Below are 121896 nucleotides of genomic sequence, written 5' to 3' on the forward strand. Positions count from 1 at the left end.
GTGAACATACGAAGGTTCACAATGGAGAAAAGCCATACAAGTGCCAAATTTGTTTTCAGCGGTTTTCGCAGCAAGGTACTTTAAAAAGACATTTAAGATCGCACACTGAAGAAAAACCTTACAAGTGTGAAATTTGTTTTAAGAATTTTAGCGAATCAGGTGATTTAAAAAGACACTTGAGAGTGCACACTGGAGAAAAACCATACAAGTGTAAAATTTGTTTAAAGCAATTTATTCAAACAAGCGATTTGAAAAAACATTTGAGAGTGCACACTGGAGAAAAACCTCACAAGTGTGAAATTTGTTCCAAGCAGTTTACTCAAGCAGGTTCTTTGAAAATACATTTGAGATTGCACACTGGTGAAAAGTCTTACAAGTGTGAAATTTGTTTTAAGCAGTTTAGTCAAGCAGGTGATTTGAAAAAGCATTTGAGAGTGCACACTGGTGAAAAGCCTTACAAGTGTGAAATTTGTTTTAAGCAGTTTAATAGAGCAGATCATTTGAAAAAGCATTTGCGAACGCACACAGTAGAAAAGCCATAGAAATGTGAAATTTGTTTTAAGCAGTGTAATGTATTAGCAGAGACTTTAAAAATACATTTGAGAACACATACTGGTGAAAAACCTTACAAGTGTGAAATTTGTTTTAAAGGTTTTTCTGATCAAGAAATTTATAATTTGGGGAAAATCTTCCATCTTTGTTGTATTATATTGTTTCCTCTTAAAAAAGAAGTGATAAGAGTGATTAGGAAAACTCTTACCAGTACCAGTGTAGATTGTGTAGGGTAGAGTGGGCCACTATGAGACAGTTAAAGTATTTAAATGTAGCGGGGCTTGACAGGTGCTGCACTTTATGAGCAGTTCTATGAATTTCATCTTTACCCCTAACGTGCCACAGCTTTGACATATGATGTTTGGTGTCAGTTGTCAATTAGGGATTCCAATGAACTGTCAGTGGTGGTCGGTGGATGGCTAAACCACAGATTATATATTCTGTGGCTAAACTGACATGCCCATAGACATAGTTAAGGGGGGTGGTCATGGCGTATCTAATGTTTACATTGAATATTGACAAATTTGTAAAGAATATCCTGTTTGGTTTTGTTTTTTTGTTAATTGTGTAGCGAAATTTGTGAAATTGTGATAGCAAATTAAATATGAAGTGGTTTAAACATTGGATACGCCTATAGGGCTTTTCATTCACAGTCATTTGTTTCGAGCTTCTGTCATGTGTCACATAATATTAATATATCTACGTCATACGTTATTGATATATACCAATGATACAAACCAAAGACGTATGGCGTAGATATATTAATATTATGTGACACATGACAGAAGCTCGAAACAAATGACAGTCGATGAAAAGCCCTATGGATGACAGTTTCGCAGGTACGATTAATTAAAGGGACCCGATCCGTCAACTGCGCATGTGCGAGGCGAGGGAGTTTGAACCACAGTATTCATAGCAAATTTTTACAAGTATTAGCACAGAATTCACCACCCACTGTATTCTGTGCTAATACTGTGGTTGAAACTTCAGCTGAAAATTTCAAACGCGGGATTTTAAACGTCTGGCGTCTTGGTGGCGTCTGGCGTCTTGGTGGCGTCTGGATTCTTGTAGTCGAAGGCATTTCGAAGGTTTATAGTATACTTTGATATTGTGTTTCTACGTGTTTAAAAATCACAGCATAGAAATTTTCTTTAAAATATTTATTTATTAATATTTATTTATAAATATTTATCTATTTACGTATAAGTGTTAGTTACTCTATTTAGTAGTTATTAGTTAGTTAGTTAGTAAAGTTAGTTGGTTAGTAAAGTTTAAAGTGGTTTAAACATTGGATACGCCTATAGGGCTTTTCATTCACAGTCATTTGTTTCGAGCTTCTGTCATGTGTCACATAATATTAATATATCTACGTCATACGTTATTGATATATACCAATGATACAAACCAAAGACGTATGGCGTAGATATATTAATATTATGTGACACATGACAGAAGCTCGAAACAAATGACAGTCGATGAAAAGCCCTATGGATGACAGTTTCGCAGGTACGATTAATTACAGGGACCCGATCCGTCAACTGCGCATGTGCGAGGCGAGGGAGTTTGAACCACAGTATTCATAGCAAATTTTTACAAGTATTAGCACAGAATTCACCACCCACTGTATTCTGTGCTAATACTGTGGTTGAAACTTCAGCTGAAAATTTCAAACGCGGGATTTTAAACGTCTGGCGTCTTGGTGGCGTCTGGCGTCTTGGTGGCGTCTGGATTCTTGTAGTCGAAGGCATTTCGAAGGTTTATAGTATACTTTGATATTGTGTTTCTACGTGTTTAAAAATCACAGCATAGAAATTTTCTTTAAAATATTTATTTATTAATATTTATTTATAAATATTTATCTATTTACGTATAAGTGCTAGTTACTCTATTTAGTAGTTATTAGTTAGTTAGTTAGTAAAGTTAGTTGGTTAGTAAAGTTAGTTAGTTTATACTTAGTAAATATGTCAGCATACTGTTTTAAATGTGGTAAACCTTTCTCAAATCAGTCTCACTTAAATAAACATATTAAGAATGTTCATGGCGAAGTTTCTACACCGCTACAATATGAGGAAAATGTGCATTTAAATAAGTGTCTGGAAGGTTGTAAGACATCTTATCGATTCATTAGCGATTTAAGATTACATTTAGAACAAGAACATCACCTTCGTAATGAAACTGTGACCAAGAATTTTAAAAATTTTGAAGGTAGGACTAATAAACATTTATCATAACAAAATTATTTACATTTTGCAATTCTTTTGTAGAATTTACTGCATGGTTAAAAGTTGAGGAAGAGAAAAATGGTGTGCGGTACGAACAATCCGAAGGAATTAAACGCAGCGGAACTGATAATCAGAAGATCTATTTCAATTGCAGTCGTTCAGGTGATGAATTTATCAGTTTTTAAATTTTCTGTTTATACACTCACCGGAACAATAACTTTATTATTTGTACTCCGATTTTCAAGATTCTTGTAACAGTTTGTAGGTACATGTATTGATGTCATTTTTTATTATTCCGGTAACAAAAATTTTTTACTTAGATGGCATTATACGGGGGTAAATGGAAGCGTTGTATTTTCTCATAACTTTAAAAAATTCTCTGGAAAAATTGGAGGGCTGATTTTGTTTCATACTCATTTTGTATTATCCTGGAGGTATCACTAGGGTTTTGTTTTTTTAATTATCCGAATATCTCTTTTCTTGTAAGAGTTGTAAATAAAAATTGTAAATAAAAATTATTAAAAATATCAAACGCACTAAAATTAACAAAACAAAATTAACAACAAAACACTTCAATAGCGGGTATATCCACCTCTTGCAGCAACGACTGCTCGCAATCTGTTTGGCATCGAATAAAGGTGTGTTATTCTTGCCTGGGGAATAGCCCGATATTACTCTACAAGGGCCATAATTGTACCAAATTTTCTGGAGGCATAGGATAACGGCGAATAGCTTTTTTAAATTCATTCCGTAAATGCTGAATAGGATCTGGGCTGCGTGCGGCCCATTCTAATCATGAATCCAACCTCTATTTTATGAGTCAATCAGTGTTTATATTTATAAAAAATATGGTACAGCTCTTACAGAAAAGAGATATTCGGCTAATTCAAAAAATAAAATTGACGTGGTGCCTCCGGGATAATATGAGAGGACTATGAAACAAAATCAGCTCTTCCATTTAAAATACAACGCTTCCATTTACCCCTGTATAATGCCATGCAAGCAAATTTTTTTTATCCGAATAATACCAAATGATATCAATAGATGTACCTACAAACTGGTGCAAAAATCTTGAAAATCGGAGCACAAATAATAAAGTGATAAATTGTCAAACTTAATCAAAAATTTTGGGTGGCGGAATTTTGTGCCCGTGAGTGTAGTATATAAAATAGACTACAATATAATTTTAAATTACTTATTTTTTTTTAAATTACTTCCACCTTTTTTATTTGATATTTGGATTCTCCTCTTTGTACTGATTGCAAAAATGTATAACACACGATGCTTAAAGTTAATTATGATGAGAAAAATAAATTTAAAAGAAGGAAAACTGGATTGAAAAAAATATATATTTTTAACAATTTTATTACAAACATTTATATTAAAAAAAATAAGTTAAAATTTCAAAATCATCTTGAATAATTTCGATGTTAAAAATTTTGGCAGTGAAATGTTCATTCTACCCACATAACAATGATGTTCGCATCATGTTCTAAGCATATCCTACCAACATTCGTCGAAGTATATCCTTTTTAGTATATGCGTAGTACAAGCATAGCATGTACCATAAAAAACATTCTAAATTTCATGTTCTTTGCATGTGCCTCAAAGAATATTCTTGCACCGAATATACTGAGCACATTCGGGTACGTAGCATCTCGGAATGTTCGTAAAAGTTTATTCTTAGAATATACCTTAATCGAATATTCTTAGTATATGCGTAAGTATATGCAAAAGTATATACTTAACACATACCTACTTGTATATACTTTTAAAATATCTAAAAAATAATATACTGTATGTACGTACGTACCTATAGGAAGAAGAATAATGTGAGCCTATAGATTATCAACTTCGCGTTAAGAATAATTAATAAAATTTATGTATTTTAGTAGGTACTACTGAACTATCTAATTCATTTTTTTTAAACCGTTTTAATTGTATGGTAAAAAGTTTAAAACTTAATTCTATTGTGAAGAAAAATGAGAAATTCTCGTTTCGTTTTCAGTTGAAATGAATATACCATTTTGATTTGAGTTTATACCATAAGTAAAATAATTTTCGGGAATCCGGAAACGGCCATTCATTGTCATTCTGACCCTTGCATTGCATTTTATACCTGCACAAGGGAAGGGGGTAGGTAACAAAAGAGCAAAATATGAAAATAGTTTCCAGTACAGTTATGCATTTATGTCTACGCTGTTAGAGTGTTAGGTAGGACCAAGTATTTCTAGCTACAAGGACTAAAACATTTTTAAGAACATAAAAAGCAGTTTGAAAATAATAAATTCATATTGGTACTTCAATATTTCCTAAATACCTAGTAAGTAAAAGTATGTATAATGTATATAGATACCTATAAATTTTAGTAATTTACATACATATTATAATATATTTGGCTATTATATAATTATATAAGCAGCATTTTTATTTTGATGTGCACATAATAACTAAATATATTACTTATATTTTATATATAGGCTACTTACCCATATAATATTTATTATACATAGGTACCTATATAACTAACTAAAGTTTATATATTTTATACTTACTTTTTACGTAATATTGTAGAATGTAATAACTACATTCTCATATGCAATTAGAATATGTAAATATAATATATTAGTAGAACCAAAGAATACTAACACACCCTGTGGGTGTGTTAGTATTCTTTGGTAGAACCTATAGGATGAGATTGGGTGATGTTGAAAACATACTTCTGAGAAATACAGCACATCCTTGGAATATTCTTCCCATATACTAAAAATATGTGCGATAGTACATTCTAAGTATATACATAGAAGGTATATAGCACTTCCTTGGAATATTCTTCCCATATACTAAAAATATGTGCGATAGTACATTCTAAGTATATAACTAGAAGGTATATAGCACTTCCTTGGAATATTCTTCCCATATACTAAAATATGTGCGATAGTACATTCTAAGTATATAAATAGAAGGTTTATAGCACCTCCTTAGAATCTTCTAAAAAGTATGTTCTTGGTATATACTGAAAAGAAGTGCGGTAGTACATTCTAAGTATATACATAGAACGTTTAAGTACTGTAATGTAGTATATACTCAGTATATGCTCTGCACATTCGCAATGGTAATTACGCATATTCTAAGTATATACTTTTTCTGAAAAGTATGTTCTATGAATCTACTAAGAACATGAAATTGTTATGTGGGTACATGTTTGTAATAAAATTGGTAAAAATTATTTTTGTTTCAATCCAGTTTTTATTCTTTTATATTTATTTTTCTCATAAACTAATGCTTAAATAATAACTTTAAGCATGATAATGTTGTGATACATTTTTTTAATCAGTAGAAAGAGGAGAATCCAAATATCAAATAATAAAGAAGGTGGAAGTAATTTTAAAAAATAAGGGATGATACGGGGTGAGATATGGCATAATGTCTCCCCCTTCAAATATTATTTGACGTGATTTTGCCCTTTTTCTAATAATCAGTGGTTCAAAAGTTATTTAGGGTAGATAGTTTTATCTGAAAAGCACACTGTATAGGTAATATTATAATTATTTCAATTTCTTATGTATAATTACAGGAAAAGAAAGAAGAGAAGAAAAAGCACATATTCGACCACAAAAAAGTCAGGGTTCTTGTAAATTGAACAGGAATTGTACCAGTCAGATAATAATTACTTTAGTAACTGGAACGGGGCTCTGTAGTATGAGTTATTTTAAGACTCATTATGGACATGAAACTGATATGAAGCACATGAGACTCTCTAAAATCAAACGTGAAAGTGTTGCTTCCAAATTAATTGCAGGTGTTTCAGTATCACAGTAAGTTTTTAATAAACAATTTTGTCTTTTTTTTGTCAACAAATTTGCTTTTAGCATTTTGAATTCTACGAGGGACAACATTGGATGTGCATTCAAAAGAGATCACTTATTAACGAGGATGGACATTAATAATGTGATGCGTTCTTACAACATAGGTCTGAAGAATGGGTGCCGTCACAAACAAGATGCAGTCAGTGTGGAATTATGGGTCCAAGAAATTTCTGGAACTGAAAATAATCCAGTAAAATTTCACAAACGTCAAAATTCTGAATGTACTGCATACAATTTAGAAAATAATGATATTTGTCTGATATTAATGAGTCCAGTTCAAGCAGAGCTATTAAAAAAATTTGGGCAAAATCTTATATGCGTAGATAGTACACATGGCCTCAACGCATATGACTTTGAAATGACTACAGTTCTGGTCGTTGACGAATTTGGAAATGGATTTCCAGTAGCTTTCCTATTTTCAAACCGAAAGGACTCCTACATTAATGAAGTCTATTTTACAGAAATTAGGAAAGTTACTGGGAAAATACAAACACTCAATTTTATGTCTGATATTACTTCCGTTTTTTATCTTCCTTGGCAAACCATTATGGGTACCCCAATTAAACAATTATATTGCTCATGGCACATCGATCGTGCTTGGCAACAAAATTTGGGGAAAATATCAGACTTGGATAAAAGAAAATGGGTTTATAAGTCATTGAAGCATGTTCAAGGTATACTGGATGAAGATAAGTTTACTTCAGATTTCAACAACTTATTAAACCTTTTACTCTCCGATGACGAGACCAAGAAAATGGGCGAATATGTAAAAACTTACTATGGTAAAAATGTGGAACAGTGGGCTTATTGTTACCGGAAAAATTGTCCTGCAAATACTAATATGCATTTAGAGGCTATGCATAAAACAATTAAACATGTGTATTTGGACGGAAAAAAAATCAGTATGGATAAAACTTTGCACTGTTTGCAAAGATTCATAAGAGATAAGACACTGGAGAGAATTATAAAAATTACAAAAGATAAAAAACATCATCACTGCAATATGATATTTTCTAGACACAGAGCTGCATTAACATTGGAACTAAAAAATATAGAAGTATCAGAAAATAGAGAAGACAGCACCTATTACATCAAAACTGCTGATGACTTACATATAATTAGTAAAAAGCAGTTACAAAAATGTTGTCATCTGGTGTGCACTTCGTGCGACATTTGCATACATATGTATGAGTGTTCCTGCATAGAATATGCAATAAAATTGACTATATGCAAGCACATACATTTTGTTTGCTTAAACTTCAAGAAATCAAAAGTGAAAGTAAACAAAAATGAACAACAATGTGAAAACTTAGATAAGGAGACTGAAGTGACAGAGCTGCTTCAAAATTTTCCGTCCTCTACCATCTGTGTAGCAGATAAAAGAAAAGAAGCAACCGATCTGGCATTTCAATTAATTGAAAAATTAAAAAGTGACCATCTAAACATTGATCAGTTGGACTTAATAACCAAACATTTAAAAGTGGCCGCTTCTGTAGGATCTTTAAGCTGTGCACAACAGTCTGCTGAGGACTTTACTATTAAATTGGAGGAAGATAAATCAATGCCTTCAAATAAGAAAATTGAAAAACAGGCATTCTTCTCAACAAGGAAGAAAATGAAAGCCAAGAATGCGAATGAAGAAACCAGATTCTGGTGAAAAACGTGTGATAGATGACACGCTTAATTCTAAATTGTACATGTCAACCGATCTATCTAATGACCATCTATATACAAAAAATTGAATCTAAACTTACATGCATAGAAATCGGCCCACTTTAAACTTGAACTATATTTATTTCTGAAACTAATTACTTGTTACTTCCACCAAAAAAGGAATATACTTTTTAAAAGTTAATTTAACAGGCTTTAATATGAGTATAAACTTGTCATGTATATGCGTAGCAACCGATAAACATATAGAATAGTGTTTATTTGATGTTTATAACGATAATAAGAAATTAGTCAAATTTTTTTTATTATTGCCTTTGCAACAACACTTTTACATTGTTTGCTTTTCATATTTTTTTTCCTTTTGCGTTGTATGGCTACGGGCCCTTCAAGTAGGCTCATTCGCCGATTCACCAATTCAAATAAATACTTCATTCTACAATACAATTCAAATAAATAAACACCATGCTTTTCATAATTAATTAGTGTTCAAATGTGTGTAAGTTAAAATTACACTACACCAGAGAAAACCGGTTAAGTTGTTGTCAGAAAATGCAGCCAGTGAGTGATTACTGTACAACTGGATATGACACTCGCCGCGGTTCGAAGAGTGTTCCAACATTATGAGGATGAGTAGACTGGATACTTTCGCAGACAACTTGGAACTGGTTGAATTTCTCGTGATGATCGCTTTATTGTGTCAACAATGTTGTTAAGGTCGTCACCTTAATGTCGTTCTAGTGCAAAAACAGCTCCTTGAAGTAAGAGGAATGGTTATTAGTCAGTGGAGAGTAAAACGAAGACTGGAGGAAAATAATCCGACTCCTCGAATATCTGCAATTGGTTAAAAACTTATATTCATTTTTTATCCGAGTAAGAGTTTCTGAAAAAAATATAGTTCAAGTCCAAAGGTTAACGTGGGCCGATTTCTATGCACTTTAGTTTATGTACTTACATATTGTTTGAGATCAATCACATTACATATACATATTCCATTTATTTTAGGGAAACACTTTGCTGATTATTAATTTATCATCCAACAAATTGTTTGCTTTCTATTGGTATTTACGTTTGTTGTTCCTCATGCTTTATTCGTATTGATATTGTTTTAAATTTTTTCCAAGATGCTTCTATGTTTTAATTCCTTTAGGTTTATAAAATTATTTCATTTATTGCTATATTCACTTGTTTACTGAATTCTGTAGCTGTTGATCTTATTTCTTGAAGCATGTATATTTCGATTTTACTACTGTAACTTTTGCTGTTTGTGACTTTTTGGCTAATTTATGAAACTAGGTTTACTACACTTATTCTTGATCATAGTAGATAATTATCTGAGTATATCGCTAGCCGTCATGTTACTTTTGTGTTCATGACTCCATTCTTAACTCGTGTGTTAACTATTATATAATCAATTATTATTTTCTCATTCGTACTTTTTTACTTCTCTTGTATACTTATGAATGCCTTTAGCGATGACTCAAAAATTTATGCTGCACTTTCTCAATGGCATGAACATACTATTTGTAATATGGATTCCATTTTACAACACAATTTTCCAGTAATATACTTACAAACATTTATCAGTTTGATGACATTATGTTATGTCGATTATTTTCTCCCTAGTGCTTTGCTGATTTCCTCATTCTTTATGCCTAGTCTAGCATTTAAATCGCCTATTGTCATTATTAATTGTTTATCATTAGGATTACATACCATAAATCTTAAGAAAACATTTTCTGATGCTTAATTTACATTAAGATTTATTATTTATATTTACATATTGTTAAAAATATTACAATGGTGCTCATTTTCAGAGTATAATCATTTGATTAGAAATAATGGAGTCAATAGAGTTTTTACTTATGGAAAAAATTAAACAAGGTAGAATTTTTTATAATTTCATTAAGAATTAATGTACAATAAACAACATATCAAAAATTTCTACTTCAAAAGTGGGTGCTCCATTTTTTATTAAACAAATAAACTGCAAAATTAGTTGTTTTTTTAAAATAATTACGAAAATATAAATTTTAGAAAAAAACTGACGTAAGCATTGAAAAATTCAGCAAATTTTACATAAAAAACATATATAAACATTTTTCTAAAATTAAATTTACAGCTTTTATAATTTTTTATTTATAACGCTCGAGTCACCCCTCTCACAGCGCCCGGTTGACTAAATTTAACATAACTTTAATTTTTAATTAATTATTTAAATTAACTTTAAATTTTACAGCTTAAAATTAAATTTTACAAATTGGAAATGAAAGAAGAACATTAAATCTATTTTATAGTTATATTACAACCAAAAAAATATGTGAATAATTACAGTGTGGGTGGAAAGTGGGGCTTACGCGAATTTTGTTTAAAAAGTATTCCAAAATGTGTAACTAATACAATTTTACCTATGAAAATCTAAAACTTACACAAATTACTTGTCAAACATCGTACTAAACGATGTTTCATTCAAAAAATCTCAAAAATTTTATTCAAATGATATGTCTCAAAAAATACAATTTTTGAATACTTCGTAGTTTTACATAATAGGACTTTTCAACGCTTTTTATTTGTTTCTAGATCCTGACAATATGTCGTATAATCCGTGTATAATATTAACGTACATGAATATATGACATATGATAGAAACTCAAAACAAATGAGAAACAATTGATGGATTCGACTGTTACTTGATGGGAGTTCATTTTATCTAACAATAAAACAATGAAAACGTTTGTTTTCTATACTTCCACAAAATGTATTACAACTAAGTGACTACAGCCGTTTCGGCAGAGTGCCTTTCTCAAGTGATATAGTTTACAATGTGTTTGCCTTTTTAAGTCTTTAACTGAAGAGGTTGAGGAGTGGGGAGCTGTTTGTCTCGAGTTGGTCATTCAGAATTATATCTGTATTTTTCTTATCTTTTTTATCTTCTTTAGAATCTATGGCAATTAATAAATTTAAAAATACAGATATAATTCTGAATGACCAACTAGAGACAAACAGCTCCCCACTCCTCAACCTCTTCACTCAACAAATGAGAAACGTTGAAAAGTCCTATTACTACCACTTTTAAGAAGATATTACTCAAGTTTAAAAGGCTACATTAAAATTTGATAGGTGCTTTTTTAAAGCTAAAGACGTATTCTTTAAAATGCACTAAATGTACTCAGTGGCGTGCTGGAACTTTTCAAGCGGCCCGGTGATTTTATAGAAAAGCGGCCTCCTATGCTCATTTTACCTTCTATTATTATCAGGATGTTTTATTCGTTATTTAAAAAATAAAAAAAACAAAAATATAAAATATTTTTAAAGCAAACTTAAAATTTGAAATGAAATAAAAATGTATACTATTTTTATTCAGTTGCAATGCGAAGGCAAAACTGTCTTATTTTTCACTTAGAACAGAGAGTGCAAGCCAGCACTCTAAATCGACGATTTTCGACTCTATTTGGAGTCATCATCAGAGAGGCGTAAAATAAAATTTTGAGAATTTTGAATTACATATGAAGTTAAATTTTCTTCTTCTTCTTTTATATAGGCAGTACTGCCTGTTTTTCTTCAACGGTGCCTTTCATTCTGCCCCTAAGTTGTCATTCCATCTTTTCCTTGGGCGTCCTATACTTCTCCTGCCTAACGGTGACTTGTCCCTGGCTATTCTTACTGTCCTTGATTCAGACATCCTGCTTATGTGCTCATTCCACTCTTCTTTTCTGTTCTTTACCCAGGTATTTATATTGTCTACCCCATATATGCGTCTGATTTCCTCACTTCTTACCCTATCCTCCTGTAGTCCTTGTACAACAATCCTTCTTAACCCGCGAGTAGTCGCGCGGTGAGATAGAATCTCAATTTTTATCCTTTTTCGCGATAACTTGATGAAAAATTTTGCAATTTTGAAAAAATTTCGTAAGTGTATCGAGGAAGGGTGTAGTAATGCGTAGGATTTTTTTCTTTTCTTCTTCTTTTTTTTGTGGAATTTATGGCTTTGGGGAGAGCCAATTAGCTTTAACCCGCGAGTAATCGCGCCGTTAGATAGAATCTCACATTTCATCCTTTTTCGTAATACAGTAAAACCTGTCAGTAACGGCCACTAAAAATGAAAGAACTATTGGCCGATATAATAAGGTGGCGGCCAGTTTTTGTAGTCTACATATAGTTGGTTTGGGAAATTTTTAAACTGGCCGTTATTACAGGTGGCCGATGTTGGCAGGTGGTCGTTAACATACGTTTTACTGTACAGTAAAATTTGTCAGTAACGGCCACTAAAAATGAAAGAACTATTGGACGATATAGAAAGATGGACAGTATTGCCAGTTTTTGTAGTCTACATATAATAATTGGTTTGGGAAATTTTTAAACTGGCCGTTAGGACAGGTGACCGATGTTGGCAGGTGGCCGTTAACACAGGTTTTTTAATAAAATTGTTAGAAAAATATATTTTCAATATAAAAAGTAGATAAAAATAGTACAAAATGAAAATTTGTTTTAAATTCGTATTTTGAGATAGAATCTCACACGCGACTATCGACGTTACAGAAGTGAGCGCGACTACTCCCGGGTTAAGATCTTCATTTCGTTGGTTTCCAGATGTCTTCGTGTTTTGCTTGTATCTGGTTTGTTGAATTTTACTAAATCAATTATAAAAGAGAGTACAAATACAAGTACACTGCAAATACTTTATTTTAACAATATTTAAAATGTTAATACAACGCAATAATCTAAACATTATTTTGCAGTTATTTTATAAAATAATTACTTGACTCTCGATCAATCATTTCCGCATTAAAATAGATTTTTGAGCAAATTCGTCGATTATTTCATCATTTTTAAGCTCATAAAAAAGCTTCTTTTTCTATTGGGACCGTGCAAGTTCGGCAAAGCGACCCCTATTTCTACGCTCTATACTAAAATTCGCACTTTTAATTATATTAGCCAATTATATTAGTCCTGGTTACTGGATAATTGTCAAGGCCATAGTCCAAAAAAATAATAAGAAAAAATAAGATTCAGGTTATGTTGAAAACGTCAACAATTGTATGTAGTAAATAAAATTAGTTATTAAAATGCAGTACTGCAAGCAAAATAAAATTAATTAAATTTACCTTTATATAATAATTGCATATCATATCAATATTGTGGAGCAATATATAATTCTTCTGCTTCATTGACATAAGGTATGAAATATACGTCAATTTGACAATTTCAATTGACAATATGAATTATTTAAGATAGTTGCAATATTTCTCCGCGACTCGCGCAGGGTCGTTTCTCGTTTCCCCTTCCAAGTACTTGCACACCGCGAATAGCCATTAGCATAAATGTTTCCAAGTGATCTTGTGTTAAAGTACTTCTTAACCGATTTTTTATGTATTTCAACGTTGAAAAGCTTCTTTCGCAAGATACTTGTATCACTGGAAGAGTTAATAAATGCTTATATACAATTTAAATTTGGATAACCACACTGATATAGTTGTACTTGCAGCTAACAGTTGTAACAGCGTAACAACAGGCTATACAATCTTTACACTTTTTAGTACCACACAGAGGTGAAGTTTTCACGATATCAACAACATTGTCATTTGTTACTTCATGTTAATTATCACTTAGCTTAATAATATAATCCTTCATATTTTCTGTAGACTGAAGATATTCATCATTAACTTGATCTTCTATAATTTCAGTATTTTTTAATACAGTCCATTTATCAGCAAAATCCACGAGTTCTTCTCTAATTTCAGTCGCAGATATGGTAGGATAAAAATTTCTTAATTTTTTAGTAAATGATTTAAATGCCGTTAAAGGTCTGCAATTTTTATTGTATCAAAATTTCTAGGATGTAGAGTGCTTATATCATCATAAAACGATTTGTTTTTAAAATTCGGTCAAAAATGTGCAAGACTTTTTTCCATTTTTTATTCTGCAGAGTACATACATGTTTGAAGGAAATTGGAAAACCATAAATATACTTGTATGTAGGAAAATAAATATTATATATAGCAATCTATTTATGTATTTAGAGTTTTATTCATTTACTTAAACTGTATTTTACAATTAAAAAAATTTAAATTTTTTTGAAATGTTTTATTAATATTATTAGCAAAATTAACATTCGTTTGGAAATTAAAAAAAAAACAGTTTTTTGCCACATCCAAAATTTTTTGTGAAAAAAACCTATTTGACCGGCCCCAAGAGGCCGCGGCCTCTCGGTGATTGCACCGATTCATTTATATGGCCAGCACGCCACTGAATGTACTGCCAAAACCGAAAAGAATCAATTAAAAAAAATGTTATACAAAGTCATAACTTTTATCTCTACAACTTACCTAAAATACATCTAATATCAAACTTGAAAAATAATAGAAGTTAAAAACAATTTTTGTGCTCTTATAGGTACCTACAGTATGTCTATGTAACTTGGAACCTATGAGGAACTTTTTTATTATCAATTTTACGAAAACAGTTATTCTTCATAAAATGTTCTGCTTGGTCTAAAACCCAAAAAGCAACAATCAGTGAATGTTTATCATTTTTATACAAGGTATGTCTTAAAATATGAATTTCGCTCAACGCTAAAATATCCTTATATTTCACAATAATAAAAAATGTAATTATAAACAGTTGTTCGGAATTAAAAACTATGTTTTAATATGCAATCACATCCTTCAAATTGAAATATTGTGAACTATAAAGGTACTTTACTCTTGAATGAAATTAATATTTTTTGACATATACCTCATATAAAATTGATAAAATTTGATTACATCTTAATTTCTAGATCATGCAGAGCTATTTATAAAGAATAACTTTTTTCGTAAAATTAATAATAAAGTAGTTATCATATTGTAATAAAATGATGTTGGGTTATCATTAATTTGAGAAAAATTTATATTTTTTTCCATTTTGAAGGATGTAATTGAATATTAAATCATAGTTTTTTAATTCCAAACAACTTTTTATGATAACAATTTTACTTACTTTAAACTTGAGTGAAATTCATTTTTTTTAATTTTCCAATTATTGTAATGTAAGATTCAGCCTTACACCTAAAGGAAGAAAGGCTTAGTAATAAATAAAAATACAGTCAAAAGGATTCAGCATAGTCAAAAATGAAATAGAAACATTTTCGATCAAAGTAAAATGATACGATATTTTTTAAATTGGTTATACAAAAGTTGTTTAACCAATTAATAAACTTTTTCCGAAACAATACCTGTTTTCGAATTACATTGACTTCCATAAAATTGGTATTGTATTTACATAAACTGCGCTAACTTTGGAATATGTATATTATAGTATGTATACTAATAAAAAATTTAAAATATGCATTGTGATTATTTATAAATGTAATAACAATACAACCATATTAAGAAATTTTATTCATATAGGTACCCCTAATTAACAAAAAAAATATTGGGAATATTCACTAATATAATAACATTATAACTAGCAGAACATTTCGTCGTCGTCACGGCAAAAGTCACTAAGTCCTGTGGCATTGGTCTTTCCTTAGTGTGAAAATTATATGTGTTGACTTAGTTTCATTAGCTTTTATCTTCCATTTCTTTAACCACTGTCCAATTTGGTTTAGGTGTTCTTGAAGTTTTTAATACTGCAGCTCTTGGATCCTCTTCAGTTGCAAATATTGCTGTGTCATCAGCGAAAGTTCCAATGGTGGTTTGTGGAGAGGTTGGTAAATCGGATGTGTACAGTACATAAAGAAGTGGACCCAATATACTACCTTGTGGGACTCCTGATTGAATTTTGTTACAGTTTGATAGTTCATCCTCCACTTTAGTTTCAAATTCTCTGTGATTTAGATATGATTTTAATAATTCAAAGTATTTTTTGGGTAGAGATTTTTTGATTTTATAAAGTAATCCTGGGTGCCATACCTTATCAAATGCTTGGCTGATGTCCAGAAAGGCTGCTGTGCAATACTGTTTATTGTCCAAAGCTCTATTAATTACATTTGATATGCGATGGCATTGTTGCACTGTAGAATGACCTTTATGGAATCCAAATTGGTGTTCTGGGATCCAGTTTTGGAATTCTAGGTCGCTCATAATTCTTTTAAGTAACAGCTTTTCAAGAAGTTTTGACATTATTGGAAATATCAACAGATCTGAGAAAACGAACATTTAGTGGCTTCTACCTGACAACAAAATGGTAATTTTGGACTTCGTTATTTCTGCCAGACTATGAAAATTGATATTGTGAATTGATTAATACAGGGACCTCAATTTTGACAAAAGTGGACTTAGTGAGTTTTGCCGTGATGACGATGATTTCATTCATCTACCACTAAATCCTTCCCCTCTGTTATTAGAGGGTACTGCAAATTTGTAAGTGCTGTACAAACTTGAAAAATGAAGCCAAGGTAGAATATTATTAAGGATAAAAAAATTAATTCTTCTGTTTGCTCATTCTACATGAATTCTGCCTCTGGTCACTATCCTAATACAAAATACATGTTCTTTAGTAAACTGTGGTGTGGTTAGAAATTATATTAAAACTAACTCCTCGTGGTAACACATCACCCAATAAAAATCCCTAATCTGTATCAATTAAACCTCACACTCACCCCACCACCAAATGACACACACCAGGTGTCATTTGATCCAAAATCACACCACACCATTATGGACATCTTTTTATATGATGTTGAACCAACGTACAAATCACTACAAAATATTACTGCTCCATTAGGAGCTACAGCAAACAAACCTTTGAAACTATTCATGTGTTTATAAGTAGATTTTTGAATGGCCATTAATGTTGGTTTTTGACATGTCACTTTTGTACAATCCACAGTAAATCTACAATTTGTTAAAGTGTGGAAACTAACTAAAGAAAAAGGACACCTGAATAGAATTGGGCTGTACGAAGGGAACCTTAACTGCAGACTGTGCAATAGGGGAACTGAAACAGCACATCATGTACTGTACGAGTGTGAGGCTTTGGATCACAAAAGGCAGGCTATTTATGGACAACCAAAATTAAGTCCAGCAGAATATGCCACCCAACCCATGCTAGGGATGTACAATTTGGTACGTGGAACCAAGCTTGTGGATTGGGTGACATAAAAGGTAGGATGGTTGGCACAATAAGCCCATGAGGCTGCAGTGCCATCGGAGACATATGTCAGACGACCTCCAAAAAAAAAAAAAAAGTGTGGAAACTAGCAGGTAAATGTAATTTATTTTTAAATTGTAATGGTATATTTTTTAATAGCTGAAAGAACAAAATTTCATGTAAAACAATTAGCAATGTATAAATAATATTTGCAATAGTCCATCTACTGTAGCAAATTTAAGTGTAATTGCATCTATGTCATAAATAAATGATATTTTTTTGTTAAAAATGCCACACTTCACCCATAATAATGGTATTCTAAGTTTCCAGTTGGTATTCCAATGTACATTTTCAGTAAATTGTGATCATTCTTAATGTGCTGAAATGAAAATCAGTATTTGACAAATTGTCTAATTTCAGTTTCAGCTAGGTATTCTTTTGTTAAAAAAATACATTTCTGGATCTTGTGGGGCCATACTTGGTGTGATACCCCTTGAATGAGATGACTCTGGTTGACATTCAGATGGTACTGAAGATGTAGAAGGTCTACAATGCATTATTTGAATAAAACCAAGAGGATTATGAATCAGGGAGAAACATTTCCGAGGTGTAATGCTTGTAGTTTGCATACTAAAACAAAACAAATAATAGTTATTTTATACTCGTTAAAAAATAATACCTACATTATTATTGTACCTGTGATAAACATTATTTTATAAAGACACAATCCTCTATCCTTGTTTAGTCATATTATATTGCTTTCAATTTTATAAACCTAGGATTTACACATGACATAGTAGGTAATACATTTCTTCTGAATTTTCACCAGTCCTATTTTAAAATATGTTGGAAGGATTTTCTTTATCTTCTTTATAAAAGTAGCACCACACCAACATATTAATGAATCATTCTACTCCGTTCTTCAGATATCCTAAAAATATGGTGTCATTATACCCTCAACATACAATTTTAGATTTATTTTAATGCTTACAATATCAATCGTCACCATTCGGGTACTCAACACATTACCATTTTTATAGAAATAAAAAATAACGTACAAGAAGGTAGTTATATTATTCCATTTTTGAAAACAAAATAAAACTTGGCGTCTATCAATTGCAGTGTTGCCAATGCAAAAATAAAAATTATCCGAATGTTGTGAGCCAAATATCCGAAATTATCCGATTCTAATTACATGGCATAATTGACATTGACAGTTGACATTTGTACATTGGTCGATGACCTTGACTTGACACAATGTCATATCCAATATGGCGACGAGCAGGTTTTTATGTTTTATTATGGAATATTATGTTATTAATTAACTATTAAAATTATTAATTATTCATATATTTATATAATACAATATAATTTTATAATTATATATTTTATATGGAACAGAGTATACTACAAAAGAGTTGTTCCGCCATATTGGATAGTGCGTTTTTGTCAATGGAATCGAGCCCATGCCCATCTACTTAACCGTATGTCATATCCCCTCTCCCCCATATCACTGTAGATGACAAATAATGGCAATGGCAAGAAAACTTGTATGTTGTAAGGTTAATAGAAATCTATTTATTGAAATAAAAAGCATAACAAATAATACCTTGAATTATCCGAAATTATCCAAAAAATTGTTCAATCCGAAAGTTATCCGATGGTCCATGAAATTATCCGAAAATCGGATAATTATCCGGACATTGGCAACACTGATCAATTGTCAAAAATACCACGTGTGAATTCAACTGACATTGACAGCAGCAGTTGACGTTGACATCCAGCAGCCATTGTATATCACAAGAATCTACAGGTCGAGCAAGTCTCGTAAATTTCACGATTGCGAGCCACGCTTCACGCAACCGTGTTTGCGTACTTGTGTTTCGAGTTGCGTGGTCGTGCAGAGTTATATTTACCAATTCGCGCAATCGTACTTGAGACGCTGTGTCAGGTGAGGTGTTTGAAAATTTGTGTAACTTGATTGCTTGATTCTGTGGTGTGAAGGTGGTTAAACTTTTGTTTTATTTTTTTTTTGTTTTGTTTGTTTTTGTTGTTGCGAATATATCGCAGAAAGTTTTTAGATGAAGTAATTGTATGATGAAGATACACAGAAAATACAAGAGGGCAGCATACTTTGCAAAACAACTGTTACAATTTGAAATCAACAATTTGTTAAGTTGTTGTCTTGCAGAGGAATATTTATAATCAATGCTTGCAGGTAAAAAAAGTGACTTTTTAAAAAATTATATCTTGGAAACTAAAAATTATTTTTATTTATAATTGAAACATGTAAAAGTATAGTACTCTCAAAAAAATTTCAGCCAAAAATATTCATTTTTGTAGAGTTGACTGCAATTTTTCGACAACAGCCCTTTTTTGCCGTGAGCAGCATAACAAGTCCAGTCTCATCTGAAATCAAAGTTTCTTGTAGTTTATACCTCTGGCTAGTGAATCAACAAAGGATTTTTTATTAGATGAGGTCATTTTTGTTTTATAAAAAAAACTACTTTAAAAATGAGAAAAATTGGGGTCAAAAATGTGTTTAAACTTATGTAAAATCTTCAAATTTCATTTTTTTTTAATTCCTTCGTTCATATTCTAGCCAGAGGTATAAACTACAAGAAACTTTTTGATTTCAGATGAGACTGGACTTAGTTATGCTGCCAACGCAAAAAAACTTAAACTCTACAAAAATGAATATTTTTGGCTGAAACTTTTTTTGAGACTACCTTAAGTACTATACTTTTACATGTTCCAATTATAAATAAAAATAAATTTTAGTTTTCGAGATATAATTTTTTTAAAAAGTCACTTTTTTTACCCACAAGACCCCTTAAAAAAATGTTTGGAAGAATATGTTTGATGGCCAAGATGCATACATATATTTAGAAGGAAAGTTCCTGATTTCTGTAGTATAATACATAATACCGAAGAGGAAGTAGCCCTAAGCGCCGGACTCCACTTGCGATTTGTAGTTGTGAAGATTGAACACATTCTTTCAAATAGAAGTCAATCCATGATTATTTAGTCACAAATGGATTGACTTGTATTTGAAACAATGTGTTCAATCTTCCTGATTACAAATCGCAAGTGGAGTGCGGCGGTAATAACACCAAAATATTCCATATAGGTCCATAGAAGGTACACAGACATTGAAAAATTCCTGGAATATCCCCGAAAACATGTTCCCTGAGAACATCCCAGGAAAATCCTGTGTCAGCATTTTAAACATTACCTGAATGTCTTATTGGAACATTCCATGAATGTCCACGAATGTTCTCTGGACATTCAAAATATATTTTGTAGACATTCCCTGGATATACCAGAAATACAGTGATGAGCGCTCTAATAACCGGCAAAATAGCACAAAAGATGTATTAAGTAGTGAGATAAAAAGACATGAAACTAGTCGAGCTGGGAAATTTAGCGATATTAACTTATACATTTAGATTGTATTGATTGTGTACCACCTTCAGACGTATCAGACGAGTTTGGAAACTACCACTGTCACAGTGACAGTTTTAGTTGACATACTCCTCCGATATGTGTAAAGGTGGGATCAATATAACGTAAATTTAAAGGTTAATTTCGCTAAATTTCCCAGCTCGACTAGTTTCATTTCTTTTTATCTCACAACTAAATATTTTGCCGGTTATTAGGGCACTCATCACTGTACATCCTTGCTGATGTGACAATACCTCCTATCTGTTTTTTCATGAGTTTTGTATGAGAGATGGAAAAACATGTTTTAAGGTCACCTCCTGTGTTCATATGTAAGTTTTGACTTGTTTTGTAGTTCATAGATAGTTTAATTTACTACAAAACAAGTCAAAAAATATCATATGAAAACAGGAGGTGACCCTAAGACAAGTTTTTAGTCTCTCTTACAAAACTCATGAAAAAACAGATAGGATGTATTATTACATCACTGACGATATGTGGCCATACCAAATAATACATCCTTGATAAATATAAACATTTTTATTGAACAAAATCTTTTCATACATTTTTTTAATGCAATTTACTGATATTCCTAAATATTTCAAAAAAATGTGTCACATTTGCTTTGTAAACCTTTCTTTTGCCTTTCGTAGCCACATATTCCGTTTCCTTCCTGGTTTTTTTGTAGACCACTTCTCTCAGCTGATTCTAAAAAAAATAAAATAAAGGGTAATTTTTCTATCCTTTACAATTAACAATCAGAAGAAATATTATTTACAGATAATGATATGTATAATAATAATAGGTTTGTTCTAGCATCAGTTTGAAACCATCAGCGAATAGTGGACCAGCGCGAGTAGAGGGGATCGCACTGGTGACTGTATTATGTTCTTTTACTGACCAACTGTTTGCTGATGGTTTTTGACTAGTTTGACCGTTTGCTAGAACAAACCTAATAATAATGAATATTTTGTATTTTGACAATGACATCTGATGTGGAAGTCAAAACATTAATAAAATTATTTTTTCAAGTTAACTTTCACATGCGCGTCTTAAAATTTAATACTTATATCATAAATAACTATTAAAACTATCTTAAGAGGAAACAGTATAGATCAACAGGTAGCGAAAATGTGTTCCAAGATTGCGGCTGTAATTTTGAATATTTTTCAAGATATTTGGCACACATATTCGTAATATAATAAAGAATGGCGGTACAGAGCCCAATTTGAAAAATATATTAATATGTGGAAATTACTCTGTAATTAAATACAATATAAAAAAAACGAGCTTGTACCGCCATTAAGAAGAACAAAAAAATACACTTTTTTCAAATACAACTTTTTTATCCGATTTTGTGTTATTTTGGAACTACTAAAATTTTTTATTTTATTAGTAGTTCCAAAATTACACAAAATCTAGGCATCGGATAAAAAAGTTTATTTGAAGAAAGTGTATTTTTTTGTTCTTCTTAATGGCGGTACAGGCTCATTTTTTAAATATTGTATAATTACAGAGTAATTTCCACATATTAATATATTTTTCAAATTGGGCTCTGTACCGCCATTCTTTATTATTTTACGAATACGTGTGCCAAATGCCTCGAAAAAATATTCAAAATTACAGTGACAATCTTGGAACACGTTTTGGCTACCTGTTTATCGCTACTGTATTACCTTAAAACATTGCAATTTGCTAAACCAGTATATTTTACTCTACTACTACTCTACTAGCTACCTCATTTTCCACTGTTTCTAAAGACTTGTTTACATGGGTAGAGTTTTGAGGAGAGTAGAGTAGTGGTAGTACTCTACCAAAAATGGCTTGATACCATTCACGTGAGGAGAGTACAAGTATAGTACTGATGCTAGTATAGTGAAACCGATTTTTGTATTTTTAAACACTCTTGATTATAAGTGCACCTTAAATTCTTAATTTTTTGCTTAAGCTTGTTTACTCCAAAGCCCCCTTTGCCATTCTTTCGACGATTTCATCCTCCGCAGCTTGCTGCAAACTTTTATTTCTGTAGTATACACTACCTAAATTCCATAAACACTGGTATTCGCCGTATTATAGCTCTACAAGTTTTAAAGTTTCATCTTCGGTGAACTTCATTTTCACTATTTACACAAAACACAATTCCAGCCAGAATGACAGCGCCCCCATGTACTCTCCTACCTACTCTATTCTGCCATAATTGAGCGTGTTCTATGGGTAGAGTGTGCAGCCGAGTAGACATTTTGGCAGTAGTGGTGGTCATAGAGTAGTTACTTTGCCATAGGTTGCTAGTCACTCTACTTTAACTCCAACTATACACTCTACCAGCTATTCTACTGTGCTGAGCATTTTTACAGGTAGAGTTACTCTACTCTATCAAGTACTTGCATCATTACTCTACCCGTGTAAACAAGTCTTAAATCTACTGAATGAAAATCTACTTAATCTTAATCTACTCTTAATGAAAAATGTCTAAAATCATTTACCCACCTAGTATTATTGTAGAATTTAAGACAGTCCAGTGCCTTATAAATAATTTCAATATGAATATTTTTCCCTTTAATTCTCCTTTGATACCACTCCATTTTAGATTTTGGGGAACTTATTTCATTGTGTTTATAGACCATATTTATTGAAGGAACCCAATCTGGAGATTGTTATTATCTATTAAGTCGGCTGGTTTTCCTATAAGATTAAAATGTTAACATCTTCAAAAATCGTTACTGTTGTAATTGTAACTTACCAGATATAAAATGATTACAGCAGACAGGACAGGAAAATTTTCATTTCGCTAGTAAAACCTGTACATTGTATTGCATTTAACCATTGTTGTCTCTCAGATAGGGTAGAATACCCAGTGATTGGCCATATTTAATATTTGTGTTAGTCATTGGCCCCCATTAAAAAACTTTTAAAAACAAGGCACCACTGTACAACTAATACTAAATACCAGTATCAAATTCGTCTTCCAACATTCAAGGCCACTTCCATAAAATTTCGTTGTTAAACAGTCTGCCATTTGCGTGCTACAACTCGTTGTTAACAGGTCTCTCAGTCATGTGTAGTATTAGTTAGATTTCTAAAGTATTTGCTAAGGGCGACTACATTTTGGTAAGTGTTTGTGCAGTTTATTTTCTTTAAAACCCTGATTTTCTTACTTTGATTGTGTTAGTTACGTAATTGGTGGCTAATTAAATAATTTTTTTATGTTATAACTAGTAAATTTAAGAAAATAAATGACGGCCAATCTCTAGATTATAAAACACATACTACATTAGTGATTGGCCTGATGGCCAATAACTGAATTTTAAATATCTCGACGAAATTATATTTTCTATAAATGATTTTGAACTCTTTTGGCGTATTAACTCTATTGCTAGTCTATATGCTACAAACAAATCATTAAAATCAGTTATTGGCCGGGGGCCAATAACTGATGTTACACAGGGCCAATAACTGATTTTTACAAATTTGCAGGTAATATTGAACTGAACTTTTTTGGAACAATGCCTAAAATTATTGACGGAGAGAAATATCAAAAAAAGTATACAGAAGAAGAGCTTCAAACTGCCCTAGATGAAATAAACAACGGGTTTTCATTACGAGAAGTTTCAAGGCGCTATAAAATTCCAAGGGCAACCCTACAATTTCGAAAAAGTAAAAAATTTACGAAACCAAATTTAGGACCTAATCCAGTTCTTCTACCAGAAGAAGAAAAAATTTTGGTGAACTGGATTTTCGAAAATCATAGGAAAGGGTTTCCACGTCGAAAGGAAGATGTGCAGGAATCAGTTAAGCAGTTTCTTGATAGTAATCCCAGAGATAATCCTTTTATTAACAATCGTCCTGGCGAAACTTGGTACAAAGCTTTCCTACGAAGAAATCCCGAGATTTCTTTGCGTACAACAGAAGCTGTAACCGCGGCTAGCGCAAATGTTTCGGAAAGTGACATACGAAAATGGTTTTTTGAAGTTGAAAGTTTTTTCATAGAAAAAGGACTTACGGAAGTGTTACAGTACCCCGATCGTATTCTGAATGCAGATGAGACATGTTTTAATCTGTGCCCGAAAAACAGTAAAGTTCTAGCGCCTAGGGGGGCATCAAATGTTTATGAAGTAGAACATGCATCGTCTAAATCTAACATCACTGTGATGTTTACTTTTACAGCATCTGGAGGAATAACACCACCGATGGTCGTGTATCCATATAAACGGCTTCCTGCGAATATCGCCAAGTCTGTTCCTGGTGAATGGGGCATTGGCCTTTCTGATACGGGCTGGATGAAAGCAGAATTAATGTGTGATTATATTGAAAACATACTTTATCCGCATTTAAAAAAGGTGAATACGTCTTTTCCGGTCATTTTGTTTTTAGACGGTCATCGAACACACATGACGTACAACCTTAGTATCTTATGTAAAAAACTAAATATTGTTTTAATATGTCTATATCCTAACTCTACGAGACTTCTTCAACCGGCAGATGTGTCAGCTTTCAAGCCTATCAAAAGTGGATGGAAAAAGGCTGTTATACAATGGAGACGAGATCATCATTCAGAGACATTATCAAAAGAGCATTTTGCAAATGTTCTGAAAATTGCCGTGGAACAAACTGGAAAGTCAGAAACAATAAAAAGTGGATTCAAGGCTTGCGGACTATACCCTTGGAATCCAAACGCTTTAGATTATTCCAAGTGTCTTGGAGGACAAAAAATATTGACAGTTGAATCCGAAACAAAGTCAGAAAATCTAAGTAACACATTTTTAAGTTACAAAGATTTCTCTCGCATAGTAGGAAATCGCATTATTCAAGAATTTAACAATGATTATAAGGATGTCACAGAAAATGAACAACCACTGTTGTTTAAGTTATGGAAAAGTTTTAAACACATTCCTCAGGCCATAGAAGTGATTCCGGTGGAACAGCAAACTTTAAATATGCCTACCGATAGCACTGTCCATACAGAAGAGCCTGAACCTTCCGATTTCAACATTAATGAGATTCCTGTATTAATTGTAAGTCACGATCAAATATTAGATGGGCTGCTGGATGAAAATATTCAAATTATTAATGTCCAAGATATGCCCCCTGAACATACAGGCACGGAGCAAATTGAACTATCAAGGCCTAATAATAATGAAAACACAAACGAACAAAGACCTCCAAATCTGAATGAGACTTTGCAGTTTGCAAAGACACCTAAACGAAAAGGAAACAGAAACACCGAAAAAATAACATATGCAATTACATCTACCCAGTGGATTAAAAGAAAAGCTGAGGAGGAGGAATCTAAAAAAAAGATTGCTGCAGAAAAGGAGGAGAGAAAAAGACAACGTTTGGAAAAGAAGGCTGTTACAGTAAGCAAAATTTCCAAGAAGGTTAAAAGTTTAAAAACTGCCAAGAAAGAAAAAACACAAAGTAAAAAAACAGAGAAAAGTATAAACCGAGAAATAAAAGATGATGATAAGCCTAAAATGTTGAACAAACTTACCGAGCAACCTATCTTACCAGAGAAGGATTCTTTTAATACATGTGAAGACAATTGGCTTCTTGATAAATTTTTGTCAGATATACCATCTTCCTCGTCTTTTCAAGATAACAAAAAATGTGATTTGAAAAATATTGCAATAGAGAAGGTAAAAAAGAGTTTATTTACCGATGAGGTAATGGAAACCTACAAGAATAATTCGTTATTTAAAAATCCTAAGCTGACTGAGGGTCTTTGCTTCTCGTGTACTTATAATTTTAAAGAGCAAAATCTTGGAATTAAATGTAACTTTTGCCGAAGGGCCTACCACATTTCTTGCATAAATAGACTTAATATGCATAAATCAAATTCACAAACATTTAGCTGCAATATATGTCTAAAAAACCAACATAAAATTAATTAAGTCTTATACTTATGTATCATTTTTTACTTTTATATTAAAAGGGAGTTATATTAATAGGGAATTATTTTGATTTTGTGTACTATTTTTTACTGTGAATAAATACTACATATTTTAATTAGTACCTAAACCTGTTTCTTTTTTGATTATCTTTTTCGGCCAATAACTGATTGGTGGTGGCTAATCACTAGAAGTTTCATAATCCGTCCTGGCCAATAACTGACAAATTAGTGGCTAATTACTGGAGAAGCCATGCCAATAACTAGTTTTTGACAGAAAGGTATTACACAAGATTTTTTGGAACTTAAATTTGAATCTAGACTAGAAATGTTTGGTTTTGTATAACCTACAACTGATTTTTTATAGGGAGGAACGTAATATTCCTAATGATAAACATTTATTACATAATTCTATGATTTAATCCCTTAATAGAAATGTGACCGGCCAATCACTGGGTAGTCTACCCTACCTTATTTAGTTCAGTTTAAAAGTGAACTTTATCTTGACTTTATCACATTTCACACTTCAAAACACAACACCAATGAAGCATATTATCTTTCTAAATTAATACTTCCAGAGAAAATGTTAAATTAATCTTTGTACAACACAAAATTACAAAGAAATACAACTAAAATTATCTAAAACTCATTAAGAACAGATAGAATAAGATTTATCTTTTACACCCAGTAGCCATATTGACATATTGATTTAATTTTGAAAACGATTATATTTAAATTTGGTAAATATAACTCCGTACGACCACGCAACTTGAAACACAAGTACGCAAACACGGTTGCGTGAAGCGTGGCTCGCAATCGTGAAATTTACGAGACTTGCTCGACCTGTAGATTCTTGTGATTTTTTTACTTTTTTATAGGCTATATTTTTGAGTTATTTGCGAAATACCGTCTAAAAATGTGGTTATTTTGTTGAAAAATGAACATATTCACTCGCAAATAACTCGAAAAGTGTTGACTTGGCGAAAAAGCTCTATTGAACAAAAGTTACTTAAAATTAGTCAGTTTACCCATTTCCGGACTTATTTTGGACATATATTTTTTCACCCCCAGGGCAAAAGCACACATCGGCACAATATCACTTTTTTATTTTGACATGTTAGCTATGTGTGTACCAAATTTGATGTCAATCCAAGCGGTTCTTTAAAATTTAGAGCAAAAACCGTGAAAGAATGGACTAATAAAGATTTTTCTAGAATTAAATCTGTAGCTTCTATAATTTTTTATTTATAACGCTAAAGTCACCCTTCTCACAAACATTCACTGTAAACTAGCGTACGGCGAAGTGCACGGTTGAGTTATTTTAATGTAATTCTTTAACTGATCGATCAAATGAAATTTTAGAAATTGGACATGAAAGTAGAATAATTAAGCTATCTTATGGTTATAATAAAAAAATAAAATTTATGGGCATAAGTACGGTGTGGGCTGAAAGTGAGACTTACATGAATTCTATTTAAAAATGTGTAACTAATACAATTTTCCTTATAAAACTCTCAATTTTGCACAACTTACCTTTCAAACATCTTACTAAACGATGTTTCATTCAAAAAAATCTCAAAAAATTTAATTCAAATGATACGTCTCAACAAATGTAATTTTTGAAAACTTCATAGTTTTACAGAATTAACACCATTTAAAGACGGTATTACTCAAGTTTGAACAGGTCTATTACAGTTTTATAGGTGTCTTTTAAAGCTTAGGATGTAGTCTCTAAAATGCACTGAATTATTTTACTTTAGAAATGAAATACACTATTTCTTTTTGAGAAAATTAAGAAAAATAACAAAAATGTAATACAAAAACCGAAAATTACCAGCTAAAAAATGTTTATACAAAGTGATCAAAACTTTTTTCTGTAAAACTTACCTAAAATACATTTAATAATAAACTTCAACAATAATAAATGTTCAACAAAAAAATTTTGTTTAGCTCTTATACAGTATGTCTGCGTAACTTGGAACCTATTGATAACTTTTTTATTATCAGTCTTACGAAAAAAACTTATCCTTTATAAAATACTCTGCATCATATATAATCTAAGATGCAACCATCAAATATAAAATTTTATTAATTTTATACGTGGTATGTCAAAAAATATGAATTTCACTCAAGAGTAAAGTACCTCTCCAAAATATCGAAAATTGTTATTAAGAAAAGTTGTTTGGAATTAAAAAATATGTTTCAGTGTTCAATTACATCCTTCTAATTAAAATATTGTGAATAATAAAGGCACTTAACTCTTAAAAAAATTCATATTTTTTACATACCTCGTATAAAAATGAAAAATTTTGATATCTGATGGTTGTATCTTAGATTTTAGACCATATAGAGCATTTTATGAAGAATAACTTTTTTTCGTAAAATTGATAATAAAATAGTTACAATACTTGAAATAAAATAATGATGGGTATTCGTAATTTGAGAAAAAATTGAATTTTTTTTTCAATTAGAATGATGTAACTGTATATTAAAATATAGTTTTTAATTTCAAACAACTTTTCATAATAGCATTTTTTGATATTCTGGAATATAAAGGTACTTTACTCTTTAAAGAAATTCATATTTTTGACACAACTCGTATAAAATTGATAAAATTTAATATCTGATGGTTGAGTTTTAGATTTTTGACTATCCAGAGTATTTTATGAAGAATAACTTTTTTCCGTAAAATTGATAATAAAAAAGTTTTCCATGTAATTCCTATCTACGCAAACATACTGTATAAGAGCTTCTGTATAAGAATTTTTAAATTGTAATGCCTTAGAAAAATATAAGCTTGTTTGAATTATTCCGAAACAATGCATGTTTTCGTTCTAATTGCACTCCTCTATTAATTGTAAGTCCAAATCAACAGACAGAGGGAACAATTTTATACTATATGGCAAAAAACTTGCAATCTCTAAGAGATGGGACCCAAGCGAACACGCATTAGAATTTACGATTCAGGTGACACAAAAATATCTTATCATCGACTTTTTTGTGAAATAATATGTATATAACATTTTACAGCAGCTTAAATAAAAATTTAAAAACCTTTGTGAGTTAAGATTTGTAGAGTTTGTAATTTCAATTAATATTCCAGCTCTAGTTTCTCGGAAGAGGCTTTTAGTTGTCTAAAAAATAATTATGCTAACTTTTTTGACATTCTTTGGTTTGAGGTTTAAAAATTATGCGATTTAGTGATGACAATACCTGCTGCAAGTGCGTTTGTAGAACGAAGTTTTTTGTACTAAAGTGAATTAAAAACTTTGTCAGAAATTCCGCAAGTGAGGAGAGGCTAGCTAACTTATTCTTTTTCTCATGATCATCTTTCAGTGCGTCACAGTTTTTCGATTTCTCTCTAACGCATTAAATTGTATGTGACAGAAAAAAAGGCACGTCTGGGAATACTTCGGTAATTATTCTAGTTCGGTGATTATTCTAGTTGTCGATAGATGGCGCCATAATCAAAAAAGAATTATTTATTAAATAAAATAATAATATTATCAATATAATCTGTACAATTTATAAGACTATACAAATGAAAGAAAATACCATTTTATAAATGCAATAGACACAATTGATTTGGTTTTATTCCAAATTGAAAATAAAATTTGACAACTGTCAGATTTAACTAAAATGTCACGTTAGAATAAATGTCATAAATGTGTATTATCACGGACTTACCTTTTTTTCTATAATTTGTGACGCACTGAAAAATGTTCATGAAAAGGAGAATAGCAATTTTGTCAACTGAAAATGAACTTATTAAAGAAATGTCGGAAAATCCCAGTTTTTATGAGTGTATATTAACGAGTTTGCTCAAGAGTGTAACTCGAGTTGTAACTCAAGATTCAGATTTTAAAGAGGCGAATTTAGCAAAAAAATTGCGCACACCTCAATATAAACGACATAGTTTAATTCTCAATAGTTTGGCTAATACTCCATTGAAAAAAGTTGTATTTTAAACTTAGGTGTGACATTTCAGCGTGAAAAAGGCAGTAACACTGGATACTCCCTATGTTAAATATTTACTTTCTTTATACTTGACGATGAAAAAGGTTTTTAAATGAGTTACAACTTTGTTACACGTATGTTTAATTTATAAAGTAATCAAACATATGATGCATCTCATAAGTCAATTTATGGAAATGAAAATAAAAAGGATTTACTAACTTTTTTTCCTTTTTGATAGTTGCAGTGGACAAAATAAATATAGAATAGGTTTGGCTAGGCTATGTAGTGAGAAATTCTAATATTAACATTACACATGTATTTTTTGAAATAGCACAACAAAACGAGGCCAATTCAATGCATGCCCTTATAGAAAACGGAAAGAACATTAAGTCGTATATGCCCCAGACGAATGGATAACCATGATACCTATTAAAGGACACACATGTTAATTTTGAAGCCGATATTAATCGTAAAAGAGTAAAGTAATAAAGTAAAATGGTCTAAAATTAAATAGTTACAGATACGCAATAAAAATGTGATAAGTTTGAGATATTTATTTTATACCATGTTTTCTTCATAGTGATAGGATATTATTGTTATTGTAAAATTTATAACTTCCAATTAAAATTGTGAAAACTGTGAGTTGACATTTTGTTGAAATATACCATAAAAACGAATTTTCTCCTATCTATATTGCCAATAACTCAAAACATACAACCTTTTAATAGTAAAACGGAAAAAATAATTAACACGGAGAGTATAAAATGGTTGTTAGACGAGTTACAACCTTTTTCTACGAAGAATCATGTTTAATCCCAAGGTTATCTCAATCAAACTCAAGATTTTGAATAGTTAATAAAATTACAAAGTATCTCACGGTAATCCCTTATTATGCTATAAATATCATATCGCTTTAGGGTAAAAGAGTCTAATCATTACGCTACAAATTTTTAAAAATTCATGTTTTTGTTTTTTGCCTCCCATGTAAAATCGCTAAAAATGAGTTACAACCTTCTTCGATGGTGTTGTCGAAGTATGATAGAATAATAGAGCTGCACTACAAGTAAAAAGTTTAGTAAGTCTGTTTATAATTTCATTTAATTTACATCCCTTCAAATATCACGGCACGTCACTGGTGTGCACTCTCAAATGTTTTTTCGAATCTCCTGCTACACTAAACTGCTTAAAACAAATTTCACACTTGTAAGGATTTTCTCCAGTGTGCAATCTCAAATGTCTTTTTAAAGTGCCTGCTTCCCTAAATTGTTTAAAACAAATTTCACATTTGTGAGGCTTATCTCCAGTATGCACTATCAAATGTCTTTTTAAATTACCTGCATCACTAAATTGTTTAAAACAAATTTCACACTTGTAAGGTTTTTCTCCAGTGTGCGATCTCAAATGTCTTGTTAAATGACTTTGCCGCGAAAACCGCTGAAAACAAATTTGGCACTTGTAAGGTTTTTCTCCAGTGTGCAATTTTAAATGATCGTTCATATGAGCTTTCTGAGAAAACCGCTTAAAACAAATTCCGCACTTATAAGGTTTTTCTCCTGTGTGAACTTTCGTATGTTGATATAAAGAAACTTTTCGAGTAAACTGCTTAAGACATATTTCGCATTTATAACGTTTTTCTCCAGTGTGTACCACCGAATGTTGTTTTAAAGAAGTTGCATCACTGAACTGCTTAAAACAGATTTCGCACTTGTAAGGTTTTTCTCCAGTATGTAATCGCATATGTCGTTTCAAACTAGATACTGTAGTATACTGCTTAAAACAAATTTCACACTTGTAACATTCTTGGCCAGTTTGAACTTTTTTATTTTTGCTTAATGTTTTTCCCTCACTGCATCTACTTATATAGTTTCCTTTATCATATGAAGATTTAGTTAATGGTTCCATAATTTGCATTTGGTTCTCCTCTTGGAGGAAACCTAAAATACAAAATAACTATAATGTGAAAATATTTCTGGAAGGAACAAATTACATAATGTAGAAACAATGGGTTTTACAAACAAAGAAAAGAAAACAGATTCTGTAAAGCAGTTGTATATTGACCTATACTTTGACAATTTTTTGGAAACATTGATTCACTGCTAAGAACTAATTTTAAAACTTAGGCAAGTAAATGTAGGTACGTCAAATACAGCGATTTTTCTACAAAAATAAAATATTTTGCTAATTCTATATGACCAGGTTCATTAACCTACAAAAAACAAGTAGGTACACAATCTAGACTAGTAAGAGTTTTCCCAGTCACTCACTCTCATCACTTCTTTTTGACGAAAAAAAGAATCTAAAACAGAAAATATGTAGATGTTCCCCAGTGTGTATCATCAATGTCTTTAAATTCCTTTGATCAGAAATACCCTTAAAACAAAGGACACCGCACACATCTTATGGAAGATATAATGTCACTGAGTCACTCAAATGAAATAAAATTTACATTAATAGATTGGTCTGGAAATTTTGATAATTTCATATCAGTGCGCCAACGCTGAATTATTAATATTAATGGCGTAAATTGTAATTAAAGTTAAGCGAAATCATATTTTTTTGAAGTCTATAAAACTATCACTCATAAATAGTATTAGACTAATAGTGACTATTCACAAAGGTTGACCACCCGTGAGTTAAGCGGATTATAAGCGAACTAGAGAAACTATATCCTTTTGTATGCCTGGTCAAATTATACTGATACAGGGTTGCGAAAAAATCTGGCAACACGGTAATTTCTCGAAAATCGGTGGAACAATTTTTATAGATTTTGGTGGGTAAGAGTCTTCTAATACGACCGATATTATAGTGGTAATTACATTGTTGTCAAGTCTTCCGTTTTTCCGGAAATCTAATGAACTTTCTTATTTCAAATGGAACACCCTGTATATTTTTTGCGTGTTGAAGTCCTTAGAAAATACTAATTATTTTTCATGTTACATTTCCTATATCTAAGTGCCATAATGTCGGAGTTATTGCTACATTTATTAAAAAAACATTTTAAACAAATTATAAAGATAAATGTTTTTCGGCTCGAGTAGATATTATTTTAGGTTCCTTGGGTCATTGTAAACAAAAAAGATATTTTGTAATTTTCCTCTAAAGTTCCGAGTAACAAACAATTTAAAACCGAAAAAATTCGAAAAATGGCGGTTTTCTAGGTTCAAAAACACAAGTAAATATTATTTTTGGAACTACAAAGTGACTAAATTCAAGTTCAAACCTAATTTTATCAGTTACCGATAAGTAGTTTGGTCTTATTTAATTTTAAAATATTGTTTTTTAGTTGTTAATGACTTCGCCCTTCCTCTCATATTATGCGCTTCATTAATAATTAAAAAAGCAATGTTTTAGAATAAAACGTGCAAAAATTCTTACAGGGAGCTGATAGAAGAATTGGCTTGAATGTAGGTTCTTCGTACTTCCAAAAATAATATACCTTACTTGTGTTTTGAACCTAGAATCTCGTCATTTTTCGATTTTTTTCAGTTTTAAATTGTTTATAACTCGGAAACAATTAACTTTAGAGGAAAATTACTACAGACCTTTTTGCTCTCAATGATCCACAGAACCTAAAATAATGTCTATCCGAGGCAAAAAAATTGATTTTTATAATTTGTTAAAAAAATGTTTTTTATAAAGGTAGTAATAACTCCGAAAATAAGAAAGTTGATTAGATTTCCGGAAAAACGGAAGACTTGACAACAATATAATTAGCACTATAATATCGGTCGCATTAAAAGACTCTTACCCACCAAAATCTATAAAAATCGTTCTACCAGTTTCCAAAAAATTATCGTGTTGCCAGACTATTTCGCAACCCTGTATTTAGGTCCATTGTTGTGCCTATTATACAGGGTGTCCCGAAAAGATTGGTCATAAATTATACCACAGATTCTGGGGTCAAAAATAGGTTGAATGAACCTCACTTATCTATATACAATAGTGCACACAAAAAAAGTTACAGCCCTTTGAAGTTACAAAATGAAAATCGATTTTTTTTCATATATCGAAAACTCTTAGAGATTATGGCAGCAATATCTTAAAAAATAAAATAAAATGTGTGCACCATAAAACCAAGATTTTCTGGGGGTTTTGCTCCCTTAAACCCCCCAAACTTTTGTGTACGTTCCAATTGAATTATTATTGTGGCACCATTAGTTAAACACAATCTTTTTAGAACTTTTTTGCGTCTTAGTAATTTTTCGATAAGCCAGTGTTTATCGAAATATTTTGAATATTTGTCTAATCCACCACATATTTGTATATGGTTAAGTACGATTATAGAGACCTGTTAATAATCTAAAAATGTATTTATAACTTAAATTTTAGGTATATTTTGAGAAAGAAGCCACATCTCGATAAAAGCTGACTTATCAAAAAGAGACTAAGGGCCGGTTGTTCGAACGCTAATCAAGAAGTTGATTATAATCAATCATTTATTGTAATCAATTTTCTTGATGGGAATCAAATCGCGACATGAAAAATACATGTAAAACACTAATCAGTTATTGATTGTAGGTAAATCAGTAATTAAAATATAGCCGCAGCTCTTAAATTATTAAAAATTGCTTATTATTGTTATTGATGTGTAAGTAAAAACAAGAAATTAACATCAGAAAGAGTTTAATTATGTTTTATTTTAAACTAAAACCAAAATAATAAAATAAATCAGTCAACATAACCTCAAAATGCGACATCTGTCAGAAGTACGCTTAATCAAATATAATTGTAATTAAATATTTGATAATGATCAGTTTTGATTAGCGTTCGAACAACCGGCCCTTAGAGGCAAAAAAGTTTTAAACACACGGTGTTTAACTAATGGTACCACAGTAACAGTTTAATTGAAAGGTACACAAACATTTGGTGGGTTTAAAGGAACAAAACCCCCATAAAATTTTTATGTAAATATATCAAAAAAGAAGCCGCATACTAAGAAGCAAAAAAGTTTTAAAACGTGTTTAACTAATGGTACCACAATAATGAATTAACTGGAACGTATACAAAAGTTTAGCAGGTTTAAGTGAACAAAACCCCCATAAAATTTTTATGGGGTGGTCAAATTTCATTATAATTTTGTTTTAAGATGTTCCTGCTATAAGAATGATACGTCCATTTTCAATAAAAAATCTCTAATAGTTTTCGATATACAGTAGAGCGTCGATAATCCGAACGATCGCTAATCCGAACGCAAAAAAAAATTATAAAATTAAAAAAATATGATCACGGACCGAATTTTTGGATTTAATATGACAGTATGGGCAAAATATGACCGCGGAGTTTTGTTTTGTTAATGCAGAAATACATACAATTTATTATACAGATGTTTTATTCCTTGTTTGTAACTAAAACGTATGTACAAATGTACTATGTTTATGAGCTTTGTATGTATTTTGAACATATGTTCGATAATCCGAACAATTTGATAATCCGAACTACCTCTGTACCAATTAGTTCGGATTATCGACGCTATACTGTATTGAAAAAAATCGATTTTCATTTTGTAACTTCAAAGGGCTGTAACTTTTTTATGAGCACATTTGTACTAAGGTAAGTTAGGTTCACTCAAACTATTTTTGACCCCAGAATGTGTGGTATAATTTATGACCAATCTTTTCGGGACACCCTGTATATCAACGATTTATTTTTAGATATTAATAACAGAAACTTATGTTTTGCGGATGATCTTAAAATATACTGTGAAATTAAAACATTAAAATTGATAACTGTATATGTAGATTTGCAGAATGATCTAAATTATATAGATACTTGGTGTATAAAAAACAAACTCTTTCTTAATGACAATGAGTGTAAAGTAGGTAGTAAGTTATTCTAGAAAGGAAATAAGGTTAATTCTAATCATTTAATTCAGGGGTCAGAACTGGAAAAATCTAATAGCATTAAAGATTTAGGAGTTATATTTGATTCAAAATTAACCCTTAACAACCATATTGAGCAGAAAGTATCCGATGCTATGAAAATTTTTATCATCAGAAACTCTAGAAATTTTAGCGATATAAGACCGATTAAACTGCTGTATCTATTGCTAGTGCGAACAAAACTAGAATATTGTAGCTTAATATGGTATCTTATTTATGTTATATGCAACAGATTGAAAACGTACAACGAAAACTTTTTAAAATATGTAGCATTTAAGGTTGATGGAGTATATTCTGCCCATGGTTATGATTACGATTTGTTATGTAACAGGTTTAATATTGTAAATTTAGAGTTAAGAAGAATTATATTTTCGGTTTCATTTTTATTTAAGTTGTTACACAATTGTGTTGACTGCAGTGATATATTAGGCCAAATTAGATTTAATGTGCCACGAATAACTTTTAGGTCAACTATCGTATTTACTTGTCCATGTGCGAGATCAAATATGTTACTGAAGTCACTCATTTATATTTCTTATTTACATATGTTTTTAATTTCTTATTTATTAGTCCAGGAACCAAAGCTTTTTCTACAAATATTTCTACAAAATGGATCAATTTGCTTGAAAATTTGAAAATAAGTAGTGGATAGTCCATGGATCAAAATCTATATGATGCCGACAGGTGCTTTTACCATGGGGGTGGTTGCCACCTCATCTCGGGGGCAGAAATTTTTTATTATATTTTGACCGCAAAAGTTAATAAAAAACATTCATTCTAAGCAAAAAATGTTCTATACACTTTTTTGATAAAATTGATAGTTCTTCATTTATTCGCTATCGAAAGTGTTAGTTTTATATCTCAAAAATCATTGTTTTTCGATGGTATACTCATTTACGATTCACTCAATTTTTGCCATAGAACAAATTTTATCAAACTAAGTTCTTGGGAATTAAATTACCTACAATTTCATATTTAAACATTTTTTCGTATCTCTAATTCTAATCTTTCTATTCTGAAGAAAATGGTATTTTTTACCAAATTGCAAACATTCGTTATTCGCCTTAAACTTCAGTTTTTTAAAAACTAATCATTCTAAGCCAGTCAAACTTCTAGAATACATTAATAATACATAAATAAAGAAGAATAAATAAGGCCAATGACTAAAAACACCGCTAACTTACATTATTATGCTTCAAATTGGATTTCTCCTTTTTTTTTCAAAAAAATATATTGATTTTCAACAGTAACTTTTTTTATTTTTTATCTTAGAAAGTCCGTTAAAAAAGAACTTTGTAGGTTTTAACAAGATCTATAAGGCTATTAATATTAAATCCTTTTAAAATTCTCAGTCACAAAAAGAGGTGGCTTTGAAAGGGTTGGTAAAGGTGATCTTTGCACGATATTACGAGTTTTAATTGTCAATAGCTCACTCAATTTTTGCCGTAAAAAATTTTTGCAAACCAAGTTCTTGGGAATTAAATAATCTACAACATCATATTAAATATTTTTCCTATCTCTGATGCTAATCTTTCTATTCTGAAGAAAAGGGCATTTCTTACCAAACTACAAAAACTCGTTATTCGCTTTTAACTCAATTTTTTTTAAAACTAATCATTCCAATCCGATCAAACTTCTAGAATCTATTAACCTTTAACTACCCGCGCATCAAGTTATGACATAACTACACGCGTGGCGTACTTTATACGCCACAAGAAAATACACAATAACAGCGGATTTCTTTATTTTTTTTTAAATACACTTAGTTGTTGTTTGTTATAAACCTTATTCGGCATCAGTGAATACTTGGAGTTCCTTCTCAGTAAGCCAATTAAGATTTATAACTGGAATCATGGAATAACTGAATTCCATGATAAATAAAATTGCTAATAATTTTTTTTTTTAAATATGATATCTCACGGGAGAAAAAGTATTGTTTATAAAGAAAAATATATTTTGTGCCATAATAACTAAAAAACAATTGAAATATGTACTTATATTACTACTTATATTAATATAATCGTGGCGTATATTGTCCCCCACCGGAAACAACAAATAATAAACTGTAAATTACGATCTTCCCAGAACGCCGATTATAACGAAACTAAAACCAAATTGTAAAGCACATTCCAGTGATAGGTTAGAGACATAAACAAGGTCAAAAATTAAATTTTTAAATATATTTGTAGTAGAATTCTTATATATGGCGTACAAAGTCTTATATATGACGCCAGCGCGTGTAGTTAAAGGTTAACAATACATAAATCAACAAATCCAAATCAGGTCAATGACAAATTTTAATTAGGGTGGTGATTAGGGGGTTGTTTACAGTTTAGAATAAAACTGAACCTTTTTGTGAAAATTTAAATGTTATTTATTGGAAGTAATAAGAAGTTGTGATTTATACTTGAATATATTTAATGTTGGACTTAAATTTCCAAGTGAAATATCTAAAGTTAATGTTTTGGTATATTTATTTTGTTGGCAACAATGAAAATGGTATCAAATATTATACAGAAATAGCTCTGATGTAAAACTGTCAGGCTAGGTAAGAGATATGCCATGCAAGGCGGACTTGCATAGCCTTGCTGTAAGGTTGCTTTAAAACAAATTTTACACTTGTAAGGTTTTTGATCAGTATGTGTTCTCAAATGTCTTTTTAAAGTCCCTGCTATATTACACTGCTTAAAACAAATTTCACAATTGTAAAGTTTTTCTCAAATGTAAATTTTCGTATGTAGGTATATCCAAAGATTGTTTATGAGTGGACTGCTTAAAACAAATTTCACACTTTTATGGCTTTTCTACAGTGTGCGTTCGCAAATGTCTTTTTAAATTACTTTGATGGGAAAACTGCTGAAAACAAATTTCACACTTGTGAGGTTTTTCTCCAGTGTGCACTCTTAAATGTTCTTTCAACTGACTTGCTCGGGTAAACTGCTTAAAACAAATGTCACACTTGTGAGGTTTTTCTCCAGCGTGCGTTAACAAATGATTTTTCAAAATTCCTGTTTGAGAGAATTGCCTAAAACAAATTTCGCACTTGTAAGGTTTTTCACCAGTGTGCGTTTTTATATGATCTTTCAAATGGTGTGCTACACTAAACTGCTTAAAACAAATTTCGCACTTGTGAGGTTTTTCACCAGTGTGCCTTTTTATATGATTTTGTAAATGGTGCGTTACACTAAACTGCATAAAACAAATTTCACACTTGTAAGGTTTTTCTCCAGTGTGCACTCTCAAATGTGTTTTTAAATTACCTGCTTCATTAAATTGTTTAAAACAAATTTCACAGTTGTGAGGTTTTTCTCCAGTGTGCGTTCGTAAATGATTTTTCAAAGATCCTATTTGAGAAAATTGCTTAATACAAATTTTGCACTTATAAGGTTTTTCTCCTGTGTGAACTTTCGTATGTTGATATAAAGAAACATTCTGAGTAAACGGCTTAAGACATATTTCGCATTTATAACGTTTTTCTCCAGTGTGTACCACCGAATGTTGTTTTAAATAAGTTGCATCACTGAACTGCTTAAAACAGATTTCGCACTTGTAAGGTTTTTCTCCAGTATGTAATCGCATATGTCGTTTCCAACTAGATACTGTAGTAAACTGCTTAAAACAAATTTCACACTTAAAACATTCTTGGCCAGTCTGAACTTTATTATTTTTGCTTAATCTTTTTTCCTCACTGCATCTACTTATATAGTTTCCTTTATGATATGAAGGCTTAGTTAATGGTTCCATAATTTGCATTTGGTTCTCCTCTTGGAGGAAACCTAAAATACAAAATAACTATAATGTAAAAATTTTACTGGAAGTCACAAATGTTTTACAAACAAAGAGAAGAAAACGGTTTCTGCAAAGCAGTTGTATATTGACCTATACTCTGACAATTTTTTGGAAGGATTGATTCACTGCTAAGAACTAATTTTAAAACTTAAACCAGTAAATGTAATGGACCAAGAGCTAGCAACGTCGGAAAAAGAGCTGATTCTTTAATATATTGTTCCCTATGCTTCCTCGAACACCGTACCGGCCATCTGGCTACAGATACAGGTTGCGTTCATTACTGTGCAGCACATTTGTACAGGTAAATATATCGAATTTAAAATTATTATTTTAAGACGAAAAATTTTTTTGTCATTACTTTTTAAACATTATTTCACACATACATATTAAACATTATTATTCAGTATTAAACAGACATTTCTGTGGTTTAAAAAGTAAAGACAAAAAATTTTTCGTCTTAAAATAATTTTAAATTCAATATACAAGGTAACTGATTAGTGTGATAAAGCTCAGTAGATCCGCTATAGTAAAAGATAGCAATAAAAGTTAATAACCAAAATTGTAGCCAACTTTGAGCTTAACATTACAAAATTAGTTAGAATGTTACAGGGTGTTCGATAGCATAGTGGCAGACCAAACTTGTTTTTTTTTTTAATTTAACACGCTATATTTTTTTATATTCGATATCCTCTTAACTTCCCCATCACAAAAATATAAAGGTTTGTTATGTTATATAGGGCTTTTACAAAGTTATAACCAAGTTTTCTATAAAAGTCGTAACAAGTTCAGCTCCCTGTATAAATAAAAATAAGCACAACAGCAATGCTTTATTGGTGCCATATTTTTTTGTTGACTGAAAATTTTTATTTTTAAGAAATTGCTAATTTTCTTTATATCGAATACAGGGTGAGTCAAAACGCAAGTAGGTACATTCTTTTTCAGAAAGTTTAAATGGAATAACCTGTATTTTATATCACTATCGAAAAGTACCATTACCATACTTTAATTTTTGTATAATATTCCATATGACTAAATTTGTTAGTTTTCGAGATATTTTCATTTTTCAGAGCAAGTTATTAGAGAGATATCGCAAAGGCATTTTTACCGCACGCTAATAGCGGAATACGCTATTTTGACATGTATGCAAGCGCAGAGTGAATGTTACACTAATACCGGATAACGTGTTCCGCTATTTAGGTCGAAATAAAAGACGGTAATAACGTTAACGCTAATTTGACATTTGGGATGAAACATAAAAATAATTTGGAGAATACAAATTTTATAAACTAAAAATTGTAAATTATCTTGTTTCCTGTGTTGAGAAATGCTTGTGTTCTTATTTTGTCTACAATAGACTGCTTTTTGTGGATATTAGATATTCAGATATTTTACATTATTTTTATACTGATTATTTATATTTATTGTTGGTTAAATCATTCAAATTAAAATGCATGTCAAACCTGCTCAATATCCAAATTCATTTTTCAATAAAAAAACATTTACAGTATGGTTGTCATAATAACGTTAAGCCCCGCCCAAAACATTTGCGATAACTCTCTTGATGCCAGTGTTGAAATAGGCCGTTATCCTTTATTTACGTCTTGACTCATTATTAACGTTAACCTTTGCGATATCTCTCTATTAATTAGGGATTTCTATTTAAAATTACTGAGAAAATAATGTACTTGCGTTTTGACTCATCCTGTAGTCCAGGGATCACCAATTAGTGTCCCTGGCTGTCCGTTTCGAAAACCTGTGACACTTCCGGGGTCCGGACCTAATGCTACCTATATCCGGTTGTTCTGATTCGGTTTCTTTGTGGATACTTGGTAAAAAATATATCCATCATAACAACAAATCAGAAGGATACCGGGCGAAATTTTTAGACAGAAATTGTTAAAACACTTTTTTTTAACACATTCAAAACATCACGTTTTTGTCCATGAAAATGTTTTTATCATTTTTGGGTCATCTTAAACAAAAAAGATCTTCTTTCGCAAAAGTTGATAGAATGCGAGTTTTAGGCGATTTAAAATCTAAAAATGCGAAATTAAGCTTTAAAACTCATTTGTAAATATTTATTTTTGAGGTTGTCAAGTGCCTAAATTGAAGTTTAAACATTCAATTTCAAGTTTCTTATAAGTAATCGGGCATATTTTAATTTAAACTGTTGTTTTTAATTATACGCGTCCTCTCTATATGATTGGCGTATTTAATTAGCACATTGGCAATAATTAATTGAATAAATAAATAAATTATCTAAAAAAAAACTATGTTAATAATATATTATAAAATTTTAATAAATGTACAGTAGGTATTTGTTGGGAATTTTTGGCATAAGTACGTATAATATGTATACATGCGACAGACACACATCATAAAGTGCGACGACCGGCGATTAACAATTAAAAAACAACGGTCTATATTGAAATAAGCCCCGATTACTCGTTAGAATCTTGAAATTAAATGTATAAGCTTCAATTTAAGCACTAGTCAACCAGAAAACTAATAATTTGCACATGAGTTTTCCAGCATCGAAAATGTGTGTGCGTATTTTCACATTTTTCACATTTTAAATCGCTTACAACTCGAAAACTATCAACTTTTGAGAAAAATGACAAGAAACCTTTTTTGTTTAAAGTCGCCCAAAAAACCTAAAAATGCATTTTCGGGCTAAAAGATAATTTTGAATTTATTTAAAAACATTTTTTTCTATATAAAAAAATGTTACACCTTTCTGAAGTCTGGAATGAGTTTAGTGCAACTAATTTTCATTAGGAAGGGAGTTGAGATTCATCTGTTAGCTCAGATCTGTACCGATTTTTAATAAAGTTCATTCTTGAAAAAGCGGCTAAAAGCAATTTCATGGACAAACATTTTCAAAATTGCAAAACACTATATTCTGAATTTAATCGCGGTCCGCACAAAACTAGCTTACAGTCCGGATGCGGACCGCGGTCCGCTAATTGGTGACCCCTGCTGTATTCGATATAAAGAAAATTTTCACAGTCAACAAAAAAATATGGCACCAATAAACCATTGCTGTTGTGCTTATTTTTATTTATACAGGGAGCTGAACTTATTACGATTTTCTTAGAACATTGGTTATAACTTTCTGGAACGAAAAAATTAATGTTTTTAATAAGTTTTCTGCTAATAACTCCGAAAGTTCTCGTTTTATCAAAACTAGTGTTGGAAAATTCTCGAAAATGAAAATCAGAGAATATTCCCGAGAATATTCTCGATATGGAGAATTTTCTGAGAATGAACCCTACGACGCACTTAGGGATATTGTTGAAGATGAAATAGGGTATTAAAAATCATGAAATTATATACAAAATTATGAGACTAAACAACAGTTTTCTTTATACAGGGTGTCCCAAAAGTAGTGGAACGGTCGAATATTTCGCGAATTAAACATCGGATCGAAAAACTGAAAAATACGTGTTCAATCATTTTCAAAAATCTATCCAATAACACCAAACACCAACCCCCACTACACCCCCTGGAGTTGGTCTGGAGGGTAACTTTAAAATCTCAAATGGAAACCCCTAGTTTTTCTTGCAGATTTGGATTCGTTACGTAAAAGTAAGCAACTTTTATTCAAGACATTTTTTCGAACTGTGGATAGATGGCGCTATAATTGAGAAAAACGATTTATCCTGATACTATAGGTAAATTATAGAAACGGTCTAATATCTCGAGAAATACACTTCCAAATGAGAAACCAAAAAAAGGTTTTTAATACTTTTCGAAAACCTATCGAATAACACTAAACATGACCCTCAAACCCACCCCCCTGGAGGTGGGGTGGGGGGTAACTTTAAAATCTTAAATAGCAACACCCACTTTTTATTACAGATTCGGATTCGTCATGAAAAATTAAGCAACATTTATTCGAAACATTTTTTAGAATTGTTGATAGATGGCGCTTTAATTGGAAAAATACGATTTATTAGCGCCATCTATCAGCAATTTTAAAAAATGTTTCGAATAAATGTTGCTTAATTTTTCATGACGAATCCGAATCTGCAATAAAAAGTGGGGGTTGCTATTTAAGATTTTAAATTTACCCCTCACCCCGTCTCCGGGGGGTGGGTTGGAGGGTCATTTTTGGTGTTTGTCGATAGGTTTTCGAAAAATATTAAAAACCTGTTTTTTGGTTTCTCATTTGGAAGTGTATTTCTCGAGATATTAGACCGTTTCTATAATTTACCTATGGTATCAGGATAAATCGTTTTTCCCAATTATGGCGCCATCTATCCACAGTTCGAAAAATGTCTTGAATAAAAGTTGCTTACTTTTATGTAACGAATCCAAATCTGCAAGAAAAACTAGGGGTTTCCATTTGAGATTTTAAATTACCCCCCACCCCACCTCCAGGGGGTGTACTGGGGGTTGGTGTTTGGTGTCATTGGATAGATTTTTGAAAATGATTGAACACGTATTTTTCAGTTTTTCGATCCGATGTTTAGTTCGCGAAATATTCGACCGTTCCACTACTTTTGGGACATCCTATATATAAACAAAATACAAAAACAACAAAGAACACAAAATTTATTTGATAAAAGATGAAAGTTTCTTCTTCACAACAAATAACGCTAGTAATGGACGTGAAGATTTAATCATAAAAACATGAGGTCTCAGGTTCAGAATCTATTTCTATCATTAGCTCATCCTGATCATATTATACATTCTGCATTTCAATGTATTGATGAGGAGTTGTGGGATTTTATTTTTCATGAGTCGTCAGCTCAGTCGTGGATTGGTCTACGTCTAAAGGGGCATTTAGACGGGCTAGTTTTTGAAGCAATATGTTGCCGAAAATATATATTTGGTATGTTTCTGGCAACATTACAGCCATCTAATGAAAATATCGCCGTTTGGCTGAGCCATGTGGCCGAAATTTTACTGGTATTTGAACATTACGGCAGTGCCTGATGCGTTGCCGATAAAGTCGAACTGCTGTGGAAAATTTTGCATGTAGCTCTGTATTTCCCCTTTATTTCCTGTACTCTGTTGAAATTTAATTTGGTTTTGTCAAAACATACACAGAAAAGATGAATACGTGGTCAAATGAAATCAAAATAAGGTTTACTAATGCAGTACATTTACGTCCAGAGTTGTGGAGCTTGGGATACTTCTGGAACTATGAGACAAATGGAAGAGTAGTGCACCCTGAATCAATACATTAAACTAGAACTGTTAGTATATTTAAATAACAATTGCTAATCTTGTTAAGATTGGTATGCGTTTCTCGTGTTTGATATTTCTTCTCTATTCTTGGCCCTATCATTATTTAATAGTTCGAAATCACTTTTTGACATTCTTGAAAAAGTCTTAAACAAATAATTGTCTAGCATTATTTCCATAGTTAAATTCCTCATTGTTTCGCGTTTACTTAGAAAAGCCGTATCCACATTTTCCGTTTTTCATTTTTCTTTTTTATGTATCGTCTTAGCACGATTAAGGACGCAGCAACTCTCAAGAGAATATTCTCGAGAACGAGAATATTCTGGTTGAGAATATTCTCGAGAATATTCCCGTTCTCGAGAATATTCTCTTCTTACATCACTAATCAAAACAACTTTACTTGACAAAAATGTGTCTTTTGAAAAAAATAAACAAATTTTTTTTTTAATTTTCTTTAAGACCAGTAGTAATCGAGCTATACTTTATTATATGTTAGCTCTTCTTCGTCAAATGCTATATTGTAGTTTCAAAGTCAAAAGACGGTTCAACCTAATTTAAAGTATTTAAACATATCTATCTCCAGAAATAAAAAAAGTCTCTAGCTCAAAAATTAATGAAGAGAATGTCAGTCCCTATTTTTTTCAGCGAAAAAGTGATCAGAAGGAACCCCCGAATCACCACCTTAATTAAAATTAGTCTTTGACCTTATTTGGTCTTCTTTATTTATGTATTATTAATAGGTTCTAGAAGTTTGACCGGCTCAGAATGATTAATTTAAAAAAAAATGGAGTTAAAAGCGAATAACGACTTTTTGTATTTTGGAAAAAAATGGCCCTTTCTTCAGAATAGAAAGATTAGCATCAGAGATACCAAAAAATGTTTCAATATGAAATTGTAGCTTATTTAATTCCTAAGAACTTGGTTCGCAAAAAAATTTTCTACAGCAAAAATTATGTGAGCTATTGACAATTAAAACTTGTAATAACATGCAAAAACCACCTTTACCAACCTTTCAGTCACCTCTTTTTGCGACTGAGAAGTTTAAAAAAATTTAATATTAATGGGTTTATAGATCTTGTAAAAACGTACAAAATTCTATTTTACCAAACTCTCTAAGATAAAAAATAAAAAAGTTACGGTTAAAAATCAATATATTTTTTTGAAAAAAAAAAAGTAGGAATCCAGTTGGAAGCATAATAATGTAAGTTGGCGGTGTTTTTAGTCATTGGCCTTATTCATTGTTCTTTATTTATGTATTATTAATACATTCTAGAAGTTTGACTGGTTTACAATGATTAGTTTTAAAAAAAACTGGAGTTAAAAGCGAATGATGAATTTTTGTAGTTTGAAATAGAAACATTAACATCAGAGATACTAAAAAATGTTTAAATATGAAATTGTAGGTTATTTAATTCCCAAGAACTTGGTTTGAAAAAAATTTTTCTACAGCAAAAATTGAGAGAATCGTAAATGAGTATATCGAAAAACATTGATTTTTTCGATATAAAACTAAGACTTTCGATAGCGAATAAATTGAAAACTATTAATTTTATCAAAAAAATGTATGGAACATTTTTTGCTTAGAATGAATGTTTTTATCAACTTTTGAGGTCAAGATATAATAAAAAATTTCCAGCCCCGAGATGGGGTGGCAATCACCTCCATGGTAAAAGCGCCTTTTGGCATCATATAGATTTTGATCCTTGAAGTATCCACTACTTATTCTCAAATTTTCAAACAAATCAATCCATTCTGTAAAAATTGCGAGGTGAAAAGCTTCGGTTCCTGGACTATAGACTTTATCACACTAATCAATCACCCTGATTTTGTATTTATCTGTACAGGTGTGCAGTAATGAACGCAACTTATATCAGCAGCCAGATGTACGGTGTCCGAGGAAGCATAGGGAACAATATGTTAAATAATCAGCTGTCTTAAAATACTTTCTCAAAAACGTTGCTAGCTCTTAGACCATAAGTACCAACAATTTAGTCAAGGAGGACATTGTTAGATTTATGTTTCCTACACAAAATCATTAATGTTATTGTAGATTGTCCTCAACTGTTATAAATTGTTAGTCGTTAAAGTTCCTAGTAGAAGCAACAGACAATCAGAAATCTTTTCAGTGCTATTTCATCACACTAACTGTGGTGTAAATGGAGCCTACACGATTGGTCCTGAGTGTTCATAGCCTGCCAAGATAAATGGATATTTTTGACTCGAAAATAAGTTTGTTTAACAAACAAATAAAAAGTATCTTACAATAAGTTTGTTGTAGTTTTGTGTTTTCTTAAAGAGATTGTATTATTCTGAGGTGTTTGTTATTTTAATCATTTATTTAAGGTAAGGTATTTATTTATTACGTAAAGTATAAGTGTTTATTTATTTAAGTTAAGGTATAGATTTGTAAAACTTTTGTAAATGGATACCGTAAATAAATAAATAAATAGGTACAGCGATACCTTATAATTTTTCATGCCACCACCAGATTTCATGAAAAGGACCACGCAACACTCCTTATGGAAAAGTGGTCCCGGTCAAATTTGATGAAAGTTTGGTCAATGATACTCCTTGATGTGTAGATTAAAAAAGTCCATGGCACCTGGGTCTGAATAACTACTATTCTCGAGTTACAACCTTCTGAAGTTATTGGATTCGAGTGCTCGGTTTACCTTAAGTGCCCTAATTTACTGTCAAGTTAACGAAAATATTTATTATTGGAAGAAGAAAAACTGATGTTCTTCATACATACTTGCGTGTTGTATATGAATTCGTGGTCAAAAATAGTTGGATCGTATTTTAGTCTTCAGAAAACCTCCGAAAAGTCCTCAGAAAACTAAAAAAGTGCGGTATAACATGTGCTTCTAGATCGATATAAGCATTATCATGTTTTCATGAAGGCTTCACAGTTATGGAATACCAGCAAAACTGCAGTTCCGCCTTATCTTTAGAAAACTGCTGAACAATGGCGGATCTAGGGGAATGGGGGTAATTCCACTCGTAACATGTTCCAGAATAATTAAAGAAAAAATTGTTGAAACATAAAAAAATACATTAGCTGACATGAAACTTGTCCCGTATATCAGATACAAGACAGGTAGAGAACATGTACTTCATTTCAATACAAAAAAAAACAAAGTACCTGGTAATCTGTAAATGCTAAATATTAATTACAATTGTCTATGGAAAAATCGGGTTTAAAGCATCTTCAACTATTTGTACGTTAACATTTTGCTGATTTCGGTTAGATGCATCATACATCGTGTTAACTAACGACCTATCAGGATACTTAACATTGGGTTGATGTCTTGCAAAGCCTAAAAACCATAACACACTGGTGATACCTACAGTTCTCGCACCAGATTGATAGGTACAGTTACAGTAGTACCCGTTAATCGGTTCTTCTGCAGGCTCACCTTCATCATCATCTTCATCAACCATATAGGAAATGAATACTTGGTGTTTTATAGCTTGCCGAAACCTAGAAAATATTCGAACTCTTATGAATCCCGGTTCATCCATATTCTCATCCATTTGAAACTCTTCGTCATTTTCTCTTATTATTTGATCTTGTATGTAAGATGGTGCCAGTTTAATTTGATATATCCCAATCGTAAGGTATTTTAGATAGTCTTAGTCGAAAAGAGGAAAGTTAGCAAAATCATGATTATGAAGCCTTCTCCATTGACCATTTCTTCTAATCGGATTATCAGTCTCAACTCTAGATTGTACAACATTGGGAATTAGTAACCTCTGTAATAACTGTTCAGCTGCTTCAGATGTAGCACCTTGCATGTGGATCGGTGGGTGATACTTATTTAATAGTACACCAGCAATACGGTAAAAATCATTTAGTTTTTTTGCATGGTGCATATTTATAGAATTGGCAAAGAATTTAAAGATAGAGCGTAAATGACCATTTCTTCCTTCTACAATCCATCGATTTTTCGTAAAAATGCTCGAGTTATTAGCATCTTCAGTTGAAAGTTGCTTTTGTCCACGTGGCAAAATGTCTGTAATCTTATGTTCGATACCTAGTAATTGTAAAAATGGTATACAATCTCGATATGCTCTGTCTACCAGGAGTATGTCTCCATTTTGGAACCAATCTCTTAAATAATTTCCATCTCTGTTAAATTCATGTTGAAGAATGTTGGCATTATTATTGTACGAATCAGAAAAGTATGGTCCAAAAATCGATAAAATATAGCCATCAGGTGCTACAACTAATATTGGCTTTAAAACATGTCTACTTCTGTGCATTGAATAAGATTGTCGAAGTACTTGAAAACAATTTTGAATTGGTTTTCCAATTTCGTACTCTTAACACCCGTAACTCATCTTCTCTGGTCCTTAAATCGTACTCTGGGCCATAGGCGCCCGTACCCATGGGCAGGACGGGGGGCGTGGCTCCCCTGGATTTACGGATGCTTTGAATTATATATGGTTATTCAAAGTATACAAAATATAATGTGCAACATCTTCACGTTTTGCCCCCCCCTCCCCCATAAAATTTTTTATATGGGCGCCCGTGCTCTGGGCCTACGTCTTTTCGTCACACTATCCGCTCTTTGGTTATAAATGTGTTTTGATGGCTCCATCTCGTTGATTTTCGTTAAATAAAGTTTTTTCATTAATTCTGGAACATGTTACCGGTGGAATTACCCCTACCCCCCTCTAGATCCGCCATTGTTCAGTAGTTTTCTAGAGATAAGCCGAAACTGCAGTTTTGCTGGTATTGCATAACTGAGAAGCATTCATGAAAACATGATAATGCTTATATCGATCCAGCAGCACATTTTATACCGCACCTCTTTAGTTTTCTGAACACTTTTCGGAGGTTTTCTGAAGACTAAAATACGATCCAACTATTTTTGACCACGAATTCATATACAACACGCAAGAACATGAGTTTCTCTTCTTCTAATAATAAATATTTTTGTTCACTTGACCGTAAATTAGTGCATTTAACGTAAACCGAGCTCTCGAATCCAATAACTTCAGAAGGCTGTAACTCGAGAATAGTAGTTATTCAGACCCAGGTGCCATGGACTTTTTTAATCTACACATCAAGAAGTATCATTGACCAAACTTTCATCAAATTTGACCGGGACCACTTTTCCATAAGGAGTGTTGCGTGGTCCTTTGGATTCAGGTACCTCTTACTCTCTATTTCATTACTGGACTTAGAGCCACGCCTTCTCGGAGGTGAAAAAACATATGTTCAAAATAAGTTTGGAAATGGATAAATCGACTAATTTTAAGCAACTTTTGTTCTAGAGGTTTTTCACTAACACTAAACCAATACTTTTCAAGTTATGTATTTGCAAGTGAAAATTTTCATTTTTCAACAAAAAAAAAGCACACAATCAGACGGTTTTTCGCAAATATCTCAAAAAGTAGGTATTTTATCAAAAAAATAGTCTTAGCAAAAATGTAGCCTATAAAAAAAATGAAAAAATTGTGTATTTATGAAGTCTGTGGATCCAACAGAAGCAAAGTTGTAACTCATTAAAAATAGGTTTTTATTCATCAAATTCCAAATTGAATATTTCAATGTGATATAATCAAAACATGAATCTGCTTTTACTGTGCTATTCGTAAGAAAGGATGTTGTACAAGATTTTGTCATAGAATCAATAAATGTAAATAAATGGTGTATAGAGGGTGTGTTTGAAATCTGTTGTGGAAGAATAAAAAACCCAAATACAAGGGGATTTATATATATTGTCTCTATCTACCGACCTCCTGAAACTGGCAACTTCAAACAGTTCATTAAACAACTTAAGATGTTGATGTTCAATTTCTATAAGAATGGTAATCAGTTTCTTATATGTTGAGATGTTAACGTGAACTTCCTAATTAAAAACAATCACAGAAAAGATCTAATAGAATTTATTAGCTGAATTTACCATTAAACACTTTATTAATGTTCCCACCAGGATAACAAACACATCTTCAACATGTATTGACAAATTTTTTAGTAGTTTGGACTTAAATAACGTAGAAGTAGTTGACTCATTCCTCTCTGATCATACAGATCAAATAGGCTCTTTCATTGTCCCATTAATGCATAACTGTAATCATTCCTTTCAAACCCGCAATTTTATGGAATCTAATATGGATGTTTTCCGAAATGTATTACCTAGGGAAACCCGGGATGAAACTTATTCGGCTATCACTTTCAATGATAAAATATCAGCATTTTATGGAACGTTTTTATATCATTACAACACAATTTTTCCTAAAATACAAAAACCAGCCAAATTGTATAGCAAAAATAAGTTTCCTACGCACATCAAAGAAATGCATAATATGCTGTGCGAAATGAACATATTACGCAAAAGGTTAAATAGTCCGTTTTATACAGAACGATATAATACTTTTAAAAAGCAATATCAACAAATCATACAACAGTTTTTAAAACAAATAAATAATGCACGTATTGAAAATAGCAACAACATGATAAAAGAAAGTTGGAAAATCATCAATAATAATCAAAATAGAAATAAACCTACATTAGCAAATATAATTAAAATAAATGACAATGAAAATATAAAAACTAAAGATAAAGCCAACATGATAAATAACTATTTCATCAATAAAAATAATAATAACTCAACTCCAAATTATCTCATGAAAATTGATCAATTTTCCAAGACTTTCTTTCTTTCTTCAACTACACCTGCAGAAGTAATGTCACTTATAAGTAAGACCACATCTAAACATGCTGAAGGTTTAGATGAAATCAATGGTAAGGTTATAAGATATGTTGCCAGTCACATATGTGAACCCTTGTCACATTTAATTAACGAATCTTTTATGACAGGCCAATTTCCCAATATAAAGGAATCCAAGGGATTTCCAATTTTTAAAAATAAAGGTTCTGCAAGTAATATTGAGAATTACCGTTTGATTTGTATACCCAGTCAGATTGCAAAGTTGTTTGAACTGGCGTTCTGTGAAAGACTAACAAGCTATCTAGAAACATTTCATTTACTGCCAAATGTCCAAAATGGATTCAGGAAAGGAAAATCTATTGTAAGTGCTGTTGATGACTGTCTTAACTGTATCTATGAAGCTCTAAATGAAAAACAAAACACATTGGGTCTTTTTTATGATCTCAGTTGTGCTTTCGACATGGTGGATCACAGGCTGCTTCTGATGAAGATGGAAGGCATGGGAGTTCGAGGTATACCACATGACTGGGTAAGATCATATTTGTCAAATCGTTTGCAAACAATAATATTGAATGGTACACTATCAGACCCAATGAAGTCTTCTGTAGGGGTACCACAAGGTTCGGTTCTTGGTCCTCTCTTCTTTATTGTTTTTATCAACGATATCAACCAAGTTTGCACCACTCCTAATCAAATTATTGAATATGCAGATGATACAAGCTTCATTATATTACATCATCAATTTGATCAGCTTGTTAGCAAGGGTAATACAGCATCTCAGGAATTTAGTAAGTATTGCAAAGACAATGGCCTTAAATTAAATATAACAAAAACCAGTTTCATGAGATTTTTACCAAAGAATATAGCCCCTGACTATGATCCTTATCTATATATTGATCACAAGTCCATTCAAAATGCTGAAGTAATAAAATTTTTAGGACTGATGCTAGATCCAAAGCTAAGTTGGGAAGATCAAATAGATAAAGTAACCTCAACACTAAGTAGTCGTTGTTATGTAATTAGAAACATAAGGGATACTGTATCCTTCCATATTTTAAAACTAATGTACTATGGCTTGGTGCAGTCAGTCCTTCAGTACTGCTTAATATTTTGGGGCTCATCTCCATATATGAATAGAGCTTTTATATCTCAAAAAAAAAAATACTACGAACTATGTTTAAAGTATCACCAACTACATCATGTAAGCCACTATTTATAAAAGCTAACATCTTGACTCTTCCAAGCCTATATATTTTACAACTAATAATGTATATAAAAAAACATGAGCAAACATTCCTTAGGAACGTGGATCTACATCCATATAATACACGCCTAAAAGATAACATACACCAACCTTTTCCCGCCTGGGAGTTGCACAGCATGCTCCTACATACATTGGGATTAAATGTTTTAATAAGTTCGGTGACATGTCGGTGACACATAAGATGCATCTTGACACTATTAAATTGTTTGAACTGAATCTAAAAACGTTTCTAGTTAGCCATGCCTTTTACAGTATTGAGGAATTTTTAAATTTTTAATGTGTTTCTTGTAATGTATTTTTCCTAATGTAAATTTTAATGTACTAAATTTTTAATGTGTTTACATTTGTATAAACTATAAAATTTCTTTGACTAGTCAGATAAATTTATGTAATGTGTATACATTGTATAAATTTCTAGACGAATAAATTCTATCTATCTATCTATCTATCTACTGGGCCTAAAAACTTCACATATATATCATTTATACCCTTTGTTATGAACTATATTTTCCTAAGCATATTTTGTTAGATAAAATACTTACTTTTCGAGTTATTAGCAAACTTATCTTGACAATATGTTTTTTCCATTTTTCATCTATGGAGAAATTAGTATTACAGAGTAAAATAATATTAGTTGGAAAATTGGAAAAACATTTAAGCATATTGTCCTATTAGAGGTAAAACTCACTAACTAAATTTTCAGAAAGTGGAGAAAAATAAATTTAAAATAAAGGTAATTGTTTTTTAAATTCACCAGACTTGAATATTGGAATTTTTTAAGGCAACTTTAAAGAATAAAATAGATATTTTAAGCCATGTTTCGTCACAGGAACTATGATATAATCAATATTAGATCAACTTTTCTACTTGTACTTCTACCAATTATTGGATATTGAGAAATTAATGAATTTTTCTTCATAAAGTATCATGACAAGATTCAAATTAAAAGTAATAAGTAATAAAAAATGCATTATATTACAAAATGTTAAAACTAAAACAGATTACCTAACCTCTAACGGAACTAACGCTGTAAATCTGGTAAGGTAATGAATGATAATGAATAAAACGTTAATAAACAATTAAATAAGTTTATTCAAAACAGTTGCCTCTAGGTATACAAAATCACACGCGATAGAAACAGAAGTAATTTATTGTTGAAATATCAACATTCATTTTTATATTTAAATTATACAAAGGTATACAAAATTTTGCTGACTTACAACTAACGAACTATCAAAAATAACAGTCTATTATTTAAAAAATGAACAATAAGTTTCGTTCATTGAAAATAAATGCAATTCTTTCGGCATTTATGACAGCCACAAAAGTTGCCTGCTTAATTGCAAAATAGATTATGTTGCCCTTTATGTAAGCTATCTGTTAAAAAGAAATTTAAACTCATATTTCTTTAATCAATGCGGAACAGATAATGCACACAAATTAATATACAGTTTTGGCAATATAACCCGATCAAAGAACAATCTGACTATTATTATATATACTTGTCTATTATTATATAAGAAAAAGTTTACAATTCTACATCCCCTCCATTTTTGGAAAATGGAGGGGAATACCCCCCTCTGTAAGATAAAAAAAAATACATTCAAAATAAGACAGGAATTGAATAAAATGACTAATTCTAAACAACTTTTCTTCTATAGAGTTTTTTCACTAAGCCAATATTTTTCTAGTTATGTGTGAGTGAATATGGTTATGTTTAACAAAATAAAACATGTTTTTGGACGGTTTTTCGGAGATAACTCAAAAAGTAAGTATTTTAGAGAAAAAAATATTCTTAGCAAAAATATAGCCCATAAAACATTGAAAAAAATGGTGTGTGTATACATGAGGTCTGTAGACCCAGTAGAAGCAGAGTTGCAGCTAATGAAAAGTAGGTTCTCCTTCGTCAAATTCCAAATCGAATATTTCAATGTGAAATAACCCAAAACCGGAGCACTTTTCGGGGAAAATTCATTTAAACTTTTTTAAAGTGTTTAAAAAAAGGTTTATTTTTGTTCTTTAAAAAAACTTGAAATATTAAAAGTAAGTGAATTACGCTCAAAATATTGTTGGTCCCTTTTATTTTTTTGGTAAAAAAATTGCAAAAATCACCCCCTAATTAGCATCACATATAAATGTTATCATTACCACTTCACAAGTTACTTTGCCTATGTATCATTTATATGATCTGTAAGTTTCATCAGTCTAAAGTGCTTCGTTTTGAAAAAGCTGTAGTTAAAATGGCTTAAACGAGTAACTAATCACGAGTTTAGGCAAATTTTGAACAGCCAGAGCATAACCAATTTTTGTCTAAGAAAACAAAAAATCAAAAATACAGTGGAACCCCGATAAGTTGGCCTCCGATAACCTGGAAGTCCGGTTAACCCGGGCCGATTTTCATCAGACAAAACAAACATTTTTACAGTTTCACCGAGTTTTTTACCAAGAAATGAACAATACTGTATACAACTGTGTGTACATAGTTTAGATGTATTGTGTATTATGTATTTCGCGTTTTTGCAATTATAATGGAGTTTATCTGTAAGTATACTGTCTTTTATTAATTTTTACCATATTGTCCTGCTAACCCGGATTTTTGATAACCCGGATCGGCCGCGATCCCGATTAATCCGACTTATCGAGGTTCTACTGTATTCAGAAAAGCAAAACTTACATTTTATTACTCTTTGAGATTTTTAGTATTACTAATTGTTTTTAAGTTAATTGCATAAACAATTAATTGCATAAACAATTACGATTTTTTCAATATTAAAAAAATGTTTTATTTTAAACCCATATTTTTTCAAAAACTGATCACTTTGAACCAATGAAACTTATAGATAATGTAAACAATACATAAGTAAATTAACTTGTAAAGCGGTAAAGATTATTTTATTTGAGAAGCTAATTAAGGGGTGATTTTTGCCATTTTTTTACCAAAAAATAAAAGGGACCAACAATATTTTGAGCGTAACTCACTTACTTTTAATGTTACAAGTTTAAAAAAAAAAAATAAAAGTTTTTTTAAACACTTTAAAAAAGTTGTAATGAATTTTCTCTGAAAAGTGCTCCGTTTTTTGGTTATTTCACATTGAAATATTCGATTTGGAATTTGACGAAGAAGAACCTACATTTCATTAGCTGCAACTCTGCTTCTACTGGGTCTGCAGACCTCACACATACACCATTTTTTTCAATTTTTTTATGCTATATTTTTACTAAGAATATTTTTTTTGCTAAAATACTTACTTTTTGAGTTATCTCCGAAAAACCGTTCAAAAACATGTTTTTTTTTTGTTAAAAATGAACACATTCACTCGCAAATAACTCGGAAAGTATTAAATTAATAAAAAAACTCTATAGAACAAAGGTTACTTAGAATTAGTCATTTTATCCAATTCCGGACTTATTTTAAACGTATACCTAGTTTTTCACCTTCGAGAAAAAATTTTTCACTCCGTATTTTCCAATTTTTGTAAAATGGGGAGGATGTAGAATTGTAAACTTTTTCTTATATAATAATAGACAATTTCAAGTACCTATTCCCAATTTTCATCCTTCCTTTATTTTTTTGGAGGTTTTTGTAAAATTTTGCGTTCCCTGATCGGGCTAATACAATATAACACACAAGTTGCCCTCTTAATCCCAAAATATATTATGTTAGCCTTTACATCAGCTACCTACTACAATGAAATAATTTAAACTCATTTCTTGAATCACATACTTGAACATGATAATGCACACAAATAATACACAGTAACACAGTTATGTTTACTAATGTATTATTTGAAAGATCAGTATCTAAGTACCGATTCAGCACTCCAGATTGTAAGGAAAAATTCACTAAGTGCAATAATCAGTTTGAACGAGTTTTACCCTGAAACCAAAATTCATAAGTATGTACTGCAGATTGTAAGGAAAAATTCACTAAGTGCAATAATAAGTTTTACCCTGAAACCGAAATTTACAATAATGCACTTAGTGAATTGTACCATAATTATCTCAGCAATTAGAAGGTTGGAGCCCCAGTTGACTTCTCCAGGGCTGGGCAGTACCGTATTGAGTTCAAATTGATGAAAATATCAAAATCTCAAAATGAAGTTTTACTGCTAATAGGAGGAAATAAATATATTCCTGTTATTTACTTACTTTTTTCATCAACTTGTTTTTCTTCAAATAGTGCAAACTTCTGCTCGTCTTGTTCCATTTCAGTCTTTACAGGTAATTCTTTTAAGTCCGAATAAACAAATGCATCATGTGCACTTTCACTCAAGGGTTCTTCTTTAATTTCAATTTTCATGGTATCCAGATGGTTTGATGTTTCACTTTTACAGGATTTTTCACTAACTTGTGATAATTCCATTATTGTTAAACTTGATATTATATAAATAACTAAATAACTACATAAATAGTATAACTTTTTCACGTTCACAATCACAGGAAGAGCTAAAGTTCTTATGGAAATCCATTGTTGCCACATCTTCAAATATGAGAAGAGACGTCTATCAATTACTGTCAATTGTCATTGTCTGATTATCTTTGTTATGTTTGGTTATGTTGTTGACAACTTTTGATAGGATAAGGATATTTTAAACACATTTTAAAAGAAAAAGAACCTTAGTAGTTAGTAGAAAGGAAAGCAATTTTAGATTCCAACCGTATTATTACTTGTGAAATATTATCATCTAGTGGGAAAACCGCAGTGATTGTGCCTTCAAACGGGCAATTTGAAAGGACAACCCCACCAAAAACCATTATAATTGTAAATTGAAATGATTGATATTACAAATGTTTGTACCTATGTAATTGTACATGTAAAGCTGAAAATTCAGGTAAATGCAAACATATAATTGGCACATTACTATATATTTTTCGATAAGTGATTACATAATGGTTTGATAAAAGAACCATTTCACTGCAACTTTGTTTATAATTCTTTTTTATTGCTTACAGGCATACCATGGAAAATTTGAAAAAATTAAGCACCACAGACATCAAACAACAGTGGGGATAATTTAAAAAACAATAATACAACATAGTCAACAATAAAGTCCTACCAGTCTGCTGATAAATGGGCTACTGATATTGTACTAAATTATGATTTAGCTCTATTTTACTCAAATAATGTTGAAGTAACTCTGTTGAAATATCTTTAGCTATGCTAAACCAAACTGGAGAAGCATGAAAAAAGCTGACGTGACTGCAAGTAACTGGGACAATTTATTGCCATTTATTTACTTATCATAAAAATAAAAGCCCAAGTTGGCCACTTAAAGTCAACCAATTGTATAATTCCAATTTTAAATAAAATACTGTACCCTTCCGTGGGAAAAAATTATGAATCAGTTGCTTTAAATATGTATGAAAAAATAAGTCTAAGTATGTATGTATGTATTATCAGTTTTATTCCAATTATATAAGTAAAAAACTTGTTTTAAAAGAATATTTTATTTCTTATAGGTACTTTTACTTGAAAAGAATATTCACACTTGACTACACTCATATTATCTGTGAATTCAGATAATATATACAGTAGAACCCTGATTATCCGTGCTATGGTTTTCTAATACTGAAGTTGCATTTTTGAGGTTTTATTAAAATAGCATCACCTTAATTCACTCGACGGAAACTCTGTAAGCCAAGAAGAGGACTCATAATGAAAGATTCATTTTTTCTATTATCTTTTTATGGTAGGTACATATGTATGTATATACGTATATATGTATTATATTATATAAGAAATAAATTTTAATTATCCATGCCATGTCTGACCCCGAGGAGCACGGACAATCAGGGTTCTACTGTACACATAATTTAATTTTTATCATTACTAAGTATTGTTGTAAAAAGGTTAACAATACCTCAAATAATATTTATTATCAGTTCATATAAGGAAACTATTTAATAGGAATAAAGTAACTTGTACTTTGATTTTTAAAGATTTTAGCCATTGTATAGTTCTTTCAATGTTTACATTTACACTTGCTGAAGCAATTCAATTTTCTTCTCAATGCATTAATTTTTTATAAAAAAGTCTATCTACCATTATAGCATCCTCATTTGGTGTCAATATGATTTTTGTTGTTCATTTGAACAAACACCTGTCCAGCAGAAACATCTGATGGGATAAAACTTGTTTAACAGCTATTAACACACCACCTCCACTGTCGAAATTAATGGATTCTTGTGTCAGGTCTTGTGTGTAGATATCGTAATTAAATAAACCAATTTCAGCATCGCTTGTATCAGGTGTTAACCATGTTTCAGTAAATATGATCACATTAAAGTAGCTGTTAGAAACATTTAGAGTCAGAGTTGTCAATTTAGTCCGAAGTCCTCTACCATTTTCAATAAAAATGGAGAGCTTGCCCAAGTCATTGTGGCTTAGAGGTTTTTTGAATTACCTTTGGGATATTATAATACCATATCGACAGGTTCTGTCCCCTGCTTCCTGAAGAGACAAAAGCTCAAATTTTATATACAGATTCAAGTACCTTCCCTTTATTAGGGGTCTGATCAATGCTGATAAAGATGGTTTTAGCATGGTCAATGTGTTTCTGTTTAAGAACTGCATGTCTGCTGTCTGAACATTTTCAGTTGAAGATAAGAACACTTTAAATGGATGGTGCCCATTTTTATTTTTATTTCCAAAGCGAGCTATTCTAATATTGTCAGAGACTTCATCCTAAACTTCGTCTTCGTCTTAGACTTCATCTAAATTTTTTTATATAAAAAACTAGTTACTCTTAATAACTGAAATATAACTCAAAAAGCAATATAGGTAACTCATTTATTTAAAATAAATGTAATTGAAGACGATAATTGCAAACATTGCAGGAAACAGGGTGATCTTGATCATATCTTTTTTGAATGTAGGCTCTAAGTTTTAACAGCATTTAAACTGCCTCTATAAAAATTTAATCAAATTTAATATACATGCACCATTCAATATCCAGTCTGCTGGCTACGGGCTCACAACAAAAATATAAATTATAGATTTCTTGTCAGACACATGCACATTTCCATAAGATTTGTATGCGAGCATGAAATTTTTTATGATTTCAGTTTAGATTTGAATCCTTTTTTTATCCTAAATGTACATCTTATCCGATATCCATTTTATTGTCCTTTATTGTACCAGTATTGTATGGGATTATTATTATTGTATTGTATTAAGGATAGGATTGTATATTTGTTATTACAACTGACTGAATGACTAATGTCTATGCCATTAAGGGCGTAGGCGCAAAATTTCGGCTCTAATGCTTTTTAAATGCATTCATTTTTTTTAATTCTGAGAAAACTAATAAGTATTTTTGAAAAATTTAAGGGCAGAATGAAAGATTACGTTATTACCGAGGGCCGAAAGTCCCTGAAAACTTCCATAATGTTTATTTTAATAAGTTACAGTTGTGAAAAAAAAAACAGAAAATGTGTGATTTTTAATTTTAAATACGTATCTCATTAAAAAAATTTGTTTATTCTAAGGGACTTTCAGCCCTCGGTAATAATGTAATCTTTCATTCTGTGTTTAAATTTTTCAAAAATATTTATTAGCTTTCTCAGTATTCGCAAAAAATTAACGCATTTAAAAAGCATTGGAGCCGAAAATTTGCGCCTAAACCCTTAATAAAAAAACTCAAAAAGCAACTAAAATAAAATACACTGGCAATGGCAACAAAACAGAAAACAAGGCAAGCAAAAAATAAAAAATAAATCACTTTTCATAAATGACACTAATGACAGATGACAGTTTTCTCAAGATCAACTGGCAACGTTGGATTTCCATAAGAACTTTAGCTCTACCTCACAATCAAAATCAAAAAACAAATGTATTGAATTGACAACTGACACCAAACAACATGTGTCAAACCTGTGGTCTAAACCCAAGGTTCATTTAACCTTGATCTAAACCAGTGAGATGTGGTCTAAACTATGATATACTATAAATAAGATAATAATAAACGCTGTGTCTAGGTACACGCTAACGTGTACGCAAATAAAAAAAGTTAGGTACACGCGAATTAAACTTCATCGAGTCAGTGACGTCATTATTTAGCGTGCGCAGTGACTTTATATTTTGGTACACGCTATTTTGATAGTGTTGTTTCTTTGATAGAAAATATTTTTATTAAGGGAAGGGGAAGGAAAGCAAAAATATTCAGATGTTTCAAACTTAATTGTAATAAAACAATATGTATATAAAAGTATATATTCAGGTTAGCAAAATAAATATTAGTTAACATGATATATACAAAATACTGCTAAAATAATTTTTATACGTAAGTTAATTATACCAGTTTATATTGGTGTTTATTTTTATTTATACAGCGAGTTGCACTTGTTACGATTTTCATAGAAAATTGGTTAACTTTGTAAATACCCTGTATAACATAATAAACCTTTATATTTTTGTGATATGGAAGTTAAGAAGATTTCGAACATAAAACAAAATATATAATGTTCCATTTAAAAAACATAAAAGTTTGGTCTGCCACTATATTATCGAACGCCCTGTAACATTCTAACTAATAACTAATTTTAGTAATTTTGTAATATGAAGCTCAAAGTTTGCTAAAATTTTTGTTACTAATTTGTATTACTATCTATTACTATAGCGGATCTACTGAGCTTTATCACACTAAACAATCGCCCCGTATATTTTATCTTATTACTTTTGCTACCCTTAATCACGAATTTTTGTCTCTTATCTTTTTATACTGTTTTAGAATGTTGTTAAACTCATTAAAAGAACTAAATAATTGTCCACACTCCATATAGTTAATTAAAAAAAAACACTAAACCAGTAAAAAATAAGGAAACTCTTTACAAATCAATATCAAAGTGTAAACATAACGATTAGACAAATTTTATATTCTAACCACACTCTGACACTCGCGATACTTACAGATACAATACGACAGCATACACGCGGCTCAAATTAGCGTGTATCAAAAGCCCAGTCATAGTACACGCTAAATAATGACGACACTGACTTGATGACGTTTAAGCGTGTACCTAACTTTTTTATTTGCGTACACGTTAGCGTGTACCTAGACACAGTGAATAATAAATAATAATAACTAAATAATAACAAAATAATAATAAATATATTGCACATCCGGAAGTCGTGACGTAAGTGGAGACACGCAAGTTCGTAAAGGTTCGTAATGTCCGATTATAGTATTTTTACTACAAAAGCGATATTACGTAGGTCAAAATTTTTGACGTAAGAGAGCTGTCAAAACATTAGAATGCGATGAAAAGTCACATTCTAACGTTTTGACAGTTCTCTTACGTCAAAAATTTTGACCTACGTAATGTCGCTTTTGTAGTAAAAATACTATAGTTCGAATTGTTTGCGGTTGTAAACTAAGTGTATATTATATTTTATCTTTGACAGTTATTTTGACAGGAATCTCGACACTATTTTTTTTTCGAATAATGTTGTTTTGCTAATTGAATAATTTCGTCACAGAATGCATACAAATCCCATTTAACTTTAACAAGAATTCAAATTCAACTCCCGGTTTCCAGTTACGTCATCATGCGCGAACTCGGACGTATTTGCGCTACGGGAAGATACTATCTCGTTATTTATAGTGTCATGGTCTAAACCATGATATTATAAATAAAGAGATAGTATTTTCCCGTAGCTCAAATACGTCCGAGTTCCGCGAACAATTCAAAGTAATCGGACATTACGAATGATTACGAACCATTACGAACTTGCCGGTCTCCAGTTACGTCACGACTTCCGGATGTGTAATATATTATCTTGTTATTTATAGTATCATGGTCTAAACCATAGATATAATAATACGTAGATTAGACAAAGTACGAAAAATAGCGTAACGCGGAGCAGTTCGGGTCGGTGGTCTATATATCTCTCTCTAGCATATGATGGCGGCGGCCGCTGTCTCTGTGTCGTTCCATTACTCCCACCTCTTGGTAAATACTCTCACACTCGTACGACAGACAAAGATAGCTAGCCCACTACTTACATTGGCGTTACACTCCGATGCATTGAGCCACATATGCCTAGCCTGGCCTATGGTTACACCTCGATGCATTGAGCGGCCTATAGCCTATAACTAGCCCAATCCATGAAACTATAAATAACAAGATAATATATTGCACATCCGAAGTCGTGACGTAACTGGAGACCAGCAAGTTCGTAATCATTCGTAATGCCGATTAGTTTGAATTGTTCGCGGTTGTAAGATAAGTATATTTTATATTTGAAGAGTACAGGGGAAAAACAAGGAATGTCACTTTTACATGAATTTTAGCTTTTTTGCCATGTGGTAGCAAATACTGAGTACTATCGACTAGACTATCGATTCAGAACAATAACCAGAGAGATCAGTCTATATTATTTTTTAAGAATTTGTATCCAGGCGAAGGAGCAGGATTGTCCGCACGCCACTGGACAAAAATAAGGAATTTTAGCAGTTTTTTGGTACATTATTAAATTAATAACAATATAGATTAATATTATATTAAGATTATAGACCAATAATTGCTAGAATTCTGCTAAGAATCTGCAAGTAGTTTTTAGGTATCATAAGAATTAAACCTTTATTGATGTTTATCTCAATATGTATAAAATGTGACATTCCTTATTTCCCCCCTGTACTTTTCATTTTATTTATGTCAGTTATTTTGGCAGGAATCTCGATACTAATTTTTTTTTCGAATACATTGAAGTTTAATGTTGTTTCTAATTGAATAATTTCATCACATAATGCATACAAATCCCATTTAATTTTAACAAGAATTCAAATTCAACTTCCGGTCTCCAGTTACGTCATCATGCGCGAACTCGAACGTATTTGAGCTACGGGAAGATACTTTCTCGTTATTTATAGTATCATGGCCCAATCTATTGTTATATATCTATGGTCTAAACCCATAGATATAATAACCTGTAGATTAGGCAATGTAAGGGCCGCTCTGTCGGCTCTGTGCATCGAGGTGCAACCAAAGACATATATTAACCATAGACCAGGCTAGGCATATGTCGCTCAATGCATCGGGGTGTAACGCCAATATCAAGTACAGTGGTCTAGCTATCTTTGTCTGTGTTAGCGTATCCATGATACCATGATACTATAAATAAAGAGATAGTATTTTCCCGTAGCTCAAATACGTCCGAGTTTGCGCATTGATTACGTAACTGGAGACCGGAAGTTGAATTTGAATTATTGTTAAAGTTAAATGGGATTTGTAGTCATTATGTGATGAAATTATTCAATTAGCAAAATAACATTAAACTTCAATGTATTCGAAAAAAATTTAGTGTCGAGATTCCAGTCAAAATAACTGACAAAGATAAAATATAAAATACAACCGCGAACAATTCAAAGTAATCGAACATTACGAATGATTACGAACCATTACGAACTTGCCGGTCTCCAGTTACGTCACGACTTCCTGTCACTGTATTGAAAAGGTAACATTGTTCAACAAACGGTAGTCCACACAGAACCCCGTAGTTCCATCTTTCTTCTTGACCAGGACCACCGGAGAGACCCATGGGCTCGTAGAAGTTTCTATCACCCCGTCTTTCTTCATTTCTTGAACAATCCTTTCAGCTTCCTCTCTCTTCGCCTGTGGTAATCGTCGAGCTGTTTGACGAATTGGCCTAGCGGTACCAGTGACAATTTTATGTTTGACAACTGTCGTTCTTCCTGTCTTTCCTCCTTTTGGTACGAATATGTCACGATATTGCCTAAGAAATTCCCTTAATTTCCTTTTTTTCATTTGATTTAGAGATTGGCCTGCAACTGCAACCATTTGGTCGAACTTGTCGTTGGAATTATCTGATGTTGTCGTCTGCCGGATTATGGACGTCACGGGTACACAAGTTCCTACTTTTGTCTCCTTCTTGATGGTCACTGGGTAGTCATTGACATTAATCAATCTCACGGAAATTTCTTTAGCAGAAGTAACCAATTCCTTTCCAATTATGATTCCTCGGCCAACCTCCTCGTCGTGGTTCCATGGCTCCATCATAACAGGTGTTCCTTCTTCTACAATTCCCTGTAGCCGCGCCACGATGATCGTTTCACTCCTCGCAGGCACAACTGTATCTTCTCTAATAGCTGCTAGCATAGTGCTGTCATCATGTGGATGAAGAAATACCTCCTCGTTGCCAACTTTGATTACCCTGTTCTTAAAATCTAATTGAAATCCACGCAAATTCATTACGTCCATTCCTAATATAACATCTTCTTCGATGTCTGCAACTATGACAGTATGGACGAACTTTTCTGCTCCAATCCCCAATTGTATCTGGATTTCTCCGTGGATGTTGGCATTTTCACCTGTGGCAGTCCGCAGTCGCAACCTCGTTGGTAAGAGTTTCTTACGACTGTTTATAACTGACGGTCGTATAATGGTCCTGGTCGCTCTGGTATCCACCAACAAAGTATACTTTTTACCATTTATTTCTCCATCTACATATACATTATCTTCACGACATTTCAAAGAAGCTATTAGTATTAGATGGTCTTTACAGGAGTTCTGAGTCGAGGCTGCCCCCCTAGGGTCTGTGCGTTCTCTTATTTCCTGCTGGCGAGTTTCTTGATTTGCGTTCTTCCTTAAACTCTGTGCGTACCCCTTTTCACCACAATTGCAGCAATTCATGGTCTTCGTTTTCTTCGATGTAATGCCTTTCACCATATTTACCAGCTGGTCAAGTTTGTCTTCATCCTCTTCTTCTTTCACAGTTGGAACTGTACTGTACTCACCAGAGGCGGCTCGTACCACTTTAAGAAGGTAGTGCCACAACTCGGGCAGCCGCCAAAATTTTTAGTGACGGATTCACGATATTGTCAAAAAAAGGTATACTGACAACAAAAACTAAAAAAAATATGCGCGGATACTTTTATCTTATGTACATATCTTAAGTTTATTGATCTGAGGTGCCAAGCAATTGTCCAACATTGATCAAAACAGTTCCGTAAATTAATTAATAATAAAAACCTCTTAACCTACCACCAGCATTTACTGCTGATAGTGCTTGAAAATTGTTATTACGATTTAGTCTCTATTTACCAATTTATAAAAATAATACTATTTCATTATTCACACACATGCACAAATTTTTGTAATGTCACTTTTAAAGTTTACGATATATGAAGTTCATTCTTCTATTTTTTGGTTGCAAAGTTTTCAATGAATTTATAATTAAAATTATCAATACAATTTACAAAATGCTTTTCTGCAGATAGCATACCTAAAGCACTAGGTTTCGATGTAAACATCGAAAAACAGCGTTCTGATTCAGATGTTGATATAGGAATGGTAACTAAAATACTTAAAAGTTTAATAGTTTCTTCAAATGTGCTTTTTAAACCTTCCCTCTACAATAAAACCGATAGCGAAACAGCCCCAGAGGTAGTACTTAATTCGTCTCGCTAATACAGTACCTACTTCTAATTCAGTTTTAAACCGAGTTTTGCTTAAAAATTAAAATTGTCTCCATGGTTCATTAAGAAATGATTCGGAGAACTGATGCTTATAAGCAGAAAACTTCTCCGACATAAATAAATTAGAAGCAACTAAATGTCCGGAGAAGGTAGACCTTTGAAAGATCTGGTACTTTGAATAATATGAACCTTTAAGTCGTTGTCTAATTCGGCGCTAAAATTGACCAGCTTCTTAAATATATGCCTCTATTTTCTGAATTTTCTTTTTCGTCGTGACCTCTTAAAGCTAACTCGAAAGCTCCACAACACCTTATAACATTTGTAGTTTTTTTTTTCTAGCGAAAAACCACCAAAAAAAATTTTAAAATACTAATCTTTATTGTCAATTAATAAATTAAACTTAATAAATAATCAAAATACCCACGATCATGATGCACTAAAAGTTTAAAATACAAAAACTTTTTAACAGAAAATATACATAATAAAAGCGACAAACCAGCACGTAAAGAGACTCAAAATAAATAGACCTGGCTTCATACCCTCGTGCCTGGCACAGAGATTCTAATGTTAAGGTATACTAATAGTCCAATATAGCACTTTCTCTGTCACTTACATATAATGCTCGTAAAATCTTTCTCTCTTTACTCGTGCCAGTACTGACTTCGGCGCGAAGGAGATTCTCCTGTCGAATACTCTCCGCTGTCGGCAGGGATTGTATTGCGCCCATAGTTGCCATATTTTATATAATTTATGAAGATCAAAAGAAATACACACAAAAAAATTAAAAAGTTTTATATGTTTATGGATAGTTAGAAAGGTAGTGCCATGGCTCTATGGCACTACCTCACGGGCCGCCACTGGACAATACATCGACCAGCGTCTTGTGACGAGCTAATCGCAGTGTTCTCTGCATTTCAAAATCGCGAAGACCATCGATAAATGTTTGAACAGCCAACATTTCCATCATGTCTTCGGGAGCTGTTGGATAAGCAAATCGCACTAGCCTGGCAATATCTAGCTCATATTCTTGAAGAGCTTCACCTTTCTTTTGTCGTCGATTTTTAAACTGCGACTGATAGACATGCTCTAAATGTTCGTGCCCGTATCGCATATTCAGTCTCTTTTTAAGCTGCTCGAAGTCATCTGTCTCCTCTACGGCTATGGTCTGGAGGACATCCAAAGCGTCGCCTCGAAGAGCAATAGTGAGGTTTACAGCCTTTTCTTTTTCGGACCATCCGTTCGCTCTGGCCGCCGATTCGAACTGTTTCATGTAGTTGTTCCATGATGACTTTCCGTCGAAATTTGGCACCTTAACCCGAGCATGACCCCCACTCCCTTCAACTATCGACCGTGGCTCCAATTTGTATTTGGTTTCATCATCTTTAATGTCTGTTAAGATGGGTTCCATCCCTTTGTCTACTTTTTCCGTTTCCTCCATTTTCTTTTCTATTTCCTTGATCTTTTCTTAAAAATTAGATTTTATGGACGATATCTTGTTGTCAAAATCCGAAGTGACTTTAGAGATCTCGTTAGTCATTTTGCTGTCAAGGGATGAAATATCACCCGAAACTTTCTTCTCTAACGATGCAATGTCTGTCGAAACTTTCAAAACATCCGAGGAAACTTGGGAAATTTCACTAGAAACCTTTTTCTTTAACGATGTGATCTCTGTTGAAACTTTGTTCTCCAGCGAAATAATGTCTGTCGAAACTTGGGAGATTTCACTAGAAACTTTGCTCTCTAACGATGTAATGTCTGTCGAAACCTTCGAAACATCCGAGAAAACTTGGGAAATTTCACTAGAAACCTTTTTCTCTAACGATGTAATGTCTGTCGAAACTTTGTTCTCTAACGATGTAATGTCTGTCGAAACTTGGGAGATTTCACTAGAAACTTTGCTCTCTAACGATGTTATTGACGAAATTAAAGCAGCATGCTTGTCTTCAAACACGTAAGTTTCTGGATCATGACCCTCTTCTTTTAGTGCGTTCTTCAGACGTTCAACTAGATCAGCCTTTTTGCCAGTAGAACTCAGGTCCCTTTCTTCCAATTCAAGTCTCAGGTCTCCAATTGTTAGCTTACACAAGGAAGGCATGATCACACACTTTATTTATTACGATTTATATTTAGTTATTATTAAAGATTCCACACTGTATTAAACCGAGCTTATATTACTTATTTATTTCAAGTATCCCACTTCTGACACCACTGTGATGTAATTGTCTTTTTTACGCGATTGACTCTACTATTTTATTTATTTATATCTTTAGGCACTAAGTTTAATTTAAATAAAGGAAGACTTACTTATATTATTTTATTTACATCACTTATTTATTTTAATAATTACAAATAACACCAACTAACACATCTAATTTATTTACAAACTCAAATTTTTGATTTAATTAACTAAACATAATAATTCCGATAACTAATAAATACATTTCATATCTTCGATTCGAATACATTAACTTACGCGACGCGCTTCGATGAGTGAATGACTGGCCTGTGCTCGAATCTCGGTTCTATATATACTTCGGCAGCGGTCGTCTCGAATTCCATGGTCGAGGCTCGTAACGCCGAGAAGCTTCGGGAAGAAATAGGCCAATTCGTGAGCGGACTAAATAGTGTCACACACTACTTTCCTATGAAACAACAAAAACGAATTCTTAAATTAACACACTACTGCACTGAACAGATATCGATAAAGATGACAGAACAGATTAGAGAAAATCTGACACAGGTTTGTCAAAATGACAGTGATAATTTCTTTATGTTGCCTAATTAGTTATTTAGTTATAATATGTTCGATATCTTGTTAGAAATAAAAAAAATTAGTAGTTCCAAGATTACACAAAATCTAGGCATGAGATAAACAAGTTTATTTGAAGAAAGTTTTTTTTTTTCTTCTTAATGGCGGTACAGGTTCCTTTTTTCAATATTTTATTTAGTTATAGAGTAATTTCCACGTACAGTGGAACCCCGATAAGTCAGCCCCCGATAACCCGGAAATCCGGCTAACCCGGATCGATTTTCATCAGACAAAATAAACATTTTTCAGTTTGACTAAGTTTTGTACCAAGAAGTGAACAATACTGTATACAACTGTACGTAATTTAGATGTATTGTCCATATCGTATTTCACGTCTTCGTAATTATAATGGAGTTTTTCTGTAAGTATACAGTATTTTATTAATGTTTACCATATTCTCCAGGTAAGCCGGATTTTCGATAACCCGGATCGGTCGCGGTCCCGATTAATCCGACTTATCGAGGTTCCACTGTACTAACATATTTCTGAAATTGGGCTCTGTACCGCCATTCTTTATTATATTACGAATATGTGTGCCAAATATCTCAACAAAATATTCAAAATTAGAGCCGCAATCTTGGAACACGTTTGTTGCTACCTGTTGATCGCTACTGTAGCCTCTTAAGCACACTTTGCCCTGAGATTTAAATTTTAGTTGAGTATCTTAAAAAATGTGAACATTCAACCTATATGATAGTGGAAAACTTCAAATCTGTATTTATTTTGATAGCCGGAATGTAGAGCTGTCTTCATCTTAATAATAAATAAATATATTATTAAATTTATTAAAATTATATTTATTTGTGTTGTATTTAATTGTATTAAAACAATTCTTTTTTTGTCACTTAATATTTTGCCAAGCCAACTGGTTGCCTGCTCTTAATGTTTTGGCAACTGATATGCACTACAATTTTATTAAAACAAAACTATGAGCAAAATAACAATCAAATTATATGCATATTATCTACTTACAAAGATAGAATTGTTAACAAGTAAACTACACAAACATTGGTATTTCACTTTTACAATTAGACTACCTATTTTTAAAATGATATGATACTATGAAATGTAAATAAAAAATGGCCAAACACAAATAAGGCCTTAAATTACATTTGTTGGATCATTTTTTTGCTAATACAAATTTGTCTAGATATTTAATAGTTATAGCCTCCCCTATTATAAAAACCACGAGCCGCCACTGTTGCAAGACTTGTTACAGGCATTTGATTGGTTCTCTAGGAAGATCGGAAGCCAGAAAGAAGGTGAAAAAAGTAATGACTTATTGGTGTTGTTGTCCAGATCAACTTTATACAGTGCGCTGGAGTAAGTGTTACCCCTCCGTATTAACTTATTTATTTTTAGCACATAAGCAAAACACTTTAAACTAGGCAGCTAAGAGATGAAAGTGGTGCACTTATGACAGATATAAACCAGAAAATGCAGAGATGGACACAATATATAGAACAGCTTTTTGAAGACAAAGAGAGAACAGAAGCACCAAAAGAATTTAGATATGATACTGGACCTGACATTATACGAGAAGAAGTCGAATATGCAATGAAACAAGCTAAAAGTGGTAAATCTCCCGGGCCTGATGAAGTTCCTATCGAATTACTCAAAATTGTGGATACTGAATCTATTGACCTTCTTTTGGATTTATTTAACACCATATATATAACAGGTATAATACCTAAAGAATGGCTCCAATTGACATTTATACTGCTACCCAAAAAAGCCAATGCAAAGGAGTGCAATGAACATCGCACCATAGCCTTAATGAGTCATGTGTTGAAATTGTTTTTAAAAGTAATTCACAATAGAATACATAAGAAATTAGACGAAGGCATAAGTGATACACAAATGGGATTTAGGAAAGGTCTGGGAACACGGGGCGCACTGTTTGCAGTAAGTGTTCTTTCGCAGAGATGCCTAGATATGAATCAGGAAGTATATGCCTGTTTCATTGATTTTGAGAAGGCATTTGACAAAGTGCAGCATAATCGTCTCAAAGAAATTTTGTTAAATAAAAACATAGACAGTGGAGACATTAGAATTATATGTAACCTCTATTGGAATCAAACAGCAAAAGTGAAAGTTGAAAATGAACTGACTGAGGATATCCAGATTCGCCGTGGGGTGCGCCAAGGGTGTATTTTATCACCATTGTTATTTAATTTATATAGTGAAGCCATCTCAGAATTAGCGTTGGCCGAAGTCAATGAGGGCCTAATAATAAACGGTGAGCCACTTAATAATATAAGATATGCTGACGATACCGTACTTCTAGCGGGAACACTGGAAGAATTGCAACACCTTGTTCAACAACTAAATATACATTGCAACGATTATGGACTAAAAATAAATTTGAAGAAAACCAAGTTCATGGTATTTACAAAAGCACAAAACATCAGAGTTAGACTCAGGGGCGGATCCAAGGGGGGGGGTCAATGGGGTCAATTGCCCCCTCTTTGAGATTTCGCCTGGTGTCGCCTTTTTTAAGAAAGAGATAATTACTATTGAAAATATATGGTGGGTTTTGGGTCCTGTTGATAACTGAACAACGGAATGAAACATAAAACAGAATTTTTTCTCCAAAGTACATGTTCTCGGTCTTACTGTATGGTGTTGAGTCTTGGACTGTGAATAAAATCGATCTACGTACCTAAATCGTCTTGAGGCTTTCGAAATGTGGTTCTACAGAAGAATTTTAAAAGTATCTTGGGTGAAGAACATTCGAAACTCCACAATACTAGAACGTCTCAGCAAGACTACTGAGATTATAGAAGGCATCAAGAAGAGAAAAGTGGAGTATTTTGAACATGTAATGAGAAGTTTCAAATATAGGTTGCAGGACGAAAAAGCACTTCGTGGTTGATTTAGGGTGGCAGTGAATAAAATTAAGATAGCTATGATAGTAACCAACGTTCTGAAAGGACATGGTACATGAAGAAAAATAAAGTAACAGCCCATACCGAAAAGAATTCTGCGTACACGAGTGACAAGAAAATTTTTATTTCATTGCCCCCTCCTTGCAAGGTTGCTGGATCCGCCGTTGGTTAGACTAGTACTGGATAATACAGAAATTGAGCAAATATCTTCGTACAAATACCTTGGAGCATGGATCACAGAAGATACTGATCAGACAAAAGAAATAAGATGCCGCATTGAAATTGCACGATCCATTTTTAACAGAATGAGGAAACTTTTCTGTAATCGCAATATCAATATAACGCTCCCCTATTTCTCCTATTTTCTCCCCCCTTTTGTATGGGGTTGAGGCATGGACACTAAAACAATCCAACATTAAAAACCTGGAAGCGTTCGAAATGTGGTGTTGTAGACGTATTCTGAAAATATCATGGACAGATCGTAAAACAAACGCACAAGTGCTCGAACAACTAGGAAAACAATGCGAAGTTTTAAATTCCACAAAAATCAGGAAGTTGGAATACTTGGGGCACATCATGAGAGGTGAAAAATACGAACTATTAAGGAATATAATGCAGGGCAAAATCAAAGGCAGAAGAAGCGTAAGAAGACGTAAAATCTCGTGGCTACGCAATCTCCGTGAATGGTTTGGATGCAGCTCAATTGAACTATTCCGGCGCGTAACCAACAAAATTATAATTGCCAGAATGATTTCCAATCTCCGATATGAGCGGAACTTTAAGAAGAAGCAAAACGCTCGGGACAGGTCGATTTTTAAAACAATCGTAGTATATTCTGACATCAATGTTTCGAACTTTACGTGAACCCTCTTCAGGTGACAGGCATAACTCTGATTTTTTTTAAATGAGAAAGTACATCATGTGACACCTCATTTAAAAGCTTTTGAAATACTGATTACAAAAATGTATAATACTTTACAAAATTTACGAAAATGCGTAATCTTTCTTGAGCGCGTAAGTGCAAAATTTCGGTCGAATTATTTTTAACTACAATCATTTTTTACGGATCCTGAGAAAACTAATAAGAATTTTTGAAAAATTTAAACGCGGAATGAAAGATTACATTATTACCGAGGGCTGAAAGTCGCTTACAATAAACAAAAAGTTTCTTTTGAATTATATATTTTAACCCGCGAGTAGTCGCGCCGTTAGATAGAATCTCACATTTTATCCTTTTTCGCAATAACTTGATGAAAAATTTTGCAATTTTGAAAAAATTTCGTAAGTGCTTCGAGGAAGGGTGTAGTAATGCGTAGGATTTTTTTTTTCTTCTTCTTTTTGTGGAATTTATGGCTTTGGGAAGAGCCAATTAGCTTTAATAATTGTTATAAATAATATTTCTAACAATAGTGCAGTCACTGAAGGTTTTCACCTCCGATTTCGTTGAACCTCCACCGATTTTCATGAAAATTGGTGAGTAATTAGAGGATACCTCAAGGAACAAAGGTCACATGATGCCAACTTGCGATTTTACCCTGGGGGTGGATGCCACTCCTTCTCGGGGGTGAACATTATTTTATTAAAAATAATACCATAAGTCGATAGAGGGACAAATTATAAGCAAAATTTGTTATATAAAGTTATTAAAATACATCAACAGTTTTTGAGTTATTAAAGACCAAAGATTTTATTTTTTCGTAAAAAAAATGCACGTTTTAAATCGGTTTTTCACGTATAAATCAAAAACTATACTGCCCTGCTTAGTAAAAAGGTCCGATCTACAATTTTCGTTTTTTCGTGATAAGGTTATAAATCCACTACTATTAGACATTTAGCATCTTATTGCTTAGTCAGAAAGTACTTTTTTGCCATCTCAAATCGTACAAAAGCGTAAAGTTTGTCCTTTCTACAACTAATAGCCGTTGTGCTTAGAATAAATGTCCTATTAACCTTATCACGAAAAAACGAAAATTGTAGATCGGGCGTTTTTTCTAAGCAGGGCAGTATAAGCTTTTACAAAAAAGTTATTATTACTGAAATTGAAGATAATAAAAAATTGAATACATTCCTCACATAAAGAACTAAACTAATGTTAGTTAAAAGTGAGTTATTGGCAATTAAATGTATATTTTTTTCGACGAGTACTCAAATCTAAGTATTCAAGCTTAAATAACGGGAAAACGATGCAATGTATAAAATATTTCTGCTAAACATTTGCCAAAGTACTTCGGAATACCTATCAAATGAGCTTCAGAACAAGGTAATAACATCAAAATTAAGTAAGTTATAATGAAAATAAAAGAACCGTTTCGAATTTTTTAGGAAAAAGTGAAAAATAAAACATACGCCATATCCACAAAAATTACAATTTATAGTAATCCTTACAAGAACTTCTTTATATTCGTATAAGTAATGTTTTCGATTATTTCATTCATAGGAGATTCTGACCAATAGAAAGCTACAGAAATGCAAATTAAGGTGATAATTTTTGATAATACCCCGTCGTTAAGTATATTACGTCAGATGCCCTTCGTTGCTACGAAAAAATACATTCAGTAACATTAATGACAATTAATGTTTTAAAAATTATAAAAGTGATGACTTTCAATCGTCAAATATTTATAAAAACTGTGTGTTTAATGGTACTAATTTGTACTTACATAAATAAATTACAATCATATTTTGGTTTTGAACAGTTTTATTCATGAAATAATCGCAACAAATTGCACTCGAACTCTGAAATTAATATAGAATTTCAGAGCTCTTGTGCAATTCTTCTTCTTCTTCTACGGCACTACAGCCCAAATTGAGCCTTGGCTTCCTTTATTTTTTGCCTCCACCCTTGCCTGTCTGTGGCTGCTCTTCTCCATACACGGACTCCTAAAAGGGCTTGTGCGTCGCTGTTTACTGTGTCTTCCCAGCGCTTTCGTGGCTTCCCAACCGGTCTCTTTCCTTGCATTCTAGCATTCAGTGCTCGTTTTGGTAGCCTATCCTCTCCCATTCTTATCACATGTCCGGCCCATTGCAATCTTTGTAATCTAATGAAGTCTGACAGGGGCGTTTCCTTATAAAGTTGATAAAGCTCGTTGTTGTATCGACTTCTGAAGATTCCGTTTTCTCTCACAGGTCCTAGTATTCTCCTAAGTACTTTCCTTTCGAATGTGTCGAGTTTGTTTTTGGATGTTTCTTTCAGCACCCAGACTTCACTGCCATAGCATGTTATTGGTCGAATTAAGGTTTTATAGATTCTCATTGTATTTCGGTGGACACTTTTTGACCGAAATATATGGGAGAGGGCAAAATAAGCTCTGTTTGCCTGCGTTATTCTCTTCCTTATTTCTCCATCTTCTGATCCGTCGGCATATATTTCTACTCCCAGGTATGTAAACTTTTCAACCGTTTCAATGTCATCTTCATGTATAATGTTTTCTGGGACTATATTTCTTCTCGTCTGAGTCATTATTTTTGTTTTTTCTATGTTAATTTCCAGACCTAGCATTTTTGTTTGTGTTTTTAACTCTGCATATGTTTCCTGTGCTCCTGTTGATGTTCTACTCATAATATTAATATCATCAGCATAAGCGGCCAGTTGAACCGTTCGGTTGGTCAGTAGATTGCCTCGTCCAGTTTGCATTTGCCTAACCGCATACTCCAGTGCCAGGTTAAACAATGTTGGGGCCAGCCCATCTCCCTGTTTTAGTCCCTGCGAAATGTTAAAAAAGTCTGTCCGGTGGTTTTGTATTCGTACACATGCCTGAGTTTCATCCATTGTGGCTTTAATGAGTCTTATTAACTTGTGTGGTATTGCCAATTCAGCCAATATATAGTATAGTTTGTTCCTTTTGGCTGAGTAGTATGCCTGTTTGAAGTCTACAAACACGTTGTGAACATCAACATCGTGTTCCCATGCTTTGCTCAAGATCTGTTTTACTGTGAATATTTGATCCAGTGTCGATCTTCCCCGTCGGAAGCCCGTCTGATACTCTCCAATAATATTTTCTGCTAGTGGTTGGAGCCGCTGGTTTATAATATACGTGAGGACTTTATATGCTGTACATAGTAGAGAGATTCCACGGTAGTTTTTGCACTGGAGTTTGTCTCCTTTTTTATAGATCGGGCATACTATACTCTTGTGCAATTACTACTGATAATTTTGACCGGTTTAGAATGCATATTTTTGAAAAAAAGATGTAATATAATTTTACAAAAAATTTTAAAATTATTGTAATTCTTATATTCTTTTGATAATACCTTCAAAAATACTCAATATACGTAAAAAATTATAAATAACCTAATTTTAGTTTTTTCCGTGACAAATATTTCATCTGTTTTACTATTTCTATAGTGTAAAAAATAACCGAGATAGAAATGTTTAAATCTTAAATTTTGCTGTGGGAACCATGCAACCGGGGTCATTTAACCTTTTATTTTTAAAAAAGTAAGGGGTTTAAAAGATTAGATTCAACGTGCTTAAATAGCACTTGGAATTAACTTTCAAACAGTTTTTAGATGAACCCGATGTCGTAAACACGAACGGAGTTATTAAAAAAAAAACAATAACATTTTTTGGAAAAATTTTTAAAACATAAATTTTGAAAAAATTTTGGAGCATAAATTTTAACGCTATCAACATGTTCGGGGGCTCATTTAATAGATATTTTTAAGTACTTTGACAAATGTTTAATAAGTTTATGTTATAAAAGGCATCAATTTCCCGTTATTTCAGCTTGAATACTTAGTTTTTTACTCGCCGAAAAAAATAGACATTCAATTACCTTTAACTCACTTTTAGTTAATACTACAAGGTTTTTGTAGTAATGGGTTTATTTCATTTTTTATTAGCTTCAATTTTGATAATAATAACTTTTTTGTAAAAACTTACACTTTTTAAGTTATTGATGAAAAATTGGTTAAAAACATGCATTTTTCTCAAGAAGAATTAAAATCTTTGATGTTTAATAACTCAAAAAGTTTTGATTTATTTTAATAACTTTATATAACAAATTTTGTTTGAAATTTGTCCCTCTATCGAATTATGAAGCTATTTTTAATAAAATAATTTTCACCCCCGAGACGGGGTGGCATCCACCCCCAGGGTAAAAGCGCAAGTTGACACTATGTCAGCTTTGTTCCTTGAGATATCCTCTAACCACTCACCAATTTTCATACAAATCGATGGAGGTTCAACGAAATCGGAGGTAATAGCTCATATCCACCTTCAGTGACTCCACTACAACACTTAAAAAAAATACTATAAAATAAAAATTTGTTATAAATTCGTATTGTCAAATAGAATCTAACACGCGACTATTCACGTTATAGAAGTGAGCGCGACTACTCCCGGGTTAAGTTAAAAATCACTCTCAATTGTCTATTTTTTTCACCCTTATTGGACTCAAGGTTATTTGGCATATACTCCTTCCTGTTTATTTTATGTTCTAAGGTCTTTTCAAATAACTTGTTTTACTAAACTGCCTAAAGTTTTTGTCCAAAGTGAACTTTCATATGTTGTCGCAAAGATTGTTTATGAGTGAACTGCTTAAGACAAATTTCACACTTGTAAGACTTTTCACCAGTGTGCAATCTCAAATGTATTTTCAACTTACTTGTGTCAATAAACTGCTTAAAACAGATTTTACACTTGTAAGGTCTTTATTCAGTGTGTACTCCTAAATGTCTTTTCAAACTACTTCCGTGACTAAACTGCATAAAACAGATTTCACACTTGTGAGGTTTTTCTCCAGTGTGTACTCTCAAATGTGTTTTTAAATTATGTGCTAGACTAAACTGCTGAAAACAAATTTCACACTTGTAACGTTTTTCTCCAGTGTGTACTCTCAAATGTACTTTCAAATTTCCTGCTTGATTGAACTGCCGAAGACAAATTTCACACTTGTGAGGTTTTTCTCCAGTGTGCACTATCAAATGTTTTTTCAAATCACCTGCTTGAATAAACTGCTTAAAACAGATTTCACACTTGTAAGGTCTTTATTCAGTGTGTACTCCTAAATGTCTTTTCAAACTACTTGCGTGACTAAACTGCATAAAACAGATTTCACACTTGTGAGGTTTTTCTCCAGTGTGTACTCTCAAATGTGTTTTTAAGTGATGTGTTCGACTAAACCGCTGAAAACAGATTTCACACTTGTGACGTTTTTCTCCAGTGTGCACTCTCAAATGTGTTTTTAAACTACCTGCTTCACTAAACTGTTTAAAACAAATTTCACACTTGTGAGGTTTTTCTCCAGTGTGCACTCTCAAATGTTTTTTCAAATCACCTGCTTGAATAAAGTGCTTAAAACAAATTTCACACTTGTAAGGTTTTTCTTCAGTGTGTATTCTCAAATGTACTTTCAAATTTCCTGCTTGATTGAACTGCCGAAGACAAATTTCACACTTGTGAGGTTTTTCTCCAGTGTGCACTATCAAATGTTTTTTCAAATCACCTGCGTTAATAAAATGCTTAAAGCAAATTTCACACTTGTAAGATCTTTCTCCAGTGTGCACTCTCAAATGTGTTTTTAAATTACCTGCTTCACTAAACTGTTTAAAACAAATTTCACACTTGTGAGGTTTTTCTCCAGTGTGCACTCTCAAATGTATTTTCAAATTTCTTGCTTGATTGAATTGCCGAAGACAAATTTCACACTTGTGAGGTTTTTCTCCAGTATGCAACAACATATGTCGTTTCAAACTAGATACTGTAGTAGACTTCTTAAAACAAATTTCACACTTGTAACATTCTTGGCCAGTCTGAACTTTTTTATTTTTGTTTAATGTTTTTCCCTCACTGCAACTGCTTACATAGTTTCCTTTACGATATGAAGGTTTAGTTAATGGTTCCATAATTTGCATTTGGTTCTCTGTTTGGAGGAAACCTAAAATACAAAATAACTATGTGAAAATATTTCTGGAATGAACAAATTACATAATGTAGAAACAAGGGGTTTTACAAACAAAGAAAAGAAAACAGATTCTGTAAAGCAGTTGTATATTGACCTATACTCTGACAATTTTTTGGAAAGATTGATTCACTGCTAAGAATAAATTTTTAAACTTAGACCAATAAGTGTAAGTGGACCATGAGAATGTACCAACACTTGAGTCAATGAGGACATTGTTAGATTTGTTTCCTACACAAAATCATTGATGCTATTGAAATTGGCTGTTCCTTTCGATTTCTTGGGGTTGAGAGTGGACTGTAAACTTTTTAAAGGGTTGGAACAGCCACTGTGAGCAGACTTATTATCACTATTCTGTGTAGGTATCTGCTCGTTTGGGTAGATTACAATTCTGGCTAAATATTATGCAGTTTAATGACAAGTGAAGAATATGACAATTAATTAATTAAAATCTCATAATCTTAGTCAAGCCCGTTTTGTTTGTAATGAGCGTTGCCATGAGAATAAAGCCGCATTAACCATAACGGCCGCGATAATCTAGGATTATTTAAATAAAGTATTTCCAAGGTACGTTTACAAAGGAAACAAAACAAAGAATAAAATGAATAAAAAAAGTTCGTTTGCTATTAGATACTTCGTTATTAGATCGTTTCAGTGTCTATATCGATGGGTAGAGGACAAACTTTGGTTACACTGCGTTTAATTATTCCATTTAAAGTTAATACACTTACAACGCGCACAACACCGTCCTTGCCAGGATGAAGTTCACAAATACGGCCTTGAGTCCATTGATATACCGGAGAATTTTCGTCTTTTAGAAGAACCTGTGTCTTTCTCAAAGCGCCATTTATAGCGCTGCTGTAGGGTATGTAGGTATTCTGTTTTCCATCTAGGCCAGAAGTGTTGGAGCATGAGCTGCAAATGCAGTTAACGGGATAATCGAATCCTTTTAACTTTAGGTCAGAGACCATGTTTATGGGATGCCCAATTAAAAAATGTCCGGGCGTCAAGGCTTCCATATCGTTAGGATCACTGTTCAGAGGAAATAGAGGCCGGGAGTTCAGTACTTATTCAGTTTGCACCAACAAGGTATACAATTCCTCGATAGTATCGGTTAGGATTCTACGTAAATGAGTTTTTATTGACATTACAGCACTATCCCATATACCGCCAAAATGAGGAGATTTTGGGGAAATGAAGTGCCATTTAATTTTGTTTTCTTGAGAGAAGTTTTCAACATTGGAATTTGTTAAAATATCATGAATCTTTAGTACCTCGTTGTTGGCTCCAACAAAAGTACTACCGTTATCAGAATAAATATTGGTGCACAAACCGCGTCTAGAAGTAAAACGCCTTAAAACACTAATGAAACATTCAGAGGTTAATTCGCTAGCTAGCTGGATGTGCACCGCTTTTGTAGCCATGCACACGAACACACAATATAAATATGCTTTACTCAAGCGACGATTACGAAATTTTTATTCTCTTAAGAGAAAGGGTCCAGCATAGTCTACGCCAGAGCGGTTGAAGGGATGAGACATAGTGATGCGAGAAGGGGGTAAATCTTCAATTAAGTTTTTGATAGTTTTAAACTATATTTTTTATATATTTTATATATAGGTAGTTAAATAAAAATCTAAAAAGCATAATTTACAAACAATTCTATTTATTGTTGTCTTGATAAAGACTTGGAAAAGTGAATGCATAATTAAATATAAAGTAATATTAGTTATCTAATTAAAATAAAACAAGCAATGGACATGTCTCTGGTACTAAATAATAATGATAATAAAAAAATCTCAGTGTTTGGTGGTACGCCAAAATCTTCAAAATATTTCAGGTGGTACGCAGTTCCTAAAAGGTTGGTACTTCTGTTCTATGGTCTTCAAATAACTTGCTTTACTAAACTGCCTCAAGTTTTTGTCCAGAGTGAACTTTCATATGTTGTCGCAAAGATTGTTTATGAGTGAACTGCTTAAAACAAATTTCACACGTGTAAGGCTTTTCACCGGTGTGCAATCTCAAATGTATTTTCAAAGAACCTGCTTGAGTAAACTGCTTAAAACAAATTTCACACTTGTGAGGCTTTTCTCCAGTGTGCGTTCGCAAATGATTTTTCAAAGTTCCTATTTGAGAAAATTGCCTAAAACAAATTTCGCACTTGTAAGGTTTTTCGCCAGTGTGCCTTTTTATATGTTCTTTCAAATTGTGTGCTACACGAAACTGCATAAAACAAATTTCACACTGGTAATGTTTTTCTACTGTGTGCGTTCGCAAATGCTTTTTCAAATTATCTGCTCTATTACACTGCTTAAAACAAATTACACACTTGTAGGGCTTTTCTCCAGTGTGCGTTCGCAAATGATTTTTCAAAGTTCCTATTTGAGAGAATTGCCTAAAACAAATTTCACACTTGTAAGATCTTTCTCCAGTGTGCACTCTCAAATGTGTTTTTAAACTACCTGCTTCACTAAACTGCTTAAAACAAATTTCACACTTGTAAGGTTTTTCTCCAGTGTGCACTCTCAAATGTTTTTTCAAATCACCTGCTTGACCAAACCGTTTAAAGCAAACTTCACACTTGTAAGGCTTTTCACAAATGTGCACCCTCAAATGTATTTTCAAAGAACCTGCTTGAGTAAACTGCTTAAAACAAATGTCACACTTGTGAGGTTTTTCTCCAGCGTGCGTTAACAAATGATTTTTCAAAGTTCCTGTTAGAGAGAATTTCCTAAAACAAATTTCGCACTTGTAAGGTTTTTCACCAGTGTGCCTTTTTATATGACTTTTCAAATGGTGTGCTACACGAAACTGCTTAAAACAAATTTCACACTTGTGAGGTTTTTCTCCAGTATGCAACAGCATATGTCGTTTCAAACTAGATACTGTAGTAGACTTCTTAAAACAAATTTCACACTTGTAACATTCTTGGCCAGTCTGAACTTTTTTATTTTTGTTTAATGTTTTTCCCTCACTGCAACTGCTTATATAGTTTCCTTTACGATATGAAGGTTTAGTTAATGGTTCCATAATTTGCATTTGGTTCTCCGTGTGGAGGAAACCTAAAATACAAAATAACTATGTGAAAATATTTCTGGAATGAACAAATTACATAATGTAGAAACAAGGGGTTTTACAAACAAAGAAAAGAAAACAGATTCTGTAAAGCAGTTGTATATTGACCTATACTCTGACAATTTTTTGGAAAGATTGATTCACTGCTAAGAATAAATTTTTAAACTTAGACCAATAAGTGTAAGTGGACCATGAGAATGTACCAACACTTGAGTCAATGAGGACATTGTTAGATTTGTTTCCTACACAAAATCATTGATGCTATTGAAATTGGCTGTTCCTTTCGATTTCTTGGGGTTGAGAGTGGACTGTAAACTTTTTAAAGGGTTGGAACAGCCACTGTGAGCAGACTTATTATCACTATTCTGTGTAGGTATCTGCTCGTTTGGGTAGATTACAATTCTGGCTAAATATTATGCAGTTTAATGACAAGTGAAGAATATGACAATTAATTAATTAAAGTCTCATAATCTTAGCCAAGCCCGTTTTGTTTGTAATGAGCGTTGCCATGGGACTAAAGCCGCATTAACCATAACGGCCGCCCTTGAAATAATCTAGGATTATTTAAATAAGTATTTCCAAGGTACGTTTACAAAGGAAACAAAACAAAGAAGGGAAGCAGGAGGGGTCGCCGAGATATAAACAAGATGCCCTACTGGTGGAACGCAGACATCGAGACACAAAGAAATGAATGTATAGTCATGAGAAGAAGGCTAACGAGAGCAAGGGGCAGAGCAGGAGTCGATCCTGATGTCATCGAGGAGATCGAGGAGGAGTACCGCCTACGGAAGAGGGAACTCTACAGGGAAATTCGTGCAGAAAAGAGAAGGCACTGGAGAGAACTGTGTGAAAAACTGGATGAGGACGTCTGGGGTCAAGGATACAGGATCGCCATGAAAAAGTTCCATGCGTACCCCTCGTATGAAATGCCTATGGATAAGAAGCTCGAGGTAACACGAGAGCTCTTTCCCGCGGGCAGGTGGCATGGTGTACGGAGAGACGAGGAAGCTGAGCGGGCTGTACCCTTTACCATGGATGAACTTGTCGAGGCATTGGGCGCACTTAAGACGCGCAGGTCCCCCGGTTTGGATCAGATATCACCTGAGGCGGTGAGGTGTCTAGGACGGGCGGAGCCCGCGTGGCTTCTGGAGCACATGAATGCACTGCTGGAAGCACAGACCTTTCCTGAGCCTTGGAAGACATCGAAGTTGGTACTGCTTCCCAAAGCTGGGGAAAAGTATCGACCCATCTGCCTTCTTCCGTGCGTCGGTAAGCTGTATGAAAGAATGCTGCGGGGACGTATCGATGGCATGATTGAGAGATCGGGAGGCTTGTCCCCGAGGCAGTTTGGTTTCTGTAAAGGGAGAAGCACGATTGATGCAATCGTGAGTGTATTCGACGCATTGCGCAATAGAGGGGATGAACACCGTTGGGCGGCCCTGTTGTTGTTCGATGTTAGGAATGCATTCAATACGCTGCAGTGGAACGAGGTAATGAAGGCAATGGAGAAGAGAGAGTGTCCTGGATACCTGATGAACGTGGTAGCGGAATATCTGTCTGAGAGAAGAATTATGGTGGAGAAAGGCACGATCGTGGATGTGACGGCAGGTGTTCCCCAGGGATCTGTCTTGGGCCCGACGCTATGGAATCTAGCATATGACGGGATTCTGAACTGTGAATATGGAGAGGGTACGTCTCCCTTCGCATTTGCAGACGATCTCGCTGTGCTGGTAGTGGCGCGGGACGAGCCAGATCTTAAATACCGGGTACGGAAAGCAGGCGGCGTCGTGAAGAAATGGATGACACAGCATGGACTGAAACTCGCGGCAGAGAAGACCGAGGCCATCATTCTGAAGGGGAAAAGGAACAGGCAAAGTGTGGAGCTACAATGTGCAGGAGCGTGTCTAACACCCAAGAAACACGTAAAGTACCTAGGAGTGACGATGCACCAGAATGGAAAATGGGGGGAGCACGTGCAGGTGGTGACCCGGAAGGCTGCAAACAGTGCGGCTGCGTTGGGGAGGGTGATGCCCAACATTGGAGGACCCAAATCCGAAAGGAGGAGGGCCTTGCACGGTGTTGTTCAGTCGATCGTCCTCTATGCAGCCCCAGTCTGGAGTGAGGCGGTAGGGATACGGGCCTACAGGGGGCTCATTACACGAGTGGACAGAACAAGTCTGCTGCGAGTGGCATGCGCCTACAGGACTGTGTCTGCCGCAGCCTTGTGGGCCATCACTGGATGTGTTCCGCTGCATGTGTTGGTAGTAGAAAGAAAAGAACTGTATGAGAGAAGAGACCTTGAGCTTACTATGGCCGAGAGAAGACAGGAAAGAGAAAGGTCAATTGAAAGATGGCAGCAAGAATGGAACAACATGGAGCATGTGGCACAGTGGACAAAGATGCTGCTTCCTAACTTAAAGGATTGGATGGACTGTGGTCACAGGCGACTGGACTATTTCCTGACGCAGGTGCTCACAGGACACGGGTGTTTTAGAGCCTACCTCTCTAGGTTTGGAAAGGCTGACACTGACGAATGTCTATACTGCAGACACCCGGACACTGTTACACATACCATGCTAGAGTGCAACAGATGGATAGTAGAAAGAAATAGAATGGAAAGAGAGACAGGTGTGAATTTTTTGACAGTGCGAGAAATGATTGAGAGAATGATTGAAAATAAAACTGGTTGGACTAGCATACACAACTATATCCGTGTAGTGATCAAGAAGAAAGAAGAGGAGGAAAAACAGCTGTACCAACGATAGGGGTGAAATATATGGCGAGTAGAAGGCAGAGGGAATAAGTTTTGACGAGAGGCGAATAAGTGAGATATATTGTATGAGACAGACTGTGGGAAAGAAGCTCAAAAAAAAAAACCCAATCTTGGGACCAAAAAAAGGGGGAACGGGGAAAATGAAGGGCCTCCTTGCTTACAGTCTGTGGATAAATGAAGGTAAAGTGCTTCGGAAGCGATGTCGACCTTGCAGCGGCCATTCCGTTTTCGGAGCGCTGGATGACAGAGGAGGGTCTGGTTTAGCAGGTAGGCATTCGGCGTAGCCTCGGCGACGAGAGAGCGTTTTAAAGCACCTCGGGAACTATCGCTGGTACTACGAAGAATGAATCCTGCACTAAGGTCAGTCAGGCGGCGTTCTGGACTGAGGTGTCTTTTGAAGATTCCAGACCCCCCTCTTTAAAGACGAAAAAAAAAAAAAAAAAAAAAAAAAAAACCATAACGGCCGCCCTTGAAATAATCTAGGATTATTTAAATAAGTATTTCCAAGGTACGTTTACAAAGGAAACAAAACAAAGAAGAAAATGAATAAAAAAAGTTCGTTTGCTATTACATACTTCGTTATTAGATCGTTTCAGTGTCTATATCGATGGGTAGAGGACAAACTTTGGTTACACTGCGTTTAATTATTCCATTTAAAGTTGATACACTTACAACGCACACAACACCGTCCTTGCCAGGATGAAGTTCACAAATACGGCCTTGAGTCCATTGATATACCGGAGAATTTTCAGAACCTGTGTCTTTTCCAAAGCGCCATTTATAGCGTTGCTGTAGGGTATGTAGGTATTCTGTTTTTCATCTAGGCCAGAAGTGCTGGAGCATGAGCTCCAAATGCTGGTAACGGGATAATCGATTTATGGATTCTTCTAACTTTAGGTCAGAGACCATGTTTATGGGATGCCCAATTAAAAAATGTCCGGGCGTCAAGGCTTCCATATCGTTAGGATCATTGCTCAGAGGAAATAGAGGCCGGGAGTTCAGTACTTATTCAATTTCCACCAACAAGGTATACAATTATTCCTCGTACGACAATGGATTAGTATCGGTTAGGATTCTAAGTTAATGAGTTTTTATTGACTTTACAGCACTATCCCATATACCGCCAAAATGAGGAGATTTTGGGGGAATGAAGTGCCAATTAATTTTGTTTTCTTGAGAGAAGTTTTCAATATTAGAATTTGTTAAAATATCATGAATCTTTAGTACCTCGTTGTTGGCTCCAACAAAAGTACTACCGTTATCAGAATAAATATCGGTGCACAAACCGCGTCTAGAAGTACAACGCCTTAAAACACTAATGAAACATTCAGAGGTTAATTCGCTAGCTAGCTGGATGTGCAGCGCTTTTGCAGCCATGCACACGAACACACAATATAAATATGCTTTACTCAAGCGACGATTACGAAATTTTTATTCTCTTAAGAGAAAGGGTCCAGCATAGTCTACGCTAGAGCGGTTGAAGGGATGAGACATAGTGATGCGAGAAGGGGGTAAATTTCCAATTAAGTTTTTGATAGTGTTAAACTATATTTTATATATAGGTAGTTAAATAAAAATCTAGACAGCATAATTGACAAACAGTTCTATTTATTGTTGTCTTGATAAAGACTTGGAAAAGTGAATGCATAATTAAATATAAAGTAATGTTATCTAATTAAAATAAAACAAGCAATGGACATGTCTCTGGTAGTAAATAATAATGATAATAAAAAAATTCCCAGTGTTTGGCGGTACGCCAAAATCTTCAAAATATTTCAGGTGGTACGCAATTCCTAAAAGGTTGGCACTCCTGTTCTATGATCTTCAAATAACTGCCTCAAGTTTTTGCCCAGAGTGAACTTTCATATGTTGTCGCAAAGATTGTTTATGAGTGAACTGCTTAAAACAAATTTCACACTTGTGAGGCTTTTCTCCAGTGTGCGTTCGCAAATGATTTTTCAAAGTTCCTATTTGAGAAAATTGCCTAAAACAAATTTCGCACTGGTAAGGTTTTTCACCAGTGTGCCTTTTTATATGATGTTGCAAATGGTGTGCTAGACGAAACTGCATAAAACAAATTTCACACTTGTAAGGTTTTTTGACTGTGTGCGTTCGCAAATGCTTTTTCAAACTATCTGCTCTATTACACTGCTTAAAACAAATTTCACACTTGTATGGCTTTTCACCAGTGTGCACCCTCAAATGTATTTTTAAAGAACTTATTCTAGTAAACTGCTTAAAACAAATGTCACACTTGTGAGGTTTTTCTCCAGCGTGCGTTAACAAATGATTTTTCAAAGTTCCTGTTTGAGAGAATTGCCTAAAACAAATTTCGCACTTGTAAGGTTTTTCACCAGTGTGCCTTTTTATATGATATTACAAATGGTGTGCTAGACGAAATTGCATAAAACAAATTTCACACTTGTAAGGTTTTTCGACTGTGTGCGTTCGCAAATGCTTTTTCAAACTATCTGCTCTATTACACTGCTTAAAACAAATTTCACACTTGTATGGCTTTTCGCCAGCGTGCACCCTCAAATGCATTTTTAAAGAACTTATTCTAGTAAACTGCTTAAAACAAATGTCACACTTTTGAGTTTTTTCTCCAGCGTGCGTTAACAAATGATTTTTCAAAGTTCCTGTTTGAGAGAATTGCCTAAAACAAATTTCGCACTTGTAAGGTTTTTCACCAGTGTGCCTTTTTATGTGATGTTGCAAATGGTGTCCTACACTAAACTGCATAAAACAAATATCACACTTGTAAGGTTTTTCGCCAGTGTGCAATCGCATATGTCGTTTCAAACTAGATACTGTAGTAGACTGCTTAAAACAAATTTCACACTTGTAACATTCTTGGTCATTCTTTTTTTTTATTTTTCCTTAATCTTTTTTCCTCACTGCATCTGCTTAGATAGTCGCCTTTATGATATGAAGGTCTAGTTAATGGTTCCATAATTTGCATTTGGTTCTCCTCTTGGAGGAAATCTAAAATACAAAATAACTATATGTAATGTGAAAATGTTTCTGGAAGGAACAAAGTAATGCAGAAACAAGGTGGTAGGGGAGCCCAAGCGGGGATTTTTGCAGTTACTCGAGCGCGTCAGGTTATCACATGGGGAGAAACCTTGTACCCTGTAAATGTACCTCTACCATATATTGGCTCTAACCCTTAAAAGCCCAACCTTATATAGGTTCCATGTATTTTAGTTTCCATACAGGGTGGAGCATTAGTGTGACAGAGTCCAATTACTCGTTTGTCGTAAGAGATTCGAAAAAAGAATGTGTGTGTACTTTGTACACACGTAAGAAGTTATACTTCTATGATAATATAATTTCAACGAAATAAATATACCTACTTAACAGTTACAATACAAAAAATTAACAATAATTACCAAAAATGAACCAAAACTTAACAATGCCAAATATTAAAAAAAAAGAAAAAAATATGAATCGTCCGGGATTTGAACCCACAATCTCGCGATTTTTTGATCTCTGGTCCAATGCTCTACCAACAAGGCCATCAAGCCGCATGCTACGTACCTTTCAGATATACATAATTATACATCACGGTGACAAGCGAAATATAAAAATAGATGTTTTATTATTTTACGCCCAAGGAAGACAAATCCAAAGACACAAAATTATAATAAAAAACCTTTTAAACCACCTTTTTCAAATTGCGCAAGTTGTATTATTAATATTAATGTTAATAAATGAAATATAAATATTTTGACGTTTCACAATTTGACAATTCACTTTTAACTGCAGTGCCTTAAAAATTTTAAAGCACTAGTGCCTTAAAGTAGCATTTTAAACGCTCCTATGGAGTCCTAAAAATTGCATTTTTAACACGTTTGTAGAAAAATATATTTAAAAACACTAATATATTCTTTCCACACCTTTTCTGGACTGATACATACATAAATTAAAACATTTTGAAGTATAACTTAAAAAATATAATATGAAAACTATTTAAAAAGGCAGTATAACTATTAACTAACCTTTGTTGTTTCTCTTCCCACAAATTTTAAAATGAAACAACCATACATAACCAAACCGTCAACCGTCCAAACCACAGCTGCACTACAGCTGCCATATTGGATAATTTTTGACATGTCATTTGAACATCCAATCAGAACAAAGTTATAATGCGCATGCGCCGGGATCGTAGGTTTTAACATATAAAAATTCACCCTCATATCGCGCGTAAAGAAGTATAACTTCAAAAAGTTATTTAGGTAAAAGTTGGCGCAGACATAGTACCATAATTTAAAAAAAATTTCAAATATACAGGGGCGTCCGTGTTGACAGGGTAACACAAACTCATGTTTTTTTTTATGGAACGCCCTGTATATTTTTACATTTTTGGATTCTCCTCAATGTTCCCTTTCTTAAAATATATGGTTTTGTAAAATTATACGAGGTAGTTTAAAAGTTAATTACGTTTTGTTAATTTCGTAGCAACGTTTACACCCTGTAGAATTGTAGTGATTTGGCATCAAATTTTCTATTTATATTCAAACGATTTTTAATATAGTCTACTACTGTTAATCATTAACAGTATAGCGAAATTTTTAATTTTAGTATACAGGGTGGGTCCAAACTCGAAATGAGTATTTTCTGAGTTTTCTTAAATGGAACACCCTGTATTTTAGTACTGTAATGAAATGATATTTTATGGTACTTTTTATTTCTTAAGCATTCCCTATACCTAAGTGCTTTAATTTGTAAGTTATTCGTGATTCTTTAAGCCAAACATTAATTGCAACAAAAATTACGTGAAATTTTATTAGGTGGCCGTGAAAATACCCAATCAAATGGATATCTCATCCAATATTAATAAATTAAGGATCAGGCTAGATTATGATGTATTTTTTTCGAAAAATTATTTTTGTTTTCTTGGACATCAAGAAGGCTTTTGATTCCGTTTGGCATAGAGGATTGTTATATAAACTTCACAGAATGAAATGCTCCCCTTCTCTAATATGGATTATTGACGAATTTCTTAGAAGATACAGGTGTATAGTTAAGATCAATGAAACATATTCCCATTCATTTTCAGTGCAACAAGGAGTTCCACAAGGTTCACCACTCTCCCCTCTATTGTATAATCTCTATTGCAGTGACATATGCGACAACAGACTAACAACCAATACAATTTGCTGATGACACTGCAGAGATATCATATGGAAAAAATTGAATAAAGACAATGGACTTATTGCAGAAGCAGGTGGATGACACAATATCTTGGATGAATATAATAATCCTTCTAAAACAAAACTAATAATATTTAACCATAGAATCCAAGATCACTCTCCAACTATAAACATATGCGACAATATTATTAAACCCTCCCAAACTGTTAAGTATTTAGGAATAGAAATAAATAACAAATTGTAGTTCAACCACCACACAACAGTTATAAAAAGGAAAATTATAACTAGAGCAAAACACTTCAGAAGTTTAACATACAAGAATGGGGGAATTACGATTGAAACAGCAGCCAATATTTATAAAATGATATGCAGGCTAGAGTATGGTTCTGCAATTTTCTATAATTCTAAAGGTCCTACCAAAAATAATATAAAAGTGGCTGAAACAACTAGCCTTCGATAAATTACTAGAATGCGTCATCCTGATAATCCACTTCATAATCCAACAAACAGAATGCTGTACGATAAAACTGGAATTGAACCTATTAATGAGAGACTCAATAAGTTGTTTAAATATTTCTTTATTAATGACAATAACAAAAATTTGATTGAGCCCCACATTGTGAAGATACCAGAGGACAGCACCCGTAGATATCCAGGAAGAACTCTTTTTGAAAAAATCTGCTACACATTAAGAGGATCGGTACGTATTTTCGGCTGCAATGCTATTCAAATGGGGATTCATTTTTTTCGAATCCTGAGAAAACTAATAAGTATTTTTGAAAAATTTAAACGCAGAATGAAAGATTACGTTATTAGCGAGGGCCGAAAGTCCCTGAGAACTTCTGTAATATTTATTTTAATAAGTTACAGGGGTGAAAAACTAAGAGAAAATTTAGTGTGATTTTTAATTTCAAATATCTCATTCAAAATAAACTTTTTATTTATTCTAAGGGACTTTCGGCCCTCGGTAATAATTTAATCTTTCATTCTGCGTTTAAATTTTTCAAAAATATTTATTGGTTTTTCAGGATTCGAAAAAAATGAACACAATGCAGTGGTAATATTTTCCAAATCTATCTTTGTTTTACAACGCACTCAGCCGAATATAATATTGTCAGCATATATTGTCAGTCAGACACTGACAATCAGTGACAATTTTAAATATTTGACATTGCATCGGGAATATTTTGAGGTATTGCTTAAACATTATTGATATAATATAGTGTATTTGATAAATAATTGATTTAAGACGTGAACTTAATAAAAAGTTATTTATTGTGTATTATTTGTGGAAGATCCAAGCAGAGAATACATCAGGATAATATATTCTGTGATCCAAGTATTTTGTTGTTAAAGATGTTCAAAATTGTAAGCGTTCCATAACAATATATTATTAAAAAATCACTTTAACACTTTTTCTCTTTTCTCGATTGAGTATTAGTTTTTGTTGTACAAATAAATTATTACAATCACTGAATACATAGTTAGTGAAAAAATTATCACATTTATTAACTGAATTAATAATTTGCTATTATAAAAATAACAGTTATCCAAGAACATTCAAAAGCCATCTCTTTAAATTAATGATGACATTTTCAAGTAGAATGACATTCTAGTAATGTTTACATATCCATCCAAGTGTGAATTTTACTACACGTAATTTGCCGTGTAAAGACAGAAAAAGTAGGGATACACGTAAAATATTTGCGAATTATGTACCCATAGCCCTTAAGACAATAAACAACTCTATTTAATTCATCATCTGTATTGTAACTAATTGTCAGTGATATTGTGATTACCGCCACATACAAATATTTTTTTTAATTATTGTATTGTATTAATATTAACAAAAAACATAATAATATACTGTATATGTACTGTATATTATTTGTGTAAATTGGCTGAAAGACTTCAGTCGATGGCCTTTTGGTTCATTGTATCAATAAAGTATGTCTCTCTCTCTCTCTCTCTCTCTCTCTCTCTCTCTCGGATTATTTAAGGGGCCTCAGCAATGTTTTAAAATTATAATTAAAATTTCTTTATTGTTCTTTGGTTAGACCACATTTAGATTATGCATCATGTGTTTAGTCACCTCAATATAACTGTCATATTAATAAAATCGAACAAGTTCAGCGTAAATTCTTACGTTATTATGCTTATAAGATGCATCTCACTGGTCAAAGTTATGAGTCTTTACTGCAAATTATTCAACTTGACTCATTACAGAGTCGTCGTCAACATAAAGATCTTTGCTTCTTATATAACTTAATTCATGGTCATAAATTCTGTATCCCACTTTTAAATAAAATTGGTCTACATGTACCTTCAAGAACCACCCGTTCTGTGACCACCTTCCACGAGGTCATTAACCGCACAAATTATGGTTCAAGTTCCTATCTCTCTAAAACTATTAAATTAGCAAACACATTATCTCCGCAAATTGATTTCTTTGTTAACGACTTTACTGCGTTTTCCACACAATTACATTTATACTTAACTTAATGTTCTAATTTCAAGACTGATTTGTCAACTACTGTTATTGTCTTTGTTCTAGGATAAGTTGTATTTGTCAATTTCAAAATGTTCTAGCTCTCAATTGTTAAATGAGAGCAAGTAATTTTATTCTTTATTATTGTTTGTTATGTATTTACCAATTTTGTACCTACTAGATCTTATTTTTCTAATTTGTGTGACAATTTAATTGTATCATGTACTAATGGACTTCGGTCCGTAAATAAATAATAAATAATAAATAAATAATAATAATAAACAATTTTAGGCTTATAAACAAATAGCTTTGTTTAAAAATAAAAAAATTAATTTTTAGCAATGTAAACAATCAAAAGTGGTATAATTTGACTTAAACTTTCAAATGCTGCCAGCAGAATTGCTTTTTTATTTTTGGTTTTATAGTGGAGTCACTGAAGGTGGATATAAGCTATTACCTCTGATTTCGTTGAACCTCCATCGATTTGCATGAAAATTGGTGAGTGGTTAGAGGATATCTCAAGGAACAAAGGTGACATGGTGCCAACTTGTGCTTTTACCCTGGGGGTGGATGCCACCCCTTCTCGGGGGTGAAAATTATTTTATTAAAATTAACCCCATAATTCGAAAAACCAATATTTTAAATTTCTCCGAAGAAAATATTAGTTTTTAGCGTTTTTTTTTTTTCATTAAAGTTCTACTGTAGTTCACCTACGATTCAGACGTGTTTATCGGCAAGAGTAAAACCAAATTAAACAATATCCGATTAAAATTGTGTCTTAAAATAGTTTTTCAAATTTGGTGGTATATAAGGAAGTTTGGATAGAGTGTTCAAAACCAATTAAATGGACCTGCAAGTCGGGGGGAAACCCCCTGACCCTGTACCCCCAGATACACCTCAAAAAAAGATAAGTTTAATTAAAGATGTAAGTATGGATATTTATCCAGTCGGACAGGTGACAACCTTTAATAAAAATAACATTTGTAATGAAAATAATCCGGTAAGTACTGATAATAATTTATTAATTAATCAAAATTCGTCAACAAATGATAAAATCGACAATATTATGTCAAAAGAAAGAGAGGAATTTGTGTATGTAAGTACTGATTTAGGGCCATACCATATTTATGTTGAAAATAATACAGCTGAATTCAAAGGCAAATTAAATGCTCTCAAAATTGGAGATATAATTCTCTCTAACTTCCCACAAATAGATAACAAAATTATTAGTATTGATTCTATAGGTCGGAATAGGATTAGAATCAAGTTAAAAGATTATAAATCAGCGAATTTTCTAATAACTCATAAAAACGATAACATTTTTGTTAAAAATAACTTTGTATTGTACATTCCAAAATTTATTCTCCATAGACAGGGCGTCATTAGAGATATTGAACAAGACTTTTCGGATGAGTATATAAAAGGTAAAATAAAACCATTTGATCAACATTGCAATTTTGAAGTTTCTAACGTCAAAAGAATAAACCGTAAAGTAGAAAAAATTACAGATGAAGGTAAGTCAATAGAATATGTTGCTACTAAGTCTTGCATTGTCACTTTTAAATCCCAAATTTTGCCAAAATATATTTCTATTAATAAGGTTATTAAGGAAGTAGAACCCTACAAACAAAAGGTACTATTATGTTATAACTGCCTCCGTTTCGGCCACCTAGGTAGTCAGTGTAGAAGTAGACCGAGATGTAGTAAATGTCAGGAATCCCACACCACAAAAGATTGTACTAGTACTGACTACCTACCACGTTGCTTTAGCTGTCAAGGAAATCACCTTACAACTAATTTATCTTCTTGTCCAGAATTTAAAAGGCAAAAAATTGTGAAGGAAACCATGAGCTCTTCCAATGTTAATTTCTTTGATGCAAATAAACAGGTCCCAAAAAATACATACGCCAACATAGTCGCTCTTAATACCTCTGCCATGGAAAATAGTGTAATTTCCTCGACAAATTATCCCCAACGGATTCAATCTGGACTTACCCCATCTAGCATAATACAGTCTCATTCTTCTCAACCACAATTCTCGCAGACCCAGAATTTACAACCCAAATCGTATAAAAATAATTTTACTAATTACATGTTTTCTTCTCCTACATCTTCAAGCCCAAACAAAAGGCACAGGCCAATTAGCCCTAATCCCATTGAAATTTCAAGACAAGAAATTCTTTCTCAACCAAACTCATCTTTTGTCTCGGGAGGAATTTTTAATAGTCAACATTATTTAAAAAACTCAGTTGGAGTAAAATCACAATCAGAGGAATTAAATTCAACAATAAGTTTAGTTTTAGAAGTAGTTCTCAATATTATAAATAATATAAAACAAACAAACAATTTTAATGTATCAGAGTCAGAAATAGTTCAATTAATTAGTAATCATGTAAACCAACCCTTGTCTTCAAATTCGCAGACATCACAAATATGAATATGCTGCAATGGAATTGTCGTTCAGCAGTAGCTAATAAAGTAAATTTAGAATATCTGCTATATCAAAATCAAATTTCCATAGCATTACTCTCAGAAACCTGGTTTAAATCAAAATACTATTATAATTTTAACGGTTATAATTGCTTTAGATCAGATCGTGCAGACGGGTATGGTGGAACTGCCATTTTATTAAAATCAAACATAAGATGTGAAGAAATAAATCTTAAAAATAGACATCCTTTCACTCATAAATGTATTTCAGTTCAAATTTTTCGAAACAAAAATCCTATTACTATTGTCTCAGTATACATTGAACCAAAAACCCAGATATCTGAAAGACAATGGTTGGAATTCTTTACAGATATTCCTAAGCCTTTTATTATTGGTGGCGATTTTAATGCCCACAGTATCGCATGGGGCTGTGAAATTGAAGACAATTATGGTAAAAAACTTTTAGAAAGTATTGATCATTGTAATTTGATATGTCTGAATGATGGGTCGCCCACATTAGCAACTAGTAACAGTCCATCTGCTATTGACTTAACATTTTGTACTCAAGATCTTTCAAATTTTTTAACGTGGAGTGTCTTACAAGATCCTCATGGATCCAATCATCTTCCGATTATCATAAACATGGAAACAGATAATACAACTTCATCTCCAACTGAAAACTTTCATAAGATCTGGAATCTTAACAAGGCCGATTGGGACTTATACACCTCTGTACTAGAAGCTGAAAATTGTCCCGGTAATTATCAACAGTTAATAGCAAACATCAATAAAGCAGCCAATTTAGCAATACCGAAGTTTTCATCTAACGTCATACATAAGAGACAAATCTGAAACCAATGGTGGTGCGAAAGTTGTAAAACTGCTGCTGATAACCGTAAAATTGCATACGGAAAATATAAACAAAACCCTACAAGGAATAATTTATTTGAATTTAAGAGACTTGATGCTGTCGCAAAAAAACTCTTCAAGCAAAAGAAAAAACAGAATTGGATAGAGTACTGCGAAAGCCTTAACTCCAAAACAAAAATCAGTGAAGTATGGAAGAAAGTAAACGCCTTTAAAAACAGCAAACAGTCCAACAAGTTTCCAATAAATCCAAATTCAAGCTGGCTAGATGAATTTCATAATAAAATATCTCCTCAGTGGGTACCTTCCCAATATTTTCCAGAATACAGCGAAACAGTTTCAAGGGATAAGTTTGGCTTAGAACAACCATTTAAATTGTGGGAGTTAGATCGAGTACTTAGTCAACAAAATAGCAGTGCTCCAGGTAAAGACAATATTTCATATTCCATGATATACCATATACCACTTCAATATAAAATATCATTATTACATATTTTTAATGAAATTTGGAATGACACGTCACAAATTCCAGAGAGTTGGAAGGAATATATTCTAATACCTATTAAAAAAACTGGAAAACCAGAAAATTCTTATAGTTCATATAGACCAATATCCCTAGCTTCTTGCTTCCTAAAGACGTTAGAAAGATTAATAAAAAATAGAATTGAACACTGGTTAGAGCAAGAAGATATTTTCCCAAAATCTCAATATGGATTTCGAAAATCAAAATCAACTCAAGATGCGATAACTTCCTTAGTCTCATCTATACTAATAAACTTTACTGATAATGCGTATACTATGGCTGCTTTTCTAGATGTCTCTTCTGCATTCGATACCGTTAATTTGGACATTATGTATAAAAAACTAGTAGACATTGGTTTTCCCATCAACTTAGCTAGATTTCTGAGGACACTGTACACTAATAGATGGACGGTTTTAAAAATCAACAATTCCATCTCCACTCCACGTCTTACAAATATAGGACTACCACAGGGTAGCATATTAAGTCCAATGTTATATATTTTATACAATATTGATTTAGAAAATTGTATTAATAGCACAACAAAGATTATTCAATATGCTGATGATGTAGTAGTTTACACATCCCACAAATCATTGGATATATGTAAAAATAATTTTAATGTCTCAATTAAGGCTGTTCTTAATCACTATCAAAATATTGGTTTAGCAATATCAGAATCTAAAACAGAAATTTGCATTTTCTCCAGAAATCGTCAAATTCCACAAGGTCATTTGGCAGTAGGTCAAATTCAATATCCTATTAAAAATTGTATAAAATATCTCGGTACTTATTTGGATAGAAAACTTCTATGGAAGGATCACATGCATCATATCATAAAAAAAGTCTGAAAATGCAATGAATATTCTACGAGCCTTTTGTAGAACTAATTGGGGTGCCGATCCAAATATAGCACTTTTATTTTACCGTACTATGATTCGTCCTATTTTCGATTACAGTTGTCATCTGTATGGAACTGCTGCAAACACACATTTGAATAAATTAGAAATACAAAAAAATAAATGTCTTCGACTTTGTCTTGGATATTTGAAGTCTACACCCGTTAATATAATGGAAGTTGAGGCGGTAGAACCACCCCTGGAATTTCGACGACAGTTTTTAAGTGATAAATTTATTACTAGAGCTATAGGAAAAAATACAAACTATCTGCAGGATATACATAAGTTATCAATTTTAGATCTAACTCATAAATATTGGACAAAGAAAAAATGCCCCCTTCTTGTAGATAGTTACTTGAAAATATCTCAATACCGAAGTACTTTCTATACTTATGAAAATCAAGTTTCACCTATGTATTCCCATGTATTAGAAGAAATTTTCTCAAAACAAATTAATACTTTTTTTATGGATATTAATTTAAATCCAGCCGTTTTTCAATCATTTATACTTCATAAATGGCCACATTATCAGTTTTACTATACAGATGGATCCAAAGTACAAAACAAAGTAGGATGTGCAATAATCAATATTCAAAGTGGATTTAAAAAATTATTCAAATTGCCTTGTGAATCATCGATATACACCGCTGAAATGATAGCGATACTTTTTGCTTTAAGACACATATTTAGTAACGAACCCTATAGCTGCATAATATTTACAGACAGTAAGAGTGTCGTTGATAGACTAACTAACGTACATAAGTACCAACAACTCAATCATATAGAACTGGAAATTATGACTCTTTATAACAAAATTGCAAATTTAGGAAAAAACATCATTATATCATGGATAAAGGGACACGCAGGCATTAGGGGTAACGAAATAGTAGACAGGCTAGCCAAATCCGCCCTAGAAATAGGCGAAGAACTTCCCATGAACTTACTACCCATTTCGGATATTGATATTATTAGTAGACGACACCAAAAAGAAAATTGGCAAAGGTATTATCGAAACACGAGAACTGGTAGTAATTACAAACAAATGCGACCTGAAATTCCCATTAAAAGATGGTTTCATTCTGTATCAAATCGCCATTTCATAAGAGTTATAAATAGATTGAGATGTAATCATGCTCTTACCCCCCTTCATATGTACAGTCTGGGTCTCACAAAGTCACCTAACTGTGAGTGTGGAAAAGAAGGTAATCTACTACATATTCTCCTCGAATGTTCACATCAATCAGTAAATATAAACAAATTTTATGATAATCTTAATATATTAAAAATTCCACTTCCCGTCTACCTGAACAATTTGATTTTTTCTGAAGAGATTAATATATTAAAAACAATTTACGAACATATCAAAAATTGTAAATATAGATTGTAGCAATAAAATTTACCCTGTATTTAAGAAATTTTGTTAAAACAAAGCAGGCATGTTTGTTAAAACAAAACAAACATGTTTGTTTTGTTGTTATTTTGTTTTAAATCCTGTAGATTTAAGTAATTATTGTATATTATAATTGAAAAAAGAAAAGAACAAAAAAAAAGAGAAAAAGAAAAGAAAAAAAAACAAAAAAAAAAACAAAAAATGCAAAAAAAAAAAAATAAATAAAAAATGCAAAAAAAAAACTAAGAAGATGTAAACCTCCGCGAGGATGAATCGGGTTTACGTCTTAGCGTAGTAAAAAAAACAATTTATAAAAAATAACAATAAAAAAATTAATAAAAAAAAACAAATTAACAATATAAAAAAAATGCAAAAAAAATACAAAAAAAAAATAAAAATTTACAAAAAAAAATGAACAACCAAAACAGAGTATTATTTAGATAATCATTGTAGATAATAATGTTAGTTTGTTATGTATTTAGAGTTAGAAATACAGAAAAAATTCCTCTGATTGAAAAATCAAATTTGTTTGTTTTTAAAATAACAAAATGTCTGGCTAATTGGCTCGGCCAAGGCCATCAAATTCACTCAAAAAAAAACCCCATAATTCCATAGAGGGACAAATTTCAAGCAAAAATTTGTTATATAAAGTTATTAAAATAGATCAAAACTTTTTGAGTCATTACACATCAAAGATTTTAATTTTTCTTGAGAAAAATGCATGTTTTTAACCAATTTTTCATCAATAACTCAAAAAGTGTAAGTTTTTACAAAAAAGTTATTATCAAAATTGAAGCTAATAAAAAATGAAATAAATCACTTTAAAACATTGCTGAGGCTGCCTAAATATTCTGGAAGGTGTATTAGATAGGTAGAGCGCCTGTTTATATGTAAAAAAATTAGCCAACTTCTAAATGGTCAACTTTTTGTTCAGAAAGTTTTTAAAAAATTTGAACTTTTTTAAAAACATTTAGATTGCAAAACTATTATGCAAAATCTATTAGGTTAATTTTAATAAAATTTGGTGGATGGTTTAAGTATGCTATAAGAATTTTTTAAGCGAATTACGAAGGTTCTAAGTGCAACCAAAGTGGTTGAAAAACATTGAACAAAAATACGCTTATTTTGCCCCCTTATTTTGTATTTATTGCTATTTTGCAGAAAGGGTAATAACTTACGACATTTTAAACCAGTCGTATATCATACAAAATTCAATTATCTTTATTATATTTTCCTACGACTTTGTTCCAAGATGAATCGTTTTAAAGTTATAAGCAAAGAAAGTAGAAAAAATTCGATGTTTATGGAAATTTTTAAATATTTAAATTTTTTTATTAATGTTCCGGGCATATTTGAGAAGGAGCATAAGTCAACTATAATTATTGAAGTTGTCACCTAACCCATAGATTTAAGAAGCCCGAGATGTAACATGAACCTATTTAGATAGCTGTGCGAATGTTGCCTTGTTTCTAAACAGAATCGCTGGGGTGGGGAGCTTCTACATAAATGAAACAGAGTTGGATTCAGATTAATAATATTTATTGAATTAGTTTCGAATATAACACAAATTAATATACACTTATTTAACTAATTACACTAATCGTATTGACTAATCACATAAAACAAGAAATTATCTTAAATTTAAAATTAATATTTTAATGCAGGATATGCACACGTTTGAAATATACTTTGTTTATTACCGTATATTTATAATATAAAGTTTTACAATAAAAATAATCAATTATCAAAAACTAAAAAATATTTTCATTGTCGAGAAAATAATGTCATTTTATTATGAATAATTCTTTTACTTTTACTAGTATCTATAATTGTTTTATTATAATGATGAATTCGGACGCTAATGTAGATGAAAATTATTAATTTTAATAAATTGCAATAATGTGACTCTAAAAAGGAATAATGTTTGAAATGGTTGCTTAAGTTTTTAAGTAATAATTGTTCTGTTAATTCTTTTGATATTTGGATATTAACAATATTAACATTAATACGTTTATTAATGTTTATGTGGCCCTGTAGCACTTTTTCGGCAGTAGAGCAAATATTAACATCTTTGGATGGATAAGTTAAATTTAATGTATCTCTTTGGTTGATGAATGATGTCAACAAGTCTGCTCTGTCTCCTATAAGTGCATTTACACAATCTTCACATAAAATTCTCGATATTTTATAAATGACATATCCTGAAATGTATATAATAACTTCTCTCTTGTAATGTGTAAATGATAAGTTCCTTAATTGAAGTAATATAAAATTTATATTGGATATGTCATCGTTATCATCAACACATTCGTCTTCAACAATTCGTTCTCTGTCACAAGACTTATTAATTATTTTTTCAGGAGCCATAACTGTAATCAGTTCTAAAGGAATACAATTTCCTCTAAAACTATCCCTTAGTTCTAAATGTTTTAAAATTTTTTATAAGCTGCCTTAAACTGTTTAGCAGTTGATTATTGTTATAACCCCCCATTGATCTAATCAACCCAAAAAAAAAGTTTTTTTTTTATTTATTTTGTATATATTTTTGTAATATTTTTTTAAGTTATATTACATTGCATTAATCTAAAACATATTTAGAATCAACAACTAACAGACTACGACATCTTGAACATATATTTAAAAAAAATAAACAAAGCAATACAATGCTAGAAGAAAGGATACGCCACTGTCCAGACAACAACACAAAAATAGGTGTTCCGATATTTAATTCGTTATCGGGTAATATCGAACTAAATTGGTGAAAAATTGTAGTGAAAGTGGTATTTAACGGGTAAGGTAGACTCAGAATTATTATTGGTTGTAAAAGAAACTGTTCTACGACGAATAACGTGATTTTTTAACAGTGGGACCAGTGGGTAGAGGTTAGTTATCCGCAAGGTTGAATTGTAACTAACTTCTGGCGCTAGCTGTGCGAAGCTGTGTAGGCAACCAGTAATTCACACCGAACCCAGTGACGTGGGAACTAGTAAGTACAAATTGTGAGAGTACTTTCTAAAGATTAGGCATCCAGTATTACAGTAGCATACGTTTTAAATTGAATTTAGCTTTATTTTTTGATAAACTCCATTAATGTTGAAACTAATTATCAATAATTAAAAGAACGAAAGTTAACAAAAACTGTTAAAATTTGTAAATATTGGTAGACCTGTAGAGGTGGGAACGAATAATTTTAAAAGTTACAAAATAACTACAATAAGAATTGATATAATTAATTATTAAAAATAGAATAATAAATTTTTTTAATTACTAAAAATACACAGAAATTGCTACACTGTGAGAAACGGCAATTTTTTAAAGGGTCGACCTGGATACCAGTTTCTATCGCGGTATACCTAATCAAAATGTATGATTCCGATGACTCAACTACAGCAGATGAATCAGGAAAAAGAAAAGCTACAGATGTCTTGGATGCTTTTCAACAATCTAAAAAAACCACCAGATCTCCAAAGAAAGATGACGGTTCCAACAAAGAAATGCTAACGCAAATTATGTCTATGTTCAAAAATCTTAAAGAGGACACAGAAGAAATAAGAAAACAACAAAAAGAACAAGATAAGAAAATGAAGGAGATTTCCGAGGAACTAAAAGAACTCAAAAAAGAACAGATTGAAAATAAAAACGAAATATCAGCAATGAAGAATAATAATGAAAAAATGTTAAAAGAAATTAATAAGTTGCAGAAAGAAATAATGAGTTGCAACGAGAGAATTCAATACCTTGAAAGCGACAAAAGAAGGAAAAATATAGTTATACAAGGCATCCCGATAACTACAAATAATCCAAAGGTATTAAGAGATTCAGTAAAAAATTTTATCGACAAGGAAATGGCTATAGAAGTAAAAATAAATGAAGCAAGGAAATTGGGAGATAAAATATACTTAGTCGAACTGGATAGCAAATACGAAAAGATGAAAATAATGAAAAACATACATAAACTCAAAGAACTGCTGAACCGCATATACATAAATGATGATCTAACAAAACGTGAAAGAGAAATACAATCCAAAATTAGAGCAACTGCTAAAGAAGAGAAGACCAAGGGGAAAATTGCTAAGGTGGGATATCAAAAGTTAATTTTGGATAATGAAGTATGGAAATGGAACAGAGAAAGAGAAAAGTTGGAAAGAGTAAATTATAACCGCTCAAAAAACTAATAAGCAATAACGGACAGAACAATACTATAAAGACGACACGGCAAAGAAAAAGGAGACAAGAGGGAAACGACGAAACAAAAAAGAAAACAATAAAATCAAACGAAGTAATACGTATGGCGACATGGAATATAAGAGGAAGTCACAAAGAAGGAAAATTAAAACAAATGGTACTTGAACTTAAAAGATACAGTTTTCAGATTGTCGCATTACAAGAAACAAAGCAATTAGGGCAATACAGTCAGGAAATAGAAGATTACTTATTCTTTAATAGTGGAGGGCAAAATAGAATGCTGGGTACAGGCTTTTTAATACATAAAAACTTTAGAGCATCAATTGTCGAATTCAGAGCAATATCCGATAGACTGAGTGTTCTTAGAGTAAAGGGAAAATTCCAAAAAATTTCATTTGTAAATATTCATGCACCTTCGGAAGAAAAAGAAATAGAGGTAAAGGAAGAGTTTTATAACCTACTGGACCAAGTATATGAAAGCATCCCCAAATATTATCTCAAAATAGTCCTTGGAGATACCAATGCCAAAATAGGTAGAGAGGACATATTTAAGCATACTATAGGAAAATACAGCTTGCATCCAACAACGAATCACAATGGACACATGCTCATCGACTTTGCAAGAGAAAAAAACCTTTTAATAAAAAGTACCTACTTCCAGAGAAAGGAAATACACAAGGGCACTTGGAGATCGCCGGACGGTCAAACGGTAAACCAAATAGACCATGTTTTAATAGAAAAGGATGTAGAAAAAAGCATAATGCATATACGTACATATAGAGGGCCAGATATAGATTCAGACCACTTTTTAGTGGGAATAAAAATAAAACAAATAATACCTATAAATAGAAACAGAAACAGAGAAAAACGCATGATGAACAAGCTAGTCAGGTTACAAACAGAAGAAGAAAAAAAGGTATACCAGTTGACACTTAACAAGAAACTGGAACTTATTACAGAAAATGACAATGTAGAACAAACATGGGACTTAATTAAAAATACTTTAAAAGCCGTAGCAGATGATACTGACAAGCCAATCAAGAAACAACAAAAGGCATGGTTTGACGATGAATGCAAACTAGAAATAGAGAAACGGAACAAGCTACGATTAGAAAGTCTAAGACTGAAATCAAAAACAGCGGAAACACTTTACATAGAGCAAAGAAGAAAAACCAGCGCAATTTTACGAAATAAAAAGAGAAAATTTTACGAAGATAAGTTGAAAGACATTGAAGAGAATTACAAAAATAATCTTATTAGAAATTTATATCAAGGCATTAAAAATCAAAAAAGAGAATATAAACCACAGCCCATTTATTACAAAGATAAAGAAGGAAAAATGATATTTGATGACCAAGAAATATTAAAACGATGGAAACAATATTTTGATGAATTGTTAAACGGGGAGTACACAAATAATCACAATGAAGAAGACACAGATCATGGAAATGAAGAACACATAAATCACGATAATGAAGGATACAGAGACGCCATAATGAGTATGCAAAGAGACAGTACGGAAGATATAGCACCATCCCTAAATGAAGTTGAAATTATTATTAAGAATCTAAAAAACTATAAATGTCCTGGAAGTGATTCTATAACAGCGGAAATGTTAAAATATGGAGGAGCGCAGCTGACAGACAAAATACACAAATTACTAAAAAACATATGGGAAAAGGAAGAACTACCAATGGAGTGGAAGCAAGCAGTGATATGTCCTCTTTATAAAAAGGGGGACAAAGCAGAATGTCAAAATTATAGGGGCGTGGCACTATTAAATGTAATATATAAGATATTAGCAGTCCACATCAAAAACAAGCTAGCAAGAAGTCTTAACAATAGCATAGGTGAATACCAGTGTGGCTTTAGAAAAGGAAGAAGTACTATAGACAACATCTTTACTTTAAGAGAAATACAAGCTGAGAGCTATGAATATAATAAACCAACAATGGCACTCTTCTTAGATTTTAAGCAAGCTTTTGATAGAATAAAAAGAAAAGAAATATATAAAGCGTTAAAAAATCTAGAAGTTTCACCAAAAATAATAAGAATGATAAAGCTTACACTTACGAAAACAGAAAATAAAGTAAAAGTTAATAACAAACTAACAGAAAATTTCGAAGTGAAAGAAGGAGTACGACAAGGGGATCCGTTGTCATCACTGCTATTTAATGTAGTATTGGAAATGATAATAAAAGAGGCTAATATTAACAGATCAGGACATATATATCACAAAAAACATCAATGTTTGGCATTCGCGGATGATGTAGTAATTCTATCCAGAAGCAAGGAACAACTAAAAGAGGTAGTAGAACGACTAGAAAAGGCAGCTCGAGAAAAAGGACTTTATATAAATGAAACAAAAACTAAGTATATGGAATGGACTGACAAAAAATTTGAACAAGGGCAATATTTAATGATAACAACGAATGAAGGAACAATGTATAAATTTGAAAAGGTAGACAGATTTGAATATTTAGGGACCTTATTTTCTAGTAAACCAAATATCCGGGATGAAATACACAAAAGACTAATGTCAGGGAATCGTTGCATATATGCACTCAATAAAATACTCAGAAGCAAAAATATATCCAACGCAGCTAAATTAAGAACGTATAAAACTGTGATACGACCAATAGTTACGTATGCCTCAGAAACTTGGACTATGACAAAAACCGAGCAATCAATGTTACAAGTATGGGAAAGAAAAATACTTAGAAGGATATTTGGGGGAAAAATAATAAACAATCAGTGGACACGAAGAACAAACAAGGAGTTAGAAGAATTGTATAAGGAGCCTAATATAATTGCACTTGTAAGATCACAAAGACTTAGATGGTTAGGACATGTCCAAAGAATGGCTTAAGTTAGAATGCCTAAAATCATGTTAAGCGCTACAATAGGTGGTAAAAAGAGAAAAGGAAGACCTAGGACCAGATGGAGCCATGAAGTTAATGATGACCTGAAGTATCTCAATGCAACCAATTGGAAAGAAAAAGCGAAGAACAAGCAAGAATGGAGGAAGATTGTAAACCAAGCCATGAGCCTGCTTGGCTCGAAGTGCTAATGTATATAATACAATGCTAAAATACGTAACTCTGTACTTTTTACAATTACAAACAATCTGGCATAATACCACCCTGGTGTCGAATGTAAACAAAGTGGCATTGGAATTTGGAGCTTCGAACATTATCAGCGGTTCTCGTCACGATATGAAGCTAATGTCGACTCCAATTGGTGGAATCGCTTAGGTAGGGATAAAGAAGAATTTGGCACCCTGCACCTGCACAATCAAGGATGTTACATCTCGGGGTTTTCATTAATCTAAGACCTAACACCTAACCTTATCTGCAAAAATCCGAATGCCACCACTCACATCCAGATTCACCTCAAAACAGATCCGTCCTGGTCTAGAAGTAATTAGCCGCCATTTCAGTTCTCGTTATAGAGGAAGTCTACTGTATATTCCTGTAATTTACTTACTTTTGTCATCAACTTGATTTTCTTCAAATAGTGCAAACTTCTGCTCGTCTTGTTCAAGTTCAGTCTTTACAGGTAAATCTTTTAAATCCGAATAAACAAATGCATCCTGTGCACTTTCACTCAAGGGTTCTTCTTTAATTTCGATTTTCATGGTATCCAGAAGAGCATAATCTATGTCATGATTTGATGTTCCTATTTTAGAGAATTTTTCACTAACTTGTGATAATTCCATTATTGTTAAACTTATAACTTTTTCACGTTCACAATCAAAATAAAAAACATTTTATTGAATTGACAACTGACACCAAACATCATGTGTCAAAGCTGTGGTCTAAACGTCAACGTCAAAGCAGCCATCGTTTCTGAAAGGTTTACAAATTCTTGTTCTGTGAATCATTCGAATCGAAACATAATACGATTGAATAAAATTTTTTTTAATCTTATCAGTTCACAATTTATCCGAAAATTTATTTTCGTTTTTATAAATATATCTATATTAAGAATATTGCTTGAAGTCACTTACGATAACTGAAAACTAATAAAAATTCGAATCGAATGAAATGGTATCGAATCTGATTATTTCGATAGTAACTGTCTGTGTTCAGTGTTCGATAGTTGAGCGTCATAAAGTTAGCGAAACGGTTTTTTCAAAGTCGTTATTTTGACTTCTACCATAACTCAAAAAATTGCACCTCGTTTGCGGATAATTGCACCATTCAAAATTTCATTTGCGGAGTTTCCGTTTTCGAGATATAAGCAAATCAAAAGTGGAGATTTCGGCGCAGCGCTAAAAATAAATGTCAATTTTCAGGGTATAAAATGCCGTAAAGTCACTATATCAAAAAATTGCACCTCGTTTGCGGATTATGAATAAACTGGTTTTAATTGAAAATTGTGAAAATTGAGAATGTTATAAAGGAAAAACGATTTTAATGTTGGTTGCCTATACTGTAGGGGCAAAGGAATGCCAGAATAATTTTCACATTTGGTAAACCTAAACTGTAAGGCTAGTATGTACCATAGTCAAAATAACTCCTCCTGACTTAAAGGTAATCCCTCCTCTGAAATTTCATTTGCGGATATTCCATTTTTAAGTTATATCAAAATGAAATTTCTCGGGACAGCGCCAAAGTATACAGTGAGCACGTAAAGGTTGGAATAAATTCATTTTCTCGAGAATGGACGATTTTGGAAAAAAATCCCAAAGCAGGTCAATTTTTATTTTAAAATTACGACTTACTGGCATATATATCATACTAGTGACATCACCCATCTAGGTGTGATGACGTCATCGATGATTTTTTTAATAAGAATAGGGGTCGTGTGACAGCTCATTTGAAAGGTAATTCAATTCTCTATTAAGTAATATAAACATTAACATAATTATTTATACAGGGTGTCCAAAAAAATTTTTTTGAATTAAACTTATTGACATAAAAAGACGAATAATGTGTAATTTATTTAATTCAAAATACATTTTACTGCTATCAGAAAACAGGAAAAAATGTTTATTTGGCAAATACATATGTTTTTTTGCTTAAATTCAATATTAAAGCCGCCACCCACCAGCCTCGTGAAAGTTTGAAAATTTAATTTAAGCGAAAAGCAATGATTATTTTACAAATAAACATTTTTTTCAGTTTTCTAAGAGCAGTAAAATGTATTTTGAACTAAATAAGTTACATACATTCTTCTTTTTATGTCAATAAATTTAATCCAAAACAATTTTTTTTGGACGTCCCGTATAAATAATTATGTTAATGTTTATATTACTGAATAGAGAATTTAATTACCTTTCAAATGAGCTATAACACGACCCCTATTCTTATTTAAAAAAATCATCGATGACGTCATCACGCCCAGATGGGTGACGTCACTAGTATGATATATGTGCCAAACAGTCGTAATTTAAAAATAAAAATTGACCTGTTTCGGGATTTTTTTCCAAAATCATCCATTACCTAGAAAATAAATTTATTCCAACCTTTACGTGCTCACGGTATATTTCCATTATCGGGATATTTATCAAAAGCTGTAAAAATAACAATAACTATATCATTTAATTTCTTCTGGTTTGAGGATTACGAATAGACCTGGTTTAAACTAAAAATCATAAAGCTTAAAAATTTTCCGAAGAAAAAAATTTTCCATTTTGGTGGTCCTAAACTGTATTTGCAAAAGTATTATCTGTATTGTAATGTATATCTAAAATAATTGCTTCTGACGTAAGAAAATCCCTCCATTCGAAATTTCATTTGCGGATTTTCCGTTTTAGAGTTATAAAAAATAAAAATTTTCGGCGCCGCACCAAAGTGTTTATTTCCTTTTTGTAAATATCAAAAGCTATAAAAGCACTAAATAATCATATCTTTTAATTCCTCCTCGTTTGAGGATTATGAGTATACCTTTTTACTAAACTAAAATTTTTAACTTTTAACTAAAAATCATAACAATTAAGAATTTTCCGAAGAAAAAATATTTCCATTTTGGTGGGCCTAAACTGTATTAGCAAAAGTATTATCCACCATATCTAAAATAATTCCTCCTGATTTGAGGATAATCCCTCCATTCGAAATTTCATTTGCGGATTTTCCGTTTTCGAGATATAACTAAATAAAAGATTTCAAATAAATTTTCATTTTCTGGGTATAAAAAGCCGTAAAATTGCTAAATGACCATATCACCTAATTGCTCCTCGTTTGCGGATTATAAATAAACTGGCTTTAATTGAAAATAATAAAAATTGAAAATTTTATAAAGAAAAATGATATTAATGTCGGTTGTGGTTGCCTACACTGTAGGGGCACAGGCAAAGGAATAGTAGTGATGTTGATTATAGTTACTTTCGAGGATTCGTTACAAATCGTTACTTTTGTATAAAATAGTCAATAGAGAGATATCGCAAATGCATTTTTATCGCACGCTAATAGCGGAATACGCTATTTTGACATGTACGCAAGCGCAGAATGAATGTTACGCTAATACCGGATAGCGTGTCCCGCTATTTAGGTTGAAATAAGGGACGGTAATAACGTTAACGCTAATTTGACATTTGGGATGAAACATAAAAATAATGTATAGAATACAAATTTTATAAACTAAATACTGTGAATCATCTTATGTTGAGAAATACGTGCATTTTTATTTTGTCTACAATAGACTACTTTTTGTGGTTAGGATATTATTTATTCAGATATTTTATATTATTTTTATACTAACTATTTATATTTATTGTTGGTTAAATCATTAAAATTAAAATGCATGTCAACCAGCTCAATATCCAAATTCATTTTTCAAAAACAAACAATTACAGTATTCCTCAAAATTAATTTCTAGGTTACATTGTAATACCAAACGTCGGTTGTCATAATAACGTTAAGCCCCGCCCCAGAACATTTGCGATAACTCTCTTGTTGCCTGTGCTGAAATAGAACGTTATACGTTATTTACGTCTTGACACGATATTATCGTTTGCATTTGCGATATCTCTCTATTTACAAAATAAAAATGTATACCATTTTTATTCAGTTACAATGCGAAGGCAAAACAATCTTACTTTTCAATTAGAATACGGAGTGCAATCCAGCTACCGAGAGCTTTTCCCACACATTGCAACTGAAACAAATAGGGTAGGGGACTTCTGGCAATTGAAAGATGAAGTTTTTCAATCCTAATAGCATCATTAATAATATTGAAAATATTAAAAATATTACTAAAAGATTTTTAAATTGAAAAACTTATTGGTACATTTTCCTGGTGACACCTCCAAGACTTCTACAATTTGCAAGCCAAATGGATGCTGCAGTGAAGACAAAGGGAAGGAATTCTACACTATGCAATTCACATCCCCGTCTGCAGCTTGGTATAAAGTTCCAACGGAAAATGCACCTAGTTACTCTACGGAGTAATACGACTATACGCTGTGAGCTCGTAGGTAGAGGGGATAATTAAAAAGTCGCGAGCGCCAGTAGTGACAAGTATGTAAACCTTTACCGGAAATTTGACATAAATGTCAAAGTGATTAATTTAAAACATTGAAATTAAAAACATTAATAGGAAATAATATTAGTTGGTCAAAGCTCTGGTGTATACTTTTACCTTAAATATACTTACGTTTTAAATACTGAATTTTAAGTTTTTTTAATATTTTGTAATATGTAATTATAAATTAATCTGAGCGCCATCTACACGATAATTGTGAAAGTATCCGAAGTAAGAAATTAATATTTCATTAATAGAACGTTAAAATGGTTAGCAAAATTTTAAAAAAATCGATTACAATTTAATTACTTTTTTGTGTTGTAAGAATTAAGCGATAACAATTAAATAATAAATTTAAAAATTACCGGTAAAAGTTGCATTAGTAATCCGCTAGGAGCGACACCAGCGAAGCTCAGAGCGTATTAAATAAAAATGTATACCATTTTCAGTTGCAATGCGAAGGCAAAACAATCTTACTTTTCAATTAGAATACGGAGTGCAATCCAGCTCTCTGAATCGCGATTTTCGATTCTTATTGGAATATCATCGGAGAGAGCGTAGGCTTGTTATCCATATCCTAACTGACCAGCACCGAGAGCTTTCCCATACATTGCAACTGAAACAAATAGGGTAGGTGACTAGCGTCATCTGGCAATTAAAAGATGAAGTAAGAAAAGTAAGATTGTTTTGCCTTCGCATTGCAACTAAATAAAAATGGTATACATTTTTATTTTATAGTCGTATTACTCCGTAGAGTAACTAGGTGCATTTTCCGTTAGAACTTTACCAAGCTGCAGACGGGGATGTGAATTGCATAGTGTAGAATTTCTTCCCTTTGTCTTCACTGCAGCATCCATTTGGCTTGCAAATTGTAGAAGCCTTGGAGGTGTCACCGGACGGGTGAACCCTGGAGAACCTGAGCAACCTTACCGGAGATTGGGTAACCAACCCCAGTGGAAAGTAGGGTAAGGGCTGACGAGGAAGGGAGAAATGGTCCTCCGAAAAGGGCGTTGGGCGATAGGCCAGTAACCTATTCTTGTAAAAAAGTACTACTACGAAACCTTCAGATAGGCCTCGGAATGGACGGATATCAAGACGACGACTTTGGCAACGGAATATGGAATTTATGCTGGGAACATGGAATGTCAGAACGCTAAATAGACCAGGAGCACAGAGGATCCTTCTACACGAACTGAAAAGATATAAAATAGGAATCACTGCAGTACAAGAAACTAAATGGTTGGGAAAACGTAGCCGGGACACTAAAGGCCCCGTCTCACCATCAAATAATTGACAGTTATTTGATCAAACTTGACAGTCAAACTTGACTAGTGACACAAACTATACATACTAACTGTCACTTTGTGTCACTAACTGTCAAGTTTGATCAAATAACTGTCAATTATTTGATGGTGAGACGGGGCCTTTAAACACACACTATACTGTATAGCGGTAAAGATGAAGGAAATAAAGAATTTGGAGTAGCCTTTATCGTAGATAATAAAATGAAGCACCTGATAACAGATTTTCAAGCCATCAATGAAAGAATCTGCAAGCTTAGGATAAAAACGCATTTCTTTAACATAACCCTTATAAATGTGCACTGTCCCACAAATGAACAGGAAGAAGACACTAAGGTAGCCTTTTATCAAGATCTAGAACGAATCTATGACTCAGGGAGTTTTTGTGCACACAAATACGTAAACGTAACGCATCTTTTTGACATATACGCTTGCGCATTAATGGTTGAACTCCCGTATCGCGATACGTATTACCTAAGGTTACGGGCTGGTACGTTAGGTTCATACGCATCCCTATCGAGCCGAAAGTCACCGAATGCACACGAGGATCTTGCCCGATTACCTACCAAATGAACATTTCATCAGCGTACTATCCGTTTATAAACATTTTAAGGTTATATATTGGTTATTGGTTTAGTCCATTTGAGTAAAATTATTCTGTTTGTAATTGGAAATTGGAACTTCATAATAGATTTAAAATTATATTGTTTTTAAGTTGTCTATTAATAAAGCAAAACAAACAAATCTTGTATTAATTTAAGAAATACAGTGATCACCACAATTAATAACTAGATAAACAAATGACCTAGTTTCAGTAAAATTTTCAAATAAATATTACCACACTATTTACATTATACCTACTGGAATTCTGATGTAGGTATACAATAATTTACAACTAAAAAGTAGGTATAAACAAAAATAAAAAAAATTTTAACCTAAGGAAAAATAATATTTTTATATTTAAATAGAAGCAATTAAAACCATACAATTTCATTATTCATTTATCTTTTTTTACATTTGTATATTAATTGTATATTGTGTGAACATTGTTTTATTTTTTTGAATGTTTTTCTGAAGCTATTTCCTTGTGGCATTTTTATAATTACGTATTTTTTATGGGAAATAAGCCACAATTTTACTAAAAAATGAACTTATTAACGTTTCGAAGCCCAAATCGGGTTTCGTTGTCAAAATACAAAATACTATTAAAATAAAACAAACATGTTGTTGCTAAGTAAAAAAATTCTTCTAATAATTTATTTAATCTGACTCATTTATATTGGCAATTAAGACGTATATTATTATTATATTTCATTTTTTAGTAAAATTGTGGCTTATTTCCCATAAAAAATACGTAATTTTTTTGAATGTCAACGGAATTTAAAAGTAACTTTACGATTTGCTTTACGTTACGTTAAGGCAGTTACAAAAACTACCTATTTTTAACATTCATCCTCTACGACACGTTAGTTGCTTTACGTATACGGAGATGCGTACGTTACGTAGCAACAAAAACTCCCTAATACCAAGAAACGACATTAAAATGGTGATAGGCGACACAAACGCCAAGATCGGAAAAGAAGAAGAGTACATAGGGGTAATAGGGAAACATAGGGAAACACAATAAATCAAATAGACCATATACTGACTGAAAAAAGAATGGCGACGAGTATATTAGATGTAAAAAGCAGACGTGGCGCAAGCTGTGACTCAGACCATCTACTAGTGCAGACACGGTTTAGATGCAAAATCAGTCGAAAGGTAAAGGAAAAATATCCAAAACAAGAAAAACTAACCTTAGATAACCTAAAAGTCCCTGAGATACAAGAAAGATTTGAGAGAACAGTGGATGAAAAATTACTAGAAGAAAACAGAGCAGACTCCACAATAGAAAATCAATGGAACACCATAAGCAGTATCATACTAAACACAGCGAAAGAAATCCTAGGAACAAAGACACAACGGAGAGAAGAAACATGGTTCGATGAAGAATGCAAACAAGCTATACAGGAAAGAAATAAAGCACATAAGAATTACATACTCAGACGTACTAGAGAGAGAAAAACAGAATTTGAGAACAAAAGACGAAGAGCAGATAAACTGTGCAGGTAGAAAAAGAGAAAGTACGAAAACCAACGGATACTAAATATAGAAAGGGAGTTTAAGGAAACGATAAACACTTAGTTCATACCAACTTATCAAACATTTAAGACAGGGATACAAACCGAAGACTAGCCTCTGCAAAAATAAGAAGGGTGAAATCATTAGCGATATGGACGAAATTAAGATAACCTGAATGACATATTTTAAGGAAGTATTAAACAAAGGGGCACAACCACCATTACAACAACAGAGGCAGCAGCAGACATGGCAGGAGGTACAACAACAAGAACTGGGGAAGATGGAGAAGAAAATGAATTAACTAGACCCCCAAAGCTAGAGGAGGTCCAAACGGCAATCCACAAACAAAAAAGCCATAAAGCACCGGGAATAGATAAAATACCGGCAGAACTACTCAAGCAAGGAGGAAGGAATTTGACACAACAGATGTACCAGCTAATACGAGAGATATGGATAGAAGAAGAAATCCCCAACAATGGAAGAAAAGTATAATCTGCCTTATTCATAAAAAAGGAGACAAACTGTTGTGTCAGAATTATAGAGGCATCTCTTTACTTTGTTCGGGATACAAAATATTCACAAACATCCTTAATCGAAGACTTCAACCTCTCACGGAAAAAATCATCGGGGAATATCAAGCAGGGTTTAGGCAAAATAGATCTACCATTGACCAACTATTTACAGTTAAACAAATACTAGCCAAAACATGGGAATATGACATGGACGTTTACAATGGGTGCGTTCGGACGACCATAGCGGCTGACTGTCAGCAGAAATCGGCTGAGTGGTTGTATCCAGCCGTGATAGGGAAAGCTTAGTAAATCTCTCAGCGGCTGACTTCCAGCGGTGACGTCTGACAACTATTGCTAGCTCAGCTGTCCAGCCGCTGTGGTCGTCCGAACGCACCCAATCTCTTTGTAGATTTTAAAGAAGCCTATGATTCAATAGATAGAACAATTCTACCTAATATATTGGAAGAAATTAGCATACCATCAAAATTAATACGACTAGTGCAAATGACAATGACAGAAACAGAAGCACAGGTATGTATTCAAGGACAGATCACTGATGCGTTTACGATAACGCAAGGACTGAAACAAGGCGACGGACTGGCTCCAACGCTTTTTAATCTTGTTCTTGAATATGTAATTAGACGGTTGACGGTGAGAGGAAATAACATACTTACAAACAAATCTACCCAATTAGCAGCATACGCAGATGATATAAACATAATGAGCAGAACAATAAATGTAGCGGAAGAAACCTACGTTGAGTTGAAACAGAGTGCAGAAGCAGTAGGGCTAGCAATAAATACAAATAAAACAAAACTACTCATACAAACCAGATCAAATAGACCGGCGCAACAACACTTTATTGACGATATACAACATATGAATAGATTCACGTACCTAGGAATGGATCTGGTTGCAAGCAATGAAGAACCGGAAATAAATAGAAGGCTTGTGCTGGCAAATAAAACCTATTTCGCGATGGGCCACATATTCAAATCGCGAGACGTACGCCGGAAAACAAAACTCCGGGTATATAAAACAATAATCAGGCCCATAGTAAGTTATGGCTGCGAAACATGGGTGGTGACACAGAAATCTGCCAATGCATTAGATGTGTTTGAAAGAAAAATATACCGTAGGATACTGGGCCCAATAAGTGAAAATAACAACTTGCGAATTAGGTATAATAGAGAAATATACGAGCAATATAGCGAACCAACTCTAGCACAATACACTAAACTGCAGAGATTACGGTGGGCAGGGCACGTGGTCCGCATGCATGAGAATTGAATCCCCAGAAAATTGCTAAATGCAAGAATGCAGGGAAAACGACCTGTTGGAAGACCTAAAAAGAGATGGGAAGACGAAGTCGATGAGGATGCCAGGAACTTCCTGGGAACGCGTTCATGGAAAAGAACAGCGGTAAATCGAAATGATTGGAGAAGCTTGTTGAAGGAGGCCAAGGCTCAATTTGGGCTGTAGTGCCATTGGATGGATGGATGGATGGAGGTGTCACCAGGAAAATGTACCAATAAGTTTTTCAATTTAAAAATCTTTTAGTAATATTTTTAATATTTTCAATATTATTAATGTTGCTATTAGGATTGAAAAACTTCATCTTTCAATTGCCAGATGACGCTAGTCACCTACCCTATTTGTTTCAGTTGCAATGTGTGGGAAAAGCTCTCGGTGCTGGTCAGTTAGGATATGGAGAACAAGCCTACGCTCTCTCCGATGAGATTCCAATAAGAATCGAAAATCGCAATTCAGAGAGCTGGATTGCACTCCGTATTCTAATTGAAAAGTAAGATTGTTTTGCCTTCGCATTGCAACTGAATGAAAATGGTATACATTTTTACTTTATAGTCGTATTACTCCGTAGAGTAAATAGGTGCATTTTCCGTTGGAACTTTACCAAGCTGCAGACGGGGATGTGAATTGCATAGTGTAGAATTCCTTCCCTTTGTCTTCACTGCAGCATCCATTTGGCTTGCATATTGTAGAAGCCTTGGAGGTGTCACCAGGGAAGTGGACCAATAAGTTTTCAATTTAAAAATCTTTTAGTAATATTTTTAATGTTTTTCAATATTATTAATGTTGCTATTAGGATTGAAAAACTTCATCTTTCAATTGCCAGATGACGCTAGTCACCTACCCTATTTGTTTCAGTTGCAATGTGTTGGAAAAGCTCTCGGTGCTGGCAGTACCGGCGCTAGGGTATAAGGCGCCCGCCTGAGAAACTAGCATAGGCGCCCTTCGGATTCTTTTAATTTAGTATTTTGTATAGTACCAGCAGAAAAAAACTCATTTTGGCGCCCCCTAAACAGGGGCGCCCGCCTGCAGTGCATCCCTTGCAGGCCCGTTATCGCCGGCCCTGGGTGCTGGTCAGTTAGGATATGGAGAACCAGCCTAAGCTCTCTCCGATGAGATTCCTATAAGAATCGAAAATCTCGATTCAGAGAGCTGGATTGCACTCCGTATTCTAATTAAAAAGTAAGATTGTTTTGCCTTCGCATTGTAACTGAATAAAAATGGTACACATTTTTATTTTGTAAATGATTACTTTATACAAAAGTAACGATTTGTAACGAATCCTCGAAAGTAACTATAATCAACATCACTACTATTCCTTTGCCTTTGCCCCTACAGTGTAGGCAACCACAACCGACATTAATATCGTTTTTCTTTATAAAATTTTCAATTTTTATTATTTTCAATTAAAGCCAGTTTATTTATAATGTGCAAACGAGGAGCAATTAGGTGATTTTACCCAGAAAATGAAAATTTATTCGAAATCTCAACTTTTTATTTGGTTATATCTCGAAAACGGAAAATCCGCAAATGAAATTTCGAATGGAGGGATTTTCTTACGTCAGAAACAGTCATTTTAGATATACATTACAATACAGATAATACTTTTGCAAATACAGTTTAGGACCACCAAAATGGAAAATTTTTTTCTTCGGAAAATTTTTAAGCTTTTTGATTTTTAGTTTAAAGCAGGTCTATTCGTAATCCTCAAACCAGAAGAAATTAAATGATATAGTTATTGTTATTTTTACAGCTTTTAATAAATATCCCGATAATGGAAATATATACTTTGGCGCTGTCCCGAGAAATTTCATTTTGATATAACTTAAAAATGGAATATCCGCAAATGAAATTTCAAAGGAGGGGTTATACTACATTCGCTCTCGCGAGATTTTTTTTGACACTGACGTTAGTAATTTCTTTTTTGAAAAATTCAGTTGTCAGAAGTGACTGGAAATTACTACAAAACCAACGCACCTGCTCATATCCAATATTATTAATAGTAAACAGACATAAAAATAACATAAACCTTACGCCAATCAATATTTATTTATTTAAACCATTATAATGTATTGATAGCAAATGAGAAAATTATTTATTGTACAAAATAAAAATATTTTGTAGAAATAAACTTCACAAAATTTTATGAGATTAGTAGACACTCCCACTATTTCTAATAATTCTTCTTTTTTTAATGAAAGATTAAGTTGATTTGAGTTGATTTTAGCAGTTAATAGTGTGAGGTAGGAATTTTTGTGTTGTACGTTTCCTATTCCGAATGTCTCAAAAAAAATCTCGCGAGAGCGAATGTAGTATACCTTTAAGTCAGGAGGAGTTCCTTTGCCCCTACAGTATAGGCAACCAACATTAATATCGTTTTACCTTTATAACATTTTCAATTTTCACAATTTTCAATTAAAACCAGTTTATTCATAAACCGCAAACGAGGTGCAATTTTTTGATATGGTTATTTAGTGACTTTACGGCATTTTATACCCTGAAAATCGACATTTATTTTTAGCGCTGCGCCGAAATCTCCACTTTTCATTTGCTTATATCTCGAAAACGGAAACTCCGCAAATGAAATTTTTAATGGTGCAATTATCCGCAAACGAGGTGCAATTTTTTGAGCTATGGTAGAAGTCAAAATAACGACTTTGAAAAAACCGTTTCGCTAACTTTATGACGCTCGATAGTTGACTTCTGTATGAGCTTTCGTAACGTTCGGTTGTGTGACAGTTCAGTGTGGAAGTGATAATTCAAAAAAAACGCAGGCGGCAAAAACAAAATAGGAACTACATAATAGAGGTATAGTACCCTCTGAGATCCGTGGAAAAAATTTACACCCAAAATAACAAAATTCAGTTTGGCAACACTGTGCGAATGTTGATACTAACATAGGGTGCATTCAGCAGACACAATCGCTAACTAATCGATTAGTGATTTTCTGCTGAATGCCACATAAATTGTGACATTCAGCATGTAAATCACAAATCGATTACTAATCGATTAGTTAGCGATTGCGTCTGCTGAATGCACCCATTTCCTTTTTAAGATAAGCACAACGTTAATTTAGTCCAAACAAATTAATATATTTTTTTTGCCAACAAAAATGAGATTATTCAACCAAATAATGTTTCAAATATGATGTGCAAAATAATTTTTAATTGGGTTCTGCTAATGGGCTTGCTTTTTTTGTCATTAAAATTAAAAAAAAACTAAATTTTACTCATTAAATCAATGTTGTCCGGTTATCGTCTTAATTATTTTAACTGTACTAATATCCGTTGAGTAATTATGAATGATTAATAGGTCGTTAAAACATTTTATCTATAGCGGCTTCTGGAATATCTTAAAAATATCGAATTTCATTGATAAAATGCGCATATTCCACCGATCTTCGCTTCGACAATAACTAACAAATTTCCTATCAGTTGAATTCCCAAATTTCCTGTACTTTCTTTGAATAAAATAAATTATACATTATCTAGTTAGGTAAAAAAGAGACAGCTTTGCATTACACGGTTAATTATGGGGGACTCTACGGGGGGGGGGCTAACCCCCCCGGTGATGAGGAGATGTTAGATAATATAGAAAACACTGAAAATAATAGTAGTTTAAATAATACACCATTACTTGATAGCAATGCTAATTCAATCACTAATAATAACAATGAAATAAAAAAAGGAAAAAAACATTTCTATTATCAGTACACTGATACCGGTCCCTTTGAGGTATTTATGGAGTCAAAAGGCGATAACGTCGGTAATTATAGTTTTTTGAAATTAGCAAAATACATAAATGACAAAAAAATCGAGAATGTACTTAAACTTAGCAAAAAAGGAAAAAACCGAATTAGCGTTGCTTTCAAGAAATGGGAGGATGCTAATAAATTTGTTTTAAATGACGTGGTCAGAAATGATGGATATGAATTGTTTATTCCGGCAAATAACGTAACATGTAGGGGAGTCGTTAATAATGTAGATACTAGTATATCGGATGCAGATCTAATCAAATTTTCGGGATTGGCTTCGGTCAACATTAAAGTACTAGAAATAAGACGATTTAAACGGAAGTCTAAATATGACACGGAGAAATATATTGATACAGAAACGGTCGCATTTACCTTTTCGGGAAAAGTAATCCCGAAGGAAGTGAATATATATGGGATCCCTTTTAGGGTAAAACCATACATGATACCAGTGGTTCAATGTTATCGGTGTTTTCTTTTTGGACACACAAAAAATCTTTGTAGAGGGGGAGAAAAATGCAAAAACTGCGTGGAAAAAATACATGAAGGGGATTGTTCGATGAAGTGTTTACATTGTAATAGCAGCTTTCATATAAGTACCTATGAGGAGTGTCCAGAGTATGTGAGACAGCGGAATATTAAGGCTGTCATGTCTCTGGACAATCTTTCATACTACGAGGCATGCGAGAGATTTCCTTATGTTTCTACTAGAAAATCGCAAGAGAATAATATATTCAGAATGAGCCAGGAGGAATTCCCAACATTACATAAAACTCAAACAAATAATTTAGAGACAATTCCCATCAATATGCGATGGATAGAAAATGTAAAGAGTAACCCTGAACACCTGTTTAGTAGAAAAATTGAGAATAACTCAAACAAAAATAAAAGAAAGGCTAATGAAACAAATAAGACATACAATAAAGAAGTACACAATCAATATTTATTATCTCCAAATGGGAGAAGCGAAGAGAGAGCTCGTGCAGTAAACAATGAGACTCCTGGATGTTCCCGTACAGAGCAACTAGAGAGGGACACAGAAAAAACACTGAATGCGATATTAAAAAAACTAGATTGGAAACATAAGGAACATATAATCAATTACTTGAACCAGCTATTTATACATGAAAGCTCATCGAACCAAAAGTTGCTAGATTTAGATGGATATCAAGAATCCACTTATTATCCAATGGAACATAAAAAGTTTAAGCAGTAACTATAACAGTCTGAAATATTTCATAAGCGAACATAGACCCAAATTAATTCTATTAAATGAAACTTGGCTAAAAAATAATCATCACTTCTATCTAAGAGGATATGAAATACATAGGTTGGATCGAGGGGATGGTTATGGTGGCCTAGCTACTGTGGTTCATAATAGTCTGGATCACAAAATAGTATATAGGTATAATAATAATGTTAGTAAAATTCAAATTTTAGCAACAAAAATAATAGATTGGGACATTACAGTTATTAACATTTATATCCATCCTAGGGCAAAAATAAATTTAAATAGTTGGGTTGGACGCATAAATAAAATCAGGGGAAATAAAATTTTAATGGGGGATATGAATGCACATAATGCACTTTGGGGAAGTCAAGTGTCTGTTAATGTTAATGGAAGAATAATTGCTGAATCCTTAGAGGATTTGGATCTAGTTTGCTGCAATGATGGGAGACCCACGCGGATTACCCTACCTGGACAGAATGCCTCAGCGGTAGACCTAACACTAATTTCCTCGGAAATTGCAAATATATGCCAATGGGATGTGTTAGAGGATTCTGGAGGCAGTGATCATTTTCCAACTTCTTGCAAAATCGCAATTGTAAATGAAAATATAGTAACACAAAAAAGTCATAAAAGAAATACAAAGAATGTCAATTGGGAGAATTATGCTTCAAAAATAGAAGACTTGATGAAGAATGGGTGTGAAGACTATAATTCATTTACACAAATTATGGAAATGGTGAGTGATGAGGAAATGCCTCTCTTGAAAACAGAAAAATCTATAAGAAAAAAGAAAAGCCCTCCCTGGTGGGATAAGGAATGCTCTAATTTAATAAAAACAAGAAAAGAAAAAATTAAAAAATATAAGGAAGAAGCAAGCAATGAAAATTATATTGAAATCAAAAAAATATTTG

At 32.6% G+C, this 121896-nt stretch overlaps 5 protein-coding genes and 3 long non-coding RNA genes across 9 annotated transcripts in view; 4 read left to right on the forward strand and 4 right to left on the reverse strand.

Annotated features, from left to right (window-relative positions):
• Positions 1-1338, forward strand: part of LOC114332303 (zinc finger protein 239-like) — a 1647-nt gene extending 309 nt beyond the window's left edge. The window contains exon 1 of the mRNA XM_028282082.2: positions 1-1338. This exon is cut by the window's left edge and continues 309 nt beyond it. Within this exon, the coding sequence (XP_028137883.1) occupies positions 1-542 (542 nt within the window). The 3' untranslated portion in view covers positions 543-1338.
• A 4951-nt stretch (positions 1339-6289) lies between these two features.
• On the forward strand, positions 6290-11251 carry LOC114332316 (uncharacterized). Its single transcript, XM_028282102.2, has 2 exons — positions 6290-6592; positions 6647-11251. Exons 1-2 carry the CDS (start codon positions 6477-6479, stop codon positions 8298-8300), a joined length of 1770 nt encoding a protein of 589 aa, XP_028137903.2. The 5' UTR covers positions 6290-6476; the 3' UTR covers positions 8301-11251.
• A 6242-nt stretch (positions 11252-17493) lies between these two features.
• LOC114332315 (uncharacterized) lies at positions 17494-18544 on the reverse strand. The gene is made up of 3 exons (XR_003652776.2): positions 18378-18544; positions 18083-18317; positions 17494-18016 (listed from the first exon to the last, which is right to left on the reverse strand). It is a non-coding gene; the product is annotated as an uncharacterized LOC114332315 (long non-coding RNA).
• Positions 18545-20484: 1940 nt separating this feature from the next.
• On the reverse strand, positions 20485-23788 carry LOC126885861 (uncharacterized). The gene is made up of 3 exons (XR_007698469.1): positions 23568-23788; positions 23315-23509; positions 20485-21535 (listed from the first exon to the last, which is right to left on the reverse strand). It is a non-coding gene; the product is annotated as an uncharacterized LOC126885861 (long non-coding RNA).
• On the forward strand, positions 23667-26836 carry LOC126885851 (uncharacterized). The gene is made up of 2 exons (XM_050652619.1): positions 23667-23935; positions 24302-26836. The coding sequence occupies exon 2, from the start codon at positions 24331-24333 to the stop codon at positions 26713-26715; it is 2385 nt and encodes a 794-aa protein (XP_050508576.1). The 5' UTR covers positions 23667-23935; positions 24302-24330; the 3' UTR covers positions 26716-26836.
• A 2265-nt stretch (positions 26837-29101) lies between these two features.
• Positions 29102-57953, reverse strand: LOC114332313 (zinc finger protein 726-like). Of its 2 annotated transcripts, none has more exons than XM_028282101.2 (2): positions 57623-57953; positions 29102-32602 (listed from the first exon to the last, which is right to left on the reverse strand). In XM_028282101.2, exons 1-2 carry the CDS (start codon positions 57951-57953, stop codon positions 31788-31790), a joined length of 1146 nt encoding a protein of 381 aa, XP_028137902.1. In that variant the 3' UTR covers positions 29102-31787. The 2 variants fall into 2 exon arrangements, with proteins under 2 accessions (XP_028137902.1, XP_028137900.2); XM_028282099.2 differs by lacking the exon at positions 29102-32602 and adding an exon at positions 39004-40323.
• Positions 57954-58163: 210 nt separating this feature from the next.
• On the forward strand, positions 58164-58916 carry LOC114332314 (uncharacterized). Its single transcript, XR_003652775.2, has 2 exons — positions 58164-58305; positions 58427-58916. It is a non-coding gene; the product is annotated as an uncharacterized LOC114332314 (long non-coding RNA).
• Positions 58917-63998: 5082 nt separating this feature from the next.
• Positions 63999-106896, reverse strand: LOC114332312 (scaffold attachment factor B1-like). The gene is made up of 3 exons (XM_050652889.1): positions 106778-106896; positions 68655-69551; positions 63999-64017 (listed from the first exon to the last, which is right to left on the reverse strand). The coding sequence occupies exons 2-3, from the start codon at positions 69002-69004 to the stop codon at positions 63999-64001; spliced, it is 369 nt and encodes a 122-aa protein (XP_050508846.1). The 5' UTR covers positions 69005-69551; positions 106778-106896.
• Between the last annotated feature and the right edge of the window lie 15000 nt (positions 106897-121896).

Source organism: Diabrotica virgifera, chromosome 6 (assembly GCF_917563875.1).
Source record: "Diabrotica virgifera virgifera chromosome 6, PGI_DIABVI_V3a".
NCBI lineage: Eukaryota > Metazoa > Arthropoda > Insecta > Coleoptera > Chrysomelidae > Diabrotica > Diabrotica virgifera.

Bases quoted from the DNA above. Each gene is read 5' to 3' on its own strand.
- LOC114332312 (XM_050652889.1), bottom strand. From the start codon at position 69,004: ATGCCTTCCTTGTGTAAGCTAACAATTGGAGACCTGAGACTTGAATTG.
- LOC114332313 (XM_028282099.2), bottom strand. From the start codon at position 57,953: ATGTGGCAACAATGGATTTCCATAAGAACTTTAGCTCTTCCTGTGATT. The intron at 40,324-57,622 runs GTAAGTAAATAA...TTTGTATTTTAG, and splicing joins AAAACAAGTTGATGAAAAAA to GTTTCCTCCAAGAGGAGAAC.
- LOC126885851 (XM_050652619.1), top strand. From the start codon at position 24,331: ATGCCTAAAATTATTGACGGAGAGAAATATCAAAAAAAGTATACAGAA.
- LOC114332316 (XM_028282102.2), top strand. From the start codon at position 6,477: ATGAGTTATTTTAAGACTCATTATGGACATGAAACTGATATGAAGCAC. The intron at 6,593-6,646 runs GTAAGTTTTTAA...ATTTGCTTTTAG, and splicing joins GCAGGTGTTTCAGTATCACA to CATTTTGAATTCTACGAGGG.